Source organism: Pollachius pollachius, assembly GCF_949987615.1.
Source record: "Pollachius pollachius genome assembly, chromosome: 4".
Lineage (NCBI taxonomy): Eukaryota > Metazoa > Chordata > Actinopteri > Gadiformes > Gadidae > Pollachius > Pollachius pollachius.
This window is the reverse complement of record NC_136937.1, coordinates 13,011,558-13,130,772: the sequence shown is the minus strand read 5'-3', so window position 1 is coordinate 13,130,772 and position 119,215 is coordinate 13,011,558. Positions and strand designations below refer to the sequence as shown.

At 39.5% G+C, this 119,215-nt stretch overlaps 5 protein-coding genes and 1 pseudogene across 7 annotated transcripts; all 6 read right to left on the bottom strand.

Annotated features, from left to right (window-relative positions):
- Window positions 1-5,149: 5,149 nt before the first annotated feature.
- Window positions 5,150-14,943, bottom strand: LOC307074728 (myosin heavy chain, fast skeletal muscle-like; the record flags this gene model as incomplete). The annotated part of the gene is made up of 39 exons (XM_079735002.1): window positions 5,150-5,170; window positions 5,294-5,425; window positions 5,507-5,602; window positions 5,690-5,794; window positions 5,878-6,048; window positions 6,138-6,263; window positions 6,346-6,549; window positions 6,642-6,950; window positions 7,036-7,160; window positions 7,247-7,412; window positions 7,504-7,687; window positions 7,772-7,968; window positions 8,056-8,174; window positions 8,311-8,437; window positions 8,547-8,936; window positions 9,016-9,106; window positions 9,202-9,347; window positions 9,460-9,636; window positions 9,754-9,996; window positions 10,085-10,340; window positions 10,430-10,566; window positions 10,646-10,769; window positions 10,859-10,976; window positions 11,088-11,175; window positions 11,305-11,375; window positions 11,502-11,802; window positions 11,898-12,068; window positions 12,189-12,338; window positions 12,451-12,569; window positions 12,694-12,832; window positions 12,924-13,027; window positions 13,378-13,476; window positions 13,553-13,616; window positions 13,703-13,795; window positions 13,884-13,998; window positions 14,095-14,122; window positions 14,215-14,371; window positions 14,484-14,627; window positions 14,737-14,943. The coding sequence occupies 39 exons, from the start codon at window positions 14,941-14,943 to the stop codon at window positions 5,150-5,152; spliced, it is 5,814 nt and encodes a 1,937-aa protein (XP_079591128.1).
- Window positions 14,944-24,103: 9,160 nt separating this feature from the next.
- On the bottom strand, window positions 24,104-37,278 carry LOC307075188 (myosin heavy chain, fast skeletal muscle-like; the record flags this gene model as incomplete). Its single annotated transcript, XM_079735694.1, has 40 exons — window positions 24,104-24,196; window positions 24,371-24,478; window positions 27,131-27,262; window positions 27,344-27,439; window positions 27,527-27,631; window positions 27,715-27,885; window positions 27,975-28,100; window positions 28,183-28,386; window positions 28,479-28,787; window positions 28,873-28,997; window positions 29,084-29,249; window positions 29,344-29,527; window positions 29,612-29,808; window positions 29,892-30,010; window positions 30,165-30,291; window positions 30,396-30,785; window positions 30,879-30,969; window positions 31,077-31,222; window positions 31,327-31,503; window positions 31,623-31,865; window positions 31,954-32,209; window positions 32,298-32,434; window positions 32,514-32,637; window positions 32,727-32,844; window positions 32,953-33,040; window positions 33,171-33,241; window positions 33,360-33,660; window positions 33,759-33,929; window positions 34,050-34,199; window positions 34,856-34,974; window positions 35,097-35,235; window positions 35,328-35,431; window positions 35,754-35,852; window positions 35,929-35,992; window positions 36,080-36,172; window positions 36,257-36,371; window positions 36,462-36,485; window positions 36,578-36,738; window positions 36,833-36,976; window positions 37,072-37,278. The coding sequence occupies 40 exons, from the start codon at window positions 37,276-37,278 to the stop codon at window positions 24,104-24,106; spliced, it is 5,994 nt and encodes a 1,997-aa protein (XP_079591820.1).
- A 7,297-nt stretch (window positions 37,279-44,575) lies between these two features.
- LOC307074722 (myosin heavy chain, fast skeletal muscle-like) lies at window positions 44,576-54,451 on the bottom strand (the record flags this gene model as incomplete). Its single annotated transcript, XM_079734995.1, has 39 exons — window positions 44,576-44,596; window positions 44,721-44,852; window positions 44,929-45,024; window positions 45,129-45,233; window positions 45,315-45,485; window positions 45,573-45,698; window positions 45,779-45,982; window positions 46,086-46,394; window positions 46,481-46,605; window positions 46,678-46,843; window positions 46,941-47,124; window positions 47,212-47,408; window positions 47,494-47,612; window positions 47,728-47,854; window positions 47,964-48,353; window positions 48,527-48,617; window positions 48,719-48,864; window positions 49,030-49,206; window positions 49,320-49,562; window positions 49,650-49,905; window positions 50,007-50,143; window positions 50,223-50,346; window positions 50,432-50,549; window positions 50,633-50,720; window positions 50,841-50,911; window positions 51,056-51,356; window positions 51,449-51,619; window positions 51,736-51,885; window positions 51,989-52,107; window positions 52,231-52,369; window positions 52,461-52,564; window positions 52,874-52,972; window positions 53,058-53,121; window positions 53,211-53,303; window positions 53,422-53,539; window positions 53,636-53,663; window positions 53,754-53,910; window positions 54,005-54,148; window positions 54,245-54,451. The coding sequence occupies 39 exons, from the start codon at window positions 54,449-54,451 to the stop codon at window positions 44,576-44,578; spliced, it is 5,817 nt and encodes a 1,938-aa protein (XP_079591121.1).
- Window positions 54,452-58,720: 4,269 nt separating this feature from the next.
- Window positions 58,721-74,860, bottom strand: LOC307074724 (myosin heavy chain, fast skeletal muscle-like; the record flags this gene model as incomplete). 2 transcript variants are annotated; one of them, XM_079734997.1, is made up of 39 exons in its annotated part: window positions 58,721-58,741; window positions 65,293-65,424; window positions 65,503-65,598; window positions 65,703-65,807; window positions 65,890-66,060; window positions 66,140-66,265; window positions 66,348-66,551; window positions 66,646-66,954; window positions 67,040-67,164; window positions 67,251-67,416; window positions 67,513-67,696; window positions 67,782-67,978; window positions 68,066-68,184; window positions 68,299-68,425; window positions 68,527-68,916; window positions 68,997-69,087; window positions 69,183-69,328; window positions 69,437-69,613; window positions 69,697-69,939; window positions 70,027-70,282; window positions 70,370-70,506; window positions 70,586-70,709; window positions 70,800-70,917; window positions 71,029-71,116; window positions 71,249-71,319; window positions 71,466-71,766; window positions 71,854-72,024; window positions 72,136-72,285; window positions 72,397-72,515; window positions 72,640-72,778; window positions 72,870-72,973; window positions 73,267-73,365; window positions 73,447-73,510; window positions 73,598-73,690; window positions 73,810-73,927; window positions 74,029-74,052; window positions 74,146-74,306; window positions 74,401-74,544; window positions 74,654-74,860. In XM_079734997.1, the coding sequence occupies 39 exons, from the start codon at window positions 74,858-74,860 to the stop codon at window positions 58,721-58,723; spliced, it is 5,817 nt and encodes a 1,938-aa protein (XP_079591123.1). The 2 variants fall into 2 exon arrangements, with proteins under 2 accessions (XP_079591123.1, XP_079591124.1); XM_079734998.1 differs by lacking the exon at window positions 58,721-58,741 and adding an exon at window positions 65,145-65,165.
- Window positions 74,861-81,443: 6,583 nt separating this feature from the next.
- Window positions 81,444-91,125, bottom strand: LOC307074731 (myosin heavy chain, fast skeletal muscle-like; the record flags this gene model as incomplete). The annotated part of the gene is made up of 39 exons (XM_079735004.1): window positions 81,444-81,464; window positions 81,587-81,718; window positions 81,803-81,898; window positions 82,003-82,107; window positions 82,190-82,360; window positions 82,440-82,565; window positions 82,648-82,851; window positions 82,946-83,254; window positions 83,341-83,465; window positions 83,547-83,712; window positions 83,809-83,992; window positions 84,076-84,272; window positions 84,360-84,478; window positions 84,592-84,718; window positions 84,819-85,208; window positions 85,289-85,379; window positions 85,475-85,620; window positions 85,729-85,905; window positions 85,989-86,231; window positions 86,319-86,574; window positions 86,662-86,798; window positions 86,878-87,001; window positions 87,092-87,209; window positions 87,321-87,408; window positions 87,527-87,597; window positions 87,746-88,046; window positions 88,134-88,304; window positions 88,416-88,565; window positions 88,677-88,795; window positions 88,928-89,066; window positions 89,158-89,261; window positions 89,538-89,636; window positions 89,718-89,781; window positions 89,869-89,961; window positions 90,075-90,192; window positions 90,294-90,317; window positions 90,411-90,571; window positions 90,666-90,809; window positions 90,919-91,125. 39 exons carry the CDS (start codon window positions 91,123-91,125, stop codon window positions 81,444-81,446), a joined length of 5,817 nt encoding a protein of 1,938 aa, XP_079591130.1.
- A 5,302-nt stretch (window positions 91,126-96,427) lies between these two features.
- On the bottom strand, window positions 96,428-106,157 carry LOC307074732 (myosin heavy chain, fast skeletal muscle-like; annotated as a pseudogene). The gene is made up of 39 exons: window positions 105,951-106,157; window positions 105,698-105,841; window positions 105,431-105,591; window positions 105,313-105,336; window positions 105,102-105,216; window positions 104,889-104,981; window positions 104,739-104,802; window positions 104,559-104,657; window positions 104,132-104,235; window positions 103,902-104,040; window positions 103,659-103,777; window positions 103,406-103,555; window positions 103,115-103,285; window positions 102,725-103,025; window positions 102,513-102,583; window positions 102,307-102,394; window positions 102,078-102,195; window positions 101,864-101,987; window positions 101,648-101,784; window positions 101,305-101,560; window positions 100,975-101,217; window positions 100,715-100,891; window positions 100,461-100,606; window positions 100,275-100,365; window positions 99,805-100,194; window positions 99,578-99,704; window positions 99,346-99,464; window positions 99,062-99,258; window positions 98,793-98,976; window positions 98,531-98,696; window positions 98,325-98,449; window positions 97,930-98,238; window positions 97,632-97,835; window positions 97,424-97,549; window positions 97,174-97,344; window positions 96,987-97,091; window positions 96,787-96,882; window positions 96,571-96,702; window positions 96,428-96,448 (listed from the first exon to the last, which is right to left on the bottom strand). The product of its transcript is annotated as a myosin heavy chain, fast skeletal muscle-like (transcript).
- Between the last annotated feature and the right edge of the window lie 13,058 nt (window positions 106,158-119,215).

The window sequence follows — 119,215 nt, the reverse complement described above, 5'->3', positions numbered from 1 at the left end:
CTTAACTTCCTCCTCATTTTGCCTCTTCAGCTCCTCAATCTGTTGAGTATAAGCCTGCTTGCCTCTGGTCAGCTGGGAGACAAGAGCTTCCTTCTCCTCAAGCTGACGGCCAAACCCGCCTAGTTGGAGGCAGAATGTGAAATATTGAATACGTTGTAGAAAAGGTGTAAAACTTAAAATATAGATTCAATTCTATTCCTTAAAGAGTCTCTCCAGGCTTCCATTAAAATGCATTTATGATGAACACAAATGACCATACGCTGAAGCATTTACCATTTTCTGTCAGCAGTCTTGCTCTCTGGGCACTGATGTCATTGATCTGGCGAGCATTCTCATCAGTCTTTGCCTTGATTTCACTCAGTTGTTCCTCAAGGGTACAGGAGATCTTCTCCAGATTTCCCTGATCATGAAAAAATTATCAAATTGAAAATAATGTACATTTATTGTTATCTATTTATTTAAAAATAATAATTAACACACTGAAGGATTTAAGGAATAACTTACCTTAGCCTTAGAAACAGCTTCCATGTTGCTGGAGAGGTCATCAATCTCCATCTTGTACTCGCTCTTCTCCTTCTCAAGCTTCTGCTTGACACGCTGGAGGTTGTCAATCTGCTCTCCCAGCTCTGCTACACTGTCAGCCTGCTTCTTACGCAGAGCAGCAGCAGTGGCTTCATGCTGCAGGGTGGACTCCTCAAGGTCACGACGCAGCTTCTGGAACTCAGCCTCACGCTTCTTGTTCATCTCAATCTGAGCAGAAGTGGCTCCACCAGCCTCCTCAAGCCTCTCACTGATCTCTTCAAGTTCTCTGGAGAGATCAGCTCTCTGCTTCTCAACCTTGGCACGAGCAGCACGCTCAGCCTCAATCTCTTCCTCAAGTTCCTCAATACGGGCCTAAATAATAGGAAAAATTGTGATCAATATCAAAGTATGTCATTTTAGAAAATGTGTATTAACAGCAATGGAACACCATTAGGCGTATTCTCCAGTATTCTCCAACCTGAAGCTCCTTGATCTTTTTCTGAAGCTCAGCACCCAGTGACTGCTCATCTTCAATCTTGCTCAGAAGCTGGCTGGTCTCAAAGTCCTTTCTGTGAATAATACATTTTCATTTTATTACCAATTATGAAGATGAAGAAAATGTTCAACTATTTAAAAAAAAAAAGAAATCAGAAGGCATATGGAATGTATTATATTGTGGTTCAGAAAATACAAATGTCTTACTTCTTGATTTTCTCATCAGACTTTCTCATCAGACTACTGTTAATGTTTCAGTTCACCCTCAAGCTCTTGGATCTCTCAAGGTCCATACGGAGCTTCTTCTCTTGCTCCAGAGAACTTCCAAGCTTGATGTCAATAATTGAAAAATATTTAAGAACAATCAAATGTAATATTGAATATTCTCTCAACTCCATTACTGACACTCATTAAACATTTCCATCAGCTTTTCTCACATCATCCACTTGCTGTTCAAGCTTGGTCTTGGCCTTGGTCAGAGTGTTGACTTTGTCTTCCTCTGCCTGCAGGTCATCAAGAGTCTGCTGGTGTGACTCTTGGAGGGCTTTCTTCTCCTTTGTCAGCTTAGCGACGCTCTCATCCTGAGAGGCCATCTCCTCCTCCAAAATCATGTCAAACATGCAAATTTTTCAAGTGTAAACTTCCTTTGTATGCGGTTTGGAGAACGTTGATGATGTTGGTATTTTGCTGACAACTTTACAAACCTTGTTCTCAGTGGCATGTTTCTCCTTCTCCACTTTGGCCAAGGTAAGCTCCAGGTCATCAATGTACATCAATGTAAAGTCTCTCAGTCGTCTCCTTGAGTTTGGCCTCCAACTGGATCTTACCTTTGATAAGCCCTTCACACCTCTCTTCAGCATCATTCAGATTCTCTCCTTCCTGTGTAATGTTAAGATATGTAGAACATGTCACATCACATTTATCTCACTGTGTGCACAATGATGATAGCGCACAAAATGCAATCTCGCCTGACACAAATGAGGCATGTAACATGGTGTTCAACTGAAACATGTCTGAAGAAGGATAGTTGCTATTCATTTGACATGTTGTTGATTATATAGGGAAACTTTTATTATTCAGATAACACTTCAATTTAATATATGTCAATATGTTCTTGATAACCTTATTGAATATTTACCTACACAATGTTGACATGTCAAGTGAAACTCAAGAAAAAACTTAACTGAGACAATTTTGATCCTCAACTAATATTCAATAGATACTTAATTGTGACTTCTTAAGTGAGTTTTATGTGACACTAAACGGAAACAATGTTGATACTCTTCAGGTAAATTGTTACAGAATACACTTCAATTTATTTACGTTTATTGGGCTTTGAAACATATTATATATTATATTTAAGAGAATGTCACGTTTACCTGTGATGTTTAAAGGCATAAAGCTTGATAAAAATACACATATAATGTATTTTTTTCATTACATTTTTTGTCTGTCTTTCTATGTCTGAGGGTGTTTTTGTAGCAACGAATCAGTTAGCTTGATGTCTGAGTGCGTGACACCAATGAACCATGCACCAATGGCACATTGCTTCCTATTTGGCCGGAAGAGGTGGCGCTAACATTTGCGTTTAAATTGAGGGCATATAGCAAAACCTTCTATCCAAAGCAACTTACTATAATAAGATCCATTTGTCATAAGACAGTAGATTGGAGAGACTTCATTGCTATGTGTTAAAAGTTAATTATGATTATTGCTTCCCATTTACTCATGTATTTTAAAGACAGTAATAATTATAATGATAATAATAATAAATAAACAAATATAAAATAATAAGTAAGTCAAGAGAAAATATGATTACAATTCAACAGTTACAGCTTTTAAGTATTAAGGTATGACCTTCTCATCCCCTTTCATATTGTTCTGGAAAACATTGTTTTGGAATTCAGAGAATTAAATTAGATAAAATAATGAAAAATAAAGAATTTTAAAGAAAATTCTTGAATGTCAAGCCTTACCCCTCATTTGAGCAAACTATGGTCTATTCTGTATTCTGTTCATATTTTCTAAATAGAAAATAGAAAACTTTGAAAAACAATCTGGTCTACCATAGCTACCTATCACAGAGCCACAGCTCTGGCCCAGAAGACAGCCCCCTCTTGTCTGAACATGGGCCAGATGGGCTCATCTGTAAGTGCCGATGACCACTAAACCAGGCCAGAATTCGTGGTGATCAGCCAATGACCGCCAGGCACACGCCCTGCTACATAAACCAGTTGTAAATACATGTGGTCTGATTCATGACTTTAAGAGGAGAGTGAGAAATGTTATAGGAAAGGGAATACTGTTATTAATTGGGCATTTGTTGTAGTTTTGCGGCCTCTTTAGCTCAGCCTGCCCATTTGGCAGCAGTGGAATGGGGTCACGCTTGGGACCATACCACAACTAAGCCTAAGGCCATACCATAACTAAACATTGGGCCATACCATGACTAAGCCAGGGGCAGTACTATAACTAAGCCTTGGGCTGTACAATTGCTATGCCTATGGCCGTACCACAACTAACATTGGGATATTCTGATGGTTGATTTTTAGAGTTGTAATCCACATATCAGACCTGCAAACTCCTCAGAGTAAAAAAGGTGATAGTGTCAGGGAGGGGGGGGGGGGAAATCATCGGTCCAAGGACTGATCAGTGTTTCCAGATATACGGCTACTCGAATTCTGAGCTACCCTGGGCGGGATTTAGCGTGAATATTCATTACGGAGGTTGTAGCACACAATACAATGGAAGGATTTCAAATGACAGACTTGGATGCAAAATGTAGCCCTTTATTATAGAGAAATTTGCTGTTGGTGTATTAGCCTAGGACAACACCCTTACCAGATTATTTATCTAAATAGCCCTATGTTGTTAGAATTTACTAACTTTATGCAAGGTTTACGTTCGGTAACGTCAAAATCCATACCGTAGCGCAAATTCACACAGGTGTACTTTATATACCGTTCATACCATAGGCCTACACCCCTACTTCAAATTGACGTTAAGAGTTTCCATCAGACTCGCGCGGTAGCCAGGCGTCTCATCCAAAGGCTACCTCAGTTGCCGCTGTGTGCTTCAAGATTCTGAAGCAAGTGCTGAGATTCCGATTGGCCCAGAGAAATGTCAATTATAACAATTATCCAATAATGTTTCATATGAAGGACAGCCTTCCACACACCCCCCCCCCCCCCCCCCCCCTTAAAAAAACTCTCAGATTCTACGCGATTGACGTGAATAACCCAATTGACCAAGAGAACAGCTATTGTCGCCGAAAAGCGACAAGTTTGCAGGTGTGTCATATTTACAAGCTAATGAATGCTACTGTAAGATTTCTAATAGCAGGATTTTGAGCCCTCATGTGTCCTTTGATAACCACGCAGGATGAAATGCACTTTTAATAAATTGCTGTCCAGCAAAATTTAAATATATTTTAACCGTAATATACATAATGTAACCTTGAAACTTCATGCAAAACCCAATCTTAACTTTACTTTTTACTTCACTCAATTGATCTTATGGCTGAAAGTGTGTATTATTTGACCTAAAGTATTTTAGGTTAAACTTTGAAATTGTCAATGGAAATCATTGAGCTGAACAAAATTTAACAATCCATTTCATTCCACCTCTTAACCTTTCATTGAGGAGACATGAGCCGCTTGAATTTTTACTTCTTTTTTTTTTACAAAACGTTTGTTTAAATTTACTGAAATCAAATATGTTGAAGGCTTGCTCTCTGGCTCAGCCTACTAGTGAGTTACACGTGACAATACCCTTCACGGAGACCAAGGTTAGATTGCTACAAGCATTACTTCAATAAGTCATTCCCTTTCTTTTACAACCCCTTCTCCCTAGAATTACTAAAGCTGATGAAAACAACAAAGAAAAGCCCAGCAGAAGGACTGCAAGGACTACTCTGACAGTAACTTTATTGTGTACTACATCCAATGACCTAATTAGAAGGATCCAGCTCTAAGGAAGGCATACTCTCATTACAGGAGTGAGGAAAGAAAGTTAGGGCAAACAAGTGAATACAATAGACAAGTTGAAAAGTTGCTTTATAGTTTATTGAATTCTATTCCCAATTTCGTCATATTGTATGACTTGTATATGCGATGTGTCACAGGGAACATAATTATTCAGCACTCTCCTTTCCCTAAGAGAAAAACCAAACAAATGTAGGAATTAGATATAAAGTCATTTCAAGTAAATGATTTAAGTTGATTCTAAGATATATATTTGTGCAATTATCTGAACTGTAATTTTACTGTCCAATTACCTTTCCAGAGTCACGGCTCTTGGCCCTCAGCTTGTTGACCTGAGTCTCAGCGATGTCAGCACGTTCCTCAGCCTCCTCCAGCTCATGTTGAACCTTCCTGCACTTGGACAGGTAAGAGTTGGCCTGCTCCTCCTGTTGGAACATTCATATTTCGTCAGATTGAATATAATGTAGCACAGTTGACCTGAGTATCCCTTAAAATATTGAACTTACCGCTTCTTCAGACTGCCTCTTGTAAGCCTTCACCTTCAGCTGCAGCTTGTCCACAAGATCCTGGAGTCTGCAACCATTCTTCTTATCCTCCTCAGTCTGATGAACATTTGAAAGTGAGGCCTTTAGTTATGATCAAAATGCTAATGCACTAGAAACATATTTGGAGATGCAAGTTTGATATACCTGGTAGGTGAGTTCCTTGACTCTCCTCTCATATTTGCGGACACCTTTTACAGCCTCTGCTCCACGTCTCTGTTCATTATCAACCTCTGATTCCAGATCGCGAACCTTAAAAGTAAAAGTGAATTACAATTTTATTTTTTCAAACAGTGGAGCAGTTATTATTGAATGCTGAATTGTTATTGTCTTACTCTGGCCTCCAGTTTCTGGAGCTGCTTCTTGCCACCCTTCATGGCCAGGTTCTCAGCCTCATCCAGGCGATGCTGCAGGTCTTTCACTGTGACCTCCAGGTTCTTCTTCATCCTCTCCAGGTGAGAGCTAGTGTCCTGCTCTTTCTTAAGCTCCTCAGCCATCATGGCAGCCTTGACATTATAAAAAGTAAGATTGTTTATTTTATTAAGAGGTGATTTAGTTTGTCATTCCATGAATTAAGCAATACTAGTAGACCTACATCAGTGATGGCCTTCTTGGCCTTCTCTTCAGCATTCCTGGCTTCCTGGACGGTGTCATCCACCTCACCCTGGACTTGGACCAGGTCACTTTCCAGCTTCTTCTTTGAGTTCAACAGGCTTGTGTTCTGAAACAAATGATTATGTAATTTCTTTCTAAACTTGTACGTATTCTTGTACTCGTATGATAGAATTAGAAAGTTTGTTTACCTGAGAGTGCAGCAGTCCAACACGCTCGCTGGCGTCCACCAGCTCTTGCTCAGCCACTTTGCGGCCTCTCTCTGTCTGTTCCAGAGCTGCCCTCAGCTCCTCAATTTCAGCCACCATGAGACCGTTCCTACGATCCACCATGGCAGCCTGCTCCTTCAAGTCTTCCGCAGCTCTGACAGCATCATCAAGATGCAATTGGGCATCCTAATATTAACAGAAAACCAATATCAGAAAACAGCCCAACAGGATGGCTGGAACTATGTTTTACATGCGCCACACATTAGTTTGTGTCATACCTTCAGTTGTCCCTGAACATTCCTCAGCTGCTTCTGGGCCTCAGCAGCCTGGCGGTTGGCATGACTCAGCTGGATCTCCATCTCATTCAGATCACCCTCCATCTTCTTCTTGATTCTCAGGGCATCGTTCCTGCTCCTGACCTCAGAGTCAAGAGTGGCCTGCATGGAGTCAATGACTCTCTGGCTGTTCCTCTTGATCTGCTCCATCTCCTCATCCTTCTCAGCCAGCTTCCTGTCAACCTCACCCTTAATCTGGTTCAGCTCAAGCTGGACACGCAGAATCTTGGATTCCTCATGCTCCAGAGTTCCCTAATGTATGAAAATTAAATTAGACCCATTTGTGGAAATTGAATGTCTTTTTTCAAGGGTTGTTTGCTTATTTAATCATCCTTACCTCAGCTTCCTCAAGGGCTGACTGGATCTCAGTCTTCTCTGTCTCCACCTGCTTCTTGGATTTCTCCAGCTCATGAATGCTCTTTCCAGTCTCACCAATTTGTTCAGTCAGATCAGAAATCTCCTCTGCAGAACAATTTTGTATTTGTTATAAGTCTTATGCATGTTTAACCCCAACGTAGGACGTTTATTATTACTAAGCAACAACTCACGTTGGAGGTTTTTGTTTTCACGCTTCATGGTTTCAAGATGATCCAGAGTTTCTTCATAGGAGTTCTTCATCTTGAAAAGCTCAGTGCTGAGAGAACGAGCCTCTTTCTGAGTTCCTTCAAGCTCTGCCTGGCCCTCCTCATATTTCTGCTTCCAGTCGGCCAAAACCTGCACAATATTGTTAATAAAGTGGTGGTTTAGGACCAGAGGAAGAATCATAGGATGATATTACAATTTATATAAATTAATAAAAACTCACCTTATCAAAGTTCCTCTGCTTCTTGTCAAGGTTGGCAGCCAGTCCATTGGCCCTCTCCACATCAACCATGAGGTCCTCCACCTCACCCTGGAGTCTCTGTTTGGTCTTCTCCAGAGAGGCACACTTGGAGTTCACAGCCTCAATCTGTTCCTCAGCCTCCTGGAGGCGCTGGGCAAGCTTTTTCCTGTTAAAGAATAATATAGTAAATGTATGGACATTCACCAAATATAATGTCTACTTTAGCTAAAGTATTGAATGTGTGACTCACTTGGACTCCTCAAGCTCCTCAGTGCGCTGGATAGCATCAGTTTCATACTTGCTCCTCCACTGAGCCACCTCACCGTTGGCCTTGGACATTCCACGCTGCAGCTCAGCCTTGGCCTCCTGCTCCTCCTCAAACTGCTCCCTCAGAAGGTCACAGTCATGGCGGGCTGATTGCACACCATGAGCAAGAGCATTCTTGGCCTACAAAAGGTGAAACAGAGATCCAGTAAATTGAAAACATCTCCTGTTTTTTGAACCCTACCATCTTATTGAATAAATAGTTCTTACCTTTACTTCCTCCTCATTTTGCCTCTTCAGCTCCTCAATCTGCTGAGTATAAGCCTGCTTGCCTCTGGTCAGCTGGGAGACAAGAGCTTCCTTCTCCTCAAGCTGTCGACCAAACTCACCTAGTTGGAGGAGGTATATCAAATAAGAAATACACATAGAATTTGTGAGACAGAAAATGTATATTCAATTATGTTCCCAAAATGGTCGACCAAGACATTCAAATGAATCAAATGACTGAATGAAAGAAGTATCAACCATTTTCTGTCAGCAGTCTTGCTCTCTGGGCACTGATGTCATTGATCTGGCGAGCATTCTCATCACTCTTAGCCTTGATTTCACTGAGTTGGTCCTCAAGGGTACGGCAAATCTTCTCTAGATTTCCCTGATGATTTACATTTTATCAATTTGAAATCATGTTAATATATTCTTATTGACGTACTTATTTTCTATATTATTTCTTAAAAAAATGAAGGCATTGAAGCATAACTTACCTTGGCTTTAGAAACAGCTTCCATGTTGCTGGAGAGGTCATCAATCTCCATCTTGTACTCGCTCTTCTCCTTCTCAAGCTTCTGCTTGACACGCTGGAGGTTGTCAATCTGCTCTCCCAGCTCTGCTACACTGTCAGCCTGCTTCTTACGCAGAGCAGCAGCAGTGGCTTCATGCTGCAGGGTGGACTCCTCAAGGTCACGACGCAGCTTCTGGAACTCAGCCTCACGCTTCTTGTTCATCTCAATCTGAGCAGAAGTGGCTCCACCAGCCTCCTCAAGCCTCTCACTGATCTCTTCAAGTTCCCTGGAGAGATCAGCTCTCTGCTTCTCAACCTTGGCACGAGCAGCACGCTCAGCCTCAATCTCCTCCTCGAGCTCTTCAATACGGGCCTAAATAATGCAAATATTGAGCCAAATTACCAAATTTTCATTTCAGAAAATGTATATTGCTTTTGTATTATTTTCCCACCTGAAGCTCCTTGATCTTTTTCTGAAGCTGAGCCCCTAGGGACTGCTCATCCTCAATTTTGCTCAGAAGCTGGCTGGTCTCAAAGTCCTTCCTGTGAATAATTAATAAAAACAGTTGTCAATTAAATTTAATAAGAAAGCATATGGAGTTCATCCTATTGTGGTTCAGAAAATACAAATATCTTACTTCTTGATTTTCTCATCAGACTGCTGTTTGTCGTTCTCAAGATCCATGACAGATTCCTGAGCCAGTTTCAGATCACCCTCAAGCTTTCTCTTGGATCTCTCAAGGTCCATGCGGAGCTTCTTCTCTTGCTCCAGAGAACCCTCAAGCTGGATATTAATAATTTCACATAATTAAGAAAAATCTCATATAAGGTTGAATATTTGCTCAACTCTATCACTGATATCAATTATATGCTTCCATGAGCTTTTAGATACTTACGTCATCCACTTGCTGTTCAAGCTTGGTCTTGGCCTTGGTCAGAGTGTTGACTTTGTCTTCCTCTGCCTGCAGGTCATCAAGCGTCTGCTGATGTGACTCTTGGAGGGCTTTCTTCTCCTTTGTCAACTTAGCAACACTCTCATCCTGAGAGGCCATCTCCTCAGTCAGGTTTTTCACCTAAAACAAAATCATGTATCACACATGCTAATTTCTCAAGTGTAAACTTCCTTTGTATTCTATTGATAACAGTTTGAAGAAAGTCGATGTTGGTATTTTGCTGACAACTTTACAAACCTTGTTTTCAGTGGCATGTTTCTCCTTCTCCACTTTGGCCAAGGTAAGCTCCAGGTCATCAATGTCCTTCTTTAGCTCAGAGCATTCATCTTCCAGTTTCCTCTTCTTGGCAGTCAGCTCAGCATTGATTTCCTCCTCATCCTCCAGTCTCTCAGTAGTCTCCTTGAGTTTGGCCTCCAACTGGATCTTACCTTTGATAAGTCCTTCACACCTCTCTTCAGCATCATTCAGATTCTCTCCTTCCTGTGTAATGTTAAGATATGTAGAACATGTCAGATCACATGTATCTCAATGTTTGCACATGTAAAATCAAAATATATTTTTTACTTACAGAAGCCACTTGCAGTGCAAGATCATTCTTCTCCTGCAGTAGAGAAACCATCTTCTGCTCAAGTTCCTTCTTCTTGGCCAGGGCAGCTGCCAGGTCTGTCTTCATCTTTTCATAGTTATCCTTCATATTGGCAAGCTCCTTCTCGGTTTCAGCACTCTTCAGAAGAGGCTTGATCTTGTAGTACACCTTCATCCATGGCCAGTGTTTGACATTCATGAATGAGCGAACGTTGTACTGAATAGTGTAGATGGCTTCCCTATAAAATAAAATTAACCATCATATTGGGGTCGTACATGGTAGCCAAACAATCTTTTGGATTTTTGAGCATGATGTTTAAAAACATACCTCCTCTCTGTCATCTTCACATACTCCTTTCTCATGACATAACCTCTGCATGCAGCCTGAATCATTCCAACCAGAGCTGCCAGCTTCTCATCTCGCATCTCCTCAAGAGTACCCAGAAGACCAGCTTTGAAGAACACCTTAATGTAAGGAAAGAAATTTGTCAGCAAGTAACTTTCAATAAAGTGTAAACACAGTTTTTGACAACAATAAACATACCTTGGTGTGTCCAAATTTGTACTCATCGTGAGGCACATCAATGGACCCAAGCAGTTTCTCAGAAGCCTTCTTGTTGTCAATAAATTGGCCATCCGGAATGACACTGGCATTCAGTACTTTGTACCTGAAGAAGACCAATGTAATGTTTTTAACAATAACTGAAATGTTTAATGACATTTATAAAGTTGTCATTGAAAAACCCTGAGTTAATACCTCTGCTTGAAGTCAGCATAGAGGATTCTGCTGGGGAAGCCCTTTCTGCAGATTCTGATGCCCTCCAGTACACCGTTACACCTCAGCTGGTGGATAACCAGGAAGTTCTCCATGAGACCTGTTACATGGGTGATGAATGCATAGTCAATATAATTAGTTTGGAGTAGCAGTGACTAACACGTCATATCCTAACTCAGAAACTACCCATATTTGTTAACGCTGACTTTACCTGGAGTCTTTGACTCATTGGGAATCAGGCAACGCACAAAGTGAGGATGGGTGCTCCTCAAGTTGGTCATCAGTTTGCCCAAGTTTTCCTAAAGATAAATCACAGAATAAAACATGAAATATATACAGATGAAATCATGAAGATCAAATTCAGAAAATATGAATTTAGGTATTGAAATTAAATACATTTCCATATTTATTTGTGTGTTAACACTTACCCTGAACTGTGAAGACACAGTTTGCATGGAACCTCCCTTCTTCTTGCCTCCCTTCTTTGCACCCCCAGCCTCTGTTTTTAATTATTGGTTGTTAGTGACGGTTCATTTTTCACACTTATATTTGCAAACAGAGGTAATTATCCATGATATAATATATGAACAGTTATAAACTATGGGTTCACCCTATGAATATGTACCTTCAACTACAGGTGGGTACAGGACAGGCAGCAGTTTGTTTGAGGACTTCTGGTACAGCTGAATAACAGAGTCATTCAGGGGATCCTTGTTCTTGTCCAGCCAGCCACTGATGTTGTAGTCTACAGTACCAGCATAGTGCACCAGGGAGAAGTGGGCCTCAGCCTTGCCCTTTGCAGGCTTGGGCTTCTCAAATGCTTTGGTCTTGCCAAGATGCTGGTCATACAGCTTGTTCTTGAAGGTAACGTCTGAGGCCTTGGGGAACATGCACTCCTCTTCAAGAATGGAGAAGATGCCCATTGGCTTAAGAGAAAAGAGGATTGATGAAACATTATCAAAATATTATTTTGTAAGTCGCACAAAGAATAATGATATATAGTTATAATATTCAGGTGTACCTTCTCAATAAGCTCAATGCAGGCAGCCAAGTCCATGCCGAAGTCAATGAACTCCCATATGATACCCTCCTTCTTGTACTCCTCTTGCTCCAGGACGAACATGTGGTGGTTGAAAAACTGTTGCAGTTTCTCATTGGTGAAGTTGATGCACAGCTGCTCCATGCTGTTGTACTAGATGGGGAGATTTATTAAACTGAATGTTACTAGTTTTCAACAAATTAAAGGTAATGACTATTGTGTCAGAATGAAGGAAATGTCATCAGAAATGCTGTAACTTATTGAACAACCTACATCAAAAATCTCAAAACCAGCAATGTCGAGCACACCAATGTAGAATTGTCTTGCTTGCTTGGTGTCCAGCATCTGGTTGATACGGATGACCATCCACAAGAACATCCTCTCATAGATAGACTTGGCCAGGGCACTCACTGAGTTGTTGACCTGAAATACATTTTTCACATAAAATCATCAAAGATATTGGTCTCATGATAGACAATGCGTCATGTTTTGACAATTTGTATCATATTTCATGAACACATCGTGTTTTTCTTACCTGAGGTACAGTCTGTCCCTTGGTGACATACTCATTTCCGACCTTCACTCTTGGGTAGCAAAGAGCCTTGAGCATATCAGCAGAGTTCAGACCCAGGAGATAGGAAATCTTGTCGGCCTCTACAAAGTTAACATGAAAAATGTATGTATTATTATTCTGTATAATAATGACACAAAATGTAATACAAGCAAATATGCACCAATATATCTTCTAGTGCACCGATGAATACATGTTAATGGTTACCTTCATTGCCATCTGGCTCAGCCTGCTCCTCACGCTGCTTCTGCTTGAACTTCATGTTACCGTGGTGAAGCACAGCACCAGTAAACTTAAAGATGCCTACCTTCTCCTCGTTGGTGAAACCCAAAATATCAATAGCAGCCTGTGTTGAAAAGAACAAACATTTAGAAAAATGATTGTAACACATATGCCATGTGGAAAATATATGAATTGTTTTTCAATCAACCACTGACATCAGTAGCATCCAGCTCCTCTTTGTCATCAATGCTGGCCACAGTGATCTGACCCTGACTGCACATGGGGAAGTCGTAGGGGTTGGTGGTGATGAGGGTCATTTCTGAGGGATTAAACACATTTTTTCCACTCGTTTTTTGTCAACATCATTTCCCATTTATGTGCTGCTACCTAACAGATAACTTCTGAATAAAATAATTTTAAACTTGCTTAGCATTTACATGCAATGCATATATCTGCATTTCAAAATACATTTCCAAACTAACCTATGGAAGATATAATCTTTACCAAAAACAATTTATTCCAAAGACAAAACTTGCCCTTCAAGTAGTTGAACTTCAGAAGTCATGTTTACATATTAAGTCATACTAGAACAGATGAAGACAATTCTGGAAAACACTTCATCTTAGTATTAAGTACATTCTTCACACTTTTACTATTACAAAATCTCACCAACGATCTCAGGTTTATGGTTGGTCATCATCTGGTAGAAGATGTGATATCCTCTCTCATCGGGAAGCTGGAAGGTCACTCTGGACTTCTCCAGCAGATCTATAATGCCCATTTATGAATCAAACCCTATTCCACTAATATTCTTGGTTAAACAATGCACATGTCTTTTACTTACATGTCTCAATGTCAGCACTGGACAGTTTACCAGTTGCGTGGAAATGAATTCTGATGAATTTACCCTGTTTGCAAAATAATTTGTTTTAATATCCTCAAAAATTACTCAAACTAAGGAGCAACTTCAGGGAAGAATTTATTTCATACTTACAAAACGGGAGGAGTTGTCATTTCTCACAGTCTTGGCATTACCATAGGCCTCCAGCAGGGGATTGGCTGCAATAATCTGGTCCTCCAGTGACCCCTATAATCAAATCAAATCGTATTTGAACCTTATTATTTAATTTCTCTATGTATTGATTCATTTATTTAATGTATATTTTTAGACATACCTGTATCTTTCCAGCGCCTGCATCCTTCTTCTTTTCTCCACCACCCACTGAGATGGTGGCAAAGTACTGGATGACACGCTTGGTGTTCACAGTCTTTCCAGCACCGGATTCTCCACTGGGTATGAAAAGACAAAGCAAGTCATTTTGATATGTTTTCCAATGTATGAATAATTGTATTATATTTATTTCATATTAACAGAATCAAACTTACGTGATAAGGACTGACTGGTTTTCTCTGTCTGTAAAGAAAATTATTCAAAATTGCATGATTATGCCATTTATTAATAAAAACAAGATATGATTAGGGATTTTAAACTTTTAATTAACAAACCAGTGAGCATGTTCTGGAAGGCGTTGTCAGAGACAGAGAAGATGTGGGGTGGAGCCTCCATACGCTTCTTGCCTCTGTAGGCATTGACAACCGACTGATCGTACACTGGGAGCCACTTGTAGGGGTTTACAGTGGCACAGAACAGCCCAGAGTAGGTCTGAAGGAGGTCAGACAGAGATGATAATTAATATGATGTGATATTCATATTCATTCACTCAGAGATGGTGATAAGTTATATTTATTTTCATTCACTAGGTGAAATATCTTACGTAGATCATCCATGCTGAATAACGCTCTGCGAGGTTATACAACACAGAGGCTTCATTGAGATGGGTCATCATGGCCATGTCCTCAATTTTGTCATACTTGGGAGGGTTCATGGGTGTGACATCGTCCTCCTTGACTGTCCTCTCCTAAAATATGGAAACTCATTATTAGTTTTCTTAACAATGCAACTATTGACACTTTCCCTTTATGTTGATACCGGCTAATTTGTTTGTGCCCTGATCAACCTCTGCCTACCTCCTTTGTAGCCAAAACTGTGACGGTGACTTTGCCACCGTCCCTCTTAGTGATGGTACACTTGACGTACAGTTCCTTAACATCAGTCACATAAGCAGCAGCCTTCGCATCGAATGGCGCGCTCTGGGCCGCAATCCTCTCCTTCTCTGGCTTACGGAGGTAAACTGCAGCCGCGCCGTAAACGGCCATCTCTGCGTCCGTACTCATGATGGAGGCTTTTTTCATGAAAATAAAAAGTACGAATTATCAATACAATAAAACTGATGCATCTTTATTTAAAAGTACACAAAGCTTCAAGAAGGTTTGGAGCTTTTTCGGGGATGAGATGATTTTAAATTATTCTTACCGTTTTCTTCCCTTCAGCCGCAGAATAAATGATACCTTAACAAGAAAAGTCAAAGTCTAATGTTAGCATTTGACTGACTTGAGTAAAATATATATTTTTTAAATAATTTTTCAAATATCTAATAAATATATGATCTCTATCAAATTATATTAAAGTTAATAAGAAGTTAAATAATGCATAAAACCAAACTTAACATAAAACCCCCATAAATATATACTCTAATTCTATACCAAAAAATTGAATAAATATCATTCAAAGTAGTGGGGTAGAGTAATTAAAATACAAGAAAATAACTTTAATGAAAACAACAATTCTCATGGAATGGTCTCTCCTAGAAAGTAGCCCTCTTAGACTGCAGTCTGACTGTTTCTGAAAACAGTCAACCGTCATTCAAAACATGTATTCCCCAGAAAGTATCAATGCAAAGAAATCTTCAAAATACATTAAAAAATAAAACTCAAATGCAGTGGTCTCTTAAAAACAATATGTTAAAAAAAACAAACAATTGGACGTAGGTAGCCTAAATAACAAGGTAGTCATTTTAATAAATTAAAATAACCTCCATGAGAAGAAGAGGGTAAAATCTCTACTCTAATGCAATGGTCTACCCTACACAGCAGCTGAAGCATCATTCTGACTTACCACCAGTTGTAATAACTGAAATCCCCTGCAGACTATCCATCTCCTCTTCTGGCATCTTATATAGAGGTGGATCTGCAGTCCAGGCAGAAACTAAATAAGGGCAGGTCTTCAATGCTTTTTTTAAACTTTGCAAATAATTTGTTCATTGGCTCATTCTTTTAGTTCCATACATGATAACAATTTATATAGTTGTATAAGTTGTATATGTATTTTATCTCAATAGTGTTAATGCAACATCAACACATTTCAAATGTTTTTATGCTGGAATCCAATTCATAATATCTGGGGACATTTCATATTTGCATTTGGTTTCTTGGAAATGTAGAACATTTACTATGTTTAACAAGTTAATAATCAGTTTAATCTATAAATATATTAGTTACGTTTATTACCAGTGCTTGCCACGTTGCAACAGTTAGCCAACATTCCGTATTGTTGGCAAGATTTTCAATCTTTATGACTCAATGCCAGGGAACGTAAATTAATCAAGGCCTGATCTTGGAAGGTATAGTGTTGCATTTATTAATACCTTTTGGAGTGCACTCCCTTCAATTCTTCCATTGCCACTAAGTATTTCATCAACATAGTGTGATATGTAACAAATCTTTTCCTCAAACCCGTCTGTCTCACTAGTCATCTAGGGATCAGATAAACCATTTTATTTATGCGTAAATAGAAAGTATAGGTATGAAGGTCAATATAGTCTGAATGATGCATTTATCTTTGCAACCAACCTGCTGTGTGTGTGTGTGTGTGTGTGTGTGTGTGTGTGTGTGTGTGTGTGTGTGTGTGTGTGTGTGTGTGTGTGTGTGTGTGTGTGTGTGTGTAAGCATTCTTAGCGGCTTAACTTAACACAATGCATATGGAGTAATGGTTAAGGTTTTTTATCGTTTTATCTTGTTTATCACAATGTAAAAAAAATGTAGGTTATAAAACTTCTTATTGATGCTTCTCTTAATTCATTTGGACCAGAGTACTGTCTTCATTCATGTCGTTTTTTATTTTGAACCATGATTATAATTATTGCAGTTTAATATTGTGTTTGAAATGTAGGCTGAAAGTGGAACTTTTCATATCTACCCTTTTTATTATCATTTTTACTGCAGTCAGCACACACACTGATACACAAGGGCATCATTCCTGTCTTTTTACCATTTCCCATTTTTCAATTGTAATATCATATTTATATCAGCCAAAAACCAGCTGCAGTGACATTTATCTTCTATCATAGATTGAATGATAGTTGGGCATCTATCTATAAATAATTAGGTTGACATCGAAACTGAATACAGATCCTTTAGCGGCATGGTTTGGATCGTGTTATTGGATTATATATACTTTAATGACATGATGCCAAGGAAATGTTAGATTGCATTTCCATTACTCAGTATTTCAGATATCATTATATGTATAAATAAGGTTGTGGGCAGAGCCTTTGGACTCCAAGACAGGTCCAGATATTAAACCTGCTTGATATCACTCGGGGCTCTGCAATATATCACTGTGCCTATCGGATTGCGTCTTTGCAGTTCACACTACACTATCATCACTTTACAGCACATGCTAGGATATGCCTCAAAGCTGTGGGCTGTCTTTCACTTGAAAATCTGGCTTAAGTCATGTAGTGTTAGCATTTTAGTATTCACACCCAAATCATAAGCAGTGAAGATGTGGGTTACCACCAGGGATGGAAAGTACTTCAACTAAAATGCTGTACAACAAACTTTTGCATTAGCTGTGTGTTTCTCATGTAGTCCAATGTTTACACTTGAAAATGTCACGCACATTCCAAAGAATTGCTTTTCTTTTTCCTTCACTACATTGATATCCATAGCCTATGCATATGTTAAACTTTCCAGCCTACATCCAATGACCTATGAGATACAGCTCTGGTAAAGATAAACCCTGTTGTTAGGAGTGAGCAAAGGAAGTAAAGCCCCAAAAATAGCTACACATTACAGGATGGAAGGTTGACGCATAATTTATTGTTTGTAATTCACAATTGTGTCATATTGTATAACTTTTACAATGTGCAATACTTCCAATGGAAAGGAATTATTCAGCACTCTCCTTTCCCTAAGAGAAAAAACAAACAAATATAGGAATTAGATACATGGTAATTTTCAAGTAAATAATTTCAGTTGATTCTAAGATATATGTTGGAGCAATAATGTGAACAGTACTTTGCCGTCCAATTACCTTTCCAGCGTCACGGCTCTTGGCCCTCAGCTTGTTGACCTGAGTCTCAGCGATGTCAGCACGTTCCTCAGCCTCCTCCAGCTCATGTTGAACCTTCCTGCACTTGGACAGGTAAGAGTTGGCCTGCTCCTCCTGTAGGAACATTAATATTTTGTTTAAATTAGTGCTATCAGTTTAACGCGTTATTAACGGTGCTAACGCAAACCACTGAAACAACACCATAACGGATCAAGCTACACCGGAATCAAAACAACAAGCACGCCGCACAAACTTGTTGGGGCAAGCAAGGATACGGAGCGGGTGAAAAACTTCTTAAAAGTGTGTGTGTGTTTGTGTGTCACTCTATTCGAGCCTGAACGAGAGTGTGTGTGTGTGTGTGTGTGTGTGTGTGTGTGTGTGTGTGTGTGTGTAGGCGTTATTCGATAGCCTGGTAATGTGTATAGGCCTACGTACGGTAGCAATATTCATACTGGTTTAAATAAAAAATGTTATATTATTTCCCATCTTTGCTGAGCAAGACTTTTGTTAGAAAGTTCAGTGATTGAAACAAATTAAAGCCTGGGCTATTGAAGTTTTACGGTAGGCCTACCACTGTCATGCAACTACCCGATGTCAAGAGGACCGGGTTAAATTCACTGCGGGTCTCTCTTCTTATATCCAACTTTCACTTACCACTTTCTCAGCCTGCCTCTTGTAAGCCTTCACCTTCAGCTGCAGCTTATCAACAAGATCCTGGAGTCTGGCACCATTCTTCTTATCCTCCTCAAAAATCAACATCATGTGGCCTTTAGATATCAAAATGTCCTCAAAATGTTATTACAATAGAAACATATTTGGAGATGTAAGTTTGACATACCTGGTAGGTGAGTTCCTTGACTCTCCTCTCATATTTGCAGACACCTTTTACAGCCTCTGCTCCACGTATCTGTTCATTATCAACCTCTGATTCCAGATCACGAACCTTTAGATTTATAGTGAAAAAAATAAATCTCCTCCTTACATTGGACTTAAATCTATGATTAAATGCTTGATGATTACTATCTTACTCTGGCCTCCAGTTTCTGGAGCTGCTTCTTGGCACGCTTCATGGCCAGGTTCTCAGCCTCATCCAGGCGATGCTGCAGGTCTTTCACTGTGACCTCCAGGTTCTTCTTCATCCTCTCCAGGTGAGAACTAGTATCCTGTTAACTAGTATCCTCTTTCTTAAGCTCCTCAGCCATCATGGCAGCCTTGACATTATAAAAAGTAAGATTGTTTATTTTATTAAGAGGTGATTTAGTTTGTCATTCCATGAATTGAGCAATACTAGTAGACCTACATCAGTGATGGCCTTCTTGGCCTTCTCTTCAGCATTCCTGGCTTCTTGGACGGTGTCGTCCACCTCAACCTGGACTTGGACCAGGTAACTTTCCAGCTTTTTCTTTGAGTTCAACAGGCTTGTGTTCTAAAACATATTATGATGCAATTACAATCAAAACGTGTTCATTCTTGTATTTAAATGCAGGCGCGTGCTATCCATATGGGAAGGTGGGGCAGCAAACTTCTTGCAAAAAAAATAGTTCCATTGCTCCAAGTCTATTTTTAATAATGTGATTGTCACATTAACTATCAATAGCTTTTGTAGACTTTCCGACTATTTTCGGTGTGATGACATCAAATTTTGGATGATGGGGGGGGTTCTGTTTGAGTTTAACCTGTCATGCAATGTTGGGGTAGGGCAGTTTCTCCTTATGTTTATCACATAACCCTGCAGGCTGCAATAAGAATTGCAATCCGCTCTAAAAGACACCTCGTAAAGTAGTCTGCCCAATGGTCATATTCTAGAACTTTTGTTGTTTTAACTCAAATTATTCCGCCAGTATCTTTCATCGTTCCTTTATCAGATGCGGATATGGCGAGTGGTGTTGCACCTGTTACAGTGTCATCATACAACTTGGCCCAGACAGACGGACAAGTTGTTTAATGTAAAAGTTTAAAGTTGTTTAATGTTGCTCAAAATATATATTTAAAGGAGACATATTATGGTGTTTTCCCAACAAGTAAACATAGTATTTGAGTTCCAGAAAACATGTTTTTGAAGCTGTTTGCTGGAAATAGCTTTTAGGAAAACAAATATTGTCTACCGCTATTCCCCTCTGTTTCAGTCCCTTCAGAATGCGCTGTTTCTGGTGTCTGTAGCGTTGATGCAAATGAGCTGCTGCTCATTGACCAATGAGCTGTCAGACTGAACCACAGCATGGAGGAAAAGGGATTGTTGCCGTTTGCTGACTCCTGGAGCTCTATATCTATATAATGTAATATAACATAATAATAATAATATTATATACGGGTATTTATATAATATATCTAATATTACGGCCAAAAGCTATGTGCGCCTCGGATGATATTATGAATAATAAAGACTGTGTCTGACGTCTCTGGTGCTTCCACAAGTAAAGACTCGTAGTGGGGGATATCTCGGCCATGGTTGAGAAGAATTGGGGGGAAGGAACTTTCACAATGACTCTCTGAAGTCCATGAACCGCGACATGGAGAACAAAGGGATTGTTCTCCGGGAGCTGCTCGTCCACTGGTCCACAAAATCTTAGCGATGCTCTGATAGGAGGGGAGTGGGGAAGTGGGAGGTAATATTTAAATGCCCCCTTCCTACGTAGGAGGGGGCGCCGAAACTGACTGGCTCGCTTGGTAGCTGGAGGCAGGCTGCTTCCAGAAATGTGTATCTCACTCAAAAAATCATGTACAGACTTTTTTCAAAGTTTGTATGCGTGTGGGAGCACCATATACCCACAACAACACCCCAAATCCCAGGAAAAGTACTGTTTTCATAATATGTCCCCTTTAAAAAAAACATATAAATTGTGGTTGTGGTCATATGCTAGTAGTTTCTGCCCCACTGAAATTTACGGTCAACGGACACTACTGTTCAAATGATAGAATTAGAATGTTTGTTAACCTGAGAGTGCAGCAGTCCAACACGCTCGCTGGCGTCCACCAGCTCTTGCTCAGCCACTTTGCGGCCTCTCTCTGTTTGTTCCAGAGCTGCCCTCAGCTCCTCAATTTCAGCCACCATGTGACCGTTCCTACGGTCCACCATGGCAGCCTGCTTCTTCAGGTCTTCTGCAGCTCTGACAGCATCATCAAAATACAGTTGTGCATCCTATTATTAACAGAAAACACTTATCAGAAAACATCCAAACAGGATTTCCTGAACTATGTTTTACATGCACCATACATTAGTTTGTGTCATACCTTCAGTTGTCCATGAACATTCCTCAGCTGCTTCTGGGCCCCAGCAGCCTGGCGGTTGGCATGACTCAGCTGGATCTCCATCTCATTCAGATCACCCTCCATCTTCTTCTTGATTCTCAGGGCATCATTCCTGCTCCTGACCTCAGAGTCCAGTGTGCTCTGCATGGAGTCAATGACCCTCTGGCTGTTCCTCTTGATCTGCTCCATCTCCTCATCCTTCTCAGCCAGCTTCCTGTCAACCTCACCCTTAATCTGTTTCAGCTCCAGCTGGACACGCAAAATCTTGGATTCCTCATGCTCCAGAGTTCCCTATTGTTTGTAATAAAATTAGACACATTTGTAAATAAATATACTTTTTTTAATGTAGTTTGCTGATTTAGTCATCCTCACCTCAGCTTCAAGAGCTGACTGGATCTCAGTGTTCTCTGTTTCAACCTGCTTCTTCAATTTCTCCAGCTCATGGATGCTCTTTCCGGTCTCACCAATTTGTTCAGTCAAAACGGAAATCTCCTCTAAAGAGCAGATTTGTATTTGTTATAAATCTGATGCATATTAATCTGCAAATTAGTACTACTAACATTATTGACCAAAAACTCACGTTGGAGGTTTTTATTTTCACGCTTCATGGTCTCCAGATGATCCAGAGTTTCTTCATAGGAGTTCTTCATCTTGAAAAGCTCACTGCTGAGAGAACGAGCCTCTTTCTGTGTTCTTTTAAGCTCTGCCTGGCCCTCCTCATATTTCTGCTTCCAGTCAGCCAAAACCTGGTTGTTATTGTTAATAAAGGGGTGTATGTTAAGCAATTGAGGAAGAATCATAGGATGATTGTAAAAAAAAGTGTTTATATTAATAACAACACACCTCTGCTTCTTGTCTAGGTTGGCGGCCAGTCCATTGGCCCTCTCCACATCAACCATGAGGTCCTCCACCTCACCCTGGAGTCTCTGTTTGGTCTTCTCCAGAGAGGCACACTTTGAGTTCACAGCCTCAATCTGTTCCTCAGCCTCCTGAAGGCGCTGGGCAAGCTTTTTTCTGTTAATGAATAACTTGGCTTAAATTGTGTAAATTCATAAACTAGAATGTCTATTTTAGCTAAAGAATACAATTTTTAACTCACTTGGACTCCTCAAGCTCCTCAGTGAGCTGGATAGCATCAGTTTCATACTTGGTCCTCCACTGAGCCACCTCACCGTTGGCCTTGGACATTCCACGCTGCAGCTCAGCCTTGGCCTCCTGCTCCTCCTCAAACTGCTCCCTCAGAAGGTCACAGTCATGGCGGGCTGATTGCACAACATGAGCAAGAGCATTCTTGGCCTGCAAAAGGTGAAACACACCATGTCAATTCAAGATCATTTTTTATCTTTGTCCCGTACAATTTTTATGAATAATACTACCGTACCTTAACTTCCTCCTCATTTTGCCTCTTCAGCTCCTCAATCTGTTGAGTATAAGCCTGCTTGCCTCTGGTCAGCTGGGAGACAAGAGCTTCCTTCTCCTCAAGCTGACGGCCAAACCCGCCTAGTTGGAGGCGGAATGTGAAATATTGAATACGTTGTAGAAAAGGTGTAAAACTTAAAATATAGATTCAATTCTATTCATTAAAGAGTCTCTCCAGGCTTCCATTAAAATGCATTTATGATGAACACAAATAATGACCATATGTTGAAGCATTTACCATTTTCTGTCAGCAGTCTTGCTCTCTGGGCATTGATGTCATTGATCTGGCGAGCATTCTCATCACTCTTTGCCTTGATTTCCCTCAGTTGGTCCTCAAGGGTACGGGAGATCTTCTCCAGATTTCCCTGATCATTAAAAAATTATCAATTTGAAAATAATGTAAATTTATTATTATCTATTTATTTAAAAATAATAATTAACACACTGAAGGATTTAAGGAATAACTTACCTTGGCATTCGAAAAAGCTTCCATGTTGCTGGAGAGGTCATCAATCTCCATCTTGTACTCGCTCTTCTCCTTCTCAAGCTTCTGCTTGACGCGCTGGAGGTTGTCAATCTGCTCTCCCAGCTCTGCTACACTGTCAGCCTGCTTCTTACGCAGAGCAGCAGCAGTGGCTTCATGCTGCAGGGTGGACTCCTCAAGGTCACGACGCAGCTTCTGGAACTAAGCCTCACGCTTCTTGTTCATCTCAATCTGAGCAGAAGTGGCTCCACCAGCCTCCTCAAGCCTCTCACTGATCTCTTCAAGTTCTCTGGAGAGATCAGCTCTCTGCTTCTCTACCTTGGCACGAGCAGCACGCTCAGCCTCAATCTCTTCCTCAAGTTCCTCAATACGGGCCTAAATAATAGGAAAATTTGTGATCAATATCAAAGTATGTCATTTTAGAAAATGTGTATTAACAGCAATGGAACACCATTAGGCGTATTCTCCAGTATTCTCCAACCTGAAGCTCCTTGATCTTTTTCTGAAGCTCAGCACCCAGTGACTGCTCATCTTCAATCTTGCTCAGAAGCTGGCTGGTCTCAAAGTCCTTTCTGTGAATAATACATTTTCATTTTATTACCAATTATGAAGATGAAGAAAATGTTCAACTATTTAAAAAAAAAAAAAATCAGAAGGCATATGGAATGTATTATATTGTGGTTCAGAAAATACAAATGTCTTACTTCTTGATTTCCTCATCAGACTTTCTCATCAGACTACTGTTAATGTTTCAGTTCACCCTCAAGCTCTTGGATCTCTCAAGGTCCATACGGAGCTTCTTCTCTTGCTCCAGAGAACTTTCAAGCTTGATGTCAGTAATTGAAAAATATTTAAGAACAATCAAATGTAATATTGAATATTCTCTCAACTCCATTACTGACACTCATTAAACGTTTCCATGAGCTTTTCTCACATCATCAACTTGCTGTTCAAGCTTGGTCTTGGCCTTGGTCAGAGTGTTGACACTGTCTTCCTCTGCCTGCAGGTCATCAAGCGTCTGCCTCTTGGAGGGCTTTCTTCTCCTTTGTCAACTTAGCAACACTCTCATCCTGAGAGGCCATCTCCTCAGTCAGGTTTTTCCCCTAAAACAAAACATGTCAAACATGCTAATTTTTCAAGTGTAAACTTCCTTTGTACTCGGTTTGGAGAACGTTGATGATGTTGGTATTTTGCTGACAACTTTACAAACCTTGTTCTCAGTGGCATGTTTCTCCTTCTCCACTTTGGCCAAGGTAAGCTCCAGGTCATCAATGTACATCAATGTAAAGTCTCTCAGTCGTCTCCTTGAGTTTGGCCTCCAACTGGATCTTACCTTTGATAAGCCCTTCACACCTCTCTTCAGCATCATTCAGATTCTCTCCTTCCTGTGTAATGTTAAGATATGTAGAACATGTCACATCACATTTATCTCACTGTGTGCACAATGATGATAGCGCACAAAATGCAATCTCGCCTGACACAAATGAGGCATGTAACATGGTGTTCAACTGAAACATGTCTGAAGAAGGATAGTTGCTATTCATTTGACATGTTGTTGATTATATAGGGAAACTTTTATTATTCAGATAACACTTCAATTTAATATATGTCAATATGTTCTTGATAACCTTATTGAATATTTACCTACACAATGTTGACATGTCAAATGAAACTCAACAAAAACTTAACTGAGACAATTTTGATCCTCAACTAATATTCAATAGATACTTAACTGTGACTTCTTAAGTGAGTTTTATATGACACTAAACGGAAACAATGTTGATACTCTCCAGGTAAATTGTTACAGAATACACTTCAATTTATTTACGTTTATATAGGCTTTGAAACATATTATATATTATATTTGAGAGAATATCACGTTTACCTGTGATGTTTAAAGGCATAAAGCTTGATAATAATACACATATAATATATTTTTTGCATTATATTTTTTGGTTGACTTTCTTAGTCTGAGGGTGTTTTTGTAGCACTGTATCTGATAGCTTGATGTCTGAGTGCTTGACACCAATGAACCAAGCACCAATGGCACATTGCTTCCTATTTGGCTGGAAGAGGTGACGCTAACATTTGCATTTGAATTGAGAGAATTTAGCAAAACCTTCTATCCAAAGCGACTTACTATAATAAGATCCATTTGTCATAAGACAGTAGATTGGAGAGACTTCATTGCCATGTGTAAAAAGTTATTTATGATTATTGCTTCCCATTTACTCATGCATTTTAAAGACAGTAATAATTATAATGATAATAATAATAAATAAACAAATATAAAATAATAAGTAAGCCAAGAGAAAATATGATTAAATTCAACAGTTACAGCTTTTAAGTATTAAGGTATGACCTCCTCATCCCCTTTCATATTGTTCTGGACAACATTGTTTTGGAATTCAGAGAATTAAGTTAGATAAAATAATGAAAAAATAAAGGATTTTAAAGAAAAAGCTTGTATTTTTTTTTTTGTATTTTTATTATCGCTGTCAAATATGTCCCTGGGAAAAGTAACGTTGCGCCGAATTGAAAAAGGAACTATGTTTCGTTACCATATTTTCAGTAGTTGCGCGTAACTTTACTTTTTACATGAAAAAGTAGTTAGGTTACTGTATTAACGCGTTACTTACTTTGTTACATGTTACACACAACACTGTCTACCGGTCACACTGGTCTTACGGTAACGTCAAAACCCATACCGTAGCGCAAATTCACGCTGGTGTACTTTCTATACCATTTATACCGTAGGCCTACGGCCTTACTTCAAATTGACGTTAAGAGTTTCCATCAGACTCGCGCGGTAGCCAGGCGTATCATCCAACGGCAAGCTCAGTTGGTGCTGTGTGCTTCAAGATTCTGAAGCAAATGCTGAGATTCCGATTGGCCCAGAGAAATGTCAATTATAACAATTATCCAATAATGTTTAATCTGAAGGACAGCCTTCCCCGCACCCCCCCTTAAAAAAACCTCTCAGATTCTACGCGATTCACGTGAATGACCCAATTGACCAAGAGAACGGCGGTTGTTGCCGAAAAGCGACAAGTTTGCAGGTGTCATATTTACAAGCTAATGAATGCTACTGTAAGATTTCTAATAGCAGGATTTTGAGCCCTCATGTGTCCTTTGATAACCACGCGCGATGAAATGCACTTTTAATAAATTGCTGTCCAGCAAAATTTAAATATATTTTAACCGTAATATACATAATGTAACCTTGAAACTTCATGCAAAACCCAATCTTAACTTTACTTTTTACTTCACTCAATTGATCTTATGGCTGAAAGTGTGTATTATTTGACCTTAAGTATTTTAGGTTAAACTTTGAAATTGTCATTGGAAATCATTGAGCTGAACAAAATTTAACAATCCATTTCATTCCAACTATTAACCTTTCATTGAGGAGACATGAGCCGCTTGAATTTTTGCTTCTTTTTTTTTTTTACAAAACGTTTGTTTACATTTACTGAAATCAAATATGTTGAAGGCTTGCTCTCTGGCTCAGCCTACTAGTGAGTTACACGTGACAATACCCTTCACGGAGACCAAGGTTTGATTGCTGCAAGCATTTCTTCAATAAGTCATTCCCTTTCTTTTACAACCCCTTCTCCCTAGAATTACTAAAGCTGATGAAAACAACAAAGAAAAGCCCAGCAGAAGGACTGCAACTCTTACAGTAACTTTATTGCGCACTACATCCAATGACCTAATTAGAACGATCCAGCTCTAAGGAAGAGATACTCTCATACCAGAAGTGAGCACAGAAAGTTAGGGCAAACAAGTGAATACAAAAGACAAGATGAAAAGTTGCTTTATAGTTTATTGAATTCTATTTCCAATTTCGTCATATTGTATGACTTGTATGTGCGATGTGTCACAGGGAACAGAATTATTCAGCACTCTCCTTTCCCTAAGAGAAAAACCAAACAAATGTAGGAATTAGATATAGTCATTTCAAGTAAATAATTTAAGTTGATTCTAAGATATATATTTGTGCAATTATCTGAACTGTAATTTTACTGTTCAATTACCTTTCCAGAGTCACGGCTCTTGGCCCTCAGCTTGTTGACCTGAGTCTCAGCGATGTCAGCACGTTCCTCAGCCTCCTCCAGCTCATGTTGAACCTTCCTGCACTTGGACAGGTAAGAGTTGGCCTGCTCCTCCTACAGGAACATTCATGTTTCGTCAGTTTGAAAATAATGTAGTAAAGTTGACCTGAGTATCCCTAGTAATAATGAACTTACCGCTTCCTCAGCCTGCCTCTTGTAAGCCTTCACCTTCAGCTGCAGCTTGTCCACAAGATCCTGGAGTCTGCAACAATTCTTCTTATCCTCCTCAGTCTGATGCACATTTGAAAGTGAGGCCTTTAGTTATGATCAAAATGCTAATGCAGTAGAAACATATTTGGAGATGTAAGTTTGACATACCTGGTAGGTGAGTTCCTTGACTCTCCTCTCATATTTGCGGACACCTTTTACAGCCTCTGCTCCACGTCTCTGTTCATTATCAACCTCTGACTCCAGATCGCGAACCTTTAAAGTAAAAGTGAATTACAATTTTATTTTTTCAAACAGTGGAGCAGTTATTATTGAATGCAGGCTTATTATTGTCTTACTCTGGCCTCCAGTTTCTGGAGCTGCTTCTTGCCACCCTTCATGGCCAGGTTCTCAGCTTCATCCAGGCGATGCTGCAGGTCTTTCACTGTGACCTCCAGGTTCTTCTTCATCCTCTCCAGGTGAGAGCTAGTGTCCTGCTCTTTCTTAAGCTCCTCAGCCATCATGGCAGCCTTGACATTATAAAAAGTAAGATTGTTTATTTTATTAAGAGGTGATTTAGTTTGTCATTCCATGAATTAAGCAATACTAGTAGACCTACATCAGTGATGGCCTTCTTGGCCTTCTCTTCAGCATTCCTGGCTTCCTGGACGGTGTCATCCACCTCACCCTGGACTTGGACCAGGTCACTTTCCAGCTTCTTCTTTGAGTTCAACAGGCTTGTGTTCTGAAACAAATGATTATGTAATTTCTTTCTAAACTTGTACGTATTCTTGTACTCGTATGATAGAATTAGAAAGTTTGTTTACCTGAGAGTGCAGCAGTCCAACACGCTCGCTGGCGTCCACCAGCTCTTGCTCAGCCACTTTGCGGCCTCTCTCTGTCTGTTCCAGAGCTGCCCTCAGCTCCTCAATTTCAGCCACCATGAGACCGTTCCTACGATCCACCATGGCAGCCTGCTCCTTCAAGTCTTCCGCAGCTCTGACAGCATCATCAAGATGCAATTGGGCATCCTAATATTAACAGAAAACCAATATCAGAAAACATCCCAACAGGATGGCTGGAACTATGTTTTACATGCGCCACACATTAGTTTGTGTCATACCTTCAGTTGTCCCTGAACATTCCTCAGCTGCTTCTGGGCCTCAGCAGCCTGGCGGTTGGCATGACTCAGCTGGATCTCCATCTCATTCAGATCACCCTCCATCTTCTTCTTGATTCTCAGGGCATCATTCCTGCTCCTGACCTCAGAGTCCAGTGTGCTCTGCATGGAGTCAATGACTCTCTGGCTGTTCCTCTTGATCTGCTCCATCTCCTCATCCTTCTCAGCCAGCTTCCTGTCAACCTCACCCTTAATCTGGTTCAGCTCCAGCTGGACACGCAGAATCTTGGATTCCTCATGCTCCAGAGTTCCCTAATGTATGAAAATTAAATTAGACCCATATGTGGAAATTGAATGTCTTTTTTCAAGGGTTGTTTGCTTATTTAATCATCCTTACCTCAGCTTCCTCAAGGGCTGACTGGATTTCAGTCTTCTCTGTCTCCACCTGCTTCTTGGATTTCTCCAGCTCATGAATGCTCTTACCAGTCTCACCAATTTGTTCAGTCAAATCAGAAATCTCCTCTGCAGAACAATTTTGTATTTGTTATAAGTCTTATGCATGTTTAACCCCAACGTAGGACGTTTATTATTACTAAGCAAAAACTCACGTTGGAGGTTTTTGTTTTCACGCTTCATGGTTTCAAGATGATCCAGAGTTTCTTCATAGGAGTTCTTCATCTTGAAAAGCTCAGTGCTGAGAGAACGAGCCTCTTTCTGAGTTCCTTCAAGCTCTGCCTGGCCCTCCTCATATTTTTGCTTCCAGTCGGCCAAAACCTGCACAATATTGTTAATAAAGTAGTGGTTTAGGACCGGAAGAAGAATCGTAGGATGATAATATTACAATTTATTTCTATTAATAAAAACTCACCTTATCAAAGTTCCTCTGCTTCTTGTCAAGGTTGGCAGCCAGTCCATTGGCCCTCTCCACATCAACCATGAGGTCCTCCACCTCACCCTGGAGTCTCTGTTTGGTCTTCTCCAGAGAGGCACACTTGGAGTTCACAGCCTCAATCTGTTCCTCAGCCTCCTGGAGGCGCTGGGCAAGCTTTTTCCTGTTAAAGAATAACATAGTAAATGTATGGACATTCACCAAATATAATGTCTACTTTAGCTAAAGTATTAAATGTGTGACCCACTTGGACTCCTCAAGCTCCTCAGTACGCTGGATAGCATCAGTTTCATACTTGCTCCTCCACTGAGCCACCTCACCGTTGGCCTTGGACATTCCACGCTGCAGCTCAGCCTTGGCCTCCTGCTCCTCCTCAAACTGCTCCCTCAGAAGGTCACAGTCATGGCGGGCTGATTGCACACCATGAGCAAGAGCATTCTTGGCCTGCAAAAGGTGAAACACACCGTCAATTCAAGATCATTTTTTATCTTTGTCCCCTACAATTTTTATGAATAATACTACCGTACCTTAACTTCCTCCTCATTTTGCCTCTTCAGCTCCTCAATCTGTTGAGTATAAGCCTGCTTGCCTCTGGTCAGCTGGGAGACAAGAGCTTCCTTCTCCTCAAGCTGACGGCCAAACTCGCCTAGTTGGAGGCGGAATGTGAAATATTGAATACGTTGTAGAAAAGTTGTAAAACTTAAAATTTATATTCAATTATATTCATTTAAGAGTATCTCAAGGCTTCCATTAAAGTGCATTTATGATGAACACAAATGACCATATGCTGAAACATATACCATTTTCTGTCAGCAGTCTTGCTCTCTGAGCACTGATGTCATTGATCTGGCGAGCATTCTCATCACTCTTAGCCTTGATTTCACTCAGTTGGTCCTCAAGGGTACGGCAGATCTTCTCCAGATTTCCCTGATCATTAAAAATGTATCAATTTGAAATTAATGTACATTTATTGTTTTCTATTTATTTAAAAATAATAATTAACACACTGAAGGATTTAGGGAATAACTTACCTTGGCCTTCGAAACAGCTTCCATGTTGCTGGAGAGGTCATCAATCTCCATCTTGAACTCGCTCTTCTCCTTCTCAAGCTTCTGCTTGACACGCTGGAGGTTGTCAATCTGCTCTCCCAGCTCTGCTACACTGTCAGCCTGCTTCTTACGCAGAGCAGCAGCAGTGGCTTCATGCTGCAGGGTGGACTCCTCAAGGTCACGACGCAGCTTCTGGAACTCAGCCTCACGCTTCTTGTTCATCTCAATCTGAGCAGAAGTGGCTCCACCAGCCTCCTCAAGCCTCTCACTGATCTCTTCAAGTTCTCTGGAGAGATCAGCTCTCTGCTTCTCAACCTTGGCACGAGCAGCACGCTCAGCCTCAATCTCTTCCTCGAGCTCCTCAATACGGGCCTAAAAATTGGGATCAATATCAAAGTATGTCATTTCAGAAAAAAACAGCAAAAGAATGAACGCCATTTGGAGTTTTCTCCAATATTCCCCAACCTGAAGCTCCTTGATCTTTTTCTGAAGCTGAGCACCCAGTGACTGCTCATCTTCAATCTTGCTCAGAAGCTGGCTGGTTTCAAAGTCCTTCCTGTGAAGAGTTAATGAAAAAAATGGTCAACTATTGTAATCAGAGAAAGAACTCAGAAGGCATATGGATTGCATTCTATAGTGGTTGAGGAAATTCATACGTCTTACTTCTTGATTTTCTCATCAGACTGCTGTTTGTCGTTCTCAAGATCCATGACAGATTCCTGAGCCAGTTTCAGATCACCCTCAAGCTTTCTCTTGGATCTCTCAAGGTCCATACGGAGCTTCTTCTCTTGCTCCAGAGAACCTTCAAGCTGGATTTCAATCATTTCATATAATTAAGAACAATCTAATGTATGGTTGATTATTCACTCAACTCCATTACTGATTTCGTTTCCATGAGATTTTCTAAACTCACATCATCCACTTGCTGTTCAAGCTTGGTCTTGGCCTTGGTCAGAGTGTTGACTTTGTCTTCCTCTGCCTGCAGGTCATCAAGAGTCTGCTGGTGTGCCTCTTGGAGGGCTTTCTTCTCCTTTGTCAACTTAGCAACAGACTCATCCTGAGAGGCCATCTCCTCAGTCAGGTTTTTCACCTAAAACAAAATCATGTGTCAAACATGCTAATTTCTCAAGTGTAAACGTTCTTTATACTCCATTGATAACTGGTGAAGAAACTTTATGATGTTGGTATTTTGCTAAAAACTTAACAAACCTTGTTCTCAGTTGCATGTTTCTCCTTCTCCACTTTGGCCAAGGTAAGCTCCAGGTCATCAATGTCCTTCTTTAGCTCAGAGCATTCATCTTCCAGTTTCCTCTTCTTGGCAGTCAGCTCAGCATTGATTTCCTCCTCATCCTCCAGTCTCTCAGTAGTCTCCTTAAGTTTGGCCTCCAACTGGATTTTGCCTTTGATAAGTCCTTCACACCTCTCTTCAGCATCATTCAGATTCTCTCCTTCCTGTATGATATTAACATATGTATAACATGTCAGATCACATGTATCTCAATGTTTGCACATGTAAAAACAAAATATATTTTTTACTTACAGAAGCCACTTGCAGTGCAAGATCATTCTTCTCCTGCAGTAGAGAAACCATCTTCTGCTCAAGTTCCTTCTTCTTGGCCAGGGCAGTTGCCAGGTCTGTCTTCATCTTTTCATAGTTATCCTTCATATTGGCAAGCTCCTTCTCGGTTTCAGCACTCTTCAGAAGAGGCTTGATCTTGTAGTACACCTTCATCCATGGCCAGTGTTTGACATTCATGAATGAGCGAACGTTGTACTGAATAGTGTAGATGGCTTCTCTGTAGAATAAAATAAACCATGATATTGGAGTTGTACTTTCTAGCTAAAAACACTTCAGAGATCTGACCACAATGGTTAAAAACATACCTCCTCTCCGTCATCTTCACATATTCCTTTCTCATGACATAACCTCTGCATGCAGCCTGAATCATTCCAACCAGAGCTGCCAGCTTCTCATCTCTCATCTCCTCAAGAGTACCCAGAAGACCAGCTTTGAAGAACACCTTCATTTAAGAAAAGACATTTGTCAGTGAGTAACTTTCAATAAAGTATAACCGTAGTTTTTGACATCAATAAACAGACCTTGGTGTGTCCAAATTTGTACTCATCGTGAGGCACATCAATGGATCCAAGCAGTTTCTCAGAAGCTTTCTTGTTGTCAATAAACTGGCCCTCCGGAATGACACTGGCATTCAGTACTTTGTACCTGAAGAAAACATTGTAATGTTTTTAACATTAACTTTAATGTTTAATGGCATTTGTAAAGTTGTCATTGAAAAATCCTTGAGTTAGTACCTCTGCTTGAAGTCAGCATAGAGGATTCTGCTGGGGAAGCCCTTTCTGCAGATTCTGATGCCCTCCAGTACACCGTTACACCTCAGCTGGTGGATTACCAGGAAGTTCTCCATGAGTCCTGTGTCATGGGTTATTAATACATTAGTCTATATTATTAGTTTGGTGTAGCAGTGGCATTTCATATGATTACCCAGACACTACACACATTTGTTAGTGCTCAATGTACCTGGAGTCTTTGACTCATTGGGAATCAGGCAACGCACAAAGTGAGGATGGGTGCTCCTCAAGTTGGTCATGAGTTTGCCCAAGTTCTCCTAAAGACACATCACAGCATTAAACATTATATATCTACAAAATCACTGATAAAGAAAAATGTCAGAAAACTATAAGAAATTATCTGTAAAATTACATACATTTTAAATATATTTGTGTTTTTACTCTTACCCTGAATTGTGAAGACACAGTCTGCATAGAGCCACCCTTCTTCTTGCCTCCCTTCTTTGCACCCCCAACCTCTGTTTTAAATGATTGGTCACTAGTCACAGTTCATTTTTCACGTTTATATTTTTTTGGGATATTACAATATAATGGATTAACAGTTATAAACTATGGTTACAATCTATGAATATGTACCTTCAACTACAGGTGGGTACAGGACAGGCAGCAGTTTGTTTGAGGACTTCTGGTACAGCTGCACAACAGAATCATTCAGGGGATCCTTGTTCTTGTCCAGCCAGCCAGTGATGTTGTAGTCCACGGTACCAGCATAGTGCACCATGGCGAAGTGGGCCTCAGCCTTGCCCTTTGCAGGCTTGGGCTTCTCAAATGCTTTGGTCTTGCCAAGATGCTGGTCATACAGTTTGTTCTTGAAGGTAGTGTCTGAGGCCTTGGGGAACATGCACTCCTCTTCAAGGATGGAGAAGATGCCCATTGGCTTTGGAGAAAAAAATAATGATTAGTGATTGAGTGATATGAGAAGTCCCTTTGTAGCCACACAAAGAATATATATATAGTTATAATATTGTGGTGTACCTTCTCGATAAGCTCAATGCAGGCAGCCAAGTCCATGCCGAAGTCAATGAACTCCCAGATGATACCCTCCTTCTTGTACTCCTCTTGCTCCAGGACGAACATGTGGTGGTTGAAGAACTGTTGCAGCTTCTCATTGGTGAAGTTGATGCAAAGCTGCTCCATGCTGTTGTACTAGTAGGGGACATTTAATAAACCAAACATTACAAGTTTTCAACAATTGCATGGTAATGAATTTTGCGTCCAAATGAAGGTAATGCTATCAGAAATGCTGCAACTTATTCAACAACTTACATCAAAAATCTCAAAACCAGCAATGTCCAGCACGCCAATGTAGAATTGTCTTGCTTGCTTGGTGTCCAGCATCTGGTTGATACGGATGACCATCCACAAGAACATCCTCTCATAGATGGACTTGGCCAGGGCACTCACTGAGTTTTTGACCTGAAATTACATTTTCATCTTAAATTACATTTTCATCAGGACCAGACCTTGTAATGGTACTGGACAATCAGTTAAGCTGCACCACGGTGCATCGATTCTGCAGATCTGCTTTCTAAAACGTCCGCAGGATCCAGCCCTTTCTCAAGAGGGAAGCAGCTCAGCTCCTGGTCCAAGCGCTCGTCCTCTCCCGCCTCGACTACTGCAACTCGCTCATGGCTGGCCTCCCTGCCTCCGCGATCAAACCTTTGCAACGTATCTAGAATGCTGCAGCACGTTTCGTGTTCAACCGACCAAATTTCTCCCCTGTGACCCCCCTTTTCTGTGACCTCCGTTGACTCCCTGTAGTAACTTGTATCAGATTCAAGATGCACCGCAGTGGTGGAACGAGCTCCATTCCATTGTAAGGACAAAATACTCACTTGTTCCATGTTCACCTAGACTCTGCATAGCCTCCCCCTCCCCCCACGAAACCCCTCTTATGCTGTTATTATATTTTTCCTCTGACAAATGTAAGTCGCTTTGGAACTAAAAACAACTGCTAAATGCCATAAATGTAAATGTAAATTTCATCTAAAATCATCTAGACTCATAATAGACGATGCATCATGTTGACACAATTTTTACCATATTTCGCGACCACATTGTGTTTTTCTTACCTGAGGTACAGTTTGTCCCTTGGTGACATACTCATTTCCGACCTTCACTCTTGGGTAGCAAAGAGCCTTGAGCATATCAGCAGAGTTCAGACCCAGTAGATAGGAAATCTTGTCAGCCTCTACAAAGTTAACATGAAAAATGTATAAATTATTATTCAGAAGATAATGTCTTAAAATGTATAACAAGCAATATGCACCAGTGTTCCTTCTAGTGCACTGATGAATACATGGTAATAGTTACCTTCATTGCCATCTGGCTCAGCCTGCTCCTCACGCTGCTTCTGCTTGAACTTCATGTTACCGTGGTGAAGCACAGCACCAGTAAACTTAAAGATGCCCATCTTCTCCTCATTTGTGAAACCCAAAATATCAATAGCAGCCTGTGTTGGAAACAAGGCCAATTTTAGAACACATTTCAGAAAGTAAATATAATGTATAAAATATATTAAGTGTGTTCGAAACAACCACTGACATCAGTAGCATCCAGCTCCTCTTTGTCATCAATACTGGCCACAGTGATCTGACCCTGACTGCACATGGGGAAGTCGTAGGGGTTGGTGGTGATGAGAGTCATTTCTGAGGGATTAACAAAACACAATTTTTTCCTCAAATTGTATCAATGACTCCTGTTAGCTCCATCAGCCAAGAAAAGCGTCAACAATCGAAGATTGAAACTTTGCTTTGCACTTGCATGTTTTATATGGATCCAAAATTTCCCATGAGAGATATAAACTTCACCAGCAACCATTTTATTCTACAACGAAAAGCACACTCACACAAAGGAGTGTGCTTTTTTCAAAACACTTTTGAATAAAGTTAATATTAAACAGAAAAAAATCATTATTGATAACAATGCATCTTTATGTAAAACATATGCCTCTCTATCACACAATCTTACCAACGATATCAGGTTTGTGGTTGGTCATCATCTGGTAGAAGATGTGATAGCCTCTCTCATCGGGAAGCTGGAATGTCACTCTGGACTTCTCCAGCAGATCTATAAGGCAAATTCATGAATCAAAACCTATTGCACAAATAATCTTGGCTTTACAATACACATTTATTTTACTTACATGTCTCAATGTCAGCACTGGACAGTTTACCAGTTGCGTGGAAATGAATTCTGATGAATTTACCCTGTTTGCAAAATAATTTGTTTTAACATCCTCAAAAAAATACTCAATCGAATCCGCTTATTCAGGGAGGAATTAATCTCATACTTACAAAACGGGAGGAGTTGTCATTTCTCACAGTCTTGGCATTACCATAGGCCTCCAGCAGGGGATTGGCTGCAATAATCTGGTCTTCCAGTGACCCCTATAATCAAATCGAATTGTATTTGAATCGTATTATGTAACTGCATGTATTGATTAATTGATTTAATGTTGATTTTTTAAATACCTGCATCTTTCCAGAGCCTGCATCCTTCTTCTTTTCTCCTCCACCAACTGAGATGGTAGCAAAGTACTGGATGACACGCTTGGTGTTCACAGTTTTTCCAGCACCGGATTCTCCACTGGGTTGAAAGGATGAATAAAGTACATACATTTTGACATGTTTTCAATGTATGATTCATAGCATGATATCATGTTAACAGAATCCTTACGTGATCAGGACTGACTGGTTCTCTCTATCTGCAAAACAAATGTATTAAATTGCATAAGTATGACTTTTTAAAAACAAACACATGATATGATAAGAGATTTGAAACTTCGAATTTACAAACCAGTGAGCATGTTCTGGAAGGCGTTGTCAGAGACAGAGAAGATGTGGGGTGGAGCCTCCATACGCTTCTTGCCTCTGTAGGCATTGACAACCTCCTGATCGTACACTGGGAGCCACTTGTAGGGGTTTACAGTGGCACAGAACAGCCCAGAGTAGGTCTGAAGGAGGTCACAGAGATTCACAAAAATGTTGCCTATTAATGATGCATATTACTTATATTTAATATATTTTCAATGAGGCAAAATATCTTACGTAGATCATCCATGCTGAATAACGCTCTGCAAGGTTATACAACACAGAGGCTTCATTGAGATGGGTCATCATGGCCATGTCCTCAATTTTGTCATACTTGGGAGGGTTCATGGGTGTGACATCGTCCTCCTTGACTGTCCTCTCCTAAAATATGGAACCCCATTTTTATTTTTTTTTCACCAGTGCAGCTGTTGAAACTTTCACATTCTGTTGATACAAACAAGTTAACCTCTGCCTACCTCTGATGTAGCCAAAACTTTGACGGTGACTTTGCCACCGTCCCTCTTAGTGATGGTACACTTGACGTACAGTTCCTTGGGATCAGTCACATATGCAGCAGCCTTCGCATCGAATGGCGCGCTCTGGGCCGCAATCCTCTCCTTCTCTGGCTTACGGAGGTAAACTGCAGCCTTGCCGTAAGCGGCCATCTCTGCGTCCGTACTCATGATCAAGGCTTATTTCATGAAAACAAAAAATATATATATATATAATTATATATATTATATTATATATTGAACAGAAATTGTTCAAGAAGGTTTGGAGATGTTCGGTGATGAGAAGATATTAAATTATCCTTACCGTTTTCTTTCCTTCAACCGTATAATGAATTGTTCCTTAAAATAAAAGTTAGGGTTAGGTGTAAATGAGTCACCATGTGTACAAATCACAACGTCTATCATTCAATTATTACTGACTTCAATTTTAAATATTATATCTGTATTATGAGCTGAAATTTGCAGATGAGACGTGCCTGCAAATTGTGTTTCCTTTCTTATGTCAGAGATGTATCTCTTCTATTAACATTTAATTGTCTGAAAACTATACTTGTGATCAAATACACATTTTAAATAATCTCAACAAAATAAAAGTAGGTTAGAGTTAGGTAAATAAGGCTAATGCATAAAAAACATAACCTTACGAAAACAACTACGTGCCAATGTCCACTCTAAAGGTTTCTTAAACTAAAATGTAAGTAAGTATCTCTCAAGTAAAACATAAATAAATTGAAGTAATGAAAATACAGGAAAATAATTCCATGAAAACAAGCATGAAAGCACTCTAATGCAATGGTCTCCCCTGGACAGCAGCTGAAGCATCAGTCTTACTTACCACCAGTTGTAAAAACCTGAACTCCCCTGCAGACTATCCGTCTCATCTTCTCTCCCCTTATATATAGGTGGTCCTGCAGTTCAGGAAGAACTATATAAGGGCAGATCTTCAAATGGCTGTTTTATTTTGCTCTGCATTTGATTTGTTCATTGGCTCATTAATTTTATACATGATAAGAACATTTATAGTTAATGTATTTGTATCACAATAGTGTAGCTGCTGGAATCAAATTCATAATGTTCTTCAAAGATGACCACATATAATTCAATATATTGTTAATGTTATAATGTTTTTCCTGATTCAAATATTATCATACTCATAATGTATTTAAATTGTACATGTTATAATATGTGGGGATATTGAATGCAAATTTTCCAATTTGTTTCCATATTGATTGTGTTAACATTTAATTTATTTCACAAGCTGAAAATCAGAAGACTATAAATACATCACATTCATGTTTGATAGCAGTTCCAACTGGGAGCCAGTATTCCTTTTTTGGCCTGGTTAGAATGTAAACATGTTGATGACATAATGCCAGCGAATACAATTTTATAGAGGCCTGATACTGGAGGGGATAGTGTTGCATGTATTTATACCCTTTGGTTGCACTACCATCAGTGTTTCCATTGCTACTACGTTTTTTATTATTATATAATCAACGTTCTATGCAACAATCTTGTACTTAGAATAAACTAATGAACATATTTACTAATGATGTATAAAGGCATTGTGGCTCACACAGCATCTATCTACCTATCTGTCTTACTATTTATCTAGGGATTGGATTACCTATTAAAAAAAATATAGGGGAGAGCCGGGTCGATTGAAATACTTTTCAGTTTAACGTCTTTTTCAAAGATGGTGTTACGTATACAAATAATTTCATCATGTGATCAACAACTCACTTGTGTATTCTCTTAGTTACGTGTGATTTAATACATATGTTGGATGATCACGCTGTTTAAAAGCGCGATCATATTTTAAACAGAAGCTATTGACCTTACTCTTGTTTTTATGCAACTTACCGGACAACATACTAGTGTACTCGTCATTACTAAAATTTTCCCATTATTTCTCATAATAGAAATAGGTCAAAAAATATTTTTGTCCTGTGTGTAATTGTCAAGATGCACATTTAGATTAAAACCTTGTTTAGGGATACATAGTTGAACATCCTGTTATTTATTTTAAACAAACTGGTTACGTGCGGGACGTTTGAAACAAGTCTTTCAATCGTCCCGACAGCGACTACTGGCACTTAAATCTTTTTTGCCTCATAACTTCAAAATTCTGATACTGCACTCTTTAGGACAGATTTAAGTACTAAATCATCTGTTGTATTGTCATATTATTATGCCATGAAACAAAAAAACACAACTGTTAATTACAAAAAAGCTACCGCACAGAAGATTTTACTTGCCGCACTCAATATCAGGTTTGCGGGGATAACATTTGAATGGTATGACGTCATTACACAAAATTTCCCGGGGTTGTTTAGTCTTGCGTTCTGAACTCAGTGACGAAATTTGACGTGAAAGAGTGGTTTTCGAGGAAATCGCTGTGTTTCCGTGTTTCAATCGACCCTGCCCTCCTCTACTGTATGTACAAAAGGCTTTTTATCCTGAAGGTTACATTTAGCAGTTTAACCGACTTTTACTCATACAATTGAAACGTTTGCATTGTGGGTAGTGAATACAAAGCTAACAAAGGTGAGTGGTAAAGTATTTCTGGACAATGGCGAAAGCTTTGTTTATTGAGGAAAATGTCACACAAAAGTTTGCCGTCCTTCTTGGACGTCCTACATTGTTGCTCTTTGTTTAATGTGGCACATTCTTCTTTTTCATTGGATTTATTAGCAGGCTACACTGTGTCGGGCTGCTATGATGTCACGATGCTTACATAGCTGCCGCGTCTATCGCCATCCGGCTTAAACCCCGTCCTACCATAAGGGTACTGTCGGCGGTGGAAACACGAGCCGTAACTGAGCCGCACCTAACCGCACCTAACCGCACCTAAACTGTACACCTACACCTACCAGACCTAATCGTACAGGATCTAACCACACCGCTTGGTGGAAATGCACCATAGAATTGGCGGGAGAGGCCAAGTTAAACTGCAATACACTATGGGGGAAGTAGACATGTCTGCAAGTCTGCAAGCAAGGCTGCAACCCAGTTAAAGGACCTACACAACAAAGAAGTAAGTCAATTGTCTTGGCCTGAGTTTCAAACTTCGTGGCTACAATGGCAATGCAAACGACAACGATCTTAATAGCGCTCAGTCGGAGAGAGGAAGCAAGGTACAGGGAGAATGTATACAATTCCTTTTAATGTGAATAGTTATTATATAAACAATGTTAATATAATTTGTATATAATTGTAAATTATGATTGATAATTCCATGACATCATGTCAAGTAAAAGAAAAGTTATTATTGCTTCCCATTTACTCCTGTATCTTAAACACAGTAATAATTATAATAAGAATAGATAAATATAAAATAAAAATAATAATAAGTAAGCTTACAGAAAATATGATGCAAACAATTTAACTAACAGCGTTTAAGTATTAAGAGTCTCATGCAGCTGACCGACCCCCTGAACTATCGGGACTATGTGTTGGGTGTTGGGGTCGACGGGACGTCTGACCCCTAAGGGTGGGGCTGTGTGGCGACCACGGGTGTGGGCGCCATGTTCCGGAGCCGCGGGGATTCTGGGAATTGGGGTTGTCAGTTGACAAAAGGGGTTTTGTTAATTTATTCTGTTGTTAGGTTAAGTGGGGTTAACGGGTTTGGGGTCTTTATTGGTTGTGTGTTAATTGTGTGTTGTTCCGTTGTTGTGTGATGTGTAGTGTGATCGGGACCATTAGTGAGAGTGTTGTGTGTGTTGATCAGCTGTCCCGTGTTTCTGTTATGTTTGTGGTCGTTAATAAAGGCAGTCCGTAGTCGTGCGGTGTATGGGGCACGGAACTGCAAAATTGGATCTACTTGGGCTCCCGTCTCGTCCTTCCCGTGCTGCTCGCCACAATATTATGTAGGGGTTGAATATAACTTGTGAATAATATTGTATGAATCATTCTAATCATAATAATGTTTACAATTCATTTAGGACTATATAATTATGCATGTCCTGAGCCATCAGCCGGAACATACCGCTTCCAGTGGGGATTGCAGTACGGAACACAGCCGCTTCGCTGGCGTGCCGCTTTCGTGCTGGTTCTGGTGGAAATTGGCCTTTAGCTTCCCAAGTTGTTTGTAACGAATAACAAGGACTAAAAACATCTATATATTTATATAAATATATTTGTGTGTATGCAAGGACTTCTGAAACTAGGCCCTTAATTAATTATGTAAGGGATAATGTATAGAACGTTGGTCGAATCCTGGAGTCCGGAGAGAGAGGTCCTTGCCTTGGCTGTTTGATATTAGTACCATTAACCGTGGATAGGCTACTTTTTGCCATTCAGTTGTGTATTAGGCCCACAGACGGCTGAGTGTCCGATAGTAGTATACTAAGCTGAGCTGTCTTGCTGTGTTGGATGCGGGACCCGTATCACTAGCTACTATGGCTAGTCTTCATCCGCCAGGAAGACTCCTTCGCCAGCCGGTTGGTTGACCACGTCACTACAGGACAGCGCATGGGACCGCACAGAGTTTTCCCGAACTCATGACCGATGGGTCGAGAGTACAATACACCCACGCCTCGTGCCCACTGCACCGTCAGTCAAAGGACGTCGGAAGGCGTGGCTGACGGATGGGGGAGCTTTCCAGGGTCGTCAGAGCCCGAGGAGTGTCACAGTGCTTAAATTTGCATACGTGATCTGATTGGATAACGGATCCGTCGCTGCCGAAAAAGTTGAACATTTTCAACTTCTTGACGGCGCCAACGGAACGGACGGATCCACAATGCATTGCGCGTCCGTCCCGAGGCGAGGCGTAAGGGTGAATCCGATGTCATTGCTCCAAACTGCTGGGTTGCAGCTCCAAGGCTGCAACCCAGCCTTGAAAATAAGTTATTGATAAAATGTGATTGTTGATGCCTTTTTGTAATGTGCAATATTAGTTCCATTATATCACTGGTTCTTGTTTGTATGATATTTATTAGGGGTGTGTATCTCTCCTTTATAGGATGATCCAATACATATCTAGATACATGTGCTACGGTACGATTCAGGGACGATATATTTTAATATGGAACAATTCGATGCGATTCGATTCAATGTTCTAATGATCCGGTGTGATTTGATGAGATATGAATCAATCTGATAGAAACAGTTAATATACGTTTAACGTTAACACATAAATGTTATATTAATTAAAATAAGCCTTATATAAAATAGACATTGCCTACTTTCAAATATATATATGGTATCGGGAGCATGGAATCTTAGGTTTTTATATTTATTTCTTTATGGCATGTAAATGCCGATCTTTCATGTATGGCATGAAAAATCGAAGATATTAATAAATTTAGAAATACATGTCTATTTATTTGTTTATTTATAGACTTGATCGCTTTCCTACACAATTAAATTGCGAAGCTTTTGTCAGAGGCAAGACCCAAAGGACTTCCACACATTTGATTTCAAATTCGCTTCACTTAAAATCGTTCGCACATATGGTTGTTATTCGTGCACTCAAAACCCCGGTTGTTACCTCCTTGCGCGACGCAGGGTGCTTGCGTGTGCGCAGACATACACAAACACACACACGGATCCGCTCGCTTCCTTCAGTTTCATTTTCCAGATCCGTATGGAAATGGAATGAAATGATCATTTCATTAGCCTGATATCAAGACAGCATTGACAACTCGAGTTGTCAATGCTGTCTTGATATCAGGCTAAATGTTTATTCTGGTTTTATATATTATGTTGATCTTGTATAATAAAGTTTCTGCAGTTTCTAACAGATTGCGAGCATGAATGATATTCTTATCTAATCATACCGTGCTTTTCCATGTGGGTAAGGTTGCATTCCTAAGACATTCAAACTTTACAGTAAAATTCCAGAAACAGATATTGTATCAAAAGATAAAAAATATATAATTAAAATAAAGATCAAAACCCTGTCAACGACTACTAATGACGTATTGTAACTTGGTCTTGAAGGGTTGTCATCCCATTTCGTAGGGGTAGGGTTGAGGGGTAGGGTTAAGAGGTAGGGGTAAGGGGTAGGGGTAGGGTTAAGGTGGACATTTTTGTAGAACAATGAATCCCGATTGGGCCTTATACTGACCCCCCCCCCCCCCCCCACACACACACACACACACACACTCTATCGCCCTCGGTCATTTGGACGGGCAACGTACCTAACTGTTGCTGTCTTGCTCTGCTCTGAGAGTTCACCTTCGTGCACCAACGGCCCCCTACGCTCTTTTTGTTTGGGTGTGTGTATTTCATGTATGCTCGCTCTCTCTCTCTCTCTCTCTCTCTCTCTCTCTCTCTCTCTCTCTCTCTCAGCATTGTTAAAATATTATATGTATTCTTGGGTGTTCTGGCAGTTCATTTGAATATGGCTAAGCCTGAGTGCTGGGTAGGTGTATAGCGATTTCTTACACCAGGTTTATATCTGCAATCAGCCCTCTTGTAATTATTATCCACATGTGTATTAAGTCTGTGAAGATACACTATTCACTCGTCCTAGGTAAGTGCATTATTTTCTCAGTGGAGGCACCGCGCTACAAAATTGATTAATAATATTTGTATTAACCTGTTTATTGCATCAGTTATGTTAATGGAACTAGCCTACTAATACACAAGAGGGTCAGCCAGCTCACCATATCACCTCTGAGAATTCAGGTTCCTGTTGCGCCACAGTGTTTGCTTTGTAACACTTTAGTAAATGGTAGCATTAGACTTTTGCTTATTTAATTTTCCTTGGCATGGCCGGCCAGTGAGAAAAGGGTTACATATATTTACTATATATAATATATATATATATATATATATATATATATATATATATATATATATATATATATATATATATATATATATATATATATATATATATATAAATAAGGTTTTGTGCAGAGCCTTTTGACTCCCAAAACAGTCCAGATATTAAACGTGCTTGATATCACTTGGGGCTCTGCAATTTATCACTGCGCCTATTGGATTGCGTTTTTGCAGTTCACACTAAACAATCACCACTCTTCGGCACATGCTACGACATGCCTCCAAGCTGGGAGCTGTCTTTCACTTGGAAATCTGGTTTAAATCATGTAGTGTTAGCTTTTAAGTATTCACACCAAAATCATAAGCAGTGAAAACGTGGGTTACCACCAGGGATGGGGAGTACTTCAACTAAAATGCTGTACACTAAACTTTCATTAGTTGTATGTTTCTCAAGTAGTCCAATGTTTACACTTTAAAATTTCACACACATTCCAAAGCATTTCTTTTCTTTTTCCTTCACTACATTTATATCCATATGCATATTCATATGTTAAACCTTTCGGGCTACTTCCAAAGAAGATAAAACCTGTTGTTAGGGCTGAGCAAAGAAGGTAAAGCCAAAAAAATAACGACACATTACAGGATGGAAAGTTAATGCGTAGTTTATTTTATGCTATTCACAATTGTGTCATATTGTATGACTTTTACAATGTGCAGTATTTCCAATGGAAAGGAATTATTCAGCACTCTCCTTTCCCTTAGAGAAAAACGAAACAAATGTAGGAATAAGATATTAAGTCTTTTTTTAAGTAAATCATTAAAGTAGATTGTAAGATATATATTCATGCAATAATCTGAACTGTACTATGCCATCCAAATACCTTTCCAGAGTCACGGCTCTTGGCCCTCAGCTTGTTGACCTGAGTCTCAGCGATGTCAGCACGTTCCTCAGCCTCCTCCAGCTCATGTTGAACCTTCCTGCACTTGGACAGGTAAGAGTTGGCCTGCTCCTCCTGTAGGAACATTAATATTTAGTTTGAATAGGTACTAAAATTGATAACTTGATTTTGTTACGTTGCTTTTACTTACCGCTTCTTCAGACTGCCTCTTGTATGCCTTCACCTTCAGCTGCAGCTTATCAACAAGATCCTGGAGTCTGCAACTATTCTTCTTATCTTCCTCAGTCTGATGCACATTTGAAATTGAAAAATCAACAGCCTTTAGATATCAAAATGTCATCAAGATGCTAATGCCGTAGAAACATATTTGGAGATGTAAGTTTGACATACCTGGTAGGTGAGTTCCTTGACCCGTCTCTCATATTTGCGGACACCTTTTACAGCATCTGCTCCACGTCTCTGTTCATTATCAACCTCTGCCTCCAGATCACGAACCTTTTGAGTTAAAGTGAATAAATAAATCTCCTTATATTGAACTTAAGTCTATTATTAAATGCTTGATGATTACTTTCTTACTCTGGCCTCCAGTTTCTGAAGTTGCTTTTTGCCACCCTTCATGGCCAGGTTCTCAGCCTCATCCAGGCGATGCTGCAGGTCTTTCACTGTGACCTCAAGGTTCTTCTTCATCCTCTCAAGGTGAGAACTAGTGTCCTGCTCTTTCTTAAGCTCCTCAGCCATCATGGCAGCCTGGACGTAAAAAAAAAGGAGAGAATTTCTTTATGAAGAGGTATTTTGATTTGTCGTTGATAATTTAAGAAATAAAAATGAACCTACATCAGTGATGGCCTTCTTGGCCTTCTCTTCAGCATTTCTGGCTTCCTGCACACTATCGTCCACCTCACCCTGGACTTGGACCAGGTCGCTTTCCAGCTTCTTCTTTGTGTTCAACAAGCTTGTGTTCTGAAACATATTATAATGCAATTACAGTCAAAACATTTGTTTTCTTTTGTTCAAATGATAGGATTATATTGTATGTTTACCTGAGAGTGCAGCAGTCCAACACGCTCGCTGGCGTCCACCAGCTCTTGCTCGGCCACTTTGCGGCCTCTCTCTGTCTGTTCCAGAGCTGCCCTCAGCTCCTCAATTTCAGCCACCATGAGACCGTTCCTACGTTCCACCATGGCAGCCTGCTCCTTCAGGTCTTCCGCAGCTCTGATGGCATCATCAAGGTGCAGTTGGGCATCCTGATATTATACAGAAAACACATATATTACCAGGAACAGAAAACATCAGAAAAGGACATCTTGCACTACATTTTATATGCGCTGTTCATCCTTGTTGTCGTACCTTCAGTTGTCCCTGAACATTCCTCAGCTGCTTCTGGGCCTCAGCAGCCTGGCGGTTGGCATGACTCAGCTGGACCTCCATCTCATTCAGATCTCCTTCCATCTTCTTCTTGATTCTCAGAGCGTCATTCCTGCTCCTGACCTCAGAGTCCAGAGTGGTCTGCATGGAGTCAATGACTCTCTGGCTGTTCCTCTTGATCTGCTCCATCTCCTCATCCTTCTCAGCTAGCTTCCTGTCAACCTCACCCTTAATCTGGTTCAACTCCAGCTGAACACGCAGAATCTTGGATTCCTCATGCTCCAGAGTTCCCTAATGTATGAAATTAAATTATGGACATTTGATAAAACTAGATCTACATTTATTTAGATGTTGTTTGCTGATTTAATCATCCTCACCTCAGCTTCCTCAAGGGCTGACTGGATTTCACACTTCTCAGTCTCCACCTGCTTCTTGGATTTCTCCAGCTCATGTATGTTCTTTCCGGTCTCACCAATTTGTTCAGTCAGATCAGAAATCTCCTCTGCAAAGCAATTTTGAATTTGTTAGTCTGAAAGGCAAAATAGTGATACTGATGTTATTGATAACAACTCACGTTGGAGGTTCTTGTTTTCACGCTTCATGGTCTCCAGATGATCCAGAGTTTCTTCATAGGAGTTCTTCATCTTGAAAAGCTCAGTGCTGAGAGAACGAGCCTCTTTCTGTGTTCCTTCAAGCTCTGCCTGGCCCTCCTCATATTTCTGCTTCCAGTCAGCCAAAACCTGTTTGTTATTGTTAATAGAGGGGTGCAAGTTTAGCCCCTGACGAAGAATTATAGGGTGAAAATAGAAAAATGTATTTAGATGAATTACAAAACACCTTGTCAAAGTTCCTCTGTTTCTTGTCAAGGTTGGCAGCCAGTCCATTGGCCCTCTCCACATCAACCATGAGGTCCTCCACCTCACCCTGGAGTCTCTGTTTGGTCTTCTCCAGAGAGGCACACTTTGAGTTCACAGCCTCTATCTGTTCCTCAGCCTCTTGAAGGCGCTGGGCCAGCTTTTTTCTGTTAATGAATAACTTGGCTTGAATTGTGTACATTCATCAAATATAATGTCTACTAAAACAACTATGTTTTAAATGTTATACTCACTTGGACTCCTCAAGCTCCTCAGTGCGCTGGATAGCATCAGTTTCATACTTGGTCCTCCACTGAGCCACCTCACCGTTGGCCTTGGACATTCCACGCTGCAGCTCAGCCTTGGCCTCCTGCTCCTCCTCAAACTGCTCCCTCAGAAGGTCACAGTCATGGCGGGCTGATTGCACACCATGAGCAAGAGCATTCTTGGCCTGCAAAAGGTGAAACACACCATGTCAATCCAAGGTATTCTTTTATCTTTGTACCCTGCAATTTTTATGAATAATACTACCGTACCTTAACTTCCTCCTCATTTTGCCTCTTCAGCTCCTCGATCTGTTGAGTATAAGCCTGCTTGCCTCTGGTCAGCTGGGAGACAAGAGCTTCTTTCTCCTCAAGCTGACGGCCAAACTCACCTTAAGTTATGAAACCAAAAATATAGATTCAATTTTATTCATTAAAGAGTCTCTCCAGGCTTCAATTAAAATGCATTAATGATCAACACAAATGACCGTCTTCTGAAGTATGTACCATTTTCTGTCAGCAGTCTTGCTCTCTGAGCACTGACGTCATTTATCTGGCGAGCATTCTCATCACTCTTAGCCTTGATTTCACTGAGTTGATCCTCAAGGGTACGGCAGATCTTCTCCAGATTTCCCTGATGATTATGATTTAATCAATTTCAAATCATGTTAATTTATTAGTATTTACATACTTATTTAATATATTATTTTTTAATACAATGAAGGCATTTAAGAATTACTTACCTTGGCTTTGGAAACAGCTTCCATGTTGCTGGAGAGGTCATCAATCTCCATCTTGTACTCGCTCTTCTCCTTCTCAAGCTTCTGCTTGACACGCTGGAGGTTGTCAATCTGCTCTCCCAGCTCTGCTACACTGTCAGCCTGCTTCTTACGCAGAGCAGCAGCAGTGGCTTCATGCTGCAGGGTGGACTCCTCAAGGTCACGACGCAGCTTCTGGAACTCAGCCTCACGCTTCTTGTTCATCTCAATCTGAGCAGAAGTGGCTCCACCAGCCTCCTCAAGCCTCTCACTGATCTCTTCCAGTTCTCTGGAGAGATCAGCTCTCTGCTTCTCAACCTTGGCACGAGCAGCACGCTCAGCCTCAATCTCTTCCTCGAGCTCCTCAATACGAGCCTAAATAATAGGAAAAATTGGGATCAAAATCTAAGTCATTTCAGAAAATGTGTATTAACAGCATAGGAACGCCACAATATACTCCGGTATTCTCTAACCTGAAGCTCTGTAGCTCTGTAAATAAGCTTCTGTATATATATAACCTTTATATTCCTTTTGTATCATTTTCCCACCTGAAGCTCCTTGATCTTTTTCTGAAGCTGAGCACCCAGGGACTGCTCATCTTCAATCTTGCTCAGTAGCTGGCTAGTTTCAAAGTCCTTCCTGTGAATAAATAATTTAATCAATTGATAAAAAAAAAAAAAGGAAATCAGAATGCATATGGAGTTCATGCTATCGTGGTTCAGAAAAAACAATTGTCTCACTTCTTGATTTTCTCATCAGATTGCTGTTTGTCATTCTCAAGATCCATGACAGATTCCTGAGACAGTTTCAGATCACCCTCAAGCTTTCTCTTGGATCTCTCAAGGTCCATACGGAGCTTCTTCTCTTGCTCCAGAGAACCTTCAAGCTGGATGTCAATATTGTAATATAATTAAGAACAATCTCATGTATTGTTGAATATTTACTTAAATAATTGTAAATAATTATGGATAGTCTTATGCATGCTTGAATATTCATTGAACTCCATTACTGATATTAGTTATAAGTTTCCATGTGGTTCTATTTTACTCACATCATCCACTTGCTGTTCAAGCTTGGTCTTGGCCTTGGTCAGAGTGTTGACTTTGTCTTCCTCTGCCTGCAGGTCATCAAGAGTCTGCTGGTGTGACTCTTGGAGGGCTTTCTTCTCCTTTGTCAGTTTAGCAACACTCTCATCCTGAGAGGCCATCTCCTCAGTCAGGTTCTTCACCTAATGCAAAATCAAGTGTCAAACATGCTAATTAGTCAAGTATAAACTTCCTTTGTAATTAATTACTGTTTGGAGAAAGTTGGTGATAGTATTTAGCTGACAACTTTACAAACCTTATTCTCAGTGGCATGTTTCTCCTTCTCCACTTTGGCCAAGGTAAGCTCCAGGTCATCAATATCCTTCTTGAGCTCAGAGCATTCATCTTCCAGTTTCCTCTTCTTTGCAGTCAGCTCAGCATTCATTTCCTCCTCATCCTCCAGCCTCTCAGTTGTCTCTTTGACTTTGGCCTCCAGCTGGATCTTACTCTTGATGAGTCCTTCACACCTTTCTTCAGCATCATTCAGATTCTCTCCTTCCTGTGTGATTTATAGAGATGTAGAACATATGATTTCACATTTACCTCACTGTGTAGATACAGGGATACAAAAATAATCTTTACTTACAGAAGCCACTTGCAGTGAAAGATCATTCTTCTCCTGCAGTAGAGAAACCATCTTCTGCTCAAGTTCCTTCTTCTTGGCCAGGGCAGCTGCCAGGTCTGTCTTCATCTTTTCATAGTTATCTTTCATATTGGCAAGCTCCTTCTCGGTTTCAGCACTCTTCAGAAGAGGCTTGATCTTGTAGTACACCTTCATCCATGGCCAGTGTTTGACATTCATGAATGAGCGGATGTTGTACTGAATAGTGAAGACTGCTTCCCTATAAAATAAACAAACCATAATATGTAACCAACCGTTATTGGAGTTGCACCTAGTAGCTTAAAACCTTTTTGAGTTTTGACAGGAAGTCTTCTTACATACCTCCTCTCCATCATTTTCAAAAACTCCTTTCTCATGACATAACCTCTGCATGCAGCCTGAATCATTCCGACCAGAGCTGCAAGCTTCTCATCTCGCAATTCCTCAAGAGTACCCAGAAGGCCAGCTTTGAAGAATACCTTAATGTAAGAAAATATTTTTGTCAGCTAGTAACATTCAATGAAGTACAAACATATTCATTTACAACAATAAACAGACCTTGGTATGTCCAAATTTGTACTCATCGTGAGGCACATCAATGGACCCAAGCAGTTTCTCAGAAGCCTTCTTGTTGTCAATAAACTGGCCCTCAGGAATGACACTGGCATTCAGTACTTTGTACCTGAAACAGACCGTTGTAATGTTTTTAACATTCATTCATCAAAGGCATTTGTAAAGTTGTCTGTGAAAGATCTTTGAGTTAATACCTCTGTTTGAAGTCAGCATAGAGGATTCTGCTGGGGAAGCCCTTTCTGCAGATTCTGATGCCCTCAAGTACACCGTTACACCTCAGCTGGTGGATTACCAGGAAGTTTTCCATGAGACCTGTTAGATGGGTGATAAATACGTAGTCAGTAATATTACTTAGGTGACTAATGACTAAATGGCATATCCTTTGCTCACTGTACCTGGAGTCTTTGACTCATTGGGAATCAGGCAACGCACAAAGTGAGGATGGGTGCTTCTTAAGTTGGTCATCAGTTTACCCAAGTTCTCCTAAAGACACGTCAAAGCATAAAACAAGAAATATGTACAAATTTACTGATAAAGAACCAATTCAGAAAAAGTGATGAAATTAGGTTCATCTTTTACATTTGTTTGTGTGTTAACCCTTACCCTGAACTGTGAAGACACGGTCTGCATGGAGCCACCCTTCTTCTTGCCTCCCTTCTTTGAACCCCCGACCTCTGTTATTAATTTTTGGTAATAAGTCACAGTTCATTTTCCACACTGATATTTGTAAAACAGAGGCAATGGCTTAAAAGTAAATAGGTATTATAATATAACAGATTAAAAGTTATGTACTATGATTACACTCTATGAATATGTACCTTCAACTACAGGTGGGTACAGGACAGGCAGCAGTTTGTTTGAGGATTTCTGGTACAGCTGCACAACAGAGTCATTCAGGGGATCCTTGTTCTTGTCCAGCCAGCCACTGACGTTGTAGTCCACAGTACCAGCATAGTGTACCATGGCGAAGTGGGCCTCAGCCTTGCCCTTTGCAGGCTTGGGCTTCTCAAATGCTTTGGTCTTGCCAAGATGCTGGTCATACAGCTTGTTCTTGAAAGTGGTGTCTGATGCCTTGGGGAACATGCACTCCTCTTCAAGGATGGAGAAGATGCCCATTGGCTTAAGATAAAAAAGGATTGATGAAACATTATCAAAAGTATTTGTAAGACACACAAAGAATAATGATATATAGTTATAGTATTCAGGTGTACCTTCTCAATAAGCTCAATGCAGGCAGCCAAGTCCATGCCAAAGTCAATGAACTCCCAGATGATACCCTCCTTCTTGTACTCCTCTTGCTCCAGGACGAACATGTGGTGGTTGAAAAACTGTTGCAGTTTCTCATTGGTGAAGTTGATGCACAGCTGCTCCATGCTGTTGTACTAGTAGGGGACATTTAATAAACAGACTATTACTCGTTTCCAACAATTGAATGTTAATGATTTTTGTGTCCAAATGAAGGAAATCAGAAATGCTGCCAATTATTTAAACAACTTACATCAAAAATCTCAAAACCAGCAATGTCCAGCACGCCAATGTAGAATTGTCTTGCTTGCTTGGTGTCCAGCATCGTGTTGATACGGATGACCATCCACAAGAACATCCTCTCATAGATAGACTTGGCCAGGGCACTGACTGAGTTTTTGACCTGAAATTTATTTTCATTTAAAATCATCAAAAATATTAGTCTCATAATAGACAATGCATCATGTTAACATAAATTGTACCACAACACATCACATTTTTCTTACCTGAGGTACAGTCTGTCCCTTGGTGACATACTCATTTCCGACCTTCACTCTTGGATAGCAAAGAGCCTTGAGCATATCAGCAGAGTTCAGACCCAGTAGATAGGAAATCTTGTCAGCCTCTACAAAGTTGACATGGAAATGAATATATTGTTATTCATTATAACAATGATGCCAAATGTAATACAAGCAATTATGCATCAATTTCCCTTCTAGTGCACTGATGAATACAAGTTTATCATTACCTTCATTGCCATCTGGCTCAGCCTGCTCCTCACGCTGCTTCTGCTTGAACTTCATGTTACCGTGGTGAAGCACAGCACCAGTAAACTTGTAGATGCCAACCTTGTCCTCATTAGTGAAGCCCAAAATATCAATAGCAGTCTGTGATGGAAACAAGGGTCATTTAGAACACATTTCAGAAATTAAATATAGTATTGAAAATATATTAAGTGTGTTCGACACAGCCACTGACATCAGTAGCCTCCAGCTCCTCTTTGTCATCAATGCTGGCCACAGTGATCTGACCCTGACTGCACATGGGGAAGTCGTAGGGGTTGGTGGTGATGAGGGTCATTTCTGAGGGATTAATCAAATCTCATTTTTCTGCTCGTTTTTTTCAACATAATATCTCATCTATATGCTGCTACCTAACAGATAACTTCTGAATAAAAAAATACTAATCTTCTAAATGCATTTCCAAGCTATCCCATGGAATATATTTTTTCCCAAAAGCGATTTATTCTAGAGAGAAAATTAGCCTTTCAAATAGTTCAGAAGTCATATTTACATATTAAGTCATATTAGAACAGTTAAAGGCAATTCTAGAAAATACTTCATTTTAAGATTAAGTCAATTCTTCAAACTGTTTCTATGATAAAATCTCACCAACAATCTCAGGTTTGTGGTTGGTCATCATCTGGTAGAAGATATGATAGCCTCTCTCATCGGGAAGCTGGAATGTCACTCTTGACTTCTCCAGCAGATCTATAAGGCCCATTCATTGATAAAAACCTATACCACTAATAATCTTAGCCTTAATCTTAATCCACATGTATAACTAGATACTTACACGTCTCAATGTCAGCACTGGACAGTTTACCGTTTGCGTGGAAATGAATTCTGATGAATTTGCCCTGTTCGCAAAATAATTAGTTTTAACATCCTCAAAAAAATACTCAAAAATTATGGAGCATCTTCAGCGAGGAATTCAAATCATACTTACAAAACGGGAGGAGTTGTCATTTCTCACAGTCTTGGCATTACCATAGGCCTCCAGCAGGGGATTGGCTGCAATGATCTGGTCCTCCAGTGACCCCTATAATCAAAGATAAAATGTTAATACCTTTTGATTGAATCTTATTTATATTCTTCATGTTCTTGTGTTTTTTCTTTATGTATTGATTCATTGATTTAATGTTTAATTTTAAACATACTTTTATCTTTCCAGCGGCTGGGTCCTCCTTCTTCTTTTCTCCACCACCCACTGAGATGGTAGCAAAGTACTGGATGACACGCTTGGTGTTCACAGTCTTTCCAGCACCGGATTCTCCACTGGGTATGAAAAGACGAGTACATACATTTTGACATGTTTTCCAATGTAGGATTCATTGTATCTTATTTATATCATGTTGACAGAATCAAACTTACGTGATCAGGACTGACTGGTTTTCTCTATCTGTGAGACAAATGTATTCAAAACTATGATCATGGTTTTTATTAATTAAAACAAGATAAGATTAGGGATTTGAAACCTTCATTTACATACCAGTGAGCATGTTCTGGAAGGCGTTGTCAGAGACAGAGAAGATGTGGGGTGGAGCCTCCATACGCTTCTTGCCTCTGTAGGCATTGACAACCTCCTGATCGTACACTGGGAGCCACTTGTAGGGGTTTACAGTGGCACAGAACAGCCCAGAGTAAGTCTGAAGGAGGTCACAGAGATTCAAATTAATGTTACCTATTATCAATGCATATTACTTATGTTTCTTATACTTTCATTGAGGCAAAATATCTTACGTAGATCATCCATGCTGAATAACGCTCTGCTAGGTTATACAACACAGAGGCCTCATTGAGATGGGTCATCATGGCCATGTCCTCAATTTTGTCGTACTTGGGAGGGTTCATGGGTGTGACATCGTCCTCCTTGACTGTCCTCTCCTGAAATATGGAAACCCATTTTTTGTTTTCTTAACAGTGCAAGTATTGAGACTTAAACTTTCTGTTGATATCAGTTGATAATCAACCTCTGCCTACCTCCTTTGTAGCCAAAACTGTGACGGTGACTTTGCCACCTTCCCTCTTAGTGATGGTACACTTGACGTAAAGTTCCTTAACATCAGTCACATATGCAGCAGCCTTCGCATCGAATGGCGCGCTCTGGGACTCAATCCTCTCCCTTTCTGGCTTACGGAGGTAAATAGCAGCCTTGCCGTAAGCGGCCATCTCTGCGTCCGTACTCATGATGGAGGCTTGTTTTATGAAACAAAAATAACAAATCAATTTAGTTTAACTGAAATATACACATGGATTTTGGTAATGATATGATATTCAATTATTCTTACCGTCTTTTTCACTTCAACCGTATAATGAATTGTTCCTTAAAATAAAAGTGATTAATGATGATAATGAGCCACGACTTGTACAAGTTACAATGACTAACAATCAAATTTCACTGAATTAAATTAAAAATATTATTTCTGTATTATGCGTTTAAATTTGCAGATGAAATGGCACTTGTGTACTTAATTACGTCAGAAATTTATCTCTTCTATTAACATTGCATTTATCTGAGAACAACTATACTAGTTATCAAATACCCAAATTTTAAATAATATATAAAATGATTAAATAATTAAATAATTAAAAATCAATTAAATAAAAGCAGGTGGAGTTAGGTAAATAAGGCTCATGCATAAAAAACATAACCTTACAAAAAACAACTACATCCAAATGTCCACTCTAATGGTTTCTTAAACTTAAACATAAGTAACTATCTTTCAAGTAAAACATAAATAAAGCAACGAAGAAGTAGGTAGGTAAGAGTAATTGAAATAAAGGGTATATAATCTCCATGAAAACAAGCATGAAAGGTTGTCCACTCTAATGCAATGGTCTCTCCTAGATAGAAGCTGAAGCATCAGTCTTACTTACCACCAGTTGTAATATCCTGAACTTCCCTGCAGACTATTTGTCTCATCTTCTGTCCCCTTATATATAGGTGGTCCTGAAGTCCAGGCAGAACTATATAAGGGCAGGTCTTCAAATGGCTTTTTTATTTTGCTTTGGAATGATTTTTTAATTGGCTCATACCTTGAATGTTATACATGATAACATTATATATAGTTCATGCATTGGTATCAGAATAGTGTAGCTCCTGGAATCCAATTCATTATGTTCCTCAAATATTACCAAATAGAATGTGTGTGTGAACATTTACTTTGTTTCACAAGCTAAAAATCAGTCGACTCTATAAATAAATCGCAACAATGTTTGATGGCAGTTGCAACTGCAGCCAGGATTCCTTTGTTGGCCTTTGAAGATGTGGATGATGCCAGGGAATACGATTTTATAGAGGCCTGATGCTGGAGGGTATAGTGTTTCATGTATTTATACCCTTTGGTTGCACTACCATCAGTGTTTCCATCCAAGTTTTTTATCATTATTTAATCAACGTATTGTGCTATTTAACAAATCTTGTACTTAGAATAAACTAATCAGCTACTTATCAACTTAACGTATCAATTAAACAGTTTACTTATGTTCAGTTTACTTATGTTTTATAAAGGCATAGTGGCTCCAGACAGCATCTATCTACCTAGTTGTCTTACTATCTCATATACTGTGTGCAAGAAAGGCTATATATCTTTAAGGATGCATAAAGTGTTTTAACACAAATGCTTTGTTTTTATGTAGGTATTTCTGTGTGTCTCTGTGTGTGTGCTAATATTGATTTCAATATAGAAAAAAATTAAACCAGGAGCATGATCTTTGAGGCAATGTGTACCTAATCACTATGGCAGCTACCAAACACACTGCACACGGAATAGGGTTCATAAGTTTGACCAGAAAAATACCAAGGAGCAGGAGTATAGCGAAAATCTGTTCATCCTTTGCATGCAAAGAATATAACAAATATGTGCATTGCGTTCTATAAAGCTAAGAAAGTCGCTGATTTATCGATCACCTTTTTGGTTTTTTTAATTGTCCACGTGGGCACCTGGTGTTCCCAGACTCGTATGATGCTGGGGCATCCAACAACAACTAATCGTCATGGTTACTACTGGCTGTGCATATATTAGTATAATAAAGTCACGCTACCATAAAGTATCACTCTCCATATTTATTATATATATATATATATATATTTACATATATATAATTACATATATAGACAGTCCCTTGTTTATCTCTGCTTCACGTTTTTGGTCTATTTTACTAATAAGAGTTTCAACTATTATTTTTATCATGGACCTTGTTTTTTGTTTAGAAATAAAGATTGCTGTATGTGCAGTTTACGCTCAATTACAACATGAGTTGATAGCAAGGAAAATGTAATCTCACCTAGATTACATTTTCATGAAACAAATGAGACATGTAACATGATGTTCAACTGAAACATGCCTGAAGAAGGATAGTTGCTATTCATTTGACATGCTGTTGATAATATAATGAAACTTTTAATTTTCAGATGGCATTAAATTTAATAACTAAATAACTGAGACAATGTTGATACTCAACTAATACTCAATAGACACTGAACTGTGACTTGTTAAGTGAGTGTCATAAGACACTACATGGAAAACAATGTTGATACTCAACTTTTACTCAATTGATAATAAACTGTCGACTATCCAGGTAAATTGTTACAGAACACAATTCAATTTACTTGTGTTTATTGGGCTTTGAAACATAATACATATGACATTTAAGAGAGTATCACGTTTACCTGTGATGTTTAAAGGCATAAAGCTTGATACAATCTGAATCTGTTGGCTTGATTTCTGAGTGCTTGAACTCAATGAACCATGCACCAATGGCACATTGCTTCCTATTTGGCTGGCAGAGGTGACATTAACATTTACATTAAGGGCAATTAGAAAAACCTTTTATCAAAAGCTTTGTCGAAAGAAAGAAGATTGAAGAGACTTCATTGGCATGTGTAAAAAGTTAATTATAATTGTTGCTTCCCATTTACTCCACAGTAATAATAATAATAATAATAATAATAATAATAATAATAATAATAATAATAGTTATAAATAAAGTAATGTAAAATAATACAAATAATAATGAGTAAGCTAAGATAAAATATGATGCAATAATCCAACCATTACAGCTTTTAAGTATGAAGAGTCCCATGCTGTTTTTTTGTGGTATTGAAGAGGAGCTCCTCATCCCCTTTTCACATTGTTCTTGGCAACATTGTTTTGGACTTCATAGCATTACATTTGATAAAATCACAAACATTATAGGATTTTAAAGAAGCTTATATCTGTCAAGGCCTTATCCCTCATTTGAACAAACTATGGTCTATTCTGTATTCTGTTCATATTTTCAATTTAAACTACTCTTTGGTGTTAAATTGTACATGTATGTCCATTAAATCCATCAATAAGCCAACAGTTTGCATGTCTACCACAGCTACCCATAACAGAGCTACAGCTCTGGTCCAGAGCACATCCACTACATGCCTGAACATGGGCCAGCTTGGCTTATCTGTAAGTGCCCCTCTAAACCAGGCCAGAATCCATGGTGAGCAGCCAATGAACACCAGGCACTTGCCCCCTGCCCTGCTACACACCAGTTGTAAATACACACAGTCTGATTCATGACTCTCGCTCTCTTTGAGGGGAGAGAGAGAAGCTTTATAGCAAAGATAATACTGTTCAGCAGTTTTAATAACAATGTTTATGAATTGGGTATTTGTTGTAGTTTTGCGGCATCTTTAGCTCAGCCTTACCATTTGGCAGAAGTGGGTTAGGGCCAAGCTTGGGACCATACCAACACTAAGCCTTGGGCCATACCATAACTAAGCCTGAGGCCATACCACGATTTAGCCTGGGGCAGTACCATTGCTAACCCTGGGGCCGTACCACAACTTACATTGGGAAATTATGCTGGTTGGTATGTTTTTAGAGTTATCATCCACATGTTTACAAGTTAATGAATACTTTTGTAAGATTGCTTCTAGCAGGATTTTGAGCCGTAATATGTCTTTGATAACAACAAGGGATGAAGTCAAGTGCTGTTCAGCAAACTTTTAATATATTTTACTTGAATGTACATATTGTGACTTTAAAACTTCATTCAAAATCAAAGGCATTCCATGACTTTTTACTTCACGATTAAGTAAAAGGGTTAAACATGTATTTTTAGGTTCAACTTTGAAATTGTCAATGGAAATCATTCTCTTGCAACCCCTTCTCCCTAAAATTACTAAACTAATAAACTAACTTACTACTAAAGCCTATGAAAAAACAAAGAAAAGCCCAGCAGAAGGATTGCAACTATGACAGTTTAACTTTATTGAGTGCCACATCAAATGACCTAATTAGAAGGATCCAGCTCTAATGAAGAGATACTCTGATTACAGGAGTGAGCCAAGACATTTAGGGCAAACAAATTAATACAAAAGACAAAATTAATAGTTGCTGTATAGTTTATTGAATTCTATTCCCAATTGAGTCATATTGTATGACTTGTATATGCGATGTTTCACATGGAACGGAATTATTCAGCACTGTCCTTCACCTAAAGAGAAAAGCAAAAAAACATTTGTATAAAATAATATAAGGAAATGAAAAGGACACATTTTTGTGGAATATTCTACAATGTACATTTACTGTCGAATTACCTTTCCAGAGTCACGGCTCTTGGCCCTCAGCTTGTTGACCTGAGTCTCAGCGATGTCAGCACGTTCCTCAGCCTCCTCCAGCTCATGTTGAACCTTTCCGCACTTGGACAGGTAAGAGTTGGCCTGCTCCTCCTGTAGGAAGATTTATATTTCGTTGGTTTGAATATAATGTAGCAAAGTTGACCTGAGTATCCTTTAAAATATTGAACTTACCGCTTCCTCAGCCTGCCTCTTGTAAGCCTTCACCTTCAACTGCAGCTTGTCAACAAGATCCTGGAGTCTGCAAGCATTCTCCTTATCCTCCTCAGTCGGATGCATAATTGAAAGTGAATAATCAACATCATGTGGCTTTCGGATATGATCAAAATGCTATTGCAATAGAAATATATTTGGAGATGTAAGTTGGACATACCTGGTAGGTGAGTTCCTTGACTCTACTCTCATATTTGCGGACACCTTTTACAGCCTCTCTCCACGTCTCTGTTCATTATCAACCTCTGACTCCAGATCGCAAACTTTTAAAGAAATAGTGAATCAATAAATCATATGCTTACTGTGGTATTTTACTTATTATTAAATGCATGCTGATTATTATTTTACTCCAGTTTCTGGAGTTGCTTCTTTCCATCCTTCATGGCCAGGTTCTCAGCCTCATCCAGGCGATGCTGCAGGTCTTTCACTGTGACCTCCAGGTTCTTCTTCATCCTCTCCAGGTCAGAGCTAGTGTCCTGCTCTTTCTTCAGCTCCTCAGCCATCATGGCAGCCTAAAAGGTCAAACAATGTTTAATCAAGAGTTATACATTTTTCATTCCATGAATGAAGTAATAAAAGTAAACCTGCATCAGTGATGGTCTGGACTTGGACCAGGTCACTTTCCAGCTTCTTCTTTGTGTTCAACAGGCTTGTGTTCTGAAACATATTATAATAGATACAGTGAAAACATGAACGCGTTCTTGTACTTGTATGACAGAATAACAATGTTGTTTACCTGAGAGTGCAGCAGTCCAACACGCTCGCTGGCGTCCACCAGCTCTTGCTCAGCCACTTTGCGGCCTCTCTCTGTCTGTTCCAGAGCTGCTCTCAGCTCCTCAATTTCAGCCACCATGAGACCGTTCCTACGTTCCACCATGGCAGCCTGCTCCTTCACGTCTTCCGCAGCTCTGACAGCATCATCAAGATGCAATTGGGCATCCTAATATTAACATGAAAACAGAAGTGAAAAGGTCACAAGATATAAATGCAACTTTATTTTCAATGTGCTACATTTTATATCACTTCTCTGTTGTACCTTTAGTTGTCCCTGAACATTCCTCAGCTGCTTCTGAGCCTCAGCAGCCTGGCGGTTGGCATGACTCAGCTGGATCTCCATCTCATTCAGGCCTCCTTCCATCTTCTTTTTGATTTTCAGGGCATCATTCCTGCTCTTGACCTCAGAGTCAAGAATGGTCTGCATGGAGTCAATGACCCTCAGGCTGTTCCTCTTGATCTGCTCTATCTCCTCATCCTTCTCAGCTATCTTCATCTCAACCTCACTCTTAACTCTAATAACCTTAAGGAAAACAAGGACGCAAGATTTCCTATTCTAAAGCAATAGTCTTTCCTAGAAAGCAGCTCTCCTTGACAGCGGTCTGACTTGGTCTCAAAACACTGATTCCCAAAACATATGCAATACAAAGAAATGCCTGAATGAAACATTAATGTATTTAACTATAATGTAACGGCTTCTTAAACAATATACATTATACATAATATAAAAATAAATTTTCTCCATTAAATAAAAAGTTAACAGAAGGTAGGTATCCTAAATAAGGAAGTAGTCATTTAAATAAATGAAAAGAAGCTCCATGAAAACAAGTGTAAAAATCTCTACTCTAATGCAATGGCCCCTCCAAGACAGTAGCTGAAGCATCAGTCATACTTACCACCAGTTGTAATAACCTGAAATCCCCTGCAGTCTATCCATCTCATCTTCTGGTATCTTATATAGAGGTGGTTCTGCAGTCCAGGCAGAAACTAAATAAGGGCAGATCTTCATAACTCAAATCACTGCAAATAATCAGTTCATTGGCTCATTCTATGAGTGCCAAACATGATAACAATTTACGTAGTACATGTATTTGTACCTCAATAGGTTAACTGCCACACACATTACAACATTTTTTATGCTGGAATAAATTTCCTAATATCTGGGGATATTTCATGTTTGCATATTTTTTCCTGAAAATTTAGAACATTTACTCAGTTTAACAAGTTAAGAATCAGTTGAATCTATAAATATAATACAGTCATGTTTATTACCAGTGCTTGCCACAATGCAAATGTTAGCCAACATTCCGTATGGTTGGCATGATTCGAAATCTTTTACGACTTTTTGCCAGGCAGTGTAAATTAATAGAGGCCTGATCTTGGAAGGAAGAGTGTTGCATTTATTAATACCTTTTGGAGTGCACTCCCTTCGCTTCTTCATATCCGCTTAGGTTTCGGTAATACTTTCATCGTTATAGTGTGATATGGAACTAATCTTTTCCTTAAAATAAACAAATCAACATCAGTTTATTAATGCTGTATGAACCAACCTGCTGTGTGTGTGTGTGTGTGTGTGTGTGTGTGTGTGTGTGTGTGTGTGCGTGTGTGCATGTGTGCGTGCGTGTGTGTGTCTTTGTAATATACAATGAATTATTGTCCATGACCAGTGGTGAAATGTAGCAAATCATTCTGAAGTCACAATGCATATGGAATAATGGTTAATGGATTTGATCAGCACAGTATATATTTTTTATTTATTTTTTGTTCAATGTTTAAACTTCTTATCGATGCTTTTCTTAATTCATTTTGACCAGAGTACTGCCTTCATTTATTTAGCATTTTTATTTGATCCTTGATAATAATTATACCAGTTAAATATTGTGTTGAAATGTGGGCTGAAAGTGGAACTTTTCATGTCTCCCCTTTTGTTATCATCTTAACTGCAGTCAGCATACACACTGATGCACAAGGGCATCATTCCTGTCCGCTTACCATTTCCCATTTTACAATTTTAATATCATTTATATCTACAAAAAACCAGCTGCATTGACATTTATTTTCTTTCACAGACTGAAAGATACTTGGGCATCTATCTATAAATAATTTGGTTGACATTGCAACTGTGACCACAGATCTTTATTTGGCATGGTTCTTGTTATTGGAGTGTATAAACTTTAAAGACATTATGCCAGGGAATCTTTTGATTGCATCTCGTTGAGTAAGTTTTTCATTCACCTAGTTTAGTATGAAAATACTTTACTTAACCTACAATTATTGGGCTTTCAAACAGATTTACACACATTAAATCTAGTATCATATCATTTTTGTTTACTTGTACTAAAATAAATTTTTCTTTTTATGAATATAAATTAAATGAAAATAATGAAAATTGATCTTTATATTAAGTAACAGCAATTCTAATATAAGATCCCTTTCCTACTTAATCACCTTTACATTTTTATTTTTGAATTGATATGTCTGAATTAGTTTTTGTAGCACTGAATCTGTTAGCTTGATGTCCGAGTGCTTGACCTCATTAAAAGGCACCAATGGCACGTTGCATCATTTTTGGCAGGCAAAGGACACATTAAGGTTTATGTCTTGTTACACATTACTTTATTGCAATGTGTGATATATAAATATAATTATTGCTTCCCATTTATTTGAAAGTTTAAACCCAAGAATAATAAGTAAAATAGTAATAATAATGCTTATTAAATCTGCTAGCAGACTGGATAGGAATGCACAGCCCTAACGCCCTGTCAACCTCAGTGTGTGCTTTGTTCCAGCGATTCGTAGGGGGCATGTCACTCGGGGCAATAAGATATGTGTGCTTAGGTTATTTAGAGTGAATTTGAGTTAGCGGTCATGAGCAAATGCCGTTTATATAGGATTTTAAGCATTATTGAGCATGAAATTCACATGGTGACAGATTTTTGGAGTTACTGACAATTTGCAGCCTGCAGGGCCTGATTCCCAAGTTAGCCTTGGTGTTCTTTATCATTGGAGACAGTTTTCAACACATTTCATTCAGTCCTTCTAGTTGCAGAGTTCGCTCGTGCTAGGCTAGCACACGGCAACGGGCAATGCTAGCCTGCCAATAAAACTTACCTTACCCACTCCACAGTACACCTGAGGTAAATCAATTATAACGGCAGACTATAGATGTAAATGTCTGTGTTGATAGAATAGTATTAGAAATAAAATTGACCTCGCATCGCATGAATCATCGCATTTTGAGGGACTACTTTCTCAGCAGCAGCGGAATTTTACCTAGGTATCAGTCCGCCGCTGCCGTAGCCTACTACCAAGAATATAACACTGTTGCTGAGACACTGCAAGTCCCTCAAAATGCAATGCAATGCAAGGTTGGTTTTATTTCTAACATAATTCTATCAACACAGACATTTACATCGACAGTCTGGCGTTATAGTTGATTTGCCTCGGGTGTACTGTGGAGTGGGTAACCTGTTGCCGTGCGCTAGCCTAGCACAAGCAAACTCTGCAACTACAAGAACTGAATGAATTGTGTTGAAAACTGTCTCCAATGATAAAGAACACCAAGGCTAACTTGGGAATCAGGCCCTATGTCCAAAATTCCAAACTACCTCTTTAAGATCATGATTGATGATGTAAAACAGGTGATGTTTTACTAAAACTTTCACTGTAAAAAAAATAATAAAGACGGACATTGTGGGATATAGAAAAAAAAGAAAGTGTTCATCATGTAAAATATGCTATACCAAGATTCAGAAATGTTCCTCCATTAGGGCAGTGGGGCTTCATCGCAGATGTCTTTTTCTTTTTAATCACAAATCTTGAGTACGTAAAAAAATAGAATCGTTGCACCAATCGTGTTCCTATTTACACAATAGGTATGTACCGTTCAGTTTCGGGCATTTCCATCAAGGTCTCATCCAACATTTCATTAAACCATTGACTGCTCTGTTCTTTAATATAAATTAATTTCTACAAATTTTAGGCATTATAGGAAAGAGAATACAGTTTAAACTCTTTAATCGAAATGTGTATTAATTAGGTATTTATTGAAGCTCCGCGTGCCCATTTGGGAGCAATGTGTTGCCTAATGGCGGGAGGCTGTTTTAAGATGATTGCTACCGACTCACTTTCTCTTCACTTCTCTGCATTTCAAAGCAACCTTGTGCAATAATTTGTGTAGGATTATGTTCTCCCAAATCTTAACGGTAATTCCTTGACAAAAGTGAGTCCATTGACTTGGTAGCCCAAATTGAACCCTGGGAAACAAAATAGCTAAACCTGTGGCACTTTGATTGTGGGGATACCACAAAGATATGCAGTTAGGGTTAGTTTTACTGAAGTACTGTACTGAAAACATTTACATGAGTTGTCCTTAAAGCTCATAGAACATTCCAAATCATTATGTTACTTTTAACTTACTCTATTTCTCTTATGCCTGAATTATGATGTTGTCGGATGTAACTAAAAGTAAATTTAGGTTACTTTTAGAAGTTGTCAAAGAAGCCATTTTAGCTAAACTGAATCATAAATATTGAAACTAACGTACCAAAAATATCTCTCCTCCCTCCATCCCCAAATGTTGCATGTTGATATTGTGATAATCAAATTTCAGTGCATTCAATTTGGTAATAGCTTGACGAATGGTATCACAAATGACATGGCATTAATCTCAAATCTTAACTCCAGCAATTTTAGTGATGGCATTGGTTTAGTGCCAGTGAACCCAAAATCATTTTATTTTTGTTTAAAACAACTTATTTTTTCTTCTAGTAATCAAACCATTTTTTCACTCGCTAAAATAACTGTAATTCAGAAAAAACAATTATACAATCGTATATTTTTGCCAGTCTCTGTCAACCAGTTTGTGAACACTGGACCCTAGAAAATCGAAGACCAGTCATTCCCTTTCATCTACAACTCATTTTCCATAAAAGCACAAAGCCTGTGTAAACACAGAAAATCCCAGCAATAAGACGTAATGACTGAAGCCATTAATTACCTTAATAAAAAAAATCTGCATTAAATCTTTCCCAACAGCCAAATGACCATATGCTTGTGTCTGACTTACAATTTTATTGTCAACCACATCCAATTAGCTCTTGATAAGGATCCAGCTCTATTGAATAAATACTCTGATTACTGAACTATGCAAAGAAAGTTCCAAACAAATGAATACAAAATACAAGATGGTAAGTTGCTCTATAGTTTATTGATTCTCTTCACAATTAAGCCATATTTTATGACTTGTATGAATGATGTTTCAAATATGAGGAATTATTCAGCACTCTCCTTTCCCTTAAAGAGAAAATCAAAAGAGTAGGTTTTAAATGTGTTAAAGGCATTTTTAAAGTATAGAATTTTAGGAAATTATTAAATAGAAAATAGTGTAAAAATCCGAACTGTACATTTACTGTCCAATTACCTTTCCAGAGTCACGACTCTTGGCCCTCAGCTTGTTGACCTGACTCTCGGCGATATCAGCACGTTCCTCAGCCTCCTCCAGCTCATGTTGAACCTTCCTGCACTTGGACAGGTAAGAGTTGGCCTGCTCCTCCTGAAGATACATTCATATTTCGTCAGTTTGAATATAATGTAGCAAAGTTGACCTGACCTGTAATTCCTTGTAACTTACCGCTTCCTCAGACTGTCTCTTGTAAGCCTTCACCTTCATTTGCAACTTATCAACAAGATCCTGAAGTCTGCAGCCATTCTTCTTATCCTCCTCAGTCTGATGCACATTTGAAAGTGAAAAAATCCACGTCATGTGGCCTTTAGACATGATCAAAATGCTATAATAGTAGAACCATATTTGGAGATGTAAATTGGACATACCTGGTAGGTGAGTTCCTTGACTCTCCTCTCATATTTGCGGACACCTTTTATAGCTTCTGCTCCACGTCTCTGTTCATTATCAACCTCTGACTCCAGATCACGAACCTTTAGAGTAAGAGTGAATGACTAAATGTTGTCCTTACACTTGAGTTATACATTTTTAAATGTTGGCTTATTATTGCCTTACTCTGGCCTCCAGTTTCTGCAGCTGCTTCTTGCCACCCTTCATGGCCAGGTTCTCAGCTTCATCCAGGCGATGCTGCAGGTCTTTCACTGTGATCTCTAGGTTCTTCTTCATCCTCTCAAGGTGAGAACTCGTATCCTGCTCTTTCTTCAGCTCCTCAGCCATCATGGCAGCCTACAAGAACAAGAAATATATTCATCAAGAGTTCCATTAAGTTCTCATAACATCAATTAACAAACAAATATAGGCCTACATCAGTGATGGCTTTCTTGGCCTTCTCTTCAGCATTTCTGGCTTCCTGGACACTGTCGTCCACCTCACCCTGGACTTGGACCAGGTCACTTTCCAGCTTCTTCTTTGAGTTCAACAGGCTTGTGTTCTGAAACATATTATTACTCATTTACTGTCAAAACATGAACGTGTTATTGTAATCGTATGACAGGATTCAAATGTTTGTTTACCTGAGAGTGCAGCAGTCCAACACGTTCGCTGGCGTCCACCAGCTCTTGCTCGGCCACTTTGCGGCCTCTCTCTGTCTGTTCCAGAGCTGCCCTCAGCTCCTCAATTTCAGCCACCATGAGACCGTTCCTACGTTCCACCATGGCAGCCTGCTCCTTCAGGTCTTCTGCAGCTCTGACAGCATCATCAAGATGCAGTTGGGCATCCTAATATTCACATGAAAACATAACTGAATAGTTCACAACAAGATATATGTGCAACTTTATTCTACATGTGCAGTACATTACTTCTGTGTTCTACCTTCAGTTGTCCTTGAACATTCCTCAGCTGTTTCTGGGCCTCCGCAGCCTGGCGGTTGGCATGACTCAGCTGGATCTCCATCTCATTCAGGTCTCCTTCCATCTTCTTCTTGATTCTCAGGGCATCATTCCTGCTCCTGACCTCAGAGTCAAGAGTGGCTTGCATGGAGTCAATGACCCTCTGGCTGTTCCTCTTGATCTGCTCCATCTCCTCATCCTTCTCAGACAGCTTCCTGTCAACCTCACCCTTAATCTGGTTCAGCTCCAGTTGGACACGCAGAATCTTGGATTCCTCATGCTCCAGAGTTCCCTAATGTATGTAATAAAAATTGACAAATTTGTGGGCGCTAAATATTTGATTGATTATGTTGTTTTGCAGATTGAATCATCCTCACCTCAGCTTCCTCAAGGGCTGACTGGATCTCAGTCTTCTCTGTCTCCACCTGCTTCTTGGATTTCTCCAGCTCATGGATGCTCTTTCCGGTCTCACCAATTTGTTCAGTCAAATCAGAAATCTCCTCTGCAGAGCAATTTTACATTTGTTATAAGTCTGATACGTATTTTACCTCAACCTAGCACGTTTAACATTATTTAACAAAAACTCACGTTGGAGATTTTTGTTTTCACGCTTCATGGTCTCCAGATGATCCAGAGTTTCTTCATAGGAGTTCTTCATCTTGAAAAGCTCAGTGCTGAGAGAACGAGCCTCTTTAAGACTTCCTTCAAGCTCTGCCTGGCCCTCCTCATGTTTCTGCTTCCAGTCAGCCAAAACCTGCACAATATTGTCAGTAAAGTAGGACATGTTTAGCACTTGAAGAATCGTAGGATACAATTATTTAAACTGTCATCTCAATGAATTAAAACACACCTTGTCAAAGTTCCTCTGCTTCTTGTCTAGGTTGGCAGCCAGTCCATTGGCCCTCTCTACATCAACCATGAGGTCCTCCACCTCACTCTGGAGTCTCTGTTTGGTCTTCTCCAGAGAGGCACACTTGGAGTTCACAGCCTCAATCTGTTCCTCAGCCTCCTGAAGGCGCTGGGCAAGCTTTTTCCTGTTAAAGAATGACATGGCTTAATTTGTGTACCTTTAACAAATATAATGCCAAATTTAGGTAAAGTATTAACTGTGTGACTCACTTGGACTCCTCAAGCTCCTCAGTGCGCTGGATAGCATCAGTTTCATACTTGCTCCTCCACTGAGCCACCTCACCGTTGGCCTTGGACATTCCACGCTGCAGCTCAGCCTTGGCCTCCTGCTCCTCCTCAAACTGCTCCCTCAGAAGGTCACAGTCATGGCGGGCTGATTGCACACCATGAGCAAGAGCATTCTTGGCCTACAAAAGGTGAAACAAAGATCTCGTAAATTCAATACATTTCTTGATCTTTGAACCCTACCGTCTTCATGAATAAATGATCCTTACTTTTACTTCCTCCTCATTAAGCCTCTTCAGCTCCTCAACCTGCTGAGTATAGGCCTGCTTGCCTCTGGTCAGCTGGGAGACAAGAGCTTCCTTCTCCTCAAGCTGTCGACCAAACTCACCTAGTCAGAGGAGGTATATCGAATTTGTGAGAAAATGTATATTCAATTATATTCCCAAAATGGTACCCCCAGAATTTCAAATGATACAAATGACTGAATAAAAAAAGTATCAACCATTTTCTGTCAGCAGTCTTGCTCTCTGGGCACTGATGTCATTGACCTGGCGAGCATTCTCATCACTCTTAGCCTTGATTTCACTGAGTTGGTCCTCAAGGGTACGGCAAGTCTTTTCCAGATTTCCCTGATGATTAAAAGTTTATCAATTTGAAATCAATGTTGATTTATAGTTATTTATGTACTTATTATTTCTTAACAAAATGAAGGCTTTAAAGAATAACTTACCTTAGCCTTAGAAACAGCTTCCATGTTGCTGGAGAGGTCATCAATCTCCATCTTGTACTCGCTCTTCTCCTTCTCAAGCTTCTGCTTGACACGTTGGAGGTTGTCAATCTGCTCTCCCAGCTCTGCTACACTGTCAGCCTGCTTCTTACGCAGAGCAGCAGCAGTGGCTTCATGCTGCAGGGTGGACTCCTCAAGGTCACGACGCAGCTTCTGGAACTCAGCCTCACGCTTCTTGTTCATCTCAATCTGAGCAGAAGTGGCTCCACCAGCCTCCTCAAGCCTCTCACTGATCTCTTCAAGTTCCCTGGAGAGATCAGCTCTCTGCTTCTCAACCTTGGCACGAGCAGCACGCTCAGCCTCAATCTCTTCCTCCAGCTCTTCGATACGGGCCTAAATGATGAAAATATTGAGTCAAGTATCCAAGTATGTCATTTCAGAAAATGTATATTCCTTTTGTGTAAGTATCCCACCTGAAGTTCCTTGATCTTCTTCTGAAGCTGTGCACCCAGGGACTGCTCATCCTCAATTTTGCTCAAAAGCTGGTTGGTCTCAAAGTCCTTCCTGTGAATAATTAATTAAAACAATTGTCATCTAAATAGAATCCGAAAGAATATGGAGTTCATCCTATTGTGGTTCAGAAAATACAAATATCTTACTTCTTGATTTTCTCATCAGACTGCTGTTTGTCGTTCTCAAGATCCATGACAGATTCCTGAGCCAGTTTCAGATCACCCTCAAGCTTTCTCTTGGATCTCTCAAGGTCCATACGGAGCTTCTTCTCTTGCTCCAGTGAACCCTCAAGCTGGATGTCAATAATTGAATATGATTAAGAACCATAATATTGTTCAATATTTCCTAAACTCTATTACCAATATGAATTACAAGTTCCCATGAGCTCTTATATACTTACATCATCCACTTGCTGTTCAAGCTTTGTCTTGGCTTTGGTCAGAGTGTTGACTTTGTCTTCCTCTGCCTGAAGATCATCAAGGGTCTGCTGGTGTGACTCTTGGAGGGCTTTCTTCTCCTTTGTCAACTTAGCAACACTCTCATCCTGAGAGGCCATCTCCTCAGTGAGGTTCTTCACCTGAAGAAAACATGATATGATGTGTAATACATGCTAATTTGTATTATTGTTTTTTAATCTTTTGTCAAAGAATCTTTATAAACCTTGTTCTCAGTGGCATGTTTCTCCTTCTCCACTTTGGCTAAGGTAAGCTCCAGGTCATCAATATCCTTCTTGAGCTCAGAGCATTCATCTTCCAGTTTCCTCTTCTTGGCAGTCAGCTCAGCATTGATTTCCTCCTCATCCTCCAGCCTCTCAGTTGTCTCTTTGACTTTGGCCTCCAGCTGGATCTTACTCTTGATAAGTCCTTCACACCTTTCTTCAGCATCATTCAGATTCTCTCCTTCCTGTATGATATTTAGAGATGTAGAACTTGTTACAGCACATTTACCTCACTGTGTACAGACGGGGATACAAAAATAATGTTTACTTACAGAAGCAACTTGCAGTGCAAGATCATTCTTCTCCTGCAGGAGAGAAACCATCTTCTGCTCCAGTTCCTTCTTCTTGGCCAGGGCAGCTGCCAGGTCTGTCTTCATCTTTTCATAGTTATCCTTCATATTGGCAAGCTCCTTTTCAGTTTCAGCACTCTTCAGAAGAGGCTTGATCTTGTAGTACACCTTCATCCATGGCCAGTGTTTGACATTCATGAATGAGCGGATGTTGTACTGAATAGTGTAGATGGCTTCCCTATAGCGTAAAATAAACCATCATTTTGGGGTTCTACTTGGCAGTTAAAAAGTTTTTGAGTTTTGAGCACTATGTCCAAAAACATACCTCCTCTCTGTCATCTTCACATACTCCTTTCTCATGACATAACCTCTGCATGCAGCCTGAATCATTCCGACAAGAGCAGCCAGCTTCTCATCTCGCATCTCCTCAAGAGTACCCAGAAGACCAGCTTTGAAGAACACCTTAATGTAAGAAAATACTTTTGTCAGTAAGGGACTTTCAATAAAGTATAAACCTAGTTTTTGACAACAATAAACAGACCTTGGTGTGTCCAAATTTGTACTCATCGTGAGGCACATCAATGGACCCAAGCAGTTTCTCAGAAGCCTTCTTGTTGTCAATAAACTGGCCCTCAGGAATGACACTGGCATTCAGTACTTTGTACCTGAAGAAGACCATTATAATGCTTTTAGCATTCATTAAAATGTTCAAAGGCATTTGTAAAGTTGTCCTTCAAAAATCCTTGAGTTAATACCTCTGCTTGAAGTCAGCATAGAGGATTCTGCTGGGGAAGCCCTTTCTGCAGATTCTGATGCCCTCCAGTACACCATTACACCTCAGCTGGTGGATAACTAGGAAGTTCTCCATGAGTCCTGTGACATGGGTGATAAACACATCGTCAATATAATTAGTGTGGTGTAGCAGTGACTAACATGTCATATCCTAACCAAGACACTACACACATTTGTTAGTGCTGACTTTACCTGGAGTCTTTGACTCATTGGGAATCAGGCAACGCACAAAGTGAGGATGGGTGCTCCTCAAGTTGGTCATCAGTTTGCCCAAGTTCTCCTAAAGACACATCACAGAATAAAATATGAAACATGTACAAATGAACTGATAAAGAACAAATTCAGAAAATACATGTGAAATTTGCTATCAAATAACATACATTTTTGCATTAATTTGCTTGTTTTCCCTTACCCTGAATTGTGAAGACACAGTCTGCATGGAGCCACCCTTCTTCTTGCCACCCTTCTTTGCACCCCCAGTCTCTGTTTTAAATTATTGGTACTAAGTCAAAGTTCATTTTTCACGTTAATGTTTCTTAAACAGGCAATAAATGGCTTGAAAATCAATGGTTATTACAATTGACCGGATTAACAGTTAACAGTTATGGTTACATTCTATGAATATGTACCTTCAACAACAGGTGGGTACAGGACAGGCAGCAGCTTGTTTGAGGACTTCTGGTACAGCTGCACAACAGAGTCATTCAGGGGATCCTTGTTCTTGTCCAGCCAGCCACTGACGTTGTAGTCCACGGTACCAGCATAGTGCACCAGTGAGAAGTGGGCCTCAGCCTTGCCCTTTGCAGGCTTGGGCTTCTCAAATGCTTTGGTCTTGCCAAGATGCTGGTCATACAGCTTGTTCTTGAAGGTAACGTCTGAGGCCTTGGGGAACATGCACTCCTCTTCAAGGATGGAGAAGATGCCCATTGGCTTAAGAGAAAAACGGATAATTGAAACATTATCAAAAGTAATTTCACGCAGAGTATAATGATATATAGTTATAATATTCAGGTTTACCTTCTCAATAAGCTCAATGCAGGCAGCCAAGTCCATGCCAAAGTCAATGAACTCCCAGATGATACCCTCCTTCTTGTACTCCTCTTGCTCCAGGACGAACATGTGGTGGTTGAAGAACTGTTGCAGTTTCTCATTGGTGAAGTTGATGCACAGCTGCTCCATGCTGTTGTACTAGTAGGGGACATTTAATCAACCAACTGTTACTACTTTTCAAATATTGAATGGCAAAGACTGAATGAAGTAATTGCTATCAGAAATGCTGCCACTTATTTATCAACTTACATCAAAAATCTCAAAACCAGCAATGTCCAGCACACCAATGTAGAATTGTCTTGCTTGCTTGGTGTCCAGCATCGTGTTGATACGGATGACCATCCACAAGAACATCCTCTCATAGATAGACTTGGCCAGGGCACTAACTGAGTTGTTGACCTGAAATTGTTGTTCGTATGCAATTATCAAAATATTTGTCTCACAATTGACAATGCATCATGTTTACAGAAATGTTCAACATATTTCGTCAACACATTGTGTTTTTCTTACCTGAATTACTGTCTGTCCCTTGGTGACATACTCATTTCCGACCTTCACTCTTGGGTAGCAAAGAGCCTTGAGCATATCAGCAGAGTTCAGACCCAGTAGATAGGCAATCTTGTCGGCCTCTACAAAGTTAACATGAAAAATGAATGTGTTATTATTCTTTCTAATAATGACTCCAAATGTAGTGGAAGCATATATGCACCAATATACCTTCTAGTGCACTGATGAATGCATGTCAATGGTTACCTTCATTGCCATCTGGCTCAGCCTGCTCCTCTCGCTGCTTCTGCTTGAACTTCATGTTACCGTGGTGAAGCACAGCACCAGTAAACTTAAAGATGCCCACCTTGTCCTCATTAGTGAAGCCCAAAATATCAATAGCAGTCTGTGTTGAAAACAAAGAAAATTTAGAAAACATTTTGTAACATATATGCCATGTGGAAAATATATGAAGTTTTTTCCAATCAACCACTGACATCAGTAGCATCCAGCTCCTCTTTGTCATCAATGCTGGCCACAGTGATCTGACCCTGACTGCACATGGGGAAGTCGTAGGGGTTGGTGGTGATGAGGGTCATTTCTGAGGAATTAAACAAATCTCATTTTTCGTCTTGTTTTCTTCAATATCATTTCTCATCTATTGCAATGCATGTAAGTTCATTTCCAAATGCAGTTCCAAACTATCCCTTTGAAGATATCATCTTTACCAAAAAACGATTTATTCTAGAGAGAAAACTAGCCCTTCAAATAGTTGAACTTCAGAAGTCATCTTTACATATTAAGTCATATTAGAACAGTTAAAGGCAATTCTGGAAAACACTTCACCTTAATATTGAGTACATTCTTCACACTCTTACTATTATAAAATCTCACCAATGATCTCAGGTTTGTGGTTGGTCATCATCTGGTAGAAGATGTGATAGCCTCTCTCATCAGGAAGCTGGAATGTCACTCTTGACTTTTCCAGCAGATCTATAAGGCCCATTCATTAATCAAAACCTATGCCACTAATAATATTCGTGAATTAATCCACAAGTAGAACTAGATACTTACATGTCTCAATGTCAGCACTGGACAGTTTACCGTTTGCGTGGAAATGAATTCTGATGAATTTACCCTGTTTTCAAAAAATGTGTGTATTATCCTCAAAAATATACTCAAAAACGAAGGACCATCTTCAGCGAGGAATTCATTTCATACTTACAAAACGGGAGGAGTTGTCATTTCTCACAGTCTTGGCATTACCATAGGCCTCCAGCAGGGGATTGGCTGCAATAATCTGGTCCTCCAGTGACCCCTATAATCACACATGAAATGTTAATACCTTTTTATTGAATCATATTTATATTCTAAATTTTCTTATGTGATTTCTTTATGTATTGATCCATTGATTAAATTTTTATTTTTTTAACATACTTTTATCTTTCCAGCGGCTGGGTCCTCCTTCTTCTTTTCTCCTCCACCCACTGAGATGGTAGCAAAGTACTGGATGACACGCTTGGTGTTCACAGTCTTTCCAGCACCGGATTCTCCACTGGGTATGAAAAGAAGAATAAAGTAAGTTCATTTTGACATGTTTTCCAATGTAGGAATCATTGTAATATATTTATATCATGTTTCCAGCATCAAACTTACGTGATCAGGACTGACTGGTTCTCTCTATCTGTAAAACAAATGTATCAAACATTGCATGAGTATGCCTCTAATTAATGAAAACTAGATAAGATTAGGGATTTGAAACTTTGAATTTACAAACCAGTGAGCATGTTCTGGAAGGCGTTGTCAGAGACAGAGAAGATGTGGGGTGGAGCCTCCATACGCTTCTTGCCTCTGTAGGCATTGACAACCGACTGATCGTACACTGGGAGCCACTTGTAGGGGTTTACAGTGGCACAGAACAGCCCAGAGTAAGTCTGAAGGAGGTCACAGAGATTCATATTAATTGTACCTATTAATGATGCATTTTACTTACGTTTCTTTTATTTTCATTGAGGAAAAATATCTTACGTAGATCATCCATGCTGAATAACGCTCTGCAAGGTTATACAACACAGAGGCCTCATTGAGATGGGTCATCATGGCCATGTCCTCAATTTTGTCATACTTGGGAGGGTTCATGGGTGTGACATCGTCCTCCTTGACTGTCCTCTCCTGAAATATGGAAACCCATTATAAGTTTTCTTAACAGTGCAAGTATTGAGACTTTCAGCTTCTGTTGACAGAACATAATTGATTTCTGCCATGATCAACCTCTGCCTACCTCTTTTGTAGCCAAAACTGTGACGGTGACTTTGCCACCTTCCCTCTTAGTGATGGTACACTTGACGTACAGTTCCTTAACATCAGTCACATAAGCAGCAGCCTTCGCATCGAATGGCGCGCTCTGGGCCGCAATCCTCTCCTTCTCTGGCTTCCGGAGATAAATTGCCGCCTTACCATAAACGGCCATCTCTGCGTCCGTACTCATGATGACGGCTTATTTCATAAAAAAAACACATACTACTTGATTAATGTTATCTTACAAGTACACATTAGTTCAAGAAGGTTTGGAGATATTCTGTGATGTGATGATATTAAATAATTCTTACTGTTTACTTCCCTTCAACCGTAGAAGAAATGATACCTTAACAAGAAAAAATATTCATTAAGTTAATGAGTCATAATCGTTGCAAGTCAGAGTGTAATGTACATATTTTAATGGCTCGTTTTCAAAGAAAATGGAAAAACATAAAATGTATGTCAGTGCAGATCCACTTGATTTTTCGTACTAATTTATGTCACAAATGTCTCTCTTCTATCAACATTTAATATCTGAAACCAATAAAGTAAATGATCAAATTATAAAAAAATATCATCTTCATAAAATTATGTAAAAGTAGATAAGAGCTAAGTAAATAATACATTACACAGAAGTTCCAAACATAACGTAACAAGAATCCCCCACATTCTCTCATGGTTTCAATAACAATGAAATTGAACTAATTATCAATCAAAGTAGAATATAAAAAAATATTTCCGAGGTAAGAATTATTCTAATAACCTTAAAGGGGACATATGAAAACCACTTTTCCTGAGATTTGGGCTGTTGTTTTGGGTCTCTGTTGCTCCCACACACATACAAACTTTGAAAAATGTCTGTACATGATTTTTTGAGTGAGATATGCATTTCTGAAAGCGAGTCAGTTTCGGCGCCCCTCCTACGTAGGAAGAGGGCACGTTGGGGTATTACCTCCCATTTCCCCACCCCCCTCCAATCAGAGCATAGCTAAGATTTTGTGGACCAGCAGACGAGCACTGGACGGAGATGTTTGCGCATTTCAGAAGCAGCTCCCCCCTCTAGCGGGGGGAGCTCGGCGGCAGTCCGGCAGCTCAGCTCCGGGAGAACAATCCCTTTATCCTCCATCTTGCTGTTCAATATGGACGTCAGAGAGTCAAGGCCAAAGTTTCTTTCCCCCAATTCTTCTCAACCATGGCCGAGATAACCCCCACTACGAGTCTTTACTTGTTGTGGAAGTACGAGAGACGTCAGACGCAGTCTTTATGATTCATCATATCATCCGAGGGGCACATTGCTTTTTGCCGTGATATTAGATATAATATTATATAATTAGCTATATATTATATGATATTATTATTATTATTATTATTATTATTGTCATATTTTATATAGATATAGGGCTCCGGTAGTCCGCAAACGGCAACAATCCCTTCTCCTCCATGCTGTTGTACACTCTAACACCTCATTGGTCAATGGGCAGCAGCTTATTTGCATTAAAGGTACAGACACCAGAAAAAGTGCATTCTGAAGGAACTGAAACAGATGGGAAAAGCGGTAAGCGAGATTTTTTTTCCTTAAAGCTATTTCCAGCAAACAGCTTCAAAAACATGTTTTCTGGAACTCATATACTATGTTTACTTGTTGGGAAAACACCATAATATGTCTCCTTTAATGAAAACAAGGACGCAAGATTCCCTATTCTAAAGCAATAGTCTTTCCTAGAAAGCAGCTCTCCTTGACAGCGGTCTGACTTGGTTTGAAAACACTGGAAAGGTTATTCAAAACATGAATTCCCAAAACATATGCAATACAAAGAAATGCCTGAATAAAACCTCAATGGATTTAACTATAATGTAATGGCTTCTTAAATAATATACAATAAAATAAAAAAAAAAGTTAACAGAAGGTAGGTAGCCTAAATATGGAAGTAGTCATTTAAGTAAATGAAAAGAAGCTCCATGAAAACAAGAGTGTAAACATCTCTTCTCTAATGCAATGGTCCCTCCAAGACAGTAGCTGAAGCATCAGTCATACTTACCACCAGTTGTAATAACCTGAAATCCCCTGCAGTCTATCCATCTCATCTTCTGGCCTCTTATATAGAGGTGGATCTGCAGTCCAGGCAGAAACTAAATAAGGGCAGATCTTCAAAACTCTTTTTTTAAACTTTGCAAATAATCTGTTCATTGGCTCATTCTTTGAGTGCCAAACATGATAACAGTTTATGTAGTTGGTGTATTTGTATCTCAATAGGTTAACTGCCACATCAACACATTTTAACAGTTTTTATGCTGGAATTAATTTCCTAATATCTGGGGATATTTCATGTTTGCATATTTTTTCCTGAAAATTTAGAACATTTACTCAGTTGAACAAGTAAAGAATCAGTTGAATCTATAAATATAATAGTCATGTTTATTACCAGTGCTTGCCACATTGCAAACGTTAGCCAACATTCCGTATGGTTGGCATGATTTTAAATCTTTTACGAGTTATTGCCAGGCAGTGTAAATTAATAGAGGCCTGATCTTGGAAGGAAGAGTGTTGCATTTATTAATACCTTTTGGAGTGCACTCCCTTCACTTCTTCATATCCGCTAAGGTTTCTGTAATACTTTCATTGTTATAGTGTGATATGGAACTAATCTTTTCCTTAAAATAAACAAATCAACATCAGTTTATTAATGCTGTACAAACCAACCTGCTGTGTGTGTGTGCGTGTGCGTGCGTGCGTGCGTGCGTGCGTGTCTTTGTAATATCCAATGAATTATTGTCCATGACCAGTGGTGAAATATAGCAAATCATTCTGAAGTCACAATGCATATTGAATAATGGTTAATGGATTTGATCAGCACAGTACATTATTTTTACTATTTTTTTGTTCAATGTTTAAACTTCTTATTGATGCTTTTCTTAATTCATTTTGACCAGAGTACTGTCTTCATTTATGTAGCATTTTTATTTGATCCTTGATAATAATTATACCAGTTAAATATTGTGTTGAAATGTGGGCTGAAAGTGGAACTTTTCATGTCTCCCCTTTTGTTATCATCTTAACTGCAGTCAGCATACACACTGATGCACAAGGGCATCATTCCTGTATGCTTACCATTTCTCCTTTTACAATTTTAATATCATATTTATATCTGCTAAAAACCTGCTGCATTGACATTTATTTTCTTTCACAGACTGAAAGATACTTGGGCATCTATCTATAAATAATTAGGTTGACATTGCAACTGTGACCACAGATCTTTATTTGGCATGGTTCTTGTTATTGGAGTGTATAAACTTTAATGACATTATGCCAGGGAATCTTTTGATTGCATCTCGTTTAGTAAGTTTTTCATTCACCTAGTTTAATATGAAAATGATTATTTTACCTACATTTATTGGGCTTTTAAACAGAATTACACACATTAAATCTAGGATCATTTCATTTTTGTTTACTTGTACTAAATGTAATTTTTCATTTTTAGAAATATCAAATTAAATCAAAATAATAAAAATTGATCTATATATTAAGTAACAGCCATTCTAATATAAGATCCCTTTCTGACTTAATCATCATTACATTTTTTATATGTCTGAATTTGTTTTTGTAGCACTGCATCTGTTAGCTTGATGTCCGAGTGCTTGACCTCATTAAAAGGCACCAATGGCACGTTGCATCATTTTTGGTTGGCAAAGGACACATTGAGGTTTATGTCTTGTTAAACATTACTTTATTGCAATGTGTGATATGTTAATATAATTATTGCTTCCCGTCCGTTTGATTAGTCTAAACCCAAGAATAATAATAAGTAAAATAGTAATAATAATGCTTATTAAATCTGCTAGCAGACTGGATAGGAATGCACAGCCCACACGCCCTGCCAACCCCAGTGTGTGCCCTGTTCCAGCGATTCGTAGGGGCCACGTCACTCGGGGCAATGAGATATGTGTGCTTAGGTTATTCAGCTTGAATTTGGTTAGGGGTCATGAGCAAATGCTGTTTATACAGGATTTTGAGCATTATTGAGCATGAAACATTGTGACTTATTTTTGGAGCAACTGACAATTTTGTGTCAGTAACTCCAGAAATCTGTCACGATTTAAACTTTTCAAATCAAAAGTAAAATTGTGGAATTGTGATTAATACAATGCATTATGGAATAATGGTTAATGGGTTTGAACAGCACATTACATTTTTTTTTACTATATTATTGTTCAATGTTCAAACTTCTTATTGATGCTTTTTTAAATTAATTTGACCAGAGTGCTGTATTCATTTATGTAGCATTCTTATTTGATCCATGAGATTAATTATACCAGTTAAATATTGTTGGACAATGTGGGCTGAAAGTGGAACTTTTCATATCTCCACTTTCATTATCATCTTAACTGCAGTCAGCACACACACTGATACATAAGGGCATCATTCCTGTCCGCTTACCATTTCCCATTTTACAATTTTAATATCATATTTATATCTGCTAAAAACCAGCTGCATTGACATTTATCTTCTTTCACAGACTGAGAAATGCTTGGTCATCTATCTATAAATAATTAGGTTGATATTTCAACTGTGACCACAGATCTTTATTTGGCATGGTTCTGTAACGGGGGGGTTAGGCAGAACCCAAGTGCACAGACTGACAATGGTGACAGGGCAGTTCAAAGGTTTATTGATTGCACCGATGATCGGGCAGGCAGAGTAAACGGGGACAGGTAAGAGTTCGGGGACCGGCAGGCAATCAGGTAGACTGGGGGTTCCGTAACCGGCAGGTAGTCGGACAGGTGGGGACGAGATCACTGGCGGGCGATCAGACAGGCAAGGGGTCGATATCAGGAGGGCAGACAGGCAGCCGAGGAGCCGGAAACAGGGGAGCAGACAGGCCGGCAGGGACTCGACAACAGGCGGGTGGTCAGACAGGTGAGGGTTCGGTAACAGGCAGGATCAGCGTTGGAGAAACAGTTCTGGAGTTGCGGGAAAGCTCTGTGAGTAACGAGAGACGATCTGGCAGAGACTGAGTAGAGAGAGAGGATTGATATAGAGGGAGCACAGGTGAAGGTGGTTGAGGTAAAGAGGTGAGATCAGCTTGGCAGGCAGGTGAACGGGGAAACCAGGAGCGGACCATAACAGGTTCTTGTTATTGAAGTGTATAGACTTTAATGACATTATGCCAGGGAATCTTCTGATTGCATCTCGTTTAGTAGGTTAATGAAATTAACTAGGTTAATTTCATTAACCTAGTTTAATATGAAAATACTTTACTTTACCTACAATTATGGGCTTTTAAACAGAATTACACACATTAAATCTAGGATCATATTCTTGTTTACTTGTACTAAAAGGCATTTTTCTTTCTATAACTATAAAAAATAAATAATAAAAAATGATCTATATCTTCTAATGTGAGATCCCTTTTTTACTTAATCATCTTTACATTTTTATTTTTGAATTGATATGTCTCAATTTGTTTTTGTTGCACTGAATCTTTTAGCTTGATGTCCGAGTACTTGACCTAATTAAAAGGCACCAATGGCACATTGCATAATTTTTTGCTGGCAAAGGACACATTAAAGGAGACATATTATACCACCAGGTGTGAGTGTGTTTAGCCTTACAAGCCGTTTCGAAAATCCGCCCCATATGACATCACTAATGGGCGTGTCCACCTACATCTGCAGGTGGATAGATGAGCAACGTTTACATCAGTCCACTGGGTAGGCTGGGAGACTGATTTATCCAGCACAGATCTAGGTGGAAACGCCCACAAGGGATGGCCCTTTTAGAGTTAGGGTTCATGAGCAAATGCCATTCATACGGGATTTTGAGCATTATTGAGCATGAAATTGAGAGTGTGACAGATTTTTGGAGCTACTGACAATTTTGTGTCAGTAACTCTAAAAATCAGTCACAATTTTTAAACTTAAAAGTAAAATTGTGGAATTGTGATTGATTGACTATTACAAAAACAAATGTCAGCCATCTTTTATGCAATCATAGTTTTCCAAAGAGCATGTCTTCCAAATTTGGTGTAATTTGAAGCCTGCGGTTATAAAGATCACGATTTTTGATGTTTTCCTGAAACTTTCACTGTAAGAAAAAATCAGACGGACATTGTTGGTTCTAGAGGAAAAAAAAAAGTTCATTGTGTAAAATATGGTGTTAAATAGGTATGGCATTAATCTTTTAAACCACCAATCACTAAACCAACTCCAGCACTTAGTGCCAGTGAACCCAAAATCATGTTATTTTGAATTAAAACAACTGATGTTGTCTTGTAGTAATCCAAACCATTATTTCATTCGCTAAAGTAACTGTAATTCAGGAAAAAACTATTATACAATCGTATGTTTTTGCCAGTCTCTGCCAACCAGTTTGTGACCACTGGACCCTAGGAAATAGAAGACCAGTCATTCCCTTTCATCTACAACTCATTTTCCATCAAAGCACAAAGCCTGTGTAAAGACAGAAATCCCAGCAATAAGACTCAGTGACTGAAGCTATTAATCATTAAATGAATAAAAAAACGTTGGCATTAAATCTCTTTCCCAAAGGGCGAATGACCATATGCTTGTGTCTGACTTAATGTCGACCACATCCAATTAGCTCTTGATAAGGATCCAGCTCTGGTGAAAGGATACTCTGATTACAGGACAATGCAAAGAAAGTAAGGCCAAACAAATGAATACAAGATGGAAGGTTGCTGTATAGTTTATTGAATTCTCTTCACAATTTAGCCATATTTTATGACTTGTATGAATGATGTTTCAAACATGAGGAATTATTCAGCACTCTCCTTTCCCTAAAGAGAAAATCAAAAGAAGAGTAGGGTTTAAATGTGTAAAAGGCATTTTTAAAGTAAAGAATTCTAGGAAATTATTAAACAGTGGAAAAATCTGAACTGTACTTTAACTGTCCAATTACCTTTCCAGAGTCACGGCTCTTGGCCCTCAGCTTGTTGACCTGAGTCTCAGCGATGTCAGCACGTTCCTCAGCCTCCTCCAGCTCATGTTGAACCTTCCTGCACTTGGACAGGTAAGAGTTGGCCTGCTCCTCCTGTAGATACATTCATGTTTCGTCAGTTTAAATATAATGTAGCAAAGTTGACCTGAGTATCCCTTGTAATTCCTTGTAACTTACCGCTTCCTCAGACTGTCTCTTGTAAGCCTTCACCTTCATTTGCAACTTATCAACAAGATCCTGAAGTCTGCAGCCATTCTTCTTATCCTCCTCAGTCTGATGCACATTTGAAAGTGAAAAAATCCACATCATGTGGCCTTTAGATATGATCAAAATGCTATAATAGTATAACCATATTTGGAGATGTAAATTGGACATACCTGGTAGGTGAGTTCCTTGACTCTCCTCTCATATTTGCGGACACCTTTTATAGCTTCTGCTCCACGTCTCTGTTCATTATCAACCTCTGACTCCAGATCACGAACCTTTAGAGTAAGAGTGAATGACTTAATGTTGTCCTTACACTTGACTTATACATTTTTAAATGTTGGCTGATTATTGCCTTACTCGGGCCTCCAGTTTCTGGAGCTGCTTCTTGCCACCCTTCATAGCCAGGTTCTCAGCCTCATCCAGGCGATGCTGCAGGTCTTTCACTGTGATCTCCAGGTTCTTCTTCATCCTCTCAAGGTGAGAACTAGTATCCTGCTCTTTCTTCAGCTCCTCAGCCATCATGGCAGCCTACAAGAACAAGGAATATATTCATCAAGAGTTCCATTAAGTTCTCATAACATCAATTAACAAACAAATATAGGCCTACATCAGTGATGGCTTTCTTGGCCTTCTCTTCAGCATTTCTGGCTTCCTGGACACTGTCGTCCACCTCACCCTGGACTTGGACCAGGTCACTTTCCAGCTTCTTCTTTGAGTTCAACAGGCTTGTGTTCTGAAACATATTATTACTCAATTACTGTTAAAATATGAACGTGCTCTTGTACTCGTATGACAGGATTCAAATGTTTGTTTACCTGAGAGTGCAGCAGTCCAACACGCTCGCTGGCGTCCACCAGCTCTTGCTCAGCCACTTTGCGGCCTCTCTCTGTCTGTTCCAGAGCTGCCCTCAGCTCCTCAATTTCAGCCACCATGAGACCGTTCCTACGTTCCACCATGGCAGCCTGCTCCTTCAGGTCGTCTGCAGCTCTGACAGCATCATCAAGATGCAGTTGGGCATCCTAATATTTACATGAAAACATAACTGAATAGTTCACAACAAGATATATATGCAACTTTATTCTACATGTGCAGTACATTACTTCTGTGTTCTACCTTCAGTTGTCCTTGAACATTCCTCAGCTGCTTCTGTGCCTCAGCAGCCTGGCGGTTGGCATGACTCAGCTGGATCTCCATCTCATTCAGGTCTCCTTCCATCTTCTTCTTGATTCTCAGGGCATCATTCCTGCTCCTGACCTCAGAGTCAAGAGTGGTCTGCATGGAGTCAATGACCCTCTGGCTGTTCCTCTTGATCTGTTCCATCTCCTCATCCTTCTCAGCCAGCTTCCTGTCAACCTCACCCTTAATCTGGTTCAGCTCCAGTTGGACACGCAGAATCTTGGATTCCTCATGCTCCAGAGTTCCCTAATGTATGTAATAAAAATTGACAAATTTGTGGACGCTAAATATTTGATTTATTATGTTGTTTTGCAGATTGTCCTCATCATCACCTCAGCTTCCTCAAGGGCTGACTGGATCTCAGTCTTCTCTGTCTCCACCTGCTTCTTGGATTTCTCCAGCTCATGGATGCTCTTTCCGGTCTCACCAATTTGTTCAGTCAAATCAGAAATCTCCTCTGCAGAGCAATTTTACATTTGTTATAAGTACGTATTTTACCACAACCTAGTATGTTTAACATTATTTAACAAAAACTCACGTTGGAGATTTTTGTTTTCACGCTTCATGGTCTCCAGATGATCCAGAGTTTCTTCATAGGAGTTCTTCATCTTGAAAAGCTCAGTGCTGAGAGAACGAGCCTCTTTAAGACTTCCTTCAAGCTCTGCCTGGCCCTCCTCATGTTTCTGCTTCCAGTCAGCCAAAACCTGCACAATATTGTTAGTAAAGTAGGACATGTTTCGCACTTGAAGAATCGTAGGATACAAATATTTAAACTGTCATCTCAATGAATTACAACACACCTTGTCAAAGTTCCTCTGCTTCTTGTCTAGGTTGGCAGCCAGTCCATTGGCCCTCTCCACATCAACCATGAGGTCCTCCACCTCACTCTGGAGTCTCTGTTTGGTCTTCTCCAGAGAGGCACACTTGGAGTTCACAGCCTCAATCTGTTCCTCAGCCTCCTGAAGGCGCTGGGCAAGCTTTTTCCTGTTAAAGAATGATATTGCTTAATTTGTGTACGTATAACAAATATAATGTCAAATTTAGGTAAAGTATTAACTGTGACTCACTTGGACTCCTCAAGCTCCTCAGTGCGCTGGATAGCATCAGTTTCATACTTGCTCCTCCACTGAGACACCTCACCGTTGGCCTTGGACATTCCACGCTGCAGCTCAGCCTTGGCCTCCTGCTCCTCCTCAAACTGCTCCCTCAGAAGGTCACAGTCATGGCGGGCTGATTGCACACCATGAGCAAGAGCATTCTTGGCCTACAAAAGGTGAAACAAAGATCTCGTAAATTCAATACAGTTCTTGATCTTTGAGCCCTACCGTCTTCATGAATAAATGATTCTTACTTTTACTTCCTCCTCATTAAGCCTCTTCAGCTCCTCAACCTGCTGAGTATAGGCCTGCTTGCCTCTGGTCAGCTGGGAGACAAGAGCTTCCTTCTCCTCAAGCTGTCGACCAAACTCACCTAGTCAGAGGAGGTATATCGAATTTGTGAGAAAATGTTTATTCAATTATATTCCCAAAATGATACCCCCAGAATTTCAAATGATACAAATGACTGAATAAAAAAGTATCAACCATTTTCTGTCAGCAGTCTTGCTCTCTGGGCACTGATGTCATTGACCTGGCGAGCATTCTCATCACTCTTAGCCTTGATTTCACTGAGTTGGTCCTCAAGGGTACGGCAAGTCTTTTCCAGATTTCCCTGATGATTAAAGTTTATCAATTTGAAATCAATGTTGATTCATAGTTATTTATGTACTTATTATTTCTTAACACAATGAAGGCTTTAAAGAATAACTTACCTTAGCCTTAGAAACAGCTTCCATGTTGCTGGAGAGGTCATCAATCTCCATCTTGTACTCGCTCTTCTCCTTCTCAAGCTTCTGCTTGACACGCTGGAGGTTGTCAATCTGCTCTCCCAGCTCTGCTACACTGTCAGCCTGCTTCTTACGCAGAGCAGCAGCAGTGGCTTCATGCTGCAGGGTGGACTCCTCAAGGTCACGACGCAGCTTCTGGAACTCAGCCTCACGCTTCTTGTTCATCTCAATCTGAGCAGAAGTGGCTCCACCAGCCTCCTCAAGCCTCTCACTGATCTCTTCAAGTTCCCTGGAGAGATCAGCTCTCTGCTTCTCAACCTTGGCACGAGCAGCACGCTCAGCCTCAATCTCTTCCTCCAGCTCTTCGATACGGGCCTAAATGATGAAAATATTGAGTCAAGTATCCAAGTATGTCATTTCAGAAAATGTATATTCCTTTTGTATAATTATTCCACCTGAAGTTCCTTGATCTTCTTCTGAAGCTGTGCACCCAGGGACTGCTCATCCTCAATTTTGCTCAAAAGCTGGCTGGTCTCAAAGTCCTTCCTGTGAATAATTAATTAAAACAATTGTCAACTAAATTGAATCAGAAGGAAGATGCAGTTCATCCTATTGTGGTTCAGAAAATACAAATATCTTACTTCTTGATTTTCTCATCAGACTGCTGTTTGTCGTTCTCAAGATCCATGACAGATTCCTGAGCCAGTTTCAGATCACCCTCAAGCTTTCTCTTGGATCTCTCAAGGTCCATACGGAGCTTCTTCTCTTGCTCCAGTGAACCCTCAAGCTGGATGTGAATAATTTAATATGATTAAGAACCATGATATTGTTGAATATTACCTAAACTCCATTACCAATATGAATTACAAGTTCCCATGAGCTCTTATATACTTACATCATCCACTTGCTGTTCAAGCTTTGTCTTGGCTTTGGTCAGAGTGTTGACTTTGTCTTCCTCTGCCTGAAGATCATCAAGAGTCTGCTGGTGTGATTCTTGGAGGGCTTTCTTCTCCTTTGTCAGCTTAGCAACACTCTCATCCTGAGAGGCCATCTCCTCAGTGAGGTTCTTCACCTGAAGAAAACATGAAATGATGTGTAATACATGCTAATTTGTATTATTATTTTTTAATCTTTTGCCAAAGAATCTTTATGAACCTTGTTCTCAGTGGCATGTTTCTCCTTCTCCACTTTGGCTAATGTAAGCTCCAGGTCATCAATATCCTTTTTGAGCTCAGAGCATTCATCTTCCAGTTTCCTCTTTTTAGCAGTCAGCTCAGCATTGATTTCCTCCTCATCCTCCAGCCTCTCAGTTGTCTCTTTGACTTTGGCCTCCAGCTGGATCTTACTCTTGATAAGTCCTTCACACCTTTCTTCAGCATCATTCAGATTCTCTCCTTCCTGTATGATATTTAGAGATGTAGAACATGTTACAGCACATTTACCTCACTGTGTACAGACGGGGATACAAAAATAATATTTACTTACAGAAGCAACTTGCAGTGCAAGATCATTCTTCTCCTGCAGGAGAGAAACCATCTTCTGCTCCAGTTCCTTCTTCTTGGCCAGGGCAGCTGCCAGGTCTGTCTTCATCTTTTCATAGTTATCCTTCATATTGGCAAGCTCCTTCTCGGTTTCAGCACTCTTCAGAAGAGGCTTGATCTTGTAGTACACCTTCATCCATGGCCAGTGTTTGACATTCATGAATGAGCGGATGTTGTACTGAATAGTGTAGATGGCTTCCCTATAGCATAAAATAAACCATCATTTTGGGGTTCTACTTGGCAGTTTAAAAGTTTTTGAGTTTTGAGCAGTATGTCCAAAAACATACCTCCTCTCTGTCATCTTCTTATACTCCTTTCTCATGACATAACCTCTGCATGCAGCCTGAATCATTCTGACAAGAGCAGCCAGCTTCTCATCTCGCATCTCCTCAAGAGCACCCAGAAGACCAGCTTTGAAGAACACCTTAATGTAAGAAAAGACTTTTGTCAGCAAGTGACTTCAAATGAAGAATAAACATAGTTTTTGACAATAATAAACAGACCTTGGTGTGTCCAAATTTGTACTCATCGTGAGGCACATCAATGGACCCAAGCAGTTTCTCAGAAGCCTTCTTGTTGTCAATAAACTGGCCCTCAGGAATGACACTGGCATTCAGTACTTTGTACCTGAAGAAGACCATTATAATGTTTTTAGCATTCGTTAAAATGTCCAAAGGCATTTGTAAAGTTGTCCTTCAAAAATCCTTGAGTTAATACCTCTGCTTGAAGTCAGCATAGAGGATTCTGCTGGGGAAGCCCTTTCTGCAGATTCTGATGCCCTCCAGTACACCATTACACCTCAGCTGGTGGATAACCAGGAAGTTCTCCATGAGTCCTGTGACATGGGTGATAAATACATCGTCAATATAATTAGTGTGGTGTAGCAGTGACTAAAATGTCATATCCTAACCCAGACACTACACACATTTGTTAGTGCTGACTGTACCTGGAGTCTTTGACTCATTGGGAATCAGGCAACGCACAAAGTGAGGATGGGTGCTCCTCAAGTTGGTCATCAGTTTGCCCAAGTTCTCCTAAATACATATCACAGCATAAAACATGAAATATATACCAATTTACTCGTAAAGAACACATTCAGAAAAAAATTTAATAAGGTTTCATTTTTATAATTGTTTGTGTGTTAACCCTTACCCTGAACTGTGAAGACACGGTCTGCATGGAGCCACCCTTCTTCTTACCTCCCTTCTTTGCACCCCCAACCTCTGTTATTAATTATTGGTAATAAGTCACAGTTCATTTTTCACATTTATATTTGTAAAACAGAGGCAATAAATGGCTTGAAAATCAATGGGTATTATAATAGACCGGATTAACAGTTATAAACTATGGTTACATTCTATGAATATGTACCTTCAACAACAGGTGGGTACAGGACAGGCAGCAGCTTGTTTGAGGACTTCTGGTACAGCTGCACAACAGAGTCATTCAGGGGATCCTTGTTCTTGTCCAGCCAGCCACTGACGTTGTAGTCCACGGTACCAGCATAGTGCACCAGTGAGAAGTGGGCCTCAGCCTTGCCCTTTGCAGGCTTGGGCTTCTCAAATGCTTTGGTCTTGCCAAGATGCTGGTCATACAGCTTGTTCTTGAAGGTAACGTCTGAGGCCTTGGGGAACATGCACTCCTCTTCAAGGATGGAGAAGATGCCCATTGGCTTAAGAGAAAAATGGATAATTGAAACATTATCAAAAGTAATTTCACGCAAAGTATAATGATATATAGTTATACTATTCAGGTGTACCTTCTCAATAAGCTCAATGCAGGCAGCCAAGTCCATGCCAAAGTCAATGAACTCCCAGATGATACCCTCCTTCTTGTACTCCTCTTGCTCCAGGACGAACATGTGGTGGTTGAAGAACTGTTGCAGTTTCTCATTGGTGAAGTTGATGCACAGCTGCTCCATGCTGTTGTACTAGTAGGGGACATTTAATCAACCAACTGTTACTACTTTTCAACAATTGAATGGCAAAGACTGAATGAAGTAATTGCTATCAGAAATGCTGCCACTTATTTATCAACTTACATCAAAAATCTCAAAACCAGCAATGTCCAGCACACCAATGTAGAATTGTCTTGCTTGCTTGGTGTCCAGCATCGTGTTGATACGGATGACCATCCACAAGAACATCCTCTCATAGATAGACTTGGCCAGGGCACTCACTGAGTTGTTGACCTGAAATTGTTGTTCATATACAATTTTCAAAATACTTGTCTCACAATAGACAATGCATAATGTTTACAGAAAATTTTACCATATTTCGTTAACACATTGTGTTTTTCTTACCTGAATTACTGTCTGTCCCTTGGTGACATACTCATTTCCGACCTTCACTCTTGGGTAGCAAAGAGCCTTGAGCATATCAGCAGAGTTCAGACCCAGTAGATAGGCAATCTTGTCGGCCTCTACAAAGTTAACATGAAAAATGAATGTGTTATTATTCTTATAATTCTTATAATAATGACTCCAAATGTAATGCAAGCAAATATGCACCACTATACCTTCTAGTGCACTGATGAATGCATGTTAATGGTTACCTTCATTGCCATCTGGCTCAGCCTGCTCCTCACGCTGCTTCTGCTTGAACTTCATGTTACCGTGGTGAAGCACAGCACCAGTAAACTTAAAGATGCCCACCTTGTCCTCATTAGTGAAGCCCAAAATATCAATAGCAGTCTGTGTTGAAAACAAAGAACATTTAGAAAACATTTTGTAACATATATGCCATGTGGAAAATATATGAAGTTTTTTTCAATCAACCACTGACATCAGTAGCATCCAGCTCCTCTTTGTCATCAATGCTGGCCACAGTGATCTGACCCTGACTGCACATGGGGAAGTCATAGGGGTTGGTGGTGATGAGGGTCATTTCTGAGGAATTAAACAAATCTCATTTTTCGGCTTGTTTTCTTCAATATCATTTCTCATCTATATGCAATGCATGTAAGTTAATTTCCAAATGCAGTTCCAAACTATCCCTTTGAAGATATAATCTTTACCAAAAAACTATTTATTCTAGAGAGAAAACTAGCCCTTCAAATAGTAGAACTTCAGAAGTCATATTAGAACAGATAAAGGCAATTCTGGAAAACACTTCATCTTAATATTAAGTACATTCTTCACACTCTTACTATTATAAAATCTCACCAATGATCTCAGGTTTGTGGTTGGTCATCATCTGGTAGAAGATGTGATAGCCTCTCTCATCGGGAAGCTGGAATGTCACTCTTGACTTTTCCAGCAGATCTATAAGGCCCATTCATTAATCAAAACCTATGCCACTAATAATCTTTGTGAATTAATCCACAAGTAGAACTAGATACTTACACGTCTCAATGTCAGCACTGGACAGTTTACCGTTTGCGTGGAAATGAATTCGGATGAATTTACCCTGTTTGCAAGGAATGTGTTTATTATCCTCAAAAATATACTCATAAACGAAGGACCATCTTCAGCGAGGAATTCAAATCATACTTACAAAACGGGAGGAGTTGTCATTTCTCACAGTCTTGGCATTACCATAGGCCTCCAGCAGGGGATTGGCTGCAATAATCTGGTCCTCCAGTGACCCCTATAATCACACATGAAATGTTAATACCTTTTTATTGAATCATATTTATATTCTAAATTTTCTTATGTGATTTCTTTATGTATTGATCCATTGATTAAATTTTTTTAACATACTTTTATCTTTCCAGCGGCTGGGTCCTCCTTCTTCTTTTCTCCTCCACCCACTGAGATGGTGGCAAAGTACTGGATGACACGCTTGGTGTTCACAGTCTTTCCAGCACCGGATTCTCCACTGGGTATGAAAAGAAGAATAAAGTAAGTTCATTTTGACATGTTTTCCAATGTAGGAATCATTGTAATATATTTATATCATGTTTCCAGCATCAAACTTACGTGATCAGGACTGACTGGTTCTCTCTATCTGTAAAACAAATGTATCAAACATTGCATGAGTATGCCTCTAATTAATGAAAACTAGATAAGATTAGGGATTTGAAACTTTGAATTTACAAACCAGTGAGCATGTTCTGGAAGGCGTTGTCAGAGACAGAGAAGATGTGGGGTGGAGCCTCCATACGCTTCTTGCCTCTGTAGGCATTGACAACCGACTGATCGTACACTGGGAGCCACTTGTAGGGGTTTACAGTGGCACAGAACAGCCCAGAGTAGGTCTGAAGGAGGTCACAGAGATTCATATTAATTGTACCTATTAATGATGCATTTTACTTACGTTTCTTTTATTTTCATTGAGGAAAAATATCTTACGTAGATCATCCATGCTGAATAACGCTCTGCAAGGTTATACAACACAGAGGCCTCATTGAGATGGGTCATCATGGCCATGTCCTCAATTTTGTCATACTTTGGAGGGTTCATGGGTGTGACATCGTCCTCCTTGACTGTCCTCTCCTGAAATATGGAAACCCATTTTTAGTTTTCTTAACAGTGCAAGTATTGAGACTTTCAGCTTCTGTTGACACAACATAATTGATTTCTGCCATGTTCAACCTCTGCCCACCTCTTTTGTAGCCAAAACTGTGACGGTGACTTTGCCACCTTCCCTCTTAGTGATGGTACACTTGACGTACAGTTCCTTAACATCAGTCACATAAGCAGCAGCCTTTGCATCGAATGGCGCGCTCTGGGCCGCAATCCTCTCCTTTTCTGGCTTCCGGAGATAAATTGCCGCCTTACCGTAAGCGGCCATCTCTGCGTCCGTACTCATGATGACGGCTTATTTCATAAAAACAAACAAACTACTTGATTAATGTTATCTTACAAGTACACATTAGTTCAAGAAGGTTTGGAGATATTCAGTGATGTGATGATATTAAATAATTCTTACTGTTTACTTCCCTTCAACCGCAGAAGAAATGATACCTTAGCAAGAAAATGTATTCATGAAGTTAATGAGTCATGATGGTTACAAGTCAGTCTAATGTACACATTTTACTGCCTCGTTTTTGAATAAAATGGAAATGAAATATAAAATGTGTGTCAGTCCAGAGGCACTTGATGTTTCATACTAAATTAGTTCACAAATGTCTCTCTTCTATCAACATTTAATATGTGAAACCAACAAACTAAATGATAAAATTATAAAAAATCATCTTCGTAACATTATGTAAAAGTAGATAAGCGGTAAGTAAATAATACATTACACAGAAGTTCCAAACATAACGTAACAACAATCCTCCACATCCTCTTATGGTTTCACTAACAACAAAATTGAACTAAGTATCATTCAAAGTAGAATATAAAAAATAATCTGTGAGGTAAGACTTATTCTAATAACCTTAATGAAAACAAGGACGCAAGATTCCCTATTCTAAAGCAATTGTCTTTCCTAGAAAGCAGCTCTCCTTGACAGTGGTCTGACTTGGCCTGAAAACACTGAAAACGTCACTCAAAACATGAAATCCCAAAACATATGCAATACAAAGAAATGCCTGAATAAAACCTAAATGTATTTAACTATAATGTAACGGCTTCTTAAATAATTTACAATAATAAATGTTTCCATTCAAAAAAAAAGTTAACAGGGTAGGTAGCCTAAATAAGAAAGTAGTCATTTAAATAAATGAAAAGAAGCTCCATGAAAAAAAGAGTGTAAAAATCTCTACTCTAATGGAATGATCCCTCCAAGACAGCAGCTAAAGCATCAGTCGTACTTACCACCAGTTGTAATAACCTGAAATCCCCTGCAGTCTATCCATCTCGTCGTCTGGCCTCTTATATAGAGGTGGATCTGCAGTCCAGGCAGAATCTTAATAAGGGCAGATCTTCAAAACCTTTTTTAAATTTGGCAAATTATCTGTTCATTGGCTCATTCTTTGAGTGCCTTACATGATAACAATTTATGCAGTTGATGTATTTGTATCTCAATATCTTAACTGCCACATCAATACATTTCAACAGTTTTTATGGTGGAATTAATTTCCTAATGTCTGGGTATTTCAGGTTTGCATTTTTTTTCCTGAAAATTTAGAACATTTACTCAGTTTAACAAGTAAAGAATCAGTTGAATCTATAAATATAATAGTCATGTTTCTTACCAGTGCTTGCCACATTGCAATCGTAAGCCAAAATTCTGTTTTGTTGGCATGATTTTAAATCTTTTACGACTTATTGCCAGGCAGCGTAAATTAAGGCCTGATCTTTGAAGGAAGAGTGTTGCATTTATTAATACCTTTTGGAGTGCACTCCCTTCACTTCTTCATATCCGCTAGGGTTGCTATAATTATTTCATCAACATAGTCTGATATGGAACTAATCTTTTCCGTATGTTTGTGTGTGTGTGTGTGTGTGTAGGTGTGTGTGTGTGTGTCATATACAAGAATGAATAATTCAATTAATAATTGACCATGACCAGTGATGAAATGTAGCAAAGCATTCTGAAGGTGGCTTAAAACAATGCATATGAAATAATGGTTAATGGGTTTGATCAGCACAGTACATTTATTTTACTATATTTTCGTTCAATGTTCAAACTTCTTACTGATGCTTTTCTTAATTCATTTTGACCAGAGTACTGTCTTCATTCATGTAGCATTTTTATTTGATCCATGATGATAATTATACCAGTTAAATATTGTGTTGAAATGTGGGCTGAATGTGGAACTTATCATGTCTCTCCTTTTGTTATCATCTTAACTGCAGTCAGCATACACACTGATACACAAGGGCATCATTCCTGTATGCTTACCATTTCTCCTTTTACAATTTTAATATCATATTTATATCTGCTAAGAACCTGCTGCATTGACATTTATCTTCTTTCACAGACTGAAAGATGCTTAGGCATCTATCTATAAATAATTAGGTTGATATTTCAACTGTGACCACAGATCTTTATTTGGCATGATTCTTGTTATTGGAGTGTATAAACTTTAATGACATTATGCCAGGGAATCTTTTGATTGCATCTCGTTTAGTAAGTTTTTCATTGACCTAGTTTAATATGAAAATGATTATTTTACCTACATTTATTGGGCTTTTAAACAGAATTACACACATTAAATCTAGGATCATTTCATTTTTGTTTACTTGTACTAATTGTAATTTTTCTTTTTAGAAATATAAAATTAAATTAAAATAATAAAAATTGATCTATATATTAAGTAACAGCTATTCTAATATAAGATCCCTTTCTTACTTAATCATCATTACATTTTTTATATGTCTGAATTTGTTTTTGTAGCACTGCACTGCTTGATGTCCGAGTGCTTGACCTCATTAAAAGGCACCAATGGCACATTGCATCATTTTTGGTTGGCAAAGGACACATTAAGGTTTATGTCTTGTTAAACATTACTTTATTGCAATGTGTGATATGTTAATATACTTATTGCTTCCCGTTCATTTGATTAGTCTAAACCCAAGAATAATAATAAGTAAAATAGTAATAATAATGCTTATTAAATCTGCTAGCAGACTGGATAGGAATGCACAGCCCACACGCCCTGCCAACCCCAGTGTGTGCCCTGTTCCAGCGATTCATAGGGGCCACGTCACTCGGGGCAATGAGATATGTGTGCTTAGGTTATTCAGCTTGAATTTGGTTAGGGGTCATGAGCAAATGCTGTTTATACAGGATTTTGAGCATTATTGAGCATGAAACATTGTGACTGATTTTTGGAGCAACTGACAATTTTGTGTCAGTAACTCCAAACAACTGTCACGATTTAAACTTTTTAAATCAAAAGTAAAATTGTGGAATTGTGATCAATACAATGCATTATGGAATAATGGTTAATGGGTTTGATCAGCACATTACATTTTTTTTTACTATATTATTGTTCAATGTTCAAACTTCTTATTGATGCTTTTTTAAATTAATTTGACCAGAGTGCTGTATTCATTTATGTAGCATTCTTATTTGATCCATGAGATTAATTATACCAGTTAAATATTGTTGGACAATGTGGGCTGAAAGTGGAACTTTTCATATCTCCACTTTCATTATCATCTTAACTGCAGTCAGCACACACACTGATACATAAGGGCATCATTCCTGTCCGCTTACCATTTCCCATTTTACAATTTTAATATCATATTTATATCTGCAAAAAACCAGCTGCATTGACATTTATCTTCTTTCACAGAATAAAAAATGCTTGGTCATCTATCTATAAATAATTAGGTTGATATTTCAACTGTGACCACAGATCTTTATTTGGCATGGTTCTGTAACGGGGGGGTTAGGCAGAACCCAAGTGCACAGACTGACAATGGTGACAGGGCAGTTCAAAGGTTTATTGATTGCACCGATGATCGGGCAGGCAGAGTAAACGGGGACAGGCAAGAATTTCGGGGACCGGCAGGAAATCAGGTAGACTGGGGGTTCCGTAACCGGCAGGTAGTCGGACAGGTGGGGACGAGATCACTGGCGGGCGATCAGACAGGCAAGGGGTCGATATCAGGAGGGCAGACAGGCAGCCGAGGAGCCGGAAACAGGGGAGCAGACAGGCCGTTAATTTCATTAACCTAGTTTAATATGAAAATACTTTACTTTACCTACAATTATGGGCTTTTAAACAGAATTACACACATTAAATCTAGGATCATATTCTTGTTTACTTGTACTAAAAGGCATTTTTCTTTCTATAACTATAAAAAATAAATAATAAAAAATGATCTATATCTTCTAATGTGAGATCCCTTTTTTACTTAATCATCTTTACATTTTTATTTTTGAATTGATATGTCTCAATTTGTTTTTGTTGCACTGAATCTTTTAGCTTGATGTCCGAGTACTTGACCTCATTAAAAGGCACCAATGGCACATTGCATAATTTTTTGCTGGCAAAGGACACATCAAAGGAGACATATTATACCACCAGGTGTGAGTGTGTTTAGCCTTACAAGCCGTTTTGAAAATCTGCCCCATATGACATCACTAATGGGCATGTCCACCTACATCTGCAGGTGGATAGATGAGCAACGTTTACATCAGTCCACTGGGTAGGCTGGGAGACTGATTTATCCAGCACAGATCTAGGTGGAAACGCCCACAAGGGATGGCCCTTTTAGAGTTAGGGTTCATGAGCAAATGCCATTCATACGGGATTTTGAGCATTATTGAGCATGAAATTGAGAGTGTGACAGATTTTTGGAGCTACTGACAATTTTGTGTCAGTAACTCTAAAAATCAGTCACAATTTTTAAACTTAAAAGTAAAATTGTGGAATTGTGATTGATTGACTATTACAAAAACAAATGTCAGCCATCTTTTATGCAATCATAGTTTTCCAAAGAGCATGTCTTCCAAATTTGGTGTAATTTGCAGCCTGCGGTTATAAAGATCACGATTTTTGATGTTTTCCTGAAACTTTCACTGTAAGAAAAAATCAGACGGACATTGTTGGTTCTAGAGGAAAAAAAAAACTTCATTGTGTAAAATATGGTGTTAAATAGGTATGGCATTAATCTTCTAAACCACCAATCACTAAACCAACTCCAGCACTTAGTGCCAGTGAACCCAAAATCATGTTATTTTGAATTAAAACAACTGATGTTGTCTTGTAGTAATCCAAACCATTATTTCATTCGCTAAAGTAACTGTAATTCAGGAAAAAACTATTATACAATCGTATGTTTTTGCCAGTCCATGCCAACCAGTTTGTGACCACTGGACCCTAGGAAATAGAAGACCAGTCATTCCCTTTCATCTACAACTAATTTTCCATAAAAGCACAAAGCCTGTGTAAAGACAGAAATCCCAGCAATAAGACTCAGTGACTGAAGCTATTAATCATTAAATGAATAAAAAAACGTTGGCATTAAATCTCTTTCCCAAAGGGCGAATGACCATATGCTTGTGTCTGACTTAATGTCGACCACATCCAATTAGCTCTTGATAAGGATCCAGCTCTGGTGAAAGGATACTCTGATTACAGGACAATGCAAAGAAAGTAAGGCCAAACAAATGAATACAAGATGGAAGGTTGCTGTATAGTTTATTGAATTCTCTTCACAATTTAGCCATATTTTATGACTTGTATGAATGATGTTTCAAACATGAGGAATTATTCAGCACTCTCCTTTCCCTAAAGAGAAAATCAAAAGAAGAGTAGGGTTTAAATGTGTAAAAGGCATTTTTAAAGTAAAGAATTCTAGGAAATTATTAAACAGTGGAAAAATCTGAACTGTACTTTAACTGTCCAATTACCTTTCCAGAGTCACGGCTCTTGGCCCTCAGCTTGTTGACCTGAGTCTCAGCGATGTCAGCACGTTCCTCAGCCTCCTCCAGCTCATGTTGAACCTTCCTGCACTTGGACAGGTAAGAGTTGGCCTGCTCCTCCTGTAGATACATTCATGTTTCGTCAGTTTAAATTTAATGTAGCAAAGTTGACCTGAGTATCCCTTGTAATTCCTTGTAACTTACCGCTTCCTCAGACTGTCTCTTGTAAGCCTTCACCTTCATTTGCAACTTATCAACAAGATCCTGAAGTCTGCAGCCATTCTTCTTATCCTCCTCAGTCTGATGCACATTTGAAAGTGAAAAAATCCACATCATGTGGCCTTTAGATATGATCAAAATGCTATAATAGTATAACCATATTTGGAGATGTAAATTGGACATACCTGGTAGGTGAGTTCCTTGACTCTCCTCTCATATTTGCGGACACCTTTTATAGCTTCTGCTCCACGTCTCTGTTCATTATCAACCTCTGACTCCAGATCACGAACCTTTAGAGTAAGAGTGAATGACTTAATGTTGTCCTTACACTTGACTTATACATTTTTAAATGTTGGCTGATTATTGCCTTACTCGGGCCTCCAGTTTCTGGAGCTGCTTCTTGCCACCCTTCATAGCCAGGTTCTCAGCCTCATCCAGGCGATGCTGCAGGTCTTTCACTGTGATCTCCAGGTTCTTCTTCATCCTCTCAAGGTGAGAACTAGTATCCTGCTCTTTCTTCAGCTCCTCAGCCATCATGGCAGCCTACAAGAACAAGGAATATATTCATCAAGAGTTCCATTAAGTTCTCATAACATCAATTAACAAACAAATATAGGCCTACATCAGTGATGGCTTTCTTGGCCTTCTCTTCAGCATTTCTGGCTTCCTGGACACTGTCGTCCACCTCACCCTGGACTTGGACCAGGTCACTTTCCAGCTTCTTCTTTGAGTTCAACAGGCTTGTGTTCTGAAACATATTATTACTCAATTACTGTTAAAATATGAACGTGCTCTTGTACTCGTATGACAGGATTCAAATGTTTGTTTACCTGAGAGTGCAGCAGTCCAACACGCTCGCTGGCGTCCACCAGCTCTTGCTCAGCCACTTTGCGGCCTCTCTCTGTCTGTTCCAGAGCTGCCCTCAGCTCCTCAATTTCAGCCACCATGAGACCGTTCCTACGTTCCACCATGGCAGCCTGCTCCTTCAGGTCGTCTGCAGCTCTGACAGCATCATCAAGATGCAGTTGGGCATCCTAATATTTACATGAAAACATAACTGAATAGTTCACAACAAGATATATATGCAACTTTATTCTACATGTGCAGTACATTACTTCTGTGTTCTACCTTCAGTTGTCCTTGAACATTCCTCAGCTGCTTCTGTGCCTCAGCAGCCTGGCGGTTGGCATGACTCAGCTGGATCTCCATCTCATTCAGGTCTCCTTCCATCTTCTTCTTGATTCTCAGGGCATCATTCCTGCTCCTGACCTCAGAGTCAAGAGTGGTCTGCATGGAGTCAATGACCCTCTGGCTGTTCCTCTTGATCTGTTCCATCTCCTCATCCTTCTCAGCCAGCTTCCTGTCAACCTCACCCTTAATCTGGTTCAGCTCCAGTTGGACACGCAGAATCTTGGATTCCTCATGCTCCAGAGTTCCCTAATGTATGTAATAAAAATTGACAAATTTGTGGACGCTAAATATTTGATTTATTATGTTGTTTTGCAGATTGTCCTCATCATCACCTCAGCTTCCTCAAGGGCTGACTGGATCTCAGTCTTCTCTGTCTCCACCTGCTTCTTGGATTTCTCCAGCTCATGGATGCTCTTTCCGGTCTCACCAATTTGTTCAGTCAAATCAGAAATCTCCTCTGCAGAGCAATTTTACGTTTGTTATAAGTACGTATTTTACCACAACCTAGTATGTTTAACATTATTTAACAAAAACTCACGTTGGAGATTTTTGTTTTCACGCTTCATGGTCTCCAGATGATCCAGAGTTTCTTCATAGGAGTTCTTCATCTTGAAAAGCTCAGTGCTGAGAGAACGAGCCTCTTTAAGACTTCCTTCAAGCTCTGCCTGGCCCTCCTCATGTTTCTGCTTCCAGTCAGCCAAAACCTGCACAATATTGTTAGTAAAGTAGGACATGTTTAGCACTTGAAGAATCGTAGGATACAAATATTTAAACTGTCATCTCAATGAATTACAACACACCTTGTCAAAGTTCCTCTGCTTCTTGTCTAGGTTGGCAGCCAGTCCATTGGCCCTCTCCACATCAACCATGAGGTCCTCCACCTCACTCTGGAGTCTCTGTTTGGTCTTCTCCAGAGAGGCACACTTGGAGTTCACAGCCTCAATCTGTTCCTCAGCCTCCTGAAGGCGCTGGGCAAGCTTTTTCCTGTTAAAGAATGACATGGCTTAATTTGTGTACCTTTAACAAATATAATGTCAAATTTAGGTAAAGTATTAACTGTGTGACTCACTTGGACTCCTCAAGCTCCTCAGTGCGCTGGATAGCATCAGTTTCATACTTGCTCCTCCACTGAGCCACCTCACCGTTGGCCTTGGACATTCCACGCTGCAGCTCAGCCTTGGCCTCCTGCTCCTCCTCAAACTGCTCCCTCAGAAGGTCACAGTCATGGCGGGCTGATTGCACACCATGAGCAAGAGCATTCTTGGCCTACAAAAGGTGAAACAAAGATCTCGTAAATTCAATACAGTTCTTGATCTTTGAGCCCTACCGTCTTCATGAATAAATGATCCTTACTTTTACTTCCTCCTCATTAAGCCTCTTCAGCTCCTCAATCTGTTGAGTATAAGCCTGCTTGCCTCTGGTCAGCTGGGAGACAAGAGCTTCCTTCTCCTCAAGCTGTCGACCAAACTCACCTAGTCAGAGGAGGTATATCGAATTTGTGAGAAAATGTATATTCAATTTTATTCCCAAAATGGTACCCCCAGAATTTCAAATGATACAAATGACTGAATAAAAAAGTATCAACCATTTTCTGTCAGCAGTCTTGCTCTCTGGGCACTGATGTCATTGACCTGGCGAGCATTCTCATCACTCTTAGTCTTGATTTCACTCAGTTGGTCCTCAAGGGTACGGCAAGTCTTTTCCAGATTTCCCTGATGATTAAAGTTTATCAATTTGAAATCAATGTTGTTTTATAGTTATTTATGTACTTATTATTTCTTAACACAATGAAGGCTTTAAAGAATAACTTACCTTGGCCTTAGAAACAGCTTCCATGTTGCTGGAGAGGTCATCAATCTCCATCTTGTACTCACTCTTCTCCTTCTCAAGCTTCTGCTTGACACGCTGGAGGTTGTCAATCTGCTCTCCCAGCTCTGCTACACTGTCAGCCTGCTTCTTACGCAGAGCAGCAGCAGTGGCTTCATGCTGCAGGGTGGACTCCTCAAGGTCACGACGCAGCTTCTGGAACTCAGCCTCACGCTTCTTGTTCATCTCAATCTGAGCAGAAGTGGCTCCACCAGCCTCCTCAAGCCTCTCACTGATCTCTTCAAGTTCCCTGGAGAGATCAGCTCTCTGCTTCTCAACCTTGGCACGAGCAGCACGCTCAGCCTCAATCTCTTCCTCCAGCTCTTCGATACGGGCCTAAATGATGAAAATATTGAGTCAAGTATCCAAGTATGTCATTTCAGAAAATGTATATTCCTTTTGTATAATTATTCCACCTGAAGTTCCTTGATCTTCTTCTGAAGCTGTGCACCCAGGGACTGCTCATCCTCAATTTTGCTCAAAAGCTGGCTGGTCTCAAAGTCCTTCCTGTGAATAATTAATTAAAACAATTGTCAACTAAATTGAATCAGAAGGAAGATGCAGTTCATCCTATTGTGGTTCAGAAAATACAAATATCTTACTTCTTGATTTTCTCATCAGACTGCTGTTTGTCGTTCTCAAGATCCATGACAGATTCCTGAGCCAGTTTCAGATCACCCTCAAGCTTTCTCTTGGATCTCTCAAGGTCCATACGGAGCTTCTTCTCTTGCTCCAGTGAACCCTCAAGCTGGATGTTAATAATTGAATATGATTAAGAACCATAATATTGTTGAATATTTCCTAAACTCCATTACCAATATGAATTACAAGTTCCCATGAGCTCTTATATACTTACATCATCCACTTGCTGTTCAAGCTTTGTCTTGGCTTTGGTCAGAGTGTTGACTTTGTCTTCCTCTGCCTGAAGATCATCAAGAGTCTGCTGGTGTGACTCTTGGAGGGCTTTCTTCTCCTTTGTCAGCTTAGCAACACTCTCATCCTGAGAGGCCATCTCCTCAGTGAGGTTCTTCACCTAAAGAAAACATAAAATGATGTGTAATACATGCTAATTTGTATTATTATTTTTTAATCTTTTGTCAAAGAATCTTTCTGAACCTTGTTCTCAGTGGCATGTTTCTCCTTCTCCACTTTGGCTAAGGTAAGCTCCAGGTCATCAATATCCTTCTTGAGCTCAGAGCATTCATCTTCCAGTTTCCTCTTTTTGGCAGTCAGCTCAGCATTGATTTCCTCCTCATCCTCCAGCCTCTCAGTTGTCTCTTTGACTTTGGCCTCCAGCTGGATCTTACTCTTGATAAGTCCTTCACACCTTTCTTCAGCATCATTCAGATTCTCTCCTTCCTGTATGATATTTAGAGATGTAGAACATGTTACAGCACATTTACCTCACTGTGTACAGACGGGGATACAAAAATAATATTTACTTACAGAAGCAACTTGCAGTGCAAGATCATTCTTCTCCTGCAGGAGAGAAACCATCTTCTGCTCCAGTTCCTTCTTCTTGGCCAGGGCAGCTGCCAGGTCTGTCTTCATCTTTTCATAGTTATCCTTCATATTGGCAAGCTCCTTCTCGGTTTCAGCACTCTTCAGAAGAGGCTTGATCTTGTAGTACACCTTCATCCATGGCCAGTGTTTGACATTCATGAATGAGCGGATGTTGTACTGAATAGTGTAGATGGCTTCCCTATAGCATAAAATAAACCATCATTTTGGGGTTCTACTTGGCAGTTTAAAAGTTTTTGAGTTTTGAGCAGTATGTCCAAAAACATACCTCCTCTCTGTCATCTTCTTATACTCCTTTCTCATGACATAACCTCTGCATGCAGCCTGAATCATTCTGACAAGAGCAGCCAGCTTCTCATCTCGCATCTCCTCAAGAGCACCCAGAAGACCAGCTTTGAAGAACACCTTATTGTAAGAAAAGACTTTTGTCAGCAAGTGAATTCAAATGAAGAATAAACATAGTTTTTGACAATAATAAACAGACCTTGGTGTGTCCAAATTTGTACTCATCGTGAGGCACATCAATGGACCCAAGCAGTTTCTCAGAAGCCTTCTTGTTGTCAATAAACTGGCCCTCAGGAATGACACTGGCATTCAGTACTTTGTACCTGAAGAAGACCATTATAATGTTTTTAGCATTCGTTAAAATGTCCAAAGGCATTTGTAAAGTTGTCCTTCAAAAATCCTTGAGTTAATACCTCTGCTTGAAGTCAGCATAGAGGATTCTGCTGGGGAAGCCCTTTCTGCAGATTCTGATGCCCTCCAGTACACCATTACACCTCAGCTGGTGGATAACCAGGAAGTTCTCCATGAGTCCTGTGACATGGGTGATAAATACATCGTCAATATAATTAGTGTGGTGTAGCAGTGACTAACATGTCATATCCTAACCCAGACACTACACACATTTGTTAGTGCTGACTGTACCTGGAGTCTTTGACTCATTGGGAATCAGGCAACGCACAAAGTGAGGATGGGTGCTCCTCAAGTTGGTCATCAGTTTGCCCAAGTTCTCCTAAATACATATCACAGCATAAAACATGAAATATATACCAATTTACTTACAAAGAACACATTCAGAAAAAAATTAAATAAGGTTTCATTTTTACATTTGTTAGTGTGTTTATCCTTACCCTGAACTGTGAAGACACAGTCTGCATGGAGCCACCCTTCTTCTTGCCTCCCTTCTTTGAACCCCCAACCTCTGTTATTAATTATTGGTAATAAGTCACAGTTCATTTTTCACGTTTATATTTGTAGGCAATAAATGGCTTAAATATCAATGCGTATTATAATAGACTGGATGAACAGTTATAAACTATGGTTATATTCTATGAATGTCTACCTTCAACTGGAGGTGGGTACAGGACAGGCAGTAGTTTGTTTGAGGACTTCTGGTACAGCTGCACAACAGAGTCATTCAGGGGATCCTTGTTCTTGTCCAGCCAGCCACTGACGTTGTAGTCCACAATCCCAGCATAGTGCACCAGGGAGAAGTGGGCCTCAGCCTTGCCCTTTGCAGGCTTGGGCTTCTCAAATGCTTTGGTCTTGCCGAGATGCTGGTCATACAGCTTGTTCTTGAAGGTAACGTCTGAGGCCTTGGGGAACATGCACTCCTCTTCAAGGATGGAGAAGATGCCCATTGGCTTAAGAGAAAAATGGATTGATGAAACATCAAAAGTATTTGTAAGACACACAAAGAATAATTATATAAAGTTATAGTATTCAGTTGTACCTTCTCAATAAGCTCAATGCAGGCAGCCAAGTCCATGCCGAAGTCAATGAACTCCCAGATGATACCCTCCTTCTTGTACTCCTCTTGCTCCAGGACGAACATGTGGTGGTTGAAGAACTGTTGCAGTTTCTCATTGGTGAAGTTGATGCACAGCTGCTCCATGCTGTTGTACTAGTATGGGACATTTAATAAACCGACTTTTATGATGTTTCAACAATTGATTAGTAATGACTATTGTGTCCAAATGAAGGAAATGCTTTAAAAAATGCTGCCAATTATTTAACAACTTACATCAAAAATCTCAAAACCAGCAATGTCCAGCACACCAATGTAGAATTGTCTTGCTTGCTTGGTGTCCAGCATCGTGTTGATACGGATGACCATCCACAAGAACATCCTCTCATAGATAGACTTGGCCAGGGCACTCACTGAGTTTTTGACCTGAAATGTATTTTAATATAAAAACATCAAAATATTAGGCTCATAATAGACAATGCATCATGTTAACAAAAATTGCACCACAAACACATTGCATTTTTCTTACCTGAGGAACAGTCTGTCCCTTGGTGACATACTCATTTCCGACCTTCACTCTTGGGTAGCAAAGAGCCTTGAGCATATCAGCAGAGTTCAGACCCAGTAGATAGGCAATCTTGTCGGCCTCTACAAAGTTAACATGAAAAATGAATGTATTATTATTCTGTTTAATAATGACTCCCACTGTAATACAAGCAAATATGCACCAATATACCTTCTAGTGCACTGATGAATTCATGTTAATGGTTACCTTCATTGCCATCTGGCTCAGCCTGCTCCTCACGCTGCTTCTGCTTGAACTTCATGTTACCGTGGTGAAGCACAGCACCAGTAAACTTGTAGATGCCAACCTTGTCCTCATTAGTGAAGCCCAAAATATCAATAGCAGTCTGTGATGGAAACAAGGGTCATTTAGAACACATTTCAGAAATTAAATATAGTATTGAAAATATATTAAGTGTGTTCGACACATCCACTGACATCAGTAGCCTCCAGCTCCTCTTTGTCATCAATGCTGGCCACAGTGATCTGACCCTGACTGCACATGGGGAAGTCGTAGGGGTTGGTGGTGATGAGGGTCATTTCTGAGGAATTAAACAAATATCATTTTTCGGCTCGTTATGCTGCTACCTAACAAATAACTTCTGAGTAAAAAATAATTAATCTTGCTTTGCACTTATATGCAATGTATGTAATTGCATTTCCATATTATGCAATGGAATATATTATCTTTACCAAAAACTATTCACGCTAGAGACCTAGCCCTAAATAGTCCTTCAAAAAGTTGCAACTTCAGAAGTCATTTTTTCATATTACGTCATGTTAGAACAGATAAAGTCAATTCTCGAAAACACTTCATCTTAATATTAAGTACATTCTTCACACTCTCACTATTATAAAATCTCACCAACGATGTCAGGTTTGTGGTTGGTCATCATCTGGTAGAAGATGTGATAGCCTCTCTCATCGGGAAGCTGGAATGTCACTCTTGACTTTTCCAGCAGATCTATGAGGCCCATTCATTAATCAAAACCTATGCCACTAATAATCTTGGTTGATTAATCCACATGTAGAACAAGATACTTACATGTCTCAATATCAGCACTGGACAGTTTACCGTTTGCGTGGAAATGAATTCTGATGAATTTACCCTGTTTGCAAAAAATGTGTTTATTATCCTCAAAAAAAGACTCAAAACCAAGGAGTTTCTTCAGGGAGGAATTCATTTCATACTTACAAAACGGGAGGAGTTGTCATTTCTCACAGTCTTGGCATTTCCATAGGCCTCCAGCAGGGGATTGGCTGCAATAATCTGGTCCTCCAGTGACCCCTATAATCAAACATAAAATGTGAATACCTTTTTATTGAATCATAATTCAATTGTCATGTTCTTATCATGTGATATATTTATTTATTGATTCATGGATTTAATGTTTATTTTTAAACATACCTGTATCCTTCCAGCGCCTTCATCCTTCTTCTTTTCTGCTCCACCAACTGAGATGGTAGCAAAGTACTGGATGACACGCTTGGTGTTCACAGTCTTTCCAGCACCGGATTCTCCACTGGGTATGAAAAGGCGAATAAAGTCAATTTGACATGTTTTCCAATGTAAGATTCATTGTATTAAATTTATATTATATTAACAGAATCAAACTTACGTGATCAGGACAGACTGGTTCTCTCTGTCTGTAAAAAAAAAAGCATTCACATTTGCATGATTATGCCATTTATCAGTAAAAACAAGATAAGCTTAGGGATTTGACACTTTGAATTCACTAACCAGTGAGCATGTTCTGAAAGGCGTTGTCAGAGACGGAGAAGATGTGGGGTGGAGCCTCCATACGCTTCTTGCCTCTGTAGGCATTGACAACATCCTGATCGTACACTGGGAGCCACTTGTAGGGGTTTACAGTGGCACAGAACAGCCCAGAGTAGGTCTGAAGGAGGTCACAGAGATTCACATTAATGTTTCCTATTAATGATGCATATTACTTAAATGTACTAAATGTATCATATATTTTCATTGAGGCAAAAATATCTTACGTAGATCATCCATGCTGAATAACGCTCTGCAAGGTTATACAACACAGCGGCTTCATTGAGATGGGTCATCATGGCCATGTCCTCAATTTTGTCGTACTTGGGAGGGTTCATGGGTGTGACATCGTCCTCCTTGACTGTCCTCTCCTAAAATATGGAAACCCATTTTTAGTTTCCTTACCAGTGCAGCTATTGCAACTTTCACTTTCTGTTGATACCAACAAGTTAGCCTCTGCCACGATCAATCTCTGCCTACCTCTGATGAAGACAAAAGTTTCACAGTGACTTTGCCACCTTCCCTCTTAATGATGGTACACTTGAGGTAAAGTTCCTTCACATCAGCCACATATGCAGCAGCCTTTGCATCGAATGGCGCGCTCTGGGCCGCAATCCTCTCCTTCTCTGGCTTCCGGAGGTAAACGGCCGCCTTGCCGTAAGCGGCCATCTCTGCGTCCGTACTCATGATGGATGCTTATTTCATGAAAACAAGCAAATTAATAAAAAAATGTACACATAGCTTCAAAAATGTTTGAAGATGTTCGGTGATGAGAACATTAAATACTTTTTACCGTTTACTTCCTCTCAGCCGCAGATGAAATGATACCTAAAAAAGAAAAGTTATTCATGATTTTAATAAGTCAAAACGGTTACAAGTAAGTCTTATGGTCATATTTTACTGACTTGAATAAAATGGAAAAATGAATATCAAATGAAATGCACACACGTTTTCTCTTTTATCCACATAACATTATCAGAAAAAAGCTAAATAAATTATGCTAATGATAAAAGCCAGACCTAAAAGATGCCAACCACGTACAAATATACATTATAATGGTTCCCAAAATAAATAATGAAAAATATGAATTACAAATACATATTCTATACAAATAAATACATGAATAAATCCTGAATGAACTATGCTCTTATGCATGGCGCAAAAAATCTAAAATTAAATGATCTCCATTAAATAAAGTTAATCGGAGGAGGGTAGCTTAAATAAGGAAAAGTCATTTTAATAAATGAAAAGCTGCATGAAGACAAGATAGTAAAATCTCTACTCTCATGCAATGGTCCCTCCAAGACAGCAGCTGAAGCATCAGTCATACTTACCACCAGTTGTAATAAACTGAAATCCCCTGCAGTGTATCCATCTCATCTTCTGGCCTCTTTTATAGTAGTGGATCTGCAGTCCAGGCAGAAACTATATAAGGGCAGATCTTCCAAAGGCTCTTTCATTAAGCGTTGCATTGGATTTATCAAGTATATTCATTAAGCTTTGCATTATATTTATATAGTATAAATAAATATTTATATAATGTATTGCAATTGTTTAACTGTTACATCAACACACTTCCAACCGTCTCTGCTGGAATCCACTTAATCATGGTTCTCGAAGATGTTCAAATGGAATGCAATATGCTTTATTTTTCCATGATTCAAATTTTAAAATAATAATTAAAAAAACTAGTTATCAACCAAACACTCAGTGTGAAATAAAGGGAAATGTTGACTCTATAAATAAATCACATTAAAGTTCAATACAAGTGCTTGCCAAATTTCAATGGTGAGCCAGAAATTATTTTTGGCAGGGCAAGACTTTAAAATCATTTATGTCATAATGCCAGGGAATACGATTTTATAGCGGCTTGATACGGGTGTGTATAGTGTTGCATTTATTAATACATGTTTAAAGTGCACTCATTACTCTAACTTTTAATCCATTATTTTGGTTCCTCTTTGTTGCTCTGAACAGCATTTTTTCTATATTTCATTTTTCTATCTATATCAGTCTTGCCAGCTAGTTCATATAATATTTATGTTACAACAAAAGTAATAAATAGTACATCATATTTGTGTTACATGGATAATCAAGTGAATGTTCATCATCATGTTTACTTGGTAAGTTTAAAAGGCATATTTATACATTCCAAAAAATAAGAATATATTATCACGTTCTTATTATTTAGTTTAAGACTCATGTTTATGACTGATGAATGCACGTGATCTGTAGCACTGAATCTGTTAGCTAAATTAAATGTCAGTAAAATGTCATAGTTTTATCAAATTTACTTTTGTGGCTTAAAGGTACAATATTCAATTTATTTTGCTTAAAATGTGCTATGAAGATCCTTCTTTAATTTAAGTGCTAACTTTGAGGCTACATGGATCAAGGTAAATCGCTCAGACTCTAGCGTTATTAATAAAATACGTCCCAAAAATTCAACAGGTTAAACTTTTTAGGAGTCAAGTGGTCACCACATGATGAGTGTCATTATGGCCATCAGTGTCCAGGGCTTTTCGCTCATTAGAAACATTTAGGTTTAAAAATGATAAACCTAAATATGCCGTTTTTGCTTGCGTTAAGATTCCATTGGTTTTAGATTGTCAAACAAAGCTGTAATCCGAATTAAATTTGGGGTCCAGCAATCCTTTGGATGGTTAATGAGTTTTTATGACATCATGTAAGGGAATACGATTAAATAGCGTTCTGATACTAGAGGGGATAGTGTTGCATTTATTTATACATACATGTTTGGGTGTGCCCCCATCAGTGCTACCATTGCTGCTTATTTATTTCATCAACCTGTTATATGTAATTAATATTTCTTACATTAGAAAAAAGGATCTGACAATATTGATTTTCTCATAAGGTTGAAAGGCTTCATGGCTCTACACAGCATCTTTCTTGCAAGCCATATAGGGGTCAGATGATGTAATTCAAGGAGAGCAAACGGTGGAGCCCTGTGAGAAAAACTTCCAATGGCGCTCGTGCGTGTATGTGTGTGTGTGTGTGTGCAAGCAGAGTTCCATTTGAGCATTATTTATTGAACAGAGAACAATCATTGTTCTAGGAACTCTAGGTAATTCATTATGTATGTGAACAAATGTAAATTGATTGCAAGGGTGGTGCGTTGAGTAAAACATTGCTATGGTGTATATGTAGACTGAAATGGTAAATGGACCACATTTATCTGTAGTGCTTTTGAGACTGTGTCCATCCAAAGGATTTAACAATTGTTGCATCACTCACACACACACACACACACACACACACACACACACCTTGCTTACATTCACCCATTCATTCACAGACGGGATCAACCATCTAGAGCAACAGCCAATACATCGGAAGTAGTTCAGATTAGTCTTGCCCAGGGATAACTCACTTTGCTAGGAGCCGGGGGCCAAGCCAGCAACCTTCCGGTTGCCGATCAACCTGCTCTACCTCCTGAGCCACTGCGACCCAGCTGGAAGTGGACCCTTTGACGTCACCACTCCTTTTTATCACCCTTAGAGATATAGAGTGATATTGATGTTGATATCTGTGATTCTACTGGCGCCAACAATTCTCCCGAGTTGAAATGTTTGAACTTCCGCTTGATGCTTTTTCGTAACAGCCGATCAGCGGTCACTCCCTGAAGTCCAGATTGAACCGGAACATTGAGAAAATGAGTGTTGCTGTTTACTGTTCTAGAGTGTTTTTGGTTCTGTATGGAATATATGGTTTACCTGTCATTGAGATGTCATTGTAATACCTGTCATTGTAAATTTGAAGCTTAAGCCACTGGAAATAAGATAACGTTAGCCGGCTAGGCTTCACGACTAATGTTACATTTTCAATAACACTCACTTCATCTGACTGCTGACAAGCTAACCGGTATGAAAAAAAGAGTTAACTAACCACATTAACATACTCACATGTACGACGGAGTATTAGGGCCACACATGAAGAAAAAAATATTTTTGCCGTGACGAGATTAAAGTCGACACATCGACTTTAAAGTCAACATGTCGACATTAAACTCGAAATGTCGAGAATAAAGTTGAAATGTCATGTCGACTTTAATCTCAATTTGTCAACTTTAAAGTCGACATTAAACTCGAAATGTCGAGAATAAAGTTGAAATGTCATGTCGACTTTAATCTCAATTTGTCAACTTTAAAGTCGACATTAAACTCGAAATGTCGAGAATACAGTTGAAATTAGTTGGGAGAGATAGCAACCGCTCCACAGGGCCTGCACTGAATCCAATGGCTTGTGTAGATAATTTGGTAAAATTGTATTTCAGAATCGGGTTTAACAATAAAGAGATCCTCGCTGTTTTAGCGCAGAACCACAGTGTGGTGATTAGTGTAAGGATGCTGAAAAGGTTGTGCGGAAAACTTTGTCTGTTCAGTAGGAGGAATCCTGGAAGAAGTGACCGCGTTCTTGCAAACTGAACTGGCTGGAAATGGGCAGATGCAAGGATACAGATGGTTGCACCTCCGTGCAATACATAAAGGTTATGTCGTGTCACAAAATACAGTAAGACAATTGATCAAGTTGCTTGATCCTGAGGGTGTGGAGCAAAGGCGTGCCCGGCGTCTGAGGCGCAGGCAATATCACAGCAAAGGTCCGAATGCACTCTGGCATATGGATGGGTACGATAAACTAAAGCCATACGGCATTGCCATCAGTGGTTGCATTGACGGTTTTAGTCGCTATATTGTTTGGATGGAGGCCTACACCACAAACAATGACCCCAGGGTTATTGCTGGCTACTTTGTGTCATCCGCTGCACGCTTGGGAGGATGCCCGGAGCGTCTGCGTGCTGACGGAGGAACGGAAAATGGACACATCGAAAACATGCTCATCTTCCTGCGCAGGAATCACTCGGACTCTTGCGAGAGACCGAAGTTTCCTTTATGGCCGCAGCACTGCAAACCAGCGGATTGAATCCTGGTGGGGGATCTTGAGAAGACAGAGTACAGTTTTGGATCAACCTCTTCCAAACCCTTCAGCGTGACGGGCACTTCTCGGGTGATTTCTTGGATAAGAGTCTGATCCGATTCTGCTTCTTAAATCTTGTTCAGGTGAGCATGCGCAGACTTTTCCCTCAAACCGTTCACTTAACTTTGTGCCAATTGTTGCCACAGATATGCGTAGAACACACACGGGTAGGCCTAGAGGCTAACACACATTCACACCGACACGAGGGTAACACAGGAGGGGGAACCAAGGAGGGCTACACGCAGACCAGTATACAGCACACATAATCACTAATTGAAGTGTACAACACGAACACTTTGCCCACACAATTCCACCAACCCCCCAAAACACAACAACTCTACAATATTGTGACGTGGGCATCAAATAAACACGCACGCATGCTGATTGGCTCTCTTGTGTTTGTGTGTGCGTGCGTGTCAGCTCTTTCTGATTGCTGCTTATGCGGTTTCTGCGCCTATAATTTGGCAGCTTTTGGGTCTCCTTCATAGTTTGTTGTTATATCTTATTTTCATCTCAACTTCTTTTTGCTGCAAGTTTGTTTTTTCTAATATTTTGTTTTAATGCAGGCTGAACTTGATGAAGTCGTGCAAACCTGGAATTCACACAAGTTGTCAGCAAAGGCAGGCCAGGGTGTGACTAGAGGTCACCCTATTTTGATGTGCACTCTCCCACAGATTTATGGTGGTGAGGACCATCTCAAGACAATTGACATGGAAGAGCTGGCCCTTTGTAAGGAGGACTGCAGCCCCAAAAGGCAATACCCATGTGATGAGACTGTATTTGAGCTCTGCTGTCTTCTGATGCAGGAAAATGGATGGGATGCTCCAAGAGATGCATTTTCCGCTGCTGAACTGTACACTTCATTGAGAACAGAAATACAGAATAATAATACAGAATAATATAGAATACAGAAATACTGTTGAATATTTATGGGTGTGTCATTATTTCTGCACCATGGAGGGTTGTTGATGTAGGCTTTGTTATATTATGAGGAATGGCATCCACCAGAGAACAGTCTCAGTTTTATTATATCCTTTATTTAATGCATGCCATATTCATTTTTAGAGCAAATTAAACAAAAAGTAACCCCCTTAAGTATAGTATTGTAAAATCAGTAACTGCCTAACCCTAACCGTACCTGCATGTGGGCCTTTGGCTTGGACACTTGTTCACCAGAATTGTTGTAAAGAACATGTCTTTATGTTTGTGGTATTAGTTTCCAGCTGTTGAGTGAATCTTGCCCTTTGTATCAGTTTTGACTGTGAAATTATAATATATAAAAATTATAATATATTAAAATACCCATTCAGCACAGAGCAGCTACTGGATTTTTGTACTGGCATTGTCTCCTCCTGATATCAACACCTCATACCCATTAACTTAAGGAACTGTTAAAAAACAACTCAGATGAAATTGATTAACTTTAATATGAAATCGTGAACATGACTACACATGAGCATTTGTAATAACTTGATCACCAATTAATAAAAGTGCTTATACTATGCCTGTGGTGAATAGAAAAGACAAATTGGTACAAAATTATAAATTTCTATAAAATCCAAAAATAAAAAAGCAAATTCTGTGTTTGGTTGGCTACCTTAAAATCCATTTTGTTCAACACATATTTCAGAGAAAATGTAGCTTATTCAAATGCAGTAACTCAAATGGACATGTGCAATTACTGTAACAGTCATGAACACAACATACTTGTGAGAAACTAGCTCATTAAAACTTTTCAATATACAAAAATATATCATCTTCAAAGCAGTACCTCAAATGTAAACAAGCAAATATTGTTAACTTGTAACATAGGTCATGAACACAACATACTGTACTTGTGAGAAATTCTAGCTTATCAAAACCTTTCAACACAAAAATATATCATCTTCAAAGCAGTACCTCAAATGTTAACATGCAAATATTGTTAACTTGTAACATAAATAAAAATGAAAGTGGCTTTCAAAGCCACTTTGAAAGCTACCTTTAAATGGCTTTCAAAGTGGAAGAACAATAGCACTGCTTTTTTGTGTCAGTGAAGAATAACCGTGGTCTCGATGTACATTTTGGAAACAGCATGGCCACAATCATGTCTGAGGGGCCACATATTGGGCTACACTATGTCCATCACCCAGACATTGCTCTTGAGGACGTCATTGAATTCAGCACGAAAGACTGGGAAACTTTCATAGGAGTCAGATAGCTCTAGGAACATTCCACATGTCCGAGCAATTGGCCGTCTTGTGAAATCAGACATTACTGTTAACTCAACAGTGAGCCAGTCAGACACAATCAAATTGGATCCTGTGCAGAATCTCAGAAACTTGGAGAGTTCTTCTTCATCCAGTTCTCTGATATACCTTTGCAGATGATGTTCGACCTCTTTTTGCTTTGCTGTCATATCTGCTGGGAACTTCAACAGCTTCAACACCTTCTTAGTTGTTGCTTTAAGTTTAGCATACATCTGTGTTAGCTTCTCATAATTCAGAGTGATTTTTGGAGTTGTGATTTCCCTCCAACAATCAATAACAAACATTGGCTTTTGCACAAGTTCTTTGTGGGCGATTTCTGTCAGGATTGTTGGAGATTGTTGGCTGAGATTCCTCTTCTGCATTCATAGTTGTCAAGAGTCTCCACAAGGTCATCCATTTCAACAGACGAGAAATCTTGTAAAGCTTGCTTGAGGATCTCTCGGTCTTGACAGCTTACAAACTGCAGAAAGCTTTCTATCAGGTCACTGTACACAGCTCCAAATAACATCTCCACAAAAGCAGATGCAAGCTTGATAGGAGGTAGTGGCAATCTTGGTATCCTCTCACAAAAATTCTGCCGATGGCTTTCCAGGTTTCAGCCTTGAAATCATGTCTGATAAAGGGTACTTTTATTGTTGTTCCAAGTGTGCAACAATCATAGAAGTCTAGCCAAAATGCACTGAAGACATCTCTAAGAACTCCTGACCCAACGCCAGCTTCCTCTTTTTTATCTGGAAGAATTTGCTTCACTACCTGTGGTCTGGTCAGAGTGTCTGGGTCAGAAAATGCTTCAATCATGTCATTGAGGGAATTTGAATAGTGGATCATAGTTAGTAGTTAGTAGTAGTAGTTATCATTTTGCTTGAGTCGTGTGGTCAGGTGTTTCGACCTCATAAATCAGTGTGTCAAATCGAATTCAGAATCTGGTTGTGGGCCAAATGTAATTTTGGGATCAGAGATATATGGGTTATCTGATAATAAGACATAGTTTTGCAGAAGAACTACATCCTCCTGTAATACTTCTGGTAGAAGAAAACTGCTCTCTGACAGCACTGGGAAGTCTGTGTTGACTGAGTGATTTGTAGCAGTTGAACCATCTGTGATACCTGGGTGAGGACGACTAACCTGGTCTTCTGCTGAGCAACTGGACACCAGAGACAGGGATTGGCTGTCTGAAAGTTCAATAGTTTCATTTTGGCACTGAAGGATAAGATCATCACATTTGTCTTCTGAATAGGTAGAGGCGTCTTCATCTGAGTGTGGTTTAGGCTGAGTGGCAATATAGAAACGCAGCTTGGCTAGTTTGACAGTGTCGTATATTGCAGCAATTGAGACATGATCAGTGAAAGGGTTTTGTTTGAAGTCCCACACATCAAATGTAAAGTCTGATTCATGGCCTTTACTTGAAATACCATTCGGGAAAAAAAGATGTTTCTCCTCTTTCAGGATTTCATTGTATCCATCACTGATGTCCATCACAACCTTTCTAGTGCCCCCTCCTTGTTTTGCTCTAACCTGTTTAGCTTCACTATCCTCTTTGTGGATCCAACCTATCTCAACGCTTCGTTTAGTTGTCCTTTTCACCGGTCTGGATGTTTTAGGCATCTTCTCATTGTCTTTGGTTTCCTTTTCACTGTTGCTGGCTTCCTCGTCTGTTTCTTTGGATTCTGTCTTTAGCTTCATTTTCTTCCTGAGCTTTTCAAATAGACCCATTTTTCGCTTTGAGAGAGGGGCTTGATTTTTGCAAAAATTGAAAATTTGCAATTCTGTCTCCATATGAAGGAATGTATTTGGCCAAAGCTGAATCATCCATAAGCATGACAACGTCTTTGTCAATCTGTGGAGCAAATAACACCAATGATAAGGGTAAAATATCACATCACTTCAGTATTTTCATGCATGTTCCCCTGAAATACAAAAATGCAATATAGTGACTTCAACAAGCAATTGACAGGGACACATAGTATTTGCTGTCTACAAACTAAAGTATAATTCATGGAATTGAGCAAACCTCAGCAAGTAAACTATGGGGAGCACCTGTTCCCAAGCTTTGTCTGAGGAGAGGCCCACAGTCTCAGACTTTGTAAATCCATGTAGGCCTATTATCAAATTATTAGCCTAAAAAGGTACGTACATACAAGCTACTAAACCCTTGTGGTCAAAAAAGCTACTATGCTACAAATACAGCTCTCTTTTCAATAAGACAGGAGTGCTTGAATTCGAACTTGTGCGCTCTTGATGAAGAAATGCACTGATGGGTCTTGAAAAAGGCAGCCACATATTGACATGCAAGTAGTTAAACTAGGGTTGTATGTAGACAACAAAAGTCATGGACACCAGTGCTATCTGCTGAACTCTCATTTAATAATCATAGCATAATTCTACATCCGAGAAAGTGAGGACAAAGCATTTGTAGCATGTGAGCGTGAGATTATTGTCATACACATTAAGGCCTATTTAAGTGTAGCGCCCCAATGCCGCTTCTCATTAAAGAAAACATTTTAACTAACTTAATAATTCCCATGACAGGTAAACATTGTTTTAACATTACCAACATTTTAAATTCACACTTTTAACATTATGAATTTACATTTTAATTGAAATCAAAGAAAATAAAAACATGAACTTACACCCAAAATCCCATTGGGCTACATAAATCCAAATTGTGTCTAGGCTACTGTACTTAAAGAAATACATTTCATTCATCATTTGACCAGGTGAATCAAGGGGTTAAATTATGCTCCAGATGCACCAACCTACATTTACCCTTTGATGCATTTATTGTTTTTACACGTTGAGGGTGCATTATCTGCGCACACCCCTTCTGAAGCCTCTCTCTCTCTCTCTCTCTCTCTGATGCACAGATGATGGATTAACCTAATGGTTAAGGCATAGGCCTATTAATCAAACAAAAAGTTATACATGTGGGTGGATAACGATTTACAACCATTTTACTTTTTACCATGTTTCACCGACGCTTTGCATCGAATTAATGGAAGTAACTAGCCTTGACTAAAAGAGGACTATTCGTGGATGCTTCAGTGTAAACGCCAGCAAGATTAATACTCAAAACACGTCTTTAAACATCCCAGATGATGTTCAATGCAATGGATCTTATCAGGGTTACAAGAAAAGGTAGGATATGTATTTAATTGTGAACTGTTGTTGAGCTTTGCCAATGTGTGATCAAGCAAGGCCCATGGGAGATGCATGGCATTACAAGTCCACACTCGATGCAACAAGTGGGCAACTCCGGGCCTTGACAGTTAACTGGCACTGAGTGATTTATGAACTTTATGCGAAAATAAAAACATTATTTATGATCGCGTATGGCTGATATACTATGAAATGCTTTGATTATTAAATGGAGTAGTTTACTATGTGTTGGCTAGCCAAGTAGCCATACTAGGCTACGTCGTCCTAGCTAGCTAAATTAAGCAGGCTACGATAACTTTCCTTTGAAGCGCTGTTAAACAAAGACAGAGTAGGTAGACCTCCAACAACCGTAACTGGGAGTTGGTTTCTCTTAGGCTTTGAGTTACTGTTACGATACCCCCTTATCAATATCCCAAAAATGACAATAGCTAATTTTCGACCAAAGATGAAGTTGCGGCATTTTGTCTTTATACGGCAGCTACACTTCTGTCTCCACATCACAACCAGGGATCACAACTTACCTTCTCCTCTTCCATTAGTGTGAGGGCTTCTTGGGGGACACCCCGGCCTCGAAGAAAATTTGTCACGCCGACTGACATTCTTTCAAGTCCAGAACTGCGCGGTTGGTCAACATCACTAAAGAAAGAGACTTTACGTCATTGATCTTGTAAGCTACCGCTTGCAGTGATAATACAGAGCAGCACGTCTAAAACTTACCTTCACATTGTAAAGATGTTCCACCGATAGCCCGACCATGCATGACTCAAACTGCAGCTGTGGAGCGGTTGCTTTCTCTCCAAACTAGTTTTCAGTGTTAAGAATACAGATATAAGGTTGAGATTAAAGTCGACATGATATTTCAACTTTATTCTCGACATTTCAAGTTTAATGTCGACATGTTGACTTTAAAGTCGACGTATCGACTTTAATCTCGTCGCGGGAAAAATAATTTTTTTCTTCACGCGTGGCCCTAATACTTCGTCGTACGCATGACCTAGTCATGTCCTTCGTTTTTTTTTTTTATAGATAACATTTTGACTCAGAGTTACATACAAACTCCACCTAAGAGTTAATATTAGGTGTTATTTTGAGTAAAAGCACCTGTATAGTAATTTCTTGTAGAATATAAAAATATAATTAAAGTAATATTTACTATTTACTTTATCATTTTTATCAGTGTAGGTATGGACCATTAGCTGTAGTGCATTCCTGTCTAGACATAGTTCCCACATTTGATTAAACTAAGCTAAATTTTGTTTTATCATATTTTCAATATGACCTAATCTATGATAATAAATCATTCATGTATGTCCATAAGAGTCCTTCAAAAGCCAACAGTTATCTTGTATACCAAAACTACCCATGAGTCACAGCCCTGGCCCAGAGCATAGCCCCCACATGCCTGACATGTGCCAGCACTTCTCTGCCCACACAAGTATGAGGGGTTCTGGAGTATGAGGCGCACGTGTAAATTATGTGATCATTAATCCAAATTGAGTTTATAGGCACAGTTCAAGAGCAAGGCTATTCATATTGATTTACAAAAGGCAGAAATCACATTCAAAACAAATTAATTTTGAACGTATCCAGCAAGAAACATCCCACATCTCCCTTCAAGCCTCCCTCCAAAGCCACTCCCCCAAAACATATGACTAGCTTGCAAACTTTAGCAATATGTCTGTCTAGCCTTGTTGAAGATTTTGGTCACGCACAATGACTTCACAGGCAGAGTGTGTGCAGGTCTCTGGGTAGGTAGGTAGGTAGGTAGACACAGACAAAAAGTGAATCCTAGCGTTAAAAGGACAATCATTACAAGACTGTTACGTCTTGTAATGACAGGACGTCCCAAGTTGTCATGAACATAGGCTGTTCTAAGATTCTCTCTACCTTAAGATGTTTTCGTCACCTTTTGCTGTCCTGAGTGTATGTTATTATTCCAATGGGCTTACCGACGGGCTACTGAAGTTCTGAACAATTCATTGAGCAGATGAAGTGCGTAGGGTGAGGGTGGCGGAGGTGCAGAAAAGCCTAAAGGCTAAACAAGCTTGAGGCCATACCATAACAAAGCCTTGGGCCATACCATAATTAAGCCTGGTGCATTCCGATTATTGGTACGTTTTTAGATGACCATGGCCGTGATTGCTTATAATAGGATCCTAAGCCCTCATTTGTTAACCTAGGCTTTTTGTATTCACACCCAACTCATAATCGTTGCTGGTGTGAGTTATCATTAAGAATGGATGCCAAGCGACCGGATACTTTAAACCGAATACTGTATGTTAAACGTTTGCATTACTTTTACTCTTTTAAGTATTTCAATATTACTCGACTAAATGCACATCGGCAGAATTCATTACAAGGCAGTCATTATGGCAGGGTTTTTCAACCTTGGGGTCCCGACCCCATGTGGGGTCGCCTGGAATTTAAATGGGGTCGCCTGAAATGTCTAGTAATTGATTTTTAAAAAAGTATCGATTTAAAATATATATATTTAAATAAAAATATATATATTTAAAAAATAAAACAATTGTAGTGTTTTATTTTTTAAATAAAACACTACAATTAATCGTACATAACTGTCTTCTATACTTTCATTTTCTCTAATATAAATGTAGTTCAAATAAAACGCAGCAAATATCTGAGCTGGCGCATCTTTGAATGCTGCGATCACATGACTACACAGTTACATTACTTGAGTTCCCGCTCGAACCTGTAAAATGTAAACACAAACTTGCAGTCAGAGAGTATAAAACAAAATTGAAAGATTTATTCGCCCGCCTGGCCCTGTCCAAGTTTCATTCAGTATGGATTTATAAGTATGATGGAAAGCAACGAGGAGAAGCCGAAATGTCTGCTGTGTAGTAAGGTCCTGTCTGCCGAGAAGCCGAACAAACTCAAAAGACACTTTGAGACAACACACAAAGAGCACGTCGGCAAACCAAGAGCTTTTTTCGAAAATAAATTTGCCGAGCTGAATAAGCAGCGAGTGTATTTCAAAAAGGCTGTGACTGCTAGTGAACGGGCCCTGAAAGCATCTCTTGAGGTGAGCTATCTCATTGCTAGGAATATGAAGCCGCGTAGCATTGCTGAGGCTTTAATATTGCCAGCTGCCATCGAAATGGTGAAAACGATGTGCGGGGAGGAAGAAGCTCAAAAACTAACTAAAATGCGCCCATCACAGACATACCGCAACAGGTCGTAACCATGGTGAATTACATCAAGCCACATCCTTTGCGCGCACTTCTGTTTGCAACACTGTGCGCTGACATGGGCTCTGAATATGAAGACGTACTATTTCACACAGAGGCACGGTGGTTGTCGAGAGGAAACGTGTTGGAGCAGTTT